The following is a 144,179-nucleotide window of genomic DNA, read 5'->3' as shown; positions in this document are numbered from 1 at the left end:
AATTCTCTTCCAGACCCTGGATGTCTCATTAAAGAGAACCTGTCACCTAAAAATCATCACACATAAAACCCACCCCCAATTTTTTTTTTGAGCTCCCTCCACATATACACACTTATAAATGTAAATGCACAGGTCGGAGCGCCTACGCATGAAAACACTGACTGCGATACACATGTTACATAACGCTGCAAATGCTCCTCCATAATGCTAAACGGATGACCTCTAGGGGGGTTTAAAGCCTCACCTATGGAAAATACAGGGTACTGAAGTTTGTCACCATTTCATGCATGCAAATTAAAGGTTTGATGTTGGATATCTATTTAATCGGTGCAACCTCATCTTTTATATTTTGTGAAAAATTGGGTAATTTATTTTGTTTTTGTGTGCCCTAGCAATAACTTTAGTGTATTATTTACTGAACTTCTATTCCCTAGGCTAGGGTGCTTTTAGGAAATATATAATATTTTGGTGGTTTACATAATCTTTAGACCTAAAATTATTTTTTAAGCATGAATGCAAAAAAGGCAAAAACAGCTCTAAGTGAAAGGGTTAAATAGAGTCAGGACCTATTTTCTGTTTACCTTGCACACATTTGCCGCTGTCCTCGTACCCCCAAAATTCACGACCCAGTATTCAGTGTAGTGTAGCCATGCCCACTATTTGCAAGTGTGCACCACATATCACTTTCCCCAGTCTATTCCTCGTTTTCAATGTTGGGAAATCTGCTTTTAGTTTGTGCATGTGACAGGCCCTTTTCGAGGCCAGTACTGTACTAATATGGTAGACAATAGCCTGCAGTTTAACATTTCCTACACCACAACGGAATTTTATTCTTTCACCAGTGGAGTGAAGGGTAAATGATCACTATTTTATGCAAATGTGGCAAAACAATAGAGATATGAGAGTATGCAGCCAGGTAATGGATTTTACAGGTCAGGACTTTCCAAACTCAATAGATTGCCATTAAACATGCTGTCACTATACTTCATTACATAATAATTTAGCTGTATTACAAAAGTCTGTTTCTTTGCAAAAGATTTTTTCCTGGTCTGACCTGTAAAAATAAGAAGCAGGAAATAGTTTTAAAAAGAAATCATGACTAGCTATTTAAATCACGCATTCTTCTAATGTTGCTGGGTTAGGTACTATAAAAAGGCTACTACAATATAATGCCACTTGTAATTTATGTTGGCCTGTGATCTGAATTCTAGACAAGCAGTTACATACACAGTAAATCTATGGAAATTTTTTCTTTTCCATATTTGTAATTCTGTGCAGCCAGTTTTGTGGTTCAGTCATCCATGCCAAACAGCACAGCTAGAACGTCAACCTATATTGCAGCACAGCCTAATCAAGAACGCACCCTCAGCCTGCGGCAAGGTTATTCCTCAGCTCTCTCCTCCTTTCAGCGTGTTTACTGTTAACACACATGCACTGCACTGCAGAAGAAGATGCTTAGCCTTAAGTTCTGCATGTAAAATGCATCTTAATGAGTGCATAACTGAATTAATTGACGTTTTGCTTATCACTTCATATAAGCATGCAGTTGTTACAGAAATAAACAGAAAAACATCTTGATCATTTGTCAAGGCATTTTCATTAGACAAAACATAAAACCCTGTAATACTTGTATTTGTTTCTGCAAAATAAACTACTTTAAATCAATTTTGTCCAGTTGTATGAAGGTTTAAATTCCTGGGGCCCAATCTGTGGCCTAGGGGTTGCATGTGTCAATTTGGCACTTATTGTGTGACTCTCTGGGCCCCTGCAGGCTGTAGTCTGTGGTCTGCATTCTTACTGTGCCTATTCAGACCAAAGAATTTAAAATATCCTTTAAGGTATGTTAATACCACATGCAATGGGACTGTGTTGGACAACTATGCCAGGGCAGCCCCATCCCATAGACAAGGCGAAGTGCCTTGTCTACTTTGTACCTGGTTCACACCACTGCATTGTGGTGCTATGTAGGCACAGTGCACTGAAAAAAAGTACTGCATGGGGGTTTCCCATGTATGCACACACAACGTTGGTATCTGGTACCTTGATACCTGTGGCATCTGTGTACATGCACACAAATCTCTTCATGTGTGCATTTGTGCCCCGTGTCTCTGCCAAGTCCCAAAGACTCACCATGCATATACACTTGCGTGGAGTCCTTCTGCCTCCTAGGATGTGGGCAGGGCTTTTTTTCAGCAGGAACTAGGGGGAACTCAGTTCCACCACCTCTGGATCAGGTCTTCTGCTCCCTGCTCACCACTATCATTTGATAACCCTGAAGTCCAGCTTCTGTGTTTACAAGTGATGGCTTATCTCCCAGTAGCTCCCTCAGGTCAGATCTCCTGCGCAGATCCCACTGATTGCCAGACAGGGACAAGGGAGATACAGAACAGGTGCCCAGGGTTTACTGCAATCATGGGCAGGAGAGGGTGCGTGGTATAATCTCCCTTGCAAGTGACTGTAGTATACCGTGTTTCCCCGAAAGTAAGACAGTGTCTTACTTTCTTTTTATTCCCAAAAGCCCCACTATGTCTTACTTTCGGGGTATGTCTTATAATGGAAAAAAATCCCAGCATGCAGAGCTGCACTGCGCTACAGAAGAGGACTACAAGTCCCAGCAAGCAAGGCTGCACTGCATTACAGAGGACTACAAGTCCCAGCATGCAAGGCTGCACTGTACTACAGAGGAGGCCTACAAGTCCCAGCATGCAAGGCTGCACTATGGAGGACTACAAGTCCAAGCATACAAAGCTGCTATGCTCAGCAGAGGAGAACTGTAAGCCCACACAGCCCGGTATGTTGGGACTTGTAGTCCTCCTCAGCTGCATCTTGCAGTTACATAATAAGAGCTGCAGAGAATCTCTTCACACCCCCCCCTCCCCCTCCCCCTCCTTGGTCTCTCTCTGTATGACCAGCACTGACCTGTACCGGGAGGACACAGAGCCAGTGACACCTGTCGGCAGTGATCCGGGACCTGGCGCAATAATCCCCTTCTCTGTGGTTGCGTCGCGCCGTTCTGATCAGTCTCGGGCAGCGGCTGTCACTCACAGCCGAGCAGAGTGAAGCCGCCTCCCCCTCCTCTTGTATGGCTACACAGTGCTGTGTATGAAGGAGGAGGAGGAGGGGGAGGCGGCTTCAGTGAAGCCGCCTCCCCCTCCTTCTCCTTCATGGACAGCACTGTGTAGCCATACAAGAGGAGGGGGAGGCGGCTTCACTCTGCTCGGCTGTGAGTGACAGCCGCTGCCCGAGACTGATCAGAATGGCGCTGTCTCTTCAGTCGGAGGGGGAGGGCGCTGGCCTGGCACCCCCCCCAGGGTGTGGCACCCGGTGCGGCCTGCACCCCCCGCCCCACTCTTAGTACGCCACTGGAGTCGGCAATACCCCCGTGTTTCCCCGAAAGTAAGACATATTAGCCGACCCCTCTGAAACTCCCGATACGTCTTACAATCGGGGGTGTCTTACTATCGGGGAAACACGGTAGTATAGTATGCTGGGAGGTACTACAGCCGTATAGGTGTTTCAACTTAATATTGCAACAAAGGTAAGATATATGACAGATGGTGGAGTTTTTAAGGAAGGGGGGAGAAAATGAGGGCAGTGGAGAGAGGGGGTTGTATGCAGAGGGAGGAGCTACTATTTGATGCCATTTGGCAGGTATGTGAATGTGGTGGGCATGGTTGAGTTCCTGCACCTATTCTCTGAGAAAAAAAGCCCTGGATGAGAACATTCCACAAGGCATCAGGTAAAGGACCCTACAACATTCTTACTTAGATGAAAAAAGAAGCTTTGAGACCTTTAAAAAAAAAAAAAAAAAGTCTTCAATTGTAAGAGAAGGATCTGGGAGGAGACAGGAAAGAAAAAACTTTACTTTATTGGATGAATGCTGTTGGGAGCACAGATGTGGAAGCATTGATGTGTAAAGGTCTGTAATAGTATTGTTTTCTAGCAGTCTCATGTAATGTATCTTCAGTCTATGATTGTCTCCTGTATCATGTCCTCAGTCACCACCAACATCTTTGACCATCGTTTTCAGAAACTCCTATGGTATGTCTGCAGTCTCTGACCATCTCTTGTAGCAACTCTTATGGCATGTGTACATTCTTTGACCATCTATTTTAGTAACTACTATGGTATGTCTGCAGTCTCTGACTATCTCTTGTAGCAACTCCTATGGTATGTCTGCAGTCTCTGCCCATTTCCTACAGCATGTTTGCAATATCTGTCCATCTCTTTTAGCATTTCTGCAGTCTATGAAATCACTTTTAGCAAATTCTTCATCATGTCTGCAGTCTTTGATCATGTCTTTTAGCAACTCCTAGAGCACGTCTGCAGTCTATCGCCATCTCTGTTTGCAACTCCCATGGCACGTCTGCAGTCTCTTATCATCTCTTTTAGCAACTCCTATGGCATATCTGCAGTCTATGGCCATCTCTTTTAGTATGCCCGTAGTAGTTGATTGTCTCCTGTTGTATGTCTTTAGTCTTTGACGGCTTTATGTAGAACTCCATTCAATTGACTAATTATTATGTATGTCACTTTTATAATGACACTTGAGGCCCCCTGCATCAAGAAACTGCATCAAGAGTGAAACCAACATGTTGAGTTTCTTACCACTTCCACATATTTCTTCATGCTTCTGCACAGAGAACACTGTATTGAGGTTGCAGTTGCACAGATCAGCCATAGACATTACAGTTTTCTTTCAAAAATTTAAAGGAAACCTGGACTGAGGGAAATATGGGGGCTGGCATTATAAGAATTCTAGTTGATTGGCTGTCTCTGGCTTTCATATTTTTTGACCCAAAATAAACAAGCAGATTAAAAAAGCACAGTAAAGTCAGAAAACCTGATCTGCATACTTGTTTCAGGTCAGTGCCTCATGATGTTAGTATAAAATGAAGGAAATACTTTACGCACATATGTCAATGTGTGTTAGCTCATCCATTTCTTGTGTGAACGCAGCCTCAGGGAGTATCAGGGGGATGGTAGATGGTAGATGGAGGGAAACACTGTAAGACAACCGACCACCTCAAGCACCTAGAACAGGACTGGGTGTTCCCTTACTTCCTGGGGGTCAATTGCAGCTTTGGGGGTGAGCGCAGTATGAGGGGGGGGGGGCAGGTGGGTGGTCAGCCAAGTGAACCTGTTAGCTTTCTCCAAGGCCCCATGCAAACATGCTGTGTAAAAAATGTTCACAATGAATGAACTCTATCGATGACTTCAAGTTTCAGCTAGCAATCAATCAGTGTCATTTTTCCAATATTACTGCCAGCCCCTCATCTATCAAGCTATACTACACTGTGTAAACATTTGTTTAAAATTATGCCTCTAAATACCAGATCGTTTCTGTTCGGTCACATGACCTCCGGCCGCTCTCCTCCCCCGATCTAAGGGTTACAGCAGGAGGGGCTGAGATCCCCCCTGATGTCAGCCCAGAGGTCATGTGACCATTGTGCTGTCTGCTCAGCCCCAACCGCTGTAGCCCTTAGATCGGGGGAGGAGAGCAGCCGGAGGTCACCAGACAGAAAAGATCTGAAATAAGGTATTTAGAAGCATAATTTTATACAAACATTTACACTATGTTGTAAAGCTTGGTAGAACAGAGGGGCTGGTAGTAATCCTTCTTTGACTTTATTTCCAGCTACTAATAGCAGCAGGAGGGGAGGGGAGGGGTGAGGGAAAAGATCGCTCACACACAGGAGCTGACAGGCAGGGAGCAAGAGGGAGAGAGCAGAGAGTGGGATGATGGAGGCAAGTAAATTGACCACGATATCATGGATCAGCAGCCATAATTATTGTGGTCGGTTTACATAGGAAGGCCAAGGAGCAGGCAGGATCAAACAGGTTTTTTACAGCATAGAAAGGGACAGATTAGAAAGCAAAAGTACTGTGCTGTTTTTTACCCACTATAAGGGGAACAGGATCTCCTCTTTTATATATATATATATATATATATATATATATATATATATATATATATATATAGCGATACCCTCACTTAAGAGGGCCGCAAGTTTGGTTTGGGTCCTGAGCACAGCTCCGCCAACCCCCGGCAATCTGCACTACCCACTTTGGCACAGTTAGTATCTAGCAATACATATTAAATCACTTATACTCTAAATATGTGTGTGTGCGTGGGTGGATAACTCAAACTCATAGACAATCCTTGAAAGTATATAACTGACTTTACTTTTTTTTTTATAAAAGGAATAACATGAATCAAACATTTGGATTGCAACACATAAGCAGGTCCCTGCAGTAACCAGTGATAAAGATAAACAGAGTAGTCAGCATAATAAAGTATTTCTATGCAACTCTAGTGCTGCCCCTTTTCAGCTACTTCCCCGCATGGGTAAACTAAACACCCAGCACTCTCTACCTATGCAGTCAGGCCTGACTGATCTAGATGGAAGTCCAGTAAAACAATATTTGCTAGCAATCTTTCGGTGGTGCACTTGAAGAACAACTTTGTAATCCAAACGTATAATAAAGATAAAGCATCTGTCTTTAAACAGCTCTCACCACCCGGACAAGTCCAAATCCGGTTTCTCTGCCTTTTCGTCTAGGAACAGGAATCCACTGACCTCCGAGTCTTCAATCCTTCTGGTGTACTGCAGCAAGGAATGAGAAAATGTCTCTCAGGTGCAACTAAGCTGGCAGAGGGCTCTTTGGAAAAGAGCACAAGGCCCAGGCTTTAGGCCTTGTGCCTTCAGCAGTTCAGCACAGACCTCCTCTTACTAGGAGAGAGGGGGGTGTCCAAAGAGAGCGAACTAGGCCTCTCCCCCTCCTTATATTTCCTCCCCCATAAGTCTCTGGGGCATAACTCAAAGCATCCTGGGAACCAGCGGGGTTCTGGGAACAGTAGTTTTATAGTTCTTAAAGAGACCCCGCTACACACTCCCCCCACTTAAACTCTTTGGTCCCCAAAGATAAACTTTTAACACATATCCTGTACCAATTTTGAAAGTGCTGAGTATGATGTTGGTACAGGGAATTTCCACCAGAACTCAGAGGTGGGATTCCCTGTCCCACAGGTCACACTGACATGAGTGGCCTGCCTAACTGTGCCAGAGAGTGAGCTGGGGTTGCCCTCCATCAAATGGTCAGTGGAAGGATTAGAGCGTTCAGCACTTCTTCTAGCAGTCACAACAGAGTCCTCAGAGCTCTCCCCCATTTGAGAGTAGGTTAGCTTCTTGGGGGGTCTCACAACTCGGCGAGCTCTCTGTTCTCTTGGGACCTTAGGCTCTAGTGCCACCGGCTCTACTTCAGGAACACATTCTGACAGCATCACTGGTTCTGGAACATCGGTTCCTCCCTCTTCTGAGTAAATGCTAGGGATATCTTCCCAGCCTTCAGGCACACCACTAGATGGAATGAACTCTGTAGCTTCTGGGTTCAGTGTCCCATCCTGTGTATCCTCAGTAGGTGGGAGATCTATGGCAGAATTTCCTGGAGTTGATGAAGGCCACAGCCACTCAAGCTCTCCTCTTCCACCTTCACCTTGTTGGGTATCTTGTCCATCTCTAACCCGGGAGGTCTGAGACCGAGTGCTAGGTCCCGGGGTATCCAGAATGGAAACAGATTCAGGTGGACTTCTCACTGGAGGTATTCTGACTGCTTCAGTAAGCGGGAGCAAATGATTCCTGTGCCAAGTCTTCAAGGGCCCCACTTTCCCCTCTGGTTTTAGCTTATACACAGGCAATCCAGGTAGCTTTCTGCAAATGACATAGGGCTCCGATCTCCATCTATCAGCAAGCTTGTGCTTCCCAGGGATCCCCAGATTGCGTAGCAGTACACGGTCCCCAGGCTGCAGGTCTTGCACTCAAACCTTCAGATCGAAGTTCCTCTTGTTGCGGTCTCCCCTTTGGTCCGAGGCCGCCTGAGCTCGTTCATGGGCCACTTTCAAATTGTGTCTAAGTCGGTCCACATATCCCTTGTGGGAGGTAGCAGAGGCTTGGTCTAGGGAAATGCCAAAGGCCAGATCCACCGGCAATCTTGCTTCTCTCCCAAACATGAGCCGGTAGGGGGAGTAACCCGTCACATCACTTGTGGTGCAGTTGTAAGCGTGCACCAGAGCTGATATGTGTTGGCTCCAGTGTTGCTTCTTCTCTGTCTCTAGAGTTCCAAGCATGTTTAGTAAGGTCCGATTAAACCTCTCAGGTTGGGCATCTCCTTGTGGATGATAAGGTGTAGTCCTGGTCTTCTCTACTCCCAATGAGTCCAGTAGGTTCCGGATCAGACGACTCTCAAAGTCCCTTCCTTGGTCTGAGTGGATTCTCTGTGGTAATCCATAGTGGACAAAGTATTTTTCCATGAGCACCTTGGCCACAGTGGAGGCCTTTTGGTCTTTGGTGGGGAAAGCCTGGGCATAACGGGTGAAATGATCGGTTACCACCAGAACATTTCCCAATCCACTCAAATCGGGTTAGAGGCAGAGAAAGTCAATGCACACCAGATCCATTGGACCCTGACTCTGTAGGTGGCCCATTGGGGCAGCTTGATGGGGTAGAGTCTTCCTCTGGATGCATCGTGCACAAGAACGGCAATATTCCTCCACTTCTGCCCTCATACAGGGCCAATAGAACCGGCTTCTGACAAGCTGGAAAGTTCTCTCCGCCCCTAGATGGCCATGCTGGTCATGTAAGGCAATTAGTACCGTCTCTCGGTGCTTCTCTGGGAGAAACAACTGCCACTTATCTTCTGAGTTATCAGAGGGGCCCCTTCGGTAGACCACTCCCTGATGCACTTGTAGCTTATCCAACTCTTTCCTCAGCAGGCGAGCCTCCTTGGAAGGGTGATGTCGAAGTCCCTCTGGATTCTCGTTCTCCAAAGCTTCAAGGACCAATCTCCCCATGGGGTCTTCGTATTGGTCATAGCTCAGCTCCTTTCTGGACAGCTTTGGCAGGAGTTCCTCTGCTAGTTGAGTTACCCCACAGTAGGGTCGAGGGACTCCCACTGCGGTGACTCCTATCTCCTCTGCTCTGGGGCCCCCTCTTGCTTGAAACTCAGCACCCTGACAGAGTGCTCGCACTCCTTCCGTTGCTACCTGGGTCCAGTCTTCCCAGTCATTGACCATGACATGAGATCTTCGGGACAGGGCATCTGCATCCCTATTTCCAGCCCCTGGTCTGTACTTTAGACTGAAGTTGAATCCGGATAATGCAGCCAACCATCTGTGTCCGGTTGCATCTAACTTTGCAGTAGTGAAGAGGTAGGTCAGAGGATTGTTATCTGTCTTTACGGTAAACTCCGCCCCATAGAGATAGTCCTTCAGTTTGTCTACTACTGCCCATTTGAGGGCCAAGAACTCCAATTTATGAGTGGGGTAGTTCTTCTCCGAGGGAGTCAGGCTCCGGCTCACATAGGCCACTGGTCACAGCTGCTCTTCATACTCTTGATAGAGCACTCCGCCTAGGCCCTCATGACTGGCATCGACATGTAGCTCATATGGTCTGGTGGGGTCGGCATAGGCCAGGACTGGGGCCGTGGTAAGGCTCCTCTTCAAGGTTTGGAAAGCCTCTTCACACCTTGGGCTCCACTGATCTTGAACCGACTCACCGGCCCTCCTGGGTCCCAAGCCATCCTCTTCTCCTTCAGTCTTGAGCAATTCGTTTAGTGGCTTGGCAATCCGGGCAAACCCATCCACAAATCTTCTATAATAGGAGCAGAACCCCAGGAAAGATCTGAGCTCTGTGACTGTTGTCGGTCTTGGCCAAGAGGTAACTGCCTCCAACTTCTCAGGGTCTGTAGCCACTCCCTTTTCAGACACTATGTGTCCCAGATAGTTCACAGAGGATTGGTAAAACCGGCACTTCTCGGGAGAAAGCTTGAGTCCCTCTTCGCTGAGTCTTCTCAACACCTTCTCCAACCTGGCCTCATGTTCTTCCAAAGTCTTCCCGAAGACAATGACATCGTCCAAGTACACAAGGACTTCTATGAGGTTCATGTCTCCAACGGTCTTCTCCATGAGGCGTTGAAAGGTATCAGGGGCTCCAGACAGGCCCTGAGGCATTCTGTTGAATTCAAAGAATCCCACTGGGGTTATGAAAGCTGTCTTCTCTCGGTCTTCCTGGTGCATGGGGATTTGATAGTACCCACTCTTGAGGTCCATTACACTGAACCACTTGGCACCAGACAAACTCTGTAGGGCATCCTCTATTCTCGGCGTGGTATACTGGTCAGGGATGGTCCTCCTGTTGAGAGTCCTGTAGTCGATACAAAGCCTCAACGACCCATTCTTCTTTCTGACCACCACTATGGGGGAGGCGTAGGGACTTCTAGACTCCCGAATCACACCAGTCTTCTTCAACTCCGCAAGCTGCTCCCTCAGATCCTCCAGATCAGCTAGAGGGACCCGCCTAACCCTTTCCCTGAAGGGTTTGTCTTCTTGGAGGCGGATTCGGTGGGTGGCACTCCTGGCACATCCCACATCAAACTCATCCTTTGAGAAAATCCTCTCCCATCTAGTCAGCTGGGCCTTGGCTCTCTCCTTCCAGACTCCAGGTAGGTCCGGGTTCTCCATGGAAAGTTTTTCCCAAACATCTCCTCCTTCACCCGTTCCTTTTACTTCGGACCAGCTGACTGGGGCCGCAGGACTCACCTGCCCCAACAGCATTCTGGCAGGGATCTCTATGGGTCTCTCCGTAGGGTTTCTCACACTCACTGGGACTCTTCCTCGAGCCTTCTTTAGGGCCTTGATTGAAATCACTTCCGGTATCACTTCCAGGCCTGAGTGATCCTCCCTTGGATCGGATTCCAGCATGACAAAGGGGCCAGGCTGCTCCCAGGTAAGCTTCACCGTGGCCCTGAGGCAGGCTACCTCTCCGGGCTGCAGCACCACTCCCTCTCTCCCAAGTCTCCACACCTTCCCTATGCCCTCTCCTGGGGTCTTCTGCTCTAGGACCAACTGTTGGTAGGCTGTCTTCAGCATGGGATGGATATTGGGATCTTGATGGTTACTCGCCTCCACTAGAGGGGTCAGAAGTCTTCGCACCAGATCCGTATTGGTCCCTATGATGAGGGACATCTTGCTGGCCCCGGGCGGTCTAGGACACACAACTGCCAGGGTGTCAAACACCTCTGTTTTCCCCGCCACAGATGGATCGAAGGTCAGTTTTATGGGCAGGTAACCATCGTAGGGGAAACTCTGAGTTCCCAGGCCCCATATCTCCAGCTCTTCTATCTTTTGTATAGGCAAATGGCTCAAGTGCCTATCATAGAAGTCTCTGTACAACAAAGTCACTTGAGCTCCAGTGTCCAGGAGGGCCTTCGTGTAGACTCCTTTCACCTGGATGGAGACAGTGGGGGACGGGCCGACTAATTCTTCTGGGAAGGGCCGGGTTGAGGCCACCCTCTTCTGGGGACCCGTCTTCATCCAGTTGGTTTTTGACTTTACTCTTTTTCGAGCCTGGTATGCATTGACCCTCCCCACAGTAATGGGAGTTCGAACCCGCTGAGGGATGTTATTGTCTCTTATTTGTAGACATTCCTTCTGAGGGGTCTGGTTTCCTCTCTCTCTCTTCCTTCTATTCAGTTTGGAGTTCACTGAAAGGCATGGGCACCCGGTTGACTCCCTCACCGGGGCCCTCTGAATTTTCCCGCCGGCTGGCGGTTATCTATCTTCTTCTTCTTGGGACTGGAACATCTACTGGCGAAGTGGCCACTGCCCCCGCAGTTGTAGCATAGCATCTCTTCTCGGTCTGGAGTGGGGCTTGGTGTTGGTGTATCTGGAAACAACTCCCTCCTAGGACTTGGTTTCTCGGCTCCCCCTTGACCTTTCGCCATCATAGCAGTCAACATCTCTATCACCTGGGACATCTGTAACTTCAAAGTGTCCAGCTCCTTATCTCTAGCGGGAGTCATGGCCGGTGTAACTATTGCTACCGGTTGGTTGACGGGCTCGGTGAGATCTTCTTCCCTTTTCTCTTTCAGTAGCGCCTCTTCCTCTCTGATCATTCGGATGAGGTCAGTGTACTCCAGACTCTTCCCATCCTGTCGGGCACGTAGTGTCCATGCAATAGGATCCATGGGTTGAGCTCCCCTCAGTACCTGTTGGGCACGGGCTTCATCTACTTCCCCTGGGCTGATCCCCTTCTTTAGGATCATCCTATGCAGGATTTTATCTAAACGTCCCATGTAGTCTGATAGTTTTTCACCTTTCTTCTGGTAGCAATGCTCTAACTGATAAGCAAGCTCAGAGATTTTCTCTGTCCCACCAAACACAGTCTGTAGTACATCTAGGTACTCCTGCGCATTACAGTCTGTCCTGCTCATCTTCAGGTTGCGTACGGCCTCTAGAGCAGGCCCCTTTAGACTTTCCACAATCCTCTGCTTCTTTCTGCGCTCTGGAACTTCCCATTCCTCTAGTGCCTGAGTTGCGCTATCTAACCACTCTTCAAATCCCTCTTCATCCGAAGGTACAGGTTTCCTCCCTGAAAACATCCGGAGTTTTCTGTACCCCGACATCGGGTAATCTGTGGGATCCTTCTTGCACTGGGCCACAATCTCCCCCAGGACAGCACACAGTTCTGCGCTAAGGGTGGCCGGTGCTGATCTGAGACTCTTGGGTGAGGTACGGGCCCCAGCCTGCGGTGATCCCGTTGGCGATGGCTCCTCCCCTGGGAGGCTAATGACCACTGATTGACTTGGGTCGGCCTTAGCCGCTTCACACCACGCTCTGACTCCCTGTGGGTCCATGCCGGTACCTCTGGAGTGTTCACCGCTGTCTCAGAAATCCCAGATTTACGAGCCCCCACGTATAGGGATACCCTCACTTAAGAGGGCCGCAAGTTTGGTTTGGGTCCTGAGCACAGCTCCGCCAACCCCCCGGCAATCTGCACTACCCACTTTGGCACAGTTAGTATCTAGCAATACATATTAAATCACTTATACTCTAAATATGTGTGTGTGCGTGGGTGGATAACTCAAACTCATAGACAATCCTTGAAAGTATATAACTGACTTTACTTTTTTTTTTATAAAAGGAATAACATGAATCAAACATTTGGATTGCAACACATAAGCAGGTCCTTGCAGTAACCAGTGATAAAGATAAACAGAGTAGTCAGCATAATAAAGTATTTCTATGCAACTCTAGTGCTGCCCCTTTTCAGCTACTTCCCCGCATGGGTAAACTAAACACCCAGCACTCTCTACCTATGCAGTCAGGCCTGACTGATCTAGATGGAAGTCCAGTAAAACAATATTTGCTAGCAATCTTTCGGTGGTGCACTTGAAGAACAACTTTGTAATCCAAACGTATAATAAAGATAAAGCATCTGTCTTTAAACAGCTCTCACCACCCGGACAAGTCCAAATCCGGTTTCTCTGCCTTTTCGTCTAGGAACAGGAATCCACTGACCTCCGAGTCTTCAATCCTTCTGGTGTACTGCAGCAAGGAATGAGAAAATGTCTCTCAGGTGCAACTAAGCTGGCAGAGGGCTCTTTGGAAAAGAGCACAAGGCCCAGGCTTTAGGCCTTGTGCCTTCAGCAGTTCAGCACAGACCTCCTCTTGCTAGGAGAGAGGGGGGTGTCCAAAGAGAGCGAACTAGGCCTCTCCCCCTCCTTATATTTCCTCCCCCATAAGTCTCTGGGGCATAACTCAAAGCATCCTGGGAACCAGCGGGGTTCTAGGAACAGTAGTTTTATAGTTGTCCAAAGAGAGCGAACTAGGCCTCTCCCCCTCCTTATATTTCCTCCCCCATAAGTCTCTGGGGCATAACTCAAAGCATCCTGGGAACCAGCGGGGTTCTGGGAACAGTAGTTTTATAGTTCTTAAAGAGACCCAGCTACATATACATATATATATATATATATATATATATATATTTTTTTAGGGTTACTTCTTTAATGTGCACATCTCCTATTGGTGGAGGCATCACTTCCCGTGGCTGGATCCTCTCTCACAGGAGAACTCACAGTGGTGATGAGGGGACCAAGATGATAATAAGAAGGGAAAAATATCCAGGCAGGATATTGGCTTTGTTCATAGAGGAAACTGTGACTTTGATCTATTACACTGCCTAGAGGTGTTTGGAATCAAGACTGAGGAGTAAGGTAATGGATGCACAATGCGCTATTGAAATATCTTTTTTTGCCCAGAGATGGGCTTTAATTAAGCATGTATTTTCCTATGCTCAACTGGTTCATACAATTGTAATTATGATAAAAAAATTTATACTTCAGTACTATTCTATTGGAAGCTATAACTTTCAATGAACCTCTGAACTGCTTTAGCCACTTCAGCTCCGGCTGACCAGGCAGTTTTTTGCAATACGGCACTGCATCGCTTTAACTGACAAGTACGTGGTCCTGTGACGCTGTATTCAAACAAAATTGATGTTCTTTTTTTCCTACAAATAGAGCTTTCTTTTGGTGGTATTTGATCACCTCTGAGAAGTTTGAAAAAAAATAATATTTTTTACTTTCCGCTATAAAACATATTAAATAGAACATTTAAAAAAAAATTTTTTTTTCCTTAATTTAGGGCAATATGTATTCTGCTACATATGTTTGGTAAAAAGAATCCCAATAAGTGTATATTGATTGGTTTGCGCAAAAGTTATAGCGTCCACCGGCCAGGGTTGTGGGGATGAGGCCCTTGTCCCCATCAACATGGGGACATGGTGCTTTGAGGGGTCACAGACCCCCAAAGCATCCTCCCAATGTTGAGGGCATGTGGCCTGGTACGGTTCAGGAAGGGGGGGGGGGCGCTCTCTCATCCTCCCCTCTTTTCCTGTGGCCTGCCAGGTTGTGTGCTCGGATAAAGGGCCTGGTATGGATTTTTGGGGGGAACTCCACATAATTTCTTTTTCAATTTGGCGTGGAGTTCCCCTTAAAATCCATACCATTCCTGAAGGGTCTGGTATGGATATTTGGGGGGAACCCCACGTCATTTTTTTTAAAATTTGACGTGGGGTTCCCCTTAATATCCATACCAGACCTGAAGGGCCTGATAATTGAATTTGGGGGGAACCCCACGCTTTTTTTTTTTTATGACTTTCAATGACTGTTCTCTGTATTACAGGGAGCCGACAATTCATTATAGCCGTGAGTGCTTTTAAATTACTTTTTTTCCTGCAGAAATGACACTTTGTGCAGGGACATTTCTAAGCACAGCAAACAGGCATACTATAGACACCCCCCAGGTAGGAAATTTAAAGGAATATTACACTTTTATTGTTTCACTTTAAGCATTATTAAAATCACTGCTCCTGAAAAAACATCAGTTTTTAAAAGTTTGTGTTTGCATTGATACATGTCCCCTGGGGCAGGACCCAGGTCCCCAAACACTTTTTAGGACAATAACTTGCATAAGATTAGGACTTTGAACATTCGAGTCCCATAGACTTTAATAGGGTTCTAAAGTTCACACAAAGTTTAGGTCTGTTTACAGGTTCTGGTGCGAACCGAACAGGGGGGCGTTCAGCTCATCCTTAGTGGTGATCAGCGACATTGCTGCGGACATATCAGACGGACACCTACCTGACACTTTTGACACTTTTTTGGGAACCAGTGACATTATTACAGAGATCCGTGCTAAAAATAGCATACATGCAAATATTGGCAATCAAAGGGTTAACTGTGTTCCCTGTGTGGAGGAGGGGATGGGCTCACTGCATGGATACACTGATCCGTGTCCCTGATTAGCAGGCACACTAGATCAGAGTGTCCATGCCTGACAGCACCAGCACGGTCTGCTTGTTTACCTCGGCAGACCGCCGTTCTGCCTCTGCGGAGAGCAATCGCGGGTGGCTGGTGGACATCGCGTCCACCGGGCCCACTGATTGGCTCCTCCTGTGGCCAATCAGCATGTGGCTCCGGTGGCGCATGCGTGCCCCCCCAGTGGCTATTAGCAAACTGGGGGTATGTGATTTTGCCTAATAGCGCCGTCTTGTCGCAGTATATGTACGGTAGGCGGTCGTGAACTAGTTAAAAAATGGCCATGGTTCTACAGTATAGTACACTTGGACTGCAGAAAAGCCTCTTAAAGTAAATAGAAACCCGCTTTAACTGTAAAACAAATTTGTAAGCTCAATTTTATAGTATACTGTGCTAAAACGATGTAACTTTTCAAAGCAATATGATATGACTAAGTAAGCAATGCATCAGCTAGTAAGCTGTACATGTATTGATGTTGTATGATGACTGGAAAGGCCCAAGGTATTGCACAATACATTATCCAGCATGTAGTAAAGAGAACACTTAGTCACTAGTGAAACCGATGTTGTGGTTTTTATGTCAGGCCAGGCTGTTCTTTATAACTACATCTTGGCATTTAAAAATATGAGCAATTTTACTAAGGCTGACTCAAATAGGTCACATTTCGTTTTTTTGCTAAAAGGTAAAAAGTCTAAGTAGTACAACTATGATACAGCAGAAAAATAAATAGTAGTGAACATAAGACATGCCTTTCTCAGCCTAGGTTTACACGTAGGCCCCTTTCACACAGTAATGTGCGTTTTTGATGCACTCTGTTTGCTCAGCAGAGATGGCTCCGTTGATCCCTGCTGAGTCAGTGGATGACAGGTCCATCTCTGCTCACTGTGTGGAGACGGACCTGTCAGATCTCCGCTCTCTGCTATGGGGGATCGGATGAAAATGGATTCGCCTGTCCATTTTCATCCGATTCGATCTGCCAGACAGATGGAAAATAGGGTCGGAGTTCAGAGCGGAGCGCATCTGATGGAGCATCTGTTCAGGTCCGCCTAAAAAACTGACAGGCAGACCTGAACGGTCCGCATGTATGAAAGGGGTCTTATTAGTGCTGCTGCATAATCGCGTTTTTCAGTACATTTTTGATATGCGTTTTTGCATGTTTGTTTGTTGGTTGTGTATGTTTTTTTAAGCCTTTTTTTTTGGAGGAGGAGACTGGTTATTAAAAACAGAACTATACCAAAAGCTCACTAAAAACACATTTATATGAATTTTTCATGTGTTTTTCATGCACTCCCATTAAAATCTTTGGGGCCAAAAATGCACTAAATGCTGCACCAAAAGAAGTACCAGCTCCTTTTCAAAAATCACACAGCATCATGTCACATTGATGTACCATAGAGAATAATATAATTTCCATTGACGTGCATTGCAGAGTAACAGCAGATGCAGGAGAAATTGCACTAATGTGAATGGTACCTTAAAGTGATCCTAAACCCAGGACCCTGCATTCACTATATCTAGTCTCCCACTGTACACAGAACATGGAAATACTATTATTTGTATCTCTCATCTCTCATTTCTCATCAACAGTATATACAACAGCAGTCTTGTGACTTCTACCACTGTCCTGCCAAGCACTGGTTAAAGCTTGCAGGAGGCGTTTTTATTCTCCTCTGACTGTCCTATGAGCCTTCATGACCCCTGACCCTCTGTCTGGACATTGCTGATTGGCCCTCTGCCAATCACATGCACGCCCACCCCCCCAAAAAAAAAACCAACAACTCTCTAGCTATACACACAAACCTGGGCTTGTGCAGAGTGCCCCCAAGGCTCTGTAGTATTAGGAGATGGATTGGGGACTGTGGAAGAAGGGGGGATCAGAGAAGACAGGCTCAAACAGCCTTTTTTACACAATGCAGAGGATTAACCCCTTAGGTCCCACAGTGAGTATAACAATTAGTGTGTAAAGGAAAATGAATTATGTTGTCAATAAACTGAATAAACTGCACAATCCGTCATAAGGATACAGAAGACAATAGTATCATCTAAAGAAAAAGTTAACCTACGGCCATTTATTTACGTTGAATGCCCTTGTATTCCAAAAATCTGCAGGTACTTCTAAGGACATACAGTGTAAATATGTCAGTGTATCAGTTTCATTAATAATAAAATCAACAATTTCAAAACTGTATAGTGAACACCATCTAAACGTTTTTGAGTCAATAGTTCACAAAAAAGGGCTGCATGAATAAAATTTGCACATGTAACTTTTTCAATGCCACATTTTAATGCAGTTTTTGCCTTTTTTTTTAAATGCACATTTTAAAAATAATTTTAGGCCTGAAGTTGACTTAAAAGCCACAAAAAAATATATTTATAGAAAGCAGAGACCCTGGAGAATAAAATAATTGTAGTTCCAATTTTTTTATGTAAAATTATATTTGCGCAATGGTTTATCAAGCGCAAAATTTGTTGCAGATACCCAACACGTCATGTTTTAAAATTGTGTGCACCCATGAAATGATAATGAACTTTGGTACCCTAAATTTTCTATAAACAATGCTTTAAAAGCCCCGATAGGTCATCAGTTAAGAGTTAACCGTAATAATGGCCAGAGATTTTATGTTCTCTCTCCCTCATGTGCGGCTATATGTAACATGTGTAGCGCAATCAACGTTTTTCATATGTAGGCACTCCCGACAAATGTTTACATTAGTATCTGTGTGGGGGTGGGGAGGCACTCAATTTTTTGGGGGGGGGTCTAAGTGTTTGGGCGTAACTTTATTTTTTTACATTTTAATTTCACTAAACTTTATTTTTTAGCAAATAAGGGACCAAAAGTCCTCTATGTGATACCATTTTGTTGTGACAGGTTCATTTCAATGAGATATCAGGGGTCTATAGACCACTAATTTCTCACCTGCCCTCCACTAAGCTTAGTTTTGGATAGAATGAGAAGGAAGAACCCCTGTCAGGTTTATTTTACTGTCTTGTCCCTGCTAGGGGTATTCCCTCTCTCTATTTGTCCTGTTGACCATTGTCATTGGCAGTGGTGGCTGGTGCCCAATAATTTTGGGGGGGGGAGGGGGGGCGAAAAACCAACGTAACCCCCTGCGGGAGATGGACAGGAAGAAGGTGTGCGTTCCGATTATTATTATTACTTGCATTCTGCGCCATGTTATTTTCCTTACTGTTGTACAGTTTAAAATGGCGACTTTCATGTTCGTGGGCACATTAATTGGTCGTAGGAAACATTGTTCGCTCATTAAATACGATGATTTGGGCAGATACAGGTTAAATACATTTGGTCATGCCCATTTGTCTAAAAATAAGTTTGGGACATTGATGTCTAGATGTGTTTATAACTAGAATGCTTGATTTAGTGTAATGCAAGGAGTGGACACTTAGTAGCTGTTTACACATCTGGACTTAGGAGCACTAGTGTGGGACACAAGAACAAACTTTAAGGTGTCCCACACAGATGCTCCAGTGGATACTTGGGGTGTCTCCATCTGTGAAAATTGACAGAAAAAGGTAAGTATTCCAGATTGGGTAAGGTAAAAAATCAGGTCTTCAGCTTGGAACTCTGCCCAAAACAGACAATTGTACCCCACTTCCCAGCAATGTTTCATATTCCTTTTTCTGGACTTATATATCTGTGTGCTAAGTATACCTTTTGTTTCATTCTCATAGGGGAGAAAAGACTTGGAGGACACCAGGAACCCCCCACACGAGAAAGAAGTGGAACTCAGAACAAAAACACACCCAGAAGATCTGGGGGAAGGAGAGGTGGAGGAAGTCGGTGAGATTGTCACCACAACAGGTGAGTGTCTGACACCCCAGTTTCAGGTACCATATTTAGAAACATGTATATTTCTAAATACATGTTTTTACTCAAATTTTTAGGTGCTGTGCTGGTTGTTGAAGAGCAAGCTGAACATTTCACAAGTGCAAGTGCCCAAAGGCTTATCAATGATATCATGGTGTGGAATGGTGAAATTGACAGCATAAGGAAGAAACTCAATGTTATGGTACAACAAATGAAGAACATGATTGATGTGTTGTGTAGAATCAGAATTTCTTCCAAATGCCACCACTTTCAATTTTTGGGGACTTTCCTCAAACTTTTTTTTTCATTTTAACCACTTCAATACAGGGCACGTAAACACCTTCTTGCCCAGACCAATTTTGAGCTTTCAGCGCTGTCGCACTTTGAGTGACAATTGCGCGGTCATGCTACACTGTACCTAAATGACATTTTTATCATTTTCCCCCCACAAATAGAGCTTTCTTTTGGTGGTATTTGATCACCTCTGCGGTTTTTATTTTTTGCTAAACAAATAAAAAAATACCGAAAATTTTGAAACAAAAATGTTTTTTTTTTGTTTCAGTTTCAAAACTTTGTAAATAAGTAAGTTTTCTCCTTCACTGATGGGCACTGATGGGGTTACACTGATGGGCAATGATAAGGCGGCACTGATGGGCACTGATGAGGTGGCACCAATGAAGTGGCACTGATGAGGTGGCATTGATGGACACTGATATGTGGCACTGATAGACGGCACTGATGGGTGGCACAAATTGGCACTGATAGCTGGCACGGATTGGCATGGATGGGCGGCACGGATGGGCATGGATAGGCGGCACAGGTGGGCATGGGTAGGTGGCACAGATGGGCATGGGTAGGAGGCACAGATGGGCATGGATGGGCACTGATAGGTGGCACGGATGGGCACTGATAGGCGGCACAGATGGGAACTGATAGGCGGCATTGTATTATAATATACTGAACTAATGGATGCCAATCAGTGCCAAACAATAATGCATGCCAATCAGTGATGCCCATTGTGGGCACTGATTGGCATCCATTATGGGCACTAATTAGCATCCATTGTGGCACTGACTGGAATCCCTGGTGGTCTAAGGTGGCATACCTTGTCCTGGGCATCCCTGGTGGTCTGGTGGTGTCCCTGGTGGTCCAGTGTGGGCATCCTCGGGGGGGCTGCGCTGATAATCGATCAGCACAGACCCCCCCTGTCAGAGGAGCAGCCGATCGGCTCTCCTCTACTCGCATCTGACAGACGCGAGTGAGGAAAAGCCGATCACTGGCTCTTCCTATTTACACTGTGATCAGCCGTGATTGGACACGGCTGATCACGTGGTAAAGAGTCTCCGTTGGAGACTCTTTACCGAGATCGTAGTTGCAGGGTGTCAGACTGATACTCCACAACAACGATTGCTGTGATGCGCGCCCCTGGGGGCGCGCAGTGGCTCAAAATCTTGATCACGTCGTATGACGTCCGGTCAGGATTTTGAAACCACTTTGCCGCCGTCATTTTGTTATAGGGCGGGCGGCAAGTGGTTAAAAGCCAAATTTTGAAGATGCGTCAACATGTTCTATCTGCCATCAGGGGATATCATTGTACACGTTTTGGTGGGTGCAACCCCTTCCTAGTAACTCTAGTAAGTGAGAGGAAGGGGTTGCACCCCCCAAAGCAACTTCCATTGTTCCCCCCTATGATGGGAGATAGCACATGTTGATATTAGGCATGGAATCAGGATGGAAATACCCATTTTGACTCCCAAATTGTGTGCATCTTCAAAATTTGGCTTTTACAGGGGTGACATCACTCCATCTGACAAAGGCAATATCAAGAAATTTTTAACACGATATTGCCTTCCGTTTTTCTATGTTGAACTTTGTAAGTTCCAGAGTTTTGTATGTTATGTTTCTAAACATGCGTGTTTAGAAACATAACATAAAGTTTAAAACTTGGGAAAAAAAAAGAATTTTACCTCAAAATTTTATTACACACATATGAATGTGCAGAGTAAAAACTTTGCAAATCAACAATGTGTGGCTTCTTCTTTCAATGCTCAATACCAGTTTTTGAAGTAATTTTGTGTTTACAGTGACAATTGGGCTTATTTACTAAAGGAAAATCCACTTGGCACTACAAGTGCACTAGAAGAACCTAGGAGACAGCCAAAAACAAACACAAGCAATAAAGAAAATTCAAGATTTTAGCAGATCTTTTTTTTATTAAAAAAATATTTACACATTGTCTGGCATAGCAATGGCCCCCTAACCATAAAATAATTTACATATTTCTGCTGAACTTCATGGGCACTTTGGGGTGCCAAGCCAGGATAAGCAGTATTCAGGCCCGTCAGGGGATTCTCAATCCCACCTCAGGCCCAATATCATTTTGTGCATTTTTCCTTAAAAAATTATGCAATATGCAGCAGAATAATATGATGTGGTTGATTTTGTATTCCGCCATATGGATTGCTGTCAGAAACAGGCGGAACCGGCTGGCTATTATCCCGAAGGTATTCTCAAAGGCTCTTCTCACTCTGGCTAGCCAGTAGTTAAAAACCCTCCTCTCCGGGGTAAAGGTCCTCTGTGGAAATGGCCTCATCAGGTGCTCGCCCAGACCGAAGGCTTCATCAGCAATAAAGACGAACGGGAGTCCTTCCACGTTGTCCGCATCAGGTGGCAATGCCAGGCAGGGCAGGACTTAGGGTGGTGGGGGCCCCTGGGCTTGAGTCACTTTCGGGCCCTACCTTCTATACATTACTTTAAATAGAACAAAATGATACATACACAAGCTATGCATTAGAGCTACACAATTCAGGATAAACTGAGAATAAAAATGATGTGGCATTGATAATAGATGGCACTAATATGTGGCACTGATGACACGTGACACTGTGACACTGATGAAAAATGGCACTAATATGTGGCACTGACACATGGCACTAATAGGTGGCACTGATGACAGATGGCACTAATACGTGACACTGATGACAGATGACACTAATATGTGGCGCTGATGACAGATGGCAGTAATACGTGACACTGACAGGTGACACTAATAGGTGGCACTGATGACACGTGACACTGATGACATATGGCTCTTATACGTGGCACTGGGGACAGATGGCACTGATAGGTGGCACTGGGGACAGGTGGCCATGACAGATGGCCTTGACGCTGCAGCTGTTCGCTCTCACTCCTCACACGCTGTCTGTGTGAGGAGGGAGAGCCAGCGATGAGAGATGATCTCATAAGTTTACATATGAGATCATCTCCCATTGGAAACTGTGATCGAGTGCTAAATGGCCGCTGCGATTGGCCATTCAGCATGATCTGTGATTGGCTGTGTCCAAGGGACATGGCCAACACAGAACTTCCCCGATGCCTGCCCACGGCGGCGCGCATTGGGCAAGTAAACAGGAGGACGTCCAGGGACATCCTCCCGGCAATTGGAGTCTGCGATACAGCTGTCTTTCGGGGCCCCCTATTGGGCGGGCCCCTGGACTTGAGCCCAGTCAAGCCTAATGGTAAGTCTGGCCCTGATGCCAGGCCACCAGTCTGGAGACGTTGGTAAAACTCTGTCTGGGCAAAGACTCCTCCATCTGGCCATTTTTCCCCACGCCCACATAGAGGAACTCATATTGGCCTGACACCACCGCCATTAACACTATACTATTAAATCCCTTATAGTTATAATAGTAAGACCCCGAATGGGATGGTTATATGATGTGGATGTGCTTCCCATCTATAGCCCCTCCACAGTTGGGAAAGTCTCAACGGTTGGCAAAATGGGATGCCACAGTCTGCCATTCCTGTGGCGTTAAAGGAAACTGTGGAGTCAAAACAGAAAAAAAAATTCTTTTGCACTTAACATTGCAAGCAGATTAGACACAAACATTCTTGAGATCAGTATAACATCAGTATAACATTTATTTTAAGGAGTATTTCAAGACAAAAATCTAAGGTCCACTTATCAGATTTCTCACCCCCTCTGATGGACCACTGTAAAAATTTTAGGGTGGGGGGAGGGTTTGAGCTGAGTTTGGGACCCCCCAAAAAAAGCCTCTGGCACTCTGCCTGAATTTAAGGACACACATAACCTTTGTACACATTTTAGGGGGTGTTTAGGGTAAAGCACTACAATGGAGCTGACAAAATACATTGTTAAGGGACTAGGCTATAGGTGTATATGGGCCCAGGATAGCATGCTGGGGAGGTTAGTGAAGGCAAATATGCATGTAGGCCAAAAAAGGAGCATTAAAAGCTTACTGCATGCATGAGGATAAAGGGAACATTCACAGCATATTCCAATCATAATAATTAGGGAATGATGAAATAAATGATGAAATAAATACAATACATTAGCAAACATTAAATATATAGAATGTGATGTTAAAGGAGAAAACTTAGGGCTCCTTCACACGGACATGTCCATGAACGGAGCCCGCTCTGTTTAGTGGGGGATCGCTCCGTCGATCCCCGCTGAGCAGGAAGATGACACACTGTGCAGGTATGGACCTGTCAGAGCACCGCTCTCCCCTGTGGGGGATTGTAGAGTCGTCGTCACCCGATCCAATCCGCAGATGGATGGAAAAGTAGGTTTTTCCTCCATCACACTTTTTCGGATTGGAGCGGACATGTCACCGCTGACTTCCGACACTCCATAGAGGTCTATGGAGCGTCCGTTCAGGTCCGCCTAAAAAACTGAAAGGCGGACCTGAACGGACAGTCTGTGTGATAGAGGCCTTACCCTAATATAGTACTTCTACAGGACCTGAATGATGGCAGAACAGGTCTCTGGAATAATGATCCCCAGAGCCTGGGGGGGAGATGCCTGTAGTGAACTTGAGGTCCTGTAGACTTCTCCCAGTCGCCAAGTACCTCAACGTGGTGACTAGCCTCTGCCCCAGAGTGATGGCTTGGCCCATGCAGGTGTCCTGCTTCCTAATATAAGGGGTGAGCAAAGCCAACAGATGGTGAAAAACAGGGTCCGTCATCCAGAGAAAATTCCTGAAATCATCAGGATTATTCTCCTGGATCTCACGCAGCAAAGGCATATGAGAGAATTGGTCACACTGGAGTAACCAATTCTTGGTCCATGAACTCCTCCTCGCTGAACCCCAACACCAAGCCCCCACACAGCACAAACTCTACGATGAGTACGCAACCGCAACATGGTTTCAAACAGGTTTCAAACAGAACGCACTGAAGAACAGCTAGGCCTGTGAAGAGTGAGCTGAAAATCAGCAACGAGCAGACAAGAACATATTGAAAAACAGATACGAACTGGCTACACGCACTGAAGAACAGATACAAACCCACAAGCACAAACTGAACAGCAGTTCAAACGATCTGAAAAGCAAGAGCCTGAAAAGCGCGAATCATCTCTAACACGAGATTAGCAGAAGGAGCCCAAAGGGTAGCGCACTGGGTATTGAAGTTCCTTTTTCTAGTCCCGTTATACGTGTTGTACTTCACCGCATTCTTGACGGTCGGAATTTGGTGTGATCATGTGTACGCAAGACAGTTTCAGTGGAATTCCATCGGAACTCCGTTAGAAAAACCTTCAGAATTTATTCAGACAGGAAAACCGGTCGTGTGTACAGGGCATAAGAGGGCTTTTCCGTCACTTTGAAGAGATTTCCTCCCACTCCCTGTTGGGCAGGAAGTGAAAAAAAATCTCTCTAGTGAGACAAAGATGGAGTGCTAACCATTCCCTATTCTCAACAATGAAAAACACTGCACGCCGCAGTCTACGGCGCATGCGGTGTCTGTCTTTCAGCAAATAACGGCCTACACGGTTTAGGAGATATTTCTTGGACCTACAGGTAAGCCTTAATCTAGGCTTACCTGTAGGTCAAAGTTGGTTGTAAGGGTTTACCACCACTTTAAATATAATTAAAATTTTAAGCAAGTGGTGTGCATAGAATAAACAAAGGTAAAATACAGGGTAATATACAGAGGTAAAATACACACACACACACACACACACACATAAATTATATAACCTGCCAAAATAGGATTACTTAGAGCAGGGGTCGTCATCCCCCGGGCTGCGGCCCACTACCTGGCCGTGGCCTTTCTGCAATTGGGCCGCAGGTGTGGGTGACCGGCATGAGAGACCTGGGCAGGCGGGCATGAAAGAGCCAGGCGGCTGGCATAAGAGAGCCGGGTGGGTGGCATGAGACAGCCAAGCGGCCAACATATCAGAGCGGTGGACAGAAGAAGCGAGCAGGCAAGCAGAGTATAGTAAAAAGTCCTAATTTCCATGCTTGTTCCAGGCCAGTGACTCAAAAATGTGTAATCAGTAGGAGATCTTGCCAATAACAGTCTTGTTGCTTCTCTTAGGTTTTCTTTAAGTTTATAAATTCTGACGCGGGACTTTCCACTGTGGTTTTACAATCCTAAATGGCAGTAGTAACTTTTATAAACTCAGATCATTAACATCAACAGTAAATTAGTGGAGGGGCTATTGCGCTGTTCAAAGTAGAATACTTGGCCACAGATGTAAATACATGTCCAATGCTTCCAGGACTTCTAATTTTTTACAGACACTTGGAAAGGAAACAATAGCTCCTCCTGCCCTCCTCTATTAAATATTTTATTAGCGTGTACATAGTTGAGCTGATAAAAGAATTATGTTCAAAGTGCACTTACCCCTACAAAAACATAATCAGTTAGGACAAAGCCGCGTGAATATTGATTTGTTTTAGTTCATAGGTGTGATTTGTACATTACTTATGCTCATTGTGCCCTAGAGCGCTCTTCACACCAAACCGCATGGTTTAGCATGTGTGTTTGCAAGATGCATAGGGGTTTCATTCACCAGTGTGATTCAAGCCTAAACTGATATTAAATAAAGAGTGCACAGTGGCAGGACTTTCAATGAAGCACACGGGAGCATTAAAGTAAGTTGAATCAAAAATAGGTTTTAATTGGTTTAAATTGTCATAAAGTATTCATATTAAATTGTTCTATGCATTTTGCTATATATTAATATTTTTACAATTATACAATTCGTTAGAACGAAATATTGCACATTGATTGACATTCCAACAAGGAGTTCATACATATATTATGGGATACATGAGATTGTTAAAACATGATTTTATAAATAAAAATTAATAACTATACAAACAAAAACATCACTAAAAAGTAAGATAAAAAATAAAAACAGAAAAAACAAAATGAAAAAAGAATGGCCATCAAGAGGATTTATAAATGTGTACACTCGGTTGTTGTTAGCTCTACGCGTTTCAAGGTCTTATAGCCTATCATCAGGAGCAAAACCGTGGTAGTGATCTATGGATGAAAAAAAGGTATATAATATTTGGATATTATAAGGAAATCCAAATGGCTAACCCCGGACATGGGAGACCCCGCCCCCCATGAACTCAATTAGCCCATTCACTTACATGTGGGTCCTCGCATTGGTGGCACGGCCATGAGATTCCCAGACCAGCCGGAGAAGCCCCGTCCGGGAGCTGAGGGGACGCGATATGGCAAACAGCCCAAAATGTTATACTTACCTCCACTGTGCAGCTCGTTTTGCACAGAGTGGCCCCGAACCTGGTTTTCTGGGGTCCCTCGGCGGCTGTCTCGGCTTCCCTCCGCAAGTACTTCTCACGTTCATGCAAGCTCCCTTGCATGGTGAGAAGCACTTGCGGGCGCACTCCCGTGATACAGCCGGCGGCTATAGCTGCTCACTGTATCATCCGCCCCTGACCCCGGCGCTCCGCGTCATTGGATGTGATTGACAGCAGCGAGAGCCAATGGCTGCGCTGCTTTCAATCAATCCATTCTAGCCAATCAGCGGCCAGGCTGAGTGGCGAAGAGAATGTCGGGGGCAAGCGCGGGACTTTCGAGGGGGTCAGGTAAGTAAAACGGGAGGGCTAGGGGCGCCGGCACTGTCAGATGTTTTTTCACCTTAGTGCATAGAATGCATTAAGGTGAAAAAATATTTACCTTTACAACCCCTTTAAAGAGTAAATGGAAAACCTTTTTAAATCACCACGTGGGTGGCAGAACCCCCCCTGTTTGATGGGGATATAGATGTTTTTCAGCCTTAAAAAATTATACCTGTTCACAGAGTCAATCCAGTTTTATTAGTTATTTATCTTTACTATTTATTCAGTAATTTGATAATTATCATCTATTTTATAATGTACGGGATTATAATTTGATCTCATCCCGTTTTTTGCTTACCCAGAAATCTTCTATAGTCAGTATAAACGACTCTTCTCCAATACATGGTAATAGCCTGGAAAAGTGGCCTGCAATAATATTTTGTAAGTATAAAATTGGCTGTACATGATAGTTGGTATTTAGTAACATACATCATCATCCTGGTTATTTGAAAGCACTGTATGTACGTTTATATTACAGCTACCTGATGCACCCCCGTTTTTGCAATCTGCATGTTGATCTCCTTTCCGATTCTTGGGGGGATCCCACAGATCCCTGAGGTCATGCCCGTTTTTCCTTCAGGAGGGCTTGTGGTGTGGTAGTGGTAGTATTTTGTCGGCTGGGCAAGTTTGAGCCTTTTTTAAATACTAAGTGTGGTGAGTTGACACCAGATGCATATAGAAGTACACGTTGATACTGTATATTGTATATTTGATATCTATTTTGTTGCTTCTCATGTTTTTAAAAAAATCTCTTTTTCAATTAAAGAGAAGCTCCTAAGGAAGCGATAATATGCAAATAGCGAAACATGCCGAGCATCCAGTTTTTTTTAACCATTAGGACCTATGAACACCCCCATCAACACATGCCACATCCTAGTGGAGGTTTCCTTGATTCAGTTATTAATACCCCACAGGAAGTACATAAGTGGTTTTAACCCTTTTGGGTTGATCAATGGGTCCTCTTTATTCTTCTATTTTTCTTTTTCGTTGTCTTTGTATTGTCTAACTAATTTGTATTTTGATGTTTATTTGTACATTATGCATTGTGAATTATTAAAGATTTTTGATATATTTTTTATATGTGCCTGTAAAGTCCATTCCTTTTTTCACTTTCCAAATCTACATATTGTGAGTTGCATTTACATAAATTATATATTTTTTTTATATATGTATGTAGTGCTGGCTCCTGACTAGCATGCGCTATATGTTTTGTTAAAGTTAATTTTTCTGAGACTGCAGTTTGGTTTTGGGGATAATTTACTAAATTTATGGTTTCAGTACCAGTCCAGCTGGGTTGCACTGGGTTCTCCTTGACCGCAGGTGTCGCTGTCACCGCCAGCAAGAGTAAGAACGCAGTCTAGCTGGGTGTATTGAATGTCACGCTTCTTTCGGAACCAGCCCAGTGGGAGTGTTCTCCTGCTGTGCATTCTGGGAGATGGTTTGGTTCTAGTCCTCCTGACCAGCCCCCTGACCTTCTTGGCCTGGGGTGCGGAATCATGAGTTTCCAAGTCTCTGGGCTGGCTAGCCCTGGGCAACGTAACTGCAGGGACAGGCCTGAATGGATTTCGGGGGCCTGTTGGTCCAGAGGTGGTCCGGTGCCGTCTCATCTAAAGGAGAGGCCCAGCAACTGGAAAAACCCCAGGGGAGGACTCTTCAGTAGAAGGCCATGCGCAAGGCTGGCTTCTCTGAAGGAGCCTGGAGGCTCAGTTGAAGGACACTACATGGATCTGCACTCATATCGTATCGCCAGATCGGCTGAGAGATACTGGTACCGTATGATAGTTCTCTAAATTTATTCTCCGCTCAAGTCTGTGGCCGAGACTTTTCTATTTTATGATCAAGTCTGTAGCAGAATTTTTTTCAATTATTCTATGCTCAAATCTGTGGCAGAGACTTTCCTTAGCAGCCTACCGGCTGCTAGGCCTAGTGAGAGGAGGTCTATTCCGGGGTTGTGAAATCCAGCTGTGAAATGGTTGTGGTTCTCTGGAATTTTCCTACAAGAGACTTTCCATCATTTTTCTGCAGTCCAAAGTACCTGAACTTATTCCTAACCCTCTACCCTAAACTGAGAGATTCTGTTGTTGCTTCAAATAAATCACCCAAAAGAGGATTCAGTGTCAGTTTCCACATTTATTTGGGCCATCTACCATGGGAAACTCTAGACGGAGAAGCGGTCAAGAAGGTAACGGTAAGCCCAATAAAACCAGCAGCTCCTTCGGGGGTCAGTGCTACATGTATACAGCATTTTTTTATTGCATGTCATTGATTGACATTTATTTTGTAGAGTTTATTCACTATACTCCCAAATAAAGAACCCCCTGAAGAAGACTCAGTGAGTTCAAGCACGTAGGCGTCCCTTTGGACTGTGATACTCCTTTGAGGAATGGAATTCTTTGTCATCTCTTGTTCATCTCATGTAACCTGTAGTTTTCATGTGTATGATTTTATTTACACATTGGTTTTAATTGTATGTACCAATAAACTTTTCTACATTGATATAATTAGGTGTCTATACCATTGCCTTTAAAGTCCCTTCCCAATTTTGTTTTTTTAAGAGATGATCAGAGACTGCAGACATGCTGAAAGAGATGGTCAGAGACTCAAAGGCTCGATGAGAGCACATAAATGGCCAAAAGCTGCTTGTGGGACCTTGGCCACAGGTTGGGCACCAGGGGGCTATATTGTTGTGACCCACTACTTATAAAACAAAACCAAAATTGCATTTAGCTTTTTTTAAGCACTTAGTAGTGTAAAGACTGGAGACCTTGTGGTATACTGACTTGCAGGGCAAGTAGCTTTGTCTACAGCATAGCATGTGCTTGTAAAACTTGTGTTCATGTGGCCTATGAGTAATCAAATACCAATGAACAAAAAGGTAGCAGCACAACAATATATATTTTCTGTTATGAAGAGTAGCTGCTTGGGGTTTCTAAAAAAGAAATCCTTCCTTATACACTAACTGGAACAAAAGTATAGTTTAGAAGAAAGTTGTCTACAAAACCGTCTCCCTGTGTGCTACCAGGATATTGTGTCCCTTACAGGAAAACGATAGTTAAAAAAAAAAAAATCCTTAAAAAGAAAATAAGCTTTGAAATGCATTCAGGGGTCTATATATGGCTATATTGCTTGGATCAGTCCACCCACTGCTTTATAAACAAAAGGAGGAAAGCCTACCAAGAAGGTACTCCACGGTTAATTAAAAATAATTAATTGTAGAAAAAATGCACGATTGAAATCACAAAAGCAATTTCAGTGAATGACCATCCAAATATATTAAAAAGACAACGTTGTCATAGTAAGGAAATCGCAGCTGAGCATCCACCCATCCATTCAGTCACACACACACTGCTTGTTGGTCTAGTGATCAAGGATTCTGCATCTTGTAAAAAATTTTAATTAGCAGAACTTGATTGCCTTATGCCGCGTACACACGGTCAAACTGTTTGACGTACTTAGTCCGTTGAAACACATTTCAGCGGACAATCCGCTCGTGTGTGGGCTTCAGCAGACTTTTTCAGCGTGCAGTCCGGAGTACTAAGAATTTCGGTTTTTCCAAAAATCATTCCGTCGTACTTGGGTTTCAGCGGACAATACGGTCGTCAGTATGCTAGTTCGACGGACTAAGAATGGCGCATGCCCAGAAAGGATTTACACGGCGGAAGGGTGCTTTGCTGTGTCTTGGACTTCCTATTTCTAGTCCCGTCGTATGTGCTGTACACGTCATCGCGCAAGCTTTCGACGGACTGTTTGTGTATCCGTGTGTGGTCAAGTCCGTTCAGTGGAAACTACGACGGATTGTCCGTCGGATTGTATGACGGACTAAGTACGCCATACAATCCGCTCGTGTGTACGCGGCATAAGATTCACATATCAGATATTGCATTACAGCCCCAAAATTCACAACCAAAAAGAGGAGAAGTGTGCGCTCAATACACTTGTAAGGTTACGGGTGCTGGCTTGCAGTAAGAGAGTCTATTGGTGCATCCCAGTAGAAAATATTTTTGGTCACAATAGGCTAGTTGATTTCCAACTTTGATAGACCCAATGTTCACTTGGGTATGGTGTTAATTGGCTGATTAGGGGTTAGGCTGCGGGAAGGTAGTAATTCACCTATATAGGAGGGGTGGGAGAGAGTAGCATGTGCTGCACTGTTTTTTCACATTCAGAAAGCCTAATGTCCATAAGAACAGCCACCAATTGTGACCTTGTGAGCTGCTCTTTAGCATCATGCTGTTGTAGGCTCCATTACCTTCGATTAGGGGAAATGGAGTGAAATTTCTATTTTAGCAGGTGATTGCTAAATCGCATTAGTAGCTCGCTGCTCACTTTAACTGGTAGCCTGGGTTTGCTTTTCAATGTTTTTAGATCTAAATAAGAAAGAGATTTAATTTTATTTAGAATGCTTATCTAAGTATGTTACTATATATAAAAATGTTTAGTTATAAGGGCCAACCATATTTGCTCACTATATACAGTAGGTAGACTCTGCCTTCTGTTCAGTAGAGCTGCCCAGTGCTGTGCCTTGTTTATCCAGTTATCGCACTGGAAGTCTACCAGACAGGAAATAACTGATCAAAAACTATTTATTTCTTAGTAGAGTCTAATGATATGAAACACCCACTTTTATCCTGGTTGCTAAAAAAAATGTTTAGTAAAGGTAACCCATAAATGGCTCAACTTTGTCCCATGCAGCTTGTGTGTTCTGAGATATGGCATCCACCCCTAAAGAACAGGTTAGAAACCACAAGAAAACTGACCCTTCTTCAAGGTTAAGAAAAAAGAGGGGGGGGGGGGGATGCACTGGACTGCATCAAAAATGCATCAAACACGCGCATGCAGAAAAACACCAGGAACCTATCCGGACTGCGTTTCTTTGGTGTGAACTGGCCCTATGGCTTTTTCCCCTCTGTTTTGCCCTGGTGATCTGGCCAGTAAGGCTGGATTGACACCTATGCAGTTTTAGTGCTTTTTGCATTTTGCAGATTTGTACTACAGTTCATTTACCATGGTTTCCTATGGAACATGTTCTGTATTGCAAATCTGCAAATTGCAAGAAGCACTAAAAATGCATAGGTGTGAATCCAGCCTTACACACCTCCTGATTTATAAAGACACCACTCTGGATGAAGGAGAACAGGGGGCAGATGTGGACAGAAACATTATCATTTGGGGGGGGGGGGGGGCAGTATTAAATGTACTAGGCAATTTAAATACACTAACAAATTGAGCTGAACTCCAGCTAATGCTTTATAATCAGTTACGACAAACAATTTTGTTCCATTTAGGATAAAGTTTTTATGTAAATAAATAAAGAGCGGATCATTTTAAACCCCCGGTCAGTAGTAAATGGATTGTCTCATCCCTGTAACTGTAAAAAAGCCTTTCTGATGAAAAACAACAGATGTTCTGTCTGGATCACCAGAAAATAGAAGAAAGCCTATAAATGGAAACGAATGCAGTCATCACTTCTGTGAGTTGGTAAGCTGAGATATTGACGTTTGCTTTTGGGTTTAATACTGCTTTAAGAAATGAGTTTTTATTAATGCACAAAACTGTTACTCCAAATAAAATGAATAAAGTTTATCACTTATTTATTCTTCCTTAGAGCAATTGCTGCTCATAGTATATTACTACATGAGGAAATTCCCCGCAGAATACAGGTGACTGTAAACATGTTCTATTTACAATAGGTAATCATAGGCCTGTAATAACTCAAGAATTGGATCTTTTATGAGATCCCATGCAATGACTCACTACTTAGTTTGTCTATGGAGTTTTTTCTTTTTAGGTTGTAAGCCTATTTGCATACATTTTCTAAGTTTTCTTAAAGAGAACTAGTCACAGTTGGCCATAAGCAAGAATCTGAATATTTCAAGGTATATTCTACGGTCAAGGCTCAGTTATGATTTTGTGAATCAAGGGTCAGTGGTCACCTAAGGGCTGGTTCACACAGCGAGGCGCGGCGAGGCGTCTCCGACTTACCTCGCCGCGACCTGCGGGGAGCTCAGCGGCGACTTGCAGAGGACTTCTGTATAGAAGTCAATGCAAGTCGCCCCCGAAGTCGCCCCGAAGTAGTACAGGAACCTTTTTTCTGAGTCGGAGCGACTCGAGTCGCTCCTCTCAGAACGGTTCCATAGTACTGAATGGGGGCGACTTGCGGGAGCGAGGCGAGGCGAGCCGTGTCGCCTCGCCTCGCCTCGCCTCGCTGTGTGAACCGGCCCTAATGCCTAAAAATTGTTGTCCTGTCTGACCAAACACACTGGGGTTGATTTACTAAAGGAGAAGAAAATGTTTACTTAGCTCGGTGAACTCTCCCTTTAAATACCCAATCATGTGAAAAAGAATGTGAAAAAAATAACAGGACATTGATTTTCATATGATTAGTAAGGGAGCAAATGTAACCCTTTCAAAAGTAGGTCTGCACTATAATAACCTGAATACCTAGATTCTTGTATAAGCCCATTTGTAGTTCCCATTAAAGTTGAACGTTGGGATAGGCACATTTTGTCTAAATCAATGGTTTTCAACCTTATGGGGTTTAAGGCCCCATTAAACAATTCTTGTTTAATGTCTCCCTAAGAAATAAATGGTGAAATCTGATTGGTTACAGTTCTCTGTATATTTTCAATTCTCATTTTATTGTAATGTAACGTCTATGGAGCAGTTATTTTTGTACAGTGACCTGTCTTATGAATGCACACAATCAATCAAAATAGGCACAAAATTGCAACTATGTCAAGCTAGGTATCAATATAAGAGAAGCGATCACTGAGGCAACACAGAGTCTGGCAGACAGCAGAGAATGTTTTTCAGGATGAGGGCAGTGTATAGCTCCAGCAATATGTAACACCCTCCCAATTAGGTGAATTTAGTGATGGCTCACTGTATCCAGTGAAGCTGCCTTTGCTGTTAGGCAAATGTAGTACTGGTTCACTGTAACTAGTGTGTCTGTGTTGATTATTCGGGTCTGTTCAGTGTTTCACTAGCTGCAGGTTTGATTACTCTTTCTGTTTTCTGGAGAACCGTGGTTGTTCTGGAAAATAGGTGAGGAATAAGGCAAATGGGCAGCAGGAATAAGTATACAGGCTTTGCCAATTCCTGGGAGGGTGTGTCAGATGGGTGCTGGGGGACTGTATAAATACTCTAAGACACAAAGCTTCCAGGTCTTTTATACTGGAAGGAGACTACAGCCTAAGTGGGGCTGCTTGCCCCCTTAGGCCATCCTGCCATGTGCCTGTGGGGTGCTAAGGCCTCAGGGGGGCAACCCGAGTGCCTTTTTTGCTGGAAGCTGCAGAAAGCTGACTGAGGGGCAAGTGTTATATCACAAGGAGAAGGTTTTGCATGGATGATGGAAGGAGACAACCAACTTTCCAGGGACATTTGTGAGTACAGACTGCTGAGAAAGATCTTAGAAACTGTGGGCTGCTGTCGACCCTCTGGTGCTAGAGAGTCAGCTGTGAGTTTGGAGAAAAAGGGGATATCTGCTGGTGTCCTGAAAAGCTTAGTCCATTTAGTTTTTTGTGAAGGGACTCTGCTCAAATTGCTCAGAGAGGAAGCTTTTGTGCCATTAAAGGGGTTGTAAAGCTTTGTTTTTTATTTTATTAATAGGTTCCTTTAAGCTAGTGCATTGTTGGTTCACTTACCTTTTCCTTCGATTTCCCTTCTAAATGTTTTTTTTCTTTGTCTGAATTTCTCACTTCTTGTTCTTCCTGTTTCTCCTCAGTAAACTTCACACCATCACCCGAGTGGTGTTTAGTCAGCCAGAACAGCTTACTGAACAGCTTACTGAGGAGGAACAGGAAGTGAGAAATTCAGACAAAGAAAAAAAACATTTAGAAGGGAAATCGAAGGAAAAGGTAAGGGAACCAACAATGCACTAGCTTAAAAGAACCTATTTAGAAAATAAAAAACAAACCTTTACAACCCCTTTAACTACTACTACAAAGCCAAATCCAATGACTGCTTTTACAAAGACTTTGCTTATAGTTCTACAGATAGATGTCTAGTGTCCTCACTTTGTACACAGTTCTTTTTGGAGTATCCCACTCAATCCTCTAACCCTATACAAGGTACCCAGAAATAAAAACACCAAAAAGAACACCCCTGGACAGTTTATTAAGCCAAAGAATGACTGTGACTGTGTGCCTGGCTGTGGGGCAACTGTTGGGAAAAGGAACTCTGGGCAACTTTTTAGCGGCTCCTATGGTGGTAGCACTACAGATAGATAATAAGAGCCCAGGAGGAGAATGTGAACGTGAGTACATAGCCCAAGCTGGCATTTGGTGTGCACAAAGGGAATTTATATCTTGGTTATTGAGGAAAATATATCAATAAAAAATGTTGTGCCCAGAGCTCAGTTTTAAGTCTTTGAACTTGGATTTTGTAGTTCAGTGTTAACACTCCCATAAAGCTTCACATGCTGGCCAACCCCATGCAGACCAGGCGTAGGAAGAATGAGTGTAGTCCACAGCTTGATGTTTACTTCAGCAAAGGCCTATGATCAGTGGCAGCCCATCCACAGTGGGTGCACGGGTATCACTAGTATCACTACGGGTGGGTGCTTTGTTCTTCGAGTTAAGAGGTTACTTCTGGTTTCCCTGTGCCAGATGGAAACTGGAAGTGACATCAGAAGCTCCTTGGAACGAACGCCCTGAGCAGAGCTGGTAATTAAGGCTGCAAAATAGGTGAACTCAGTCCACTCAGCTGTGTTAGGAAAGCGAATGACTATTCGCTTTCCTAACACTAAACCGCCTCTCCGCCAATCAGGTGCTTGGGTCTGTTACCTGTCACCTGATTGGCTGAAACGCTAATTAGGAGGCAGGAGACACATGAAGGACACCACTCGTCGCCGTTACGCACTGCCCCACCTACAGACATGGGTAAAGTTCCGGGCAGACGGCAAGCGGGCGGGGGCACACTGGCAGCATTTAATGGGCATACTGGCAGCATTTGATGGACAAACTGGCAGCATATTATGGGCAGTTGGGCACACTGGCAGTGTTTGATGGGCACACTGGCAGCATATGATGGGCAGTTGGGCACACTGGCAGCATTTGATGGGCACAGAGGCAGCGTTTGGCACAGTAACTGCGCTTGAGAGCACAGTGTCTGCATTTGATGGCACATTGGCAGTGTTTGGTACAATAGGTGCGTTTGATGGCACAGTGGCTGCGTTTGATGGCACAGTGGCTGCGTTTGATGGGCACAGTGGCTGCGTTTAATGGCACAGTGGTTGCATTTGATGGGCACAGTGGCTGCGTTAGATGACACAATGGCTGTGTTTGATGGTACAGTGGCTGCGTTTGATGGGAACAGTGGCTGCGTTTGATAGGCACAGTGGTTGTGTTTGATGAGCACAGTGGCTGCGTTTGATGGCACAGTGGCTGCATTTGATGGGCACAGTGGCTGCAATTGATGTTTTTTTTTCCAAAATGTATTCAGTTTGTTTGCGCCCCCCCAAAAAGTTTGAGTACCAGCCACCACTGCCTGTGATGCTTTACAAATCTACAGGACTGAGGCACACACCTGAAAAGAAAAAGTGAGATTGCGTTATGGATAAATTATAAAGTGAACCAAAGTGCAATGGATAAGAGCTGCCTCTACCATATATTTCCAACCGAATAGGATGGACTATACTGTATAAAGCAAAAGGTAGACTTGACGCTATACCCTCAGAACATAAATACATTTTTTTTTTCAATAAGTGAATAATGATGTGCTCATAGTTTGTGCCGTAGTGTATATCCTTCCACTAAATTTGAGAGGAAACTATTAGTATAGTTATTATAATTAGATACCTCAGAGTGTTAAACCCCCTGGAATGCTTCTGGATCACTGCCAAAAAAACTGTGAAAATATTAAAATTAAAGAACACCTTCAGGGTATGGTTAAATCTTGTGCAATGTTTGTTAAATTAGGTGGTGATGACAAATATAGTAGAATAGATGTATAAAAAAAACTTGTGAATAATAGTGATGCTGGTAAACCAGGTGGGTAAATCATTGGAAAAAATAGTTGAAAAATATTAGGTGATTAGAAAAAAAAAAGTATAAAATATATATTTACAACCAATATACATGCATATAACTAATTAATTGAATGTGCATATAAATAAGTTAATAGTCCCAAGAAATGGTGAAAGTGACTTGTGCAAAAAATATATAGCTGCTTCTAAGTTGAAAGAACTCCCGGTGCGTTTTTTCAGTGCAAAATAATGATTTTGCCCTCACCAGATACCCTGCCCCTGCAGGGGTAGATATGCCTTCACAGTGTGAGACCCTGTGTCGCTTTCTGGTGTCTCCCTGGGAGCTTCGTTTGTTGCCAGCTGGGATTGTTGTCTCGTTCAGGTTTTCAATAGAAAAGAGGGATGTCCATAGTGAAGTATGTTTCCACAGTTAATTTATTAAATAAGAAAACTACTCACATATGAAAAACGTTAAAATCGCAATGTAATTGTATCTGCCGCCGGCCGTTACAGCTTACTGGGGAGAGTGTGTGTCCTATGGCCACGCCATATGCGTTTCGTCATCAAGACTTCATCTGGAGCTGGAGCCGGATGATGTCTTGATAACGAAAGGTGTTCTTTAATTTTAATATTTTCACAGTTTTTTTTTGGGAGTTATCCAGAAGCATTGCAGGGGGTATCTAATTATTATAATAACTATACTAATAGTTTCCTCTCAAATTTAGTGGAAGGATATACACTACGGCACAAACTAGGAGCACATCATTATTCACTTATTGAAAAAAAAATGTATTTATGTTCTGAGGGTATAGCGCCAAGTCTACCTTTTGAGGCACACACCTAACTGATTTCCTGTAGACATATTCTGTTAGCAAAATTGACCAATAACTACAGTATATCGTGTGAGGGTTTACATGACTCTATTTCAATAGAATAGAATTAGAATAGTTTCTTTTTTTAGCATTACACTATTGAAAACTAAAAAAAAACTTTTTTTCCTTTGAAATTTAACTGGGAATATGAAATATAGCACATAGATAATTCATATTTAACCACTTGAGCTCTGGAAGATTTTACCTCCTTCATGACCAGGCCATTTCTTCTTATTCAGCACTTTGCTAATTTAACCGGTAATTTTGCATTTTTATCATTTTTTTCAAACAAATAGAGCTTTCTTTTGGTGGTATTTGATCACCACTGAATTTTTTCTTTTTTGCGATGTAAACGAAAAAGGATCCAAACGTCTGGAAAAAAAAAATTCTACTTTTTGCTATAAAAAATATCCAATAAAAAAAAATGTCAGAGGACACAATAATAGCCCCAGCATTGTTGTTTGTGGCCACAATAATAACCCCCAGCCATAGGTGTGCACAGCCTATTGCATTAGGGTGTGCACCCCAAAGCTCAAACACAAATGTGTGTGCATGTGTATATATACAGACGATGTCAGTAGAGCAGTAGATAGTGTCATTAGGGCAGAGACTGGTGGGAGTAGGCTAGTGGATGGTGTCAGTAGTTTTTCCCCTGAAGAAGTCACGTGATTGACGCAACGCGTAGGGAGTGGCCGTACGTCGTACCGGAAGTGAAGTAGGACTGGCGGAAAGCGCCAAAACACCATTTTGCTTTATGTGCTGTTCTTTTGTTTATATGTGAGAGTCCAATTTTTATACTTCTTTTAATTAAACTTCACTATTTTGAGAAATTACTACACTATCAGAGCCTTCCCTCTCTCTCCATGTTTATTATTTTTTTGAGCTGCACACCCCTGTGGATACCTTCCTCGTAACAACAGTACAGTCTACATTATTATATGGCCCCCTTGTGGCCCAGTGCGGAGATCACTGCTTCCTAGTTGGCTGTAGCTGAGGACCCCCTGGTGGCTGGGAACGAAAGTGGAGGTGGTCTGCTTGGTTTGATGTGCCTATTTTTCTACACTTGGAGGTGAGAGTTCTGAGAGCCTTAAGCCCCTGGATTTTATAGTACTGCTTTTACCTGCGTTTTCACTACTGGTGCCAGTGAATTAGACGTTGATATCCACCATATGGACTTCTGTATTTTGCCTGCTTTCTATATATTTTAAGTTTTGGGTTTACATTTATTTTTATTTTATTAGCACTTAGCACTTTATATAGGATTTTTGACAGATTTGCGCAGGACTCACTGTTCACTTTTATTTTTTGTTAGATAGTTTGTGTATGCTATCAAGTTCAGCTGCATTTCTAGCACCTTATTATAACATTTGCACGTGCACATTTGTTTATGACTCATTGTATGCATTTTTTTATATATTGATTTTTATATACACTGATTTTTTATGAAGAGGTATATTCACCCTGCTAAAATAAAAAAAGTTGAACAAAGCCGCGCTTAGGCAATACGGGAACCAGAAAGAGTACAAAAAGCAAAAAGCATACAAATATCTATATATACGGGTTGCAGCCCCCCAACCAAGAAATCCCCGCAAGGGTCTTTCAAAAAAATCAATAATCTCAGGAGAATGTGGGGTGTCTGGCGCTACCCGATATTAAAGGTGAATACCACCCTTATTTCCACTAAGTACAATATTACCACAGTACAGTAAGTTGTTCGTTATAAGTTTGTAGAAAACAATCGTAATCATAAAAATTCAATAGACTGTGCATAAAGGGACTACAGGAAATCTTCTAAAGTGCTTTGTGCAAGAATAGGTGCTACATATAATACTTAATGTGAGTCACATGCGTATTCACACAGTTCCCTATATATGTTATATTAGTCACTATTAATGAACTTCAAAAAAATCAAACTAAAGTGCAGCCTCATAAAAAAACAAAAACAATTGTGGCTATAAAGTTTGCTATATGCACCAAAACCCCAGACCTTATATATCCAAATGTGCAAAAAAATGCAAGAAAATCTTACTAAATATATGCATATACAATAAATATCAACCAGGATATTTATATATTATAGAAAAAAAGGGAAACTATATATATAATTATGTGCTATAAAAAAATTAATTAAAATTTTCCCAAACAGCATTAAATAAACAGTAAAGCCAAAAAATAATAAAAAAACAAAAGCAGAAAAAGAAAAAGGAAAAAGAAAAAACCACAAAAAAAGTCTGTTAATGTCCACACGTGGAAACAAAGAAAATTAAAAATCAAAGAAATGAGACAGAAATCTTGATTGTGCAAATCCAGCAGGAATAAAGTGACTTTTGTGCTTGCGACTAAATTCTCCAGGTGACTGTGTGCTCCCCCACAAGGTTCCCCACTCACCGGAACGATACACCCCTACAGGGGTAATGGGCCTTCAGATAAATCTTTATGCGATTCCAAACTTCAATGCCATATGCGATTGCTCCAAGAAAAACACCACTCCGGGGGTACTCCACCTTTAAATGCGATCCCAGTTTTCAGGTACCATATACGCAATTCAAAAGAGGAGGGAGTCCAATTTAATCCTCATAGGAGAAAAAATATAAAATCTCCATAGTGTAGTAGGTGATTTAAATGTGATCAAAAATAGGGGCACTAGTTGTAATGGCAAAATAAACTTTTAATTGTAAGAAGCACGTATGCCAGAAAATATATAAAATGAAAGATAATTATTTTATATAAAAAAATCTTTCAACAAAAAAATTCATTATCACAACATCCCACTTAACAGTTCCTAAACCAGTGGGGTAACAAAAAAAGGAAATTAATCATAAAAATAATTAAATAAAAATGACAAGACAAAAATTTATAAAAAACAGTCTCAGACAAGTTAGAAATCAAGCTGTGAAAAAAGCTAGCAGAGGGCAGATTAAAAACTCTCATATAGCTCACACCATAATGAGTTCCAAACTATTTAGTCGGCAAGAGGTCCGCAAACTAAAGGGACATGCATCCAAAAGATAGTTTTTAGTGCCAGCAGTCTGCCATTCTAAAGTGCGGAAACCTCACTGCTAACCCCCAGGTTGTGGCTATGAAAATACAAACTTGGTATCTCTGGCAGGGAGTGGTGCAAGGCATGCTTTAGTGTATCACACATACTAATGCCGCATACACACGATCGAATTGTCCGGCAGACTTAGTCCGGCAAACAATCCGGAAAACAATCCGCCGGACTTTCTAACGAACGGACTTGGTCCCACACGGACACTCCGAAAGTCTGGCGATTTCTAATGCGATGACGTACAGCACGTACAACGGGACAAGAAAAAGGAAGTTCAATAGCCAGTAGCCAATAGCTTCCTTCTCATACTTGCTTCTGAGCATGCGTCATTCTTGAGTCAAAACTACTTTCTAAGTCCACCGGACTTTTACGATGAAGAAGTCCGCTGGAGCCCACACATGATCGAATTGTCCGGCATAATGCGGTCCGGCGGACTAAGTCTGGCGGACAATTCGATCGTGTGTACGTGGCATAAAAGTCAGCTGGTTCAGCAGGAACCAGACAACTTTGTGTGTACTGCTGTCTGCTCAACAGATGCCGGTGTGACAGCCAGCCAGCTTCTGTCAAACGGTGTTGCTAGAAAAGCAGCATTCAAGCAGTGCTTGCAGCAAATGGATGCAAGCGCTGAACAGTGTATTCTGGCATGGAGGAATCCCTACTGTTAAGCCTCATGCGCACGATCGGATTTTCCGCAGACAAAACCTCTGACTTTTGTCCAAAGGCGTGTGCCTGGATTTTGTCTTGCATACAAGCAGCAAGGCTTTGTCGGCCAACAAGCATGAACGTAGTGATGTACTACGTGCTTTTCAGCTCTTTAGCGCCACCCTTTGGGCTCCTTCTGTTAATTTCGTGTTAGTAGAAATTTGGTGAGTGTTGATTTGCACTTTTCATTTTGTGCTTTTCAGTTCGTTTCTGACCGACCATTTGTCAACCAGACATGTTACGGAATCAGAGGAGATAACGTGTTATTTATTATTGGCCTTGGAGTTATTGCTTGGACCCAAGTCCAGTCCAGGAACAGGAGGAGGAATTCTTGGACCAAAAATGGGTTGCTTTATTAATAATGACCAATTATGTCATATGCCATTTCTGCGGGAGCTCCAGGAGAATTATCCAGATGATTTTCGGAATTATCTCCAAATGACGGACCCCTGCTTTCACCAACTCTTGGCATTGTTGACCACCTATATTAAGAAGCAGGACACATGCATGAGGCTTCTATTTTTATGTTTTTGGTTGAATAATGATTTGATTTGGTATATTGTCTATATTTTTGGAGTTCTATTGGCAGATAGCATGTCTAATTTTATTTGTTTTCTTTTTTTAATGCACAATAAAAAAAAATTGTATAGACTGAATACTTGGCTATGTGTGAGTAGGCAGTTACATTCAAAAAAATACAATGTAAAGTTAACATTGTTGTATCTTTGATCTTAAAAACTACGGGATAATGGTGTTGTAGTAATTTGCCCAAAAAAAAAAAGAAAAAAAAGCATAATAATATTATTCTTGATATCACTAGAAAAAAAAAGCCTTGAAAATTAGTTTGCAATAACTCCATCAGTATCACCAGCAAAGCAGCTTCATTATTATCCCATTAAAGTAGAAGAGAATATGCGCTGCATTTCGAGATTTCATAATTTGCCACGTCACGAATGTTAATTCTCCATTACAAACGCTAGTTTACAAGAACGACCGCTTCTGGCTCATCCTTTCTTCCGAACATGCGTGTTTGTACTACTTTTGTCTGACGAACTTGTGTACACATGCTCGCAAAATCCAATAACAGATCGTTGTGCGCTGAAAATTTTAAAGTCTGCCATCCAACATTTGTCTGTAGAAAACCTGACAATTGTCCAATGGAGCGTACAAGGGGTCGGATTTTCTGCCAACAGCCTGCCATCACACAATTCCCATTGGAAAATCTGATCGCGTGTATGTGGCTTTAGAAAACAATAGCGCAGCGAGGGAGAACCCTCCATCACACATTGTTGTGTTGATGCTGGGATCTTTCAGATCAGATTGTTTTCATTGCACTTGCTGGTTGACACAATGAGAAACAATTTCATAAAAACTAGATTTGACATTAACCATTTCCTGACCAGCGCACGCCGATGTACGTTGGCAGAATGGCACGGGCAGGCATATTGGCGTACAGGTACATTCATTTTTTATGCCGCCCTGCCATCGCGTGCGCGCCGCCGGCGACGCACTTGCGTGCCAGTCGGGACCCCCATGAGATCCGGTCGCGGGTCCCGCAGACTCGATCGCTGGGGGGATAACCGCGATATCTTCTCACGGGGAGGCTGAACGGGGAGATGCCGTTGTAAACAGCATCTCCCTGTTTTGCCTAGCAACAAGTGACGCTGATCTCTGCTCCATGTGATTGGAGCAGAGATCAGCATTCACTAACACAAAGCCCAGTCCCCCACAGTTAGTAACACGTCCCTAGGAACACTTAACCCCTACACTGCCACCCCTGGTTAACCCCTTCACTGCCAGTGTCATTTACACAGGAATCACTGCATTTGTATAGCACTGATTGCTGTATAAATGATAATGGTCCCAAAAATGTGTCAAAAATGTCCGATGTGTCCGCCATAATGTCGCAGTCACAATAAAAATCATCTGATCGCCGCCATTACTAGTAAAAAAAAAAAAATATTAACAAAAATGCCATAAAACTATCCCCTATTTTGTAAACGCTATAACTTTTGCGCAAACCAATCAATAATCGCTTATTGCGATTTTTTTTTACCAAAAATATGTAGAAGTATACGTATCGGCCTAAACTGAAGAAAATAATGTTTTTTTTAAAGATTTTTGGGGGATATTTATTATAACAAAAAGTAAAAAAATTTTTTTTTCAAAATTGTCGCTCTATTTTTGTTTATAGCGCAAAAAATAAAAACCACAGGGGTGATCAAATACCACCAAAAGAAAGCTCTATTTGTGGGAAAAAAAGGACATCAATTTTGTTTGGGAGCCACGTCGCACGACCGCGCAATTGTCAGTTAAAGCGACGCAGTGCCGAATCGCAAAAAGTGGTCTGGTCTTAAGCCAACAAAATGGTCCGGTCTGAAAGTGGTTAAGTAATGGATGTGCATGGATTATTTTTGGAGAGTGAGGATATTGTTTAATATCCTTTAAAAGCTCTACATTTATGATATATACTGTATATATATACACATATATAAAATAAAGTCCTATGACTTTTGTGTGTGCTGTCAGCGATCCCAGATGAGAAGGAGAAGTGACAGTTCAGACACATTATTAGCATAAGATGTTGGTTCTGAACATACAGTCAGTAAAGGGAACATAGACATCCATGTGAAGATCCTTGCTCTGTACACAGATATAGGACGCGGTGTGCTGGGACTATACAGTAGATCAGTGACAGATGGGAGTGTAGGCACCGATCAGTCCCGATCCCGATGACCTGACTCATGTCTTTGTCACAGGGACATCCCCTCCTCAGTCCCTCCCTCCTCTGCACGGACTGATCGCACAAGCTCCGTGCAGGAACTGTCACATCTCATCTCCCCCAGGATGGATGACAACTCCTGCTGGACTCTATAGAGAAGAGCTCACCCATGGATTATACTATGGAAGACAATACCTCCCTGTGGATCAATGCTACCCTAGCAGAACACATCCATGGGGTAAGTACACACAGACATCTCTCCAATCCTTTATAGATCTATGACTTCTACATCTGCAGTCATCACTCATAGAGATGTTTTATTTCCAGACTATTTCTAAAAGAACATTTTTTAAATACCACCTTCTTTTTTTATTTTTTATTATTACATTGCTGACAATTTACATACACTACATTCATATCAGGCTCTGAGCTTTAAATCGAAAGTTCCTTTCTTACATTCTAGTGCCAAGTTTAATATCCTAATAACTCCCAGCATGTTCTGGAGTGCCCATGCAAAGTACAAGGAGGACTTGCAAACTCCATGCAGATCGTGTCCTGACCGGGATTTGAACTAAGGACCCCAGTGCTGCAATGCTAATCACCTTTTTAGGTCATTATATTTCTTATTTTTACTGACATTTGTAGCTTAGACAATGACAGTCACTACTATTCTGAGTTTAGACAATAACACTCACTACTATTCTGAACGCAGCCTATCATTTATAGGGATCTGCGTCAAAGCTCATGCATATACACGTATAGGATTGGGAAAAAGAACAGGACAATTTTTACACATTAAAAAAGGGGATCTGTTTATTGATCATCTACAAAGTAACTTTTGTTCCTTGCCTAAAGATCAGTAACATTTTTATGGCTGTGTGAATGGAGCAAAATATGGCCAACGTAAAATTCCTGGTGTTTTGCCACATCCAAAGTGCCGCAGATGGGGCGCACGGAAGTATTATTGTTCACAGCTATTCATGTCTATGGTCCCACCTGTAGCACCTCTACCAGAAAAACACCAGGGATTATACACTGGCCAGGCATGTACTGGCCATCGGGACTACCGGGAGTTTCCCGGTGGGCCAATGGCTCAGTGGGCCACTCTGATGTAAGGGGACTGCTGATGGGCCACTCTGATGTAAGGGGGCTGCTGATGGGCCACTCTGATGTAAGGGGGCTGCTGATGGGCCACTCTGATGTAAGGGGGCTGCTGATGGGCCACTCTGATGTAAGGGGGCTGCTGATGGGACACTCTGATGTAAGGGGGCTGCTGATGGGCCACTCTGATGTAAGGGGGCTGCTGATGGGCCACTCTGATGTAAGGGGGCTGCTGATGGGCCACTCACATGTAAGGGGGCGGCTGCTGATGGGACACTGATGCAAAGGGCTGCTGATGGGACACTGATGTAAGGGGGTGCTGATGGGACACTCTGATATAAGGGGCTGGTGATGGGACACTCTGATGTAAGGGGGTGCTGATGGGACACTCTGATGTAAGGGGGTGCTGATGGGACACTCTGATGTAAGGGGGCTGGTGATGGGACACTCTGATGTAAGGGAGTGCTGATGGGACACTCTGGTATAAGGGGGCTGGTGATGGGACACTCTGATGTAAGGGGGCTGGTGATGGGACACTCTGATGTAATGGGGTGCTGATGGGACACTCTGATGTAAGGGGGTGCTGATGGGACACTCTGATATAAGGGGGCTGGTGATGGGACACTCTGATGTAAGGGGACTGGTGATGGGACACTCTGATATAAGGGGGCTGGTGATGGGACACTCTGATGTAAGGGGGATGCTGATGGGACACTCTGATGTAAGGGAGTGCTGATGGGACACTCTGATGTAAGGGGGCTGGTGATGGGACACTCTGATGTAAGGGGGTGCTGATGGAACACTCTGATGTAAGGGGGTGCTGATGGGACACTCTGATGTAAGGGAGTGCTGATGGGACACTCTGATGGAAGGGGGCTGATGATGGGACACTCTGATGTAAGGGGGTGCTGATGGGACACTCTGATGTAAGGGGGTGCTGATGGGACACTCAAAATGTAAGTGGGCCGATCTGGATGAAGTCCAGGGCCAAATTTCTGTCCCAGTCCAGCCCTGACACTGGGCGTATTCTTTGCCTGCAAATGTCTGTGTACATTAGACATTTAACTAAAACATCACTTGTTCTGATGGGTTGTGCTGGTGATGTAGATAAGGGGTCTCCAAACTTTCTAAGCAACAGGCCAGTTTACCGTCTTTCTGGCTTTAGGGGGCCGCACTGGGGCTATTGGAGGTAGAAAATGCCCTGGCATCAGTGCCCCACCATTGGTTTTATTGGGAGTAGTAGTTGTTAATATCAGTGAACAGAATAATGCCCCATCGATGGTGTCCGTAGAGGGAATGGTGCCCCTTCATTGGCATCAGTTGGTGAAATAGTGCCACAAGGGCCAGATAAAGGCAAGCAAAGGGCCACATCTGGCCCTCGGGCCACAGTTTGGAGACCAGTTTGTAGATTATTTGGCCCAGATGTCACAATGGAGTGTTTATACTACAGGAGTAGAGCATTTTGACATAGTACATTGTATATATTCATGTTTCAGAGTGAATGGAGGCAAATAAGGTTGAAGCTGTGATCACTTATATTGTCTAATAGGGACTCCCCGTGTAAGTTTAGGATTTTGGAAGATAGGTGTATATTTTACCTTGTTTGACCCATCCACAATTGCCGACGATCCACTCTGTTCTCAGCAATGGAAGTCAGACACATTTTATTTTTATCTCAGTTTATTGCCTGATATGTAGACATATCTTATCTGTTTGACAAGAACAAAGCAAAGGTAAAGCTGTGTTTACTTTCACTAAGGAACTAAATGGATGTCTCTAGTACTGTACATGATCGTGCATTGGGCTTCACCGATATAAGGCTGACTATAGACGACTTGAACCGGACAAGATTCGATCTGTGTAAGTGCAGGTTAATTGTACCAAAGCCAATTCATCAATCGACTTGGGTAGATGCAGCTTGTGGGATTTTTAGGATGCAATAATAATCACTGTGTTCTTCCAGGAGGGACAGCTTCCTCCACCACCCCTCCCTGCACTAGGAGAACACAATAGCTACACGGGAGGGATTCTTTCATCAACACTGGCTGTGCTGACGGAGGAATCAAACGATTTTCTTTTCTGTAACACGTGGCTCCAGGAAAAAAAAGTTGCTTCATCTGTAGCCTGCCTAACAGTCGCTTTATAAAGAAAAAATACACTCGCTCCCTAAGTGAATAGTTTCCACTCATTTAGTTCATCAGCCCAGTGGCTCCAGTCCAAATTTTAACACTTTTTCTGAAAATGATTCTATGCCCAGATTGGTTGTACTACTGATGTAGCTGATTTTATACAGATGTTTTAGTGTGGTTGTTTTTCAAGCCGATTCACACCACAGAAACGCAATCTGAATGGTGCGTTTTCAATGCATTTTTTCACCTTTTTTTTTCCAGTTTCCTGTTGTTGTTTTTTTTGTTGTTTTTGCTGTAATGAGTTTTTGATGCATTTAGATGCGTTCCAGTGCATTCTGATGCATTTTTGATGTGTTTCACCCTGTTCCAGTACAGTTCTGTGCAGCTTGTTCTACTTTTTTTGCTCACTGGAAAACACTTGAACTGACAATACTGGTGTGGACTAGGTCATTGGAACCCATATTTACTGTCCCGGCATTTTTGATGCAGAAAAAAAATGCACTGGGCAGCATCTGGTGTGAACTGACCCTAAGGACCCCTGTGCAAGCCGCTCCGCCACGGCAACAGAGGTATGTGAACCGGCTCCATAGAGAGCCGTTCGCAATCTCCTGCCATGCGAATTGGATGCGGGGAAGACCCACATCCAATTCGCATAGGTGTGAACCCAGTCTCAAGGAGTAGAGGCTGTCTACCTTGAAAAGTGAAAGTTCAGTTGATTTGCTAAAGTTGCATAGACTGTACCCAGCAAAGAGCAAAAACAAAAGAGTGTTCAGTTGGTTTACTAAAGGAGTATAAACTGTCTACCTAGCAAAGCAAATGTTCTGTTGGCTTACCAAAGGAGTAGAGACGGTCTACCTAGCAAAGCAAATGTTCTGTTGGCTTACCAAAGGAGTAGAAACGGTCTACCTAGCAAAGCAAATGTTCAGTTGGCTTACCAAAGGAGTAGAGACGGTCTACCTAGCAAAGCAAATGTTCAGTTGGCTTACCAAAGGAGTAGAGACGGTCTACCTAGCAAAGCAAATGTTCTGTTGGCTTACCAAAGGAGTAGAAACGGTCTACCTAGCAAAGCAAATGTTCAGTTGGCTTACCAAAGGAGTAGAGACGGTCTACCTAGCAAAGCAAATGTTTAGTTGGCTTACCAAAGGAGTAGAGACGGTCTACCTAGCAAAGCAAATGTTCTGTTGGCTTACCAAAAGAGTAAAGACTGTCTACCCAGCAAAGTGAATGTTTATTTTATCTACTGTAAACCAGCCTTTTTAAATCAGGGTGCCCAGGTACCCTGAATTGCCTTGAGGCTTCTTCAGGGGTGCCTTGGCAAAATCCCTAAAAATGATTAAAAATTATATACAAGCCAGCAGGTAGATCAAACCTGCCTTTTAGTTACATAAAGCCACAGGTTTTCATTATGCACTGTTACAACTTTCTAGACACTGGCATCCTAACAACCAATGACATCATCAATTAATAATGAGGGTGTTTGTTGCATCCACAACATCCTTGTTTGACCCTCATGTGCCCCTCTCCCTCAGCACTGGGGTGACATTAGCTGACTGATGGAGAGAAATTGAGGGAGAAGAGAAACATTGGAATACTAGTCAGTACCAGTGTGCAAAAGTGTATTTGCTTTGGAAGAATAAATCACCTCTAACATTGGGTGTCCTACCTGTGTGGATGTAGCTGCATTATGTAAAGCTGTTAGAATTGTTTTTTTTTACATTTTAGAATGGGGTGCCTCGAGACTGTCCATCATTTTAAAGGGTGCCTTAAGATTGTCTGTAATTTTAAAGGGTGCCTCGACTGAAAAAAGTTTGAGAAGCACTGCTTTAAACACTGCCTACTCAACAAAGGTAATGTTCAGTTGATTTATGGAGGAGTAGAGCCTGCCCACCTAGTAAAGTGAACGTTCACTTGATTTACTAAAGGAGTAGGCGTTGTCTTCCTAACACAGTAAATGTTAGTTGACTTAAAACAGTAAAAGCTGTCTACTTACCAAATTGAATGTTCAGTTGAATGTCTAAAGTAGTAGAGACTGTCTGCCTAGAAAAGCATTCACTGAAATTATTAAATAAAATAAAGCTGTATTCATGTCAATCCTAGCAATCAAATCCTGTTTTTTTTAAACTCCTGGGTGAATACCCTCTATTACTTGAGAAAATCTGCCCCAGTGACCCTATAGTCACTCTGATCTCTGTGAATATTGATAACAATGCCACTAACGATGATCTAATGAGATTGATTTTCCAACCTGTGAAGAATGTGCTCATCATATATCTGCTAGTTTAATGGTCAGTTTGTGATTATTGTGAAGGTTGGTAGGTTGGTTCTCGTATTGGGCAAAATGCCACCTTGTCTATGGCAATCATTATTGTTGAGCTTAATCTGCTGAGTATTTATAAAGCATAAAAGTGTGTCCATGAGTCTACTAAAGGCACAAAGCTAGATGCAGTAAAATATTAAATGAGTGTGGTGTACTTTGTATGGTGTTGTCGTGTCATATCAGCTCCAGGCAGTACTAACTGAAAACATGTAAAGAAACAGAAGCCGAACTGTGCCAGAATAAAATGCCCCATGGCTTTTTAGATTGTGTTTCCAATCTGCCATACAGCCAAGTTTACTCTAATGCTGGCCATATGCTATACGAAAAAGCGGGCAAACCCATTTTCGAAAAACCAAACATTAGGCCGTGAGCACAAACAAATAGTGCCAAACAGTGGACATAAATGAATGTATATTTTGTTAGTTTTTTTACATATACCTAGTATATACATATACATATACCAATTTATCGTTTGTTTGGCAGAAAATTTCCAAACTTGTCCTTCGTTTTTTCGGCTCTAAAACATCCCAACGATTTTGTGCCCATTAACTGGCCAAAAAACGAACAAACTGTCTAAATGACCGAATTTTGACCGATTTTTTGTATAGTGTATGCCCAGCATAAGTGTAGGCTGGGTTCACACTTGTGTGTATGCATATTACCAGTGATGGCCCGTCCATTAGGGGCGCTCGGGCGCCACCTCTCCCTATCCATGCCCCCTGATCTACATGCAGGGTGCCGGACGCATGGATTTCAATAGATGGGGGAGACAAAAAAAGTCTGCATGCAGCATCCCCAGCAGCCCCCCTAAATACATACCATAGGGGTGCGCAGCCTATTGCATTAGGGTGTGCACCCCAAAGCTCAAACACACATTGGTATAAATACATATAAATAAATGTAAAAAAAAAAACATTTTAAAATGTAAAACATGGACAGTGTCAGCATTTTGATATAGGAATGAGGGACACCTACTAACAAATGTATGTAGGCATAGGACACGCTCCCATCACACCCCCTTAAAGAAGAATTAACCAAAAAAAAAAAGGTTAATTAAATCCACAAGGACTTTTTTTTACCACTACTATTCCTTTATAATGGTTTTTAAAATGTACAAATGCAGCAAATTAGACATTGGATGAAAGGTTTAGCACTGGGAAACACTTTTTGAAAGATAAAAATTGCATTTTATATACAGCTATATAGATCAGACCAAAAGGAGGAGGAATGGTGAACAGAGGGACATTGCTCCAAATCAGAGACAGTCCCTTGAAATCAGGGACAGTTGGGAGCTATGTGTCAGTAGAGCAGAGATTGATGTCAGTATTTTTTTTTTTATTCTTATTTTGTATTATTTTCTACAATTTTATTTTTCAATCATTTTTTTTTTATGTTTTAGGAGCCCTGTTGGGGGGGGCTTTAGTGAAATATCAGTGAAGTATCTGTACCACACAGGTTGATTAGGGTGTGCCCAGGCACAGTCGGCACACCCCTTGCACATGCCTATGCCTGAGCCCAATCTCGATCCAGCGCTGTGCATGAGAGCCAAGGCTCTCCCGGGTCTGTTGCTCCTTATTGGCTCAGAAACAGCATTGGCTCCCGCTGTTGTCAATCAAAGACAGTGAGGAGCAAGAGGGGGTGGGGCCAAGCCCTGCTCTGTGTGTCTAATGGAGGCTCGGGAGCGAGCACACATGAATGCCCACATAGCAAGTGGCTTGGTATGGGGGCACTCAGCAGGGAGGGTGGAACCAGGAGTGCTAGCAGGGGACCTAAGAAGAGGAGGATCAAAACCATTGCACAGAGCAGGTAAGTATAACATGTTTGTTATTTTAAGAAGAAATAAATAACCCAAGGCTTTACAATTACTTTAAGGGAAATGTTCTGTCTGTAATGCAGCAACACTTCCTAATAAAATTGTCTGATCCACATACAATACAGACACACCTAATAAGCGCTAGTTGAACTTCCTCATTGGCAGTGACACTGGTTGTGTCCCGAGGGGAAGTGATTTCACCTAAGTACTAAGTGGTGTGTTATTATTTATTTATAGGTCAGAGTTGTGTGCTTCGTGCTGTTTTGTTGGGTTAATCATTTAAATAACTGCATTTTTTTAGGGCAGACATTTGATTTGTGAGGTTTCACCTATCACTGTACAAAAGCACAGGGATTTTTGTATTTCATGCCTGAAATGACAATTTGAAAACATTTGCACTCATTTACGTAGAAGAGTCCCATTGAGGTATGCATAGACCGCTGTGCTTACATAATCCAACCGCCCTCAGGCTCCATGAGCAGAACAGAAACAATCCGCTCAGCCACATATACCTGTTCATGTTAGTGGCGGCAGGGAAGAAGATGAAGTATATATGTCTGGGGGAACAATAGCAATCATGTCAAGTTTTCTATCTAGCTCCTAATGAATGTTCCTCTAGAACAGAGATATGCAATTAGCAGACCTCCAGCTGTTGCAAAACTACAAGTCCCATCATGCCTCTGGGTGTCATGCTTGTGGCTGTCTGTCTTGCTATGCCTCATGGGACTTGTAGTTCCGCAACAGCTGGAAGTCCGCTAATTGCATATCCCTGTTCTAGACAGTGGCTGGGGTGGGGGCCTTCCATAAACATTTGATCGTCGCTGGATTTGTCTGGAAATAGATTGTGCAACTTTAAAGTGATGTCTATGGGCAGCTTTGAGGTTGTCTTGGTGAAAAGCTTTTCACCGGAACAGAAAGTGGGGAGAAATCTCTCCAACAGAGTCCCAGATCGCAGTAAAACCACACAGGGGTTCTAATTCGTCTCCACACTACCCCTCCATAAAAAGGTTGGGCTATGAATTCATAACTTGTGCCCAGATCATGCTCACTAGTGTGTACACTATATTAATAAAAGTATTGGGACACCTGCCTTTATACGCACATGAAGTTCAATGGCATCCCAGTCTTAGTTGGTAGGGTTCAAGTTTGAGTTGGCCCACTATTTGCAGCTATAACAGCTTTGACTCTTCTGGGAAGGCTGTCCACAAGGTTTAGGAGTGTGTCTATGGGAATATTTGACCATTCTTCCAGAAGCGCATTTGTGAGGTCAGGCACTGATGTGGACGAGAAGGCCTGGCTCGCAGTCTCCACTCTAATTCATCCCAAAGGTGTTCTTTTGGGTTGAGGTCAGGCCAGTCAAGTTCATCCACCCACAACTCGCTCATCTATGTCTTTATAGTCCTTTCTTTGTGCACTGGTCCAAATCATTTGGTGGAGGGGGGATTATGTGTTGTTTTTCAGGGGTTGTGCTTAGCCAAGTTCAAGCTTAGTTCAAGTGAAGGGAACTTTGAAGGCGTCAACATACCAAGACATTTGGACAATTTCATGCTCCCAACTTTGTGGGAAACGTTTGGGGATGGCCCCTTCCTGTTCCAGCATGACTGCACACCAGTGCACAAAGCAAGGTCCATAAAGACATGGATGAGCGAGTTTGGGGTGGAGGAACTTGATTGACCTGATCTCAACTCAAAAATAATATACAAAGAAACTAGTGGATGATTTAGACCAGGGGTCTCAAACCTTTTCAAACAAAGGGCCAGTTTATTGTCCTTCAGACTTCAGGAGGGCCAGATTGTGGCCAGCAGGGGCAGAAAATGTCTTGGGCTCAGCACCATTGAGAAAAAACCTGGCCTTGAGGTTGATGGTCAGTAGGAGTAGTGCCCCTATTAGTAGGAGGAATGTTATCCCATCATTGGTATCAGTGGAAGAAATAGTGCCCCCTTGTTGGTGCGATTGGGAGGAATAGTGCCCCAAGGGCCGGATAAAGGCTAGCAAAGGGCCACATCTGGCCCTTGGACTGCAGTTTGGAGATCCCCCAGTTAGGGGCTTGACATGTTTGGTATTTATTTACTTGACAGAACCCCACCTTTTATATTTTACCGAAACGTTAGTTATTATATTGTGTTTGTATGCATTACTATTCATTTTAGTGCTTTTTTGGCCGTTAAAATATATTAATTTGATAAAACAGTTATAAACAGGGCTGCTGTTAGAAATCATGGGGCCTTATACAAACTTACCTGCCAGCCCCCCCCCCCCATTACCACCCTGGGTGGGTGCGGGTGTATGGCTTCACACACTACCCTAGACACATGTACAGACCACTCATTCACACTGCCAGATTACCTGTATGAGTGAGCCCTGAATTATGTTTTTTTTATTATTTTTTACAATTTTTTAAAAATGTTTACATTTTTTTTAACAGCCCCATGAGGGGGGGAAGCATTGGTGAAATCTCTTGGGTTTAAACACTTTTAAATTTCTCACATTTAAGAGCGAGAAAGATTGAAGACACAAATCCCCCAGCCTCAGCTGCACTGCAAAATGAATGAACAAGAAGGGCTCTGCACAGAGGCTCATTTCATTCACAAATGTAAGCATTGTAAACAACGTTTTCTATGCTTCGGTTATGAATACAGGAGTGATTGATCGCTACCGACCAGTGATTTGCACCATAATGTTGCCACCCCCAGTTCAAGCTGTATGGTGCAGAAACAGGAGGGCAGGTGCTACCCCTTTATTGGCAGCCCTGGTTATGAATGCCATCATTTTATTCTACAGGGCATCTGCTTTCAAAAACATATCTTGATTTTAGGTAATTCTATAGCAAAAAAGTGCAGAATTTACCATGTGCGCAAAAAATAAAGTTAAAAAATAGCTCTGAAGTAGTTAAAATGAGCACTGATTAATTTCTGTATACATAGGCATTGTAAAGAAATGAAAGTGTATTTAGTGCTAAAACTTTTTTTTTTGTTTTGTTTTGTTTTTTCCTTTTGGATAAAGTGGGAAAGGATTTTTTTTTGTTGGGGAACAAAATGAACAATGAACAAAAGAAGGGGTGTAGGGGGGAACAAGGTACTTCGAAGGAGTGCTAAGCTGGCCAAAAATGTGTCCAGTTCAGCAGGGACCAGATGAATTTCAATCCATCTATGGCCATGTCCACTGGACAGAAGTCAATCTTAAGCCTCGTACACACGATCAGATTTTCCGCAGACAAAACCTCTGACTTTTATCCGAAGGGCGTTGGCCAGTAACTTGTCTTGCATACAGACAGACATGTGGTTTTTCAGCTATTTAGCACCACTCTTTGGGCTCCTTCTGCTAATTTCGTGTTAGTAAAAGTTTGGTGAGTGTTAATTTGGGCTTTTCATTTTGCGCTTTTCATTTTGTGATTTTCAGTTTGTTTCTAAATGTGCGTTCCTCAACCAGCCATGTTGCGGAATCTGAGGAGATAACGTGTTATTTATTATTGACCTTGGAATTATTGCTTTGACCCAAGTCCAGTCCAGGAACAGGAGGAGGATTTCTTGGACCAAAAATTGGTTGCTTTATTAATCGTGACCAATTTTTTTATATGCCTTTGCTGCGGGAGCTCTAGGAGAATAATCCAGATGATTTTCGGAATTATCTCCAGATGATGGACCCCTGCTTTCACCAACTCTTGGCATTGTTGACCCCCTATATTAAGCTCCCTGGCGGTATGATTATTTCGGATTTTAGGTGCTAAAAGCGGTACAATTATTATGCATGAAAATTTGGCATTTTATATTGTAGTCCTGTAATTCTTAGGAATAACTCTCTTAAATCTGTCCAAACCAGAGTCTAGCAGACATCCCGGGTATAATAAAGTTTGAAAAATGAAATCATAAATTATAATATAATAAATAACTATAAATAATTGTACCAAATAATAATATAACAATAATAAAAATTATTCAATAATGTAATCAAATCAAAAACACGGAAATTTGCTCAGTTGCAGAATTGTCACTATCATTACTTTTCAATATTTGATGACGGATCTCCCCACAAATCGCTGTCGCTCAATTCTGCGAGTGATTCCAATTTATTATCGCTGTTTTCTAGCTGGTCTAAAATCATTTTTGATGTAAAGGGACAGTTTTGGTTGCTATGGACAATCTCCAGTTTCCAGGCATAAAGAACTGTTTTTATTATATAAAACTGCATGTAGGACACTGGGCAGACTACTAGGGACAAAGGGGATGTGAAATATTTACATACAGCAATGTAATCTGTAAGATTACATTATACTGTATGTATACTGTGTGTTTCACTTTTTGAATTTGGCGCCAATCTCCGTCCCCGTGCATCGCAACGCTCGCAGGGAACGGAGATCGGGTCCGTGATAGATCGAGCGAGACACGGCTCGCTTGCACAGCGGGGAGACAACGCTGGATCAGAGGGAGAAGGTAAGTAAGCATCCTCCTGGATCCAGTGATGCAGTCCCGAGTCTGGCTCGGAGTTACCGCTAATGGTACAAAAATTCCACCCCGAGCCAGACTCGGGAAGACCGTCAGGGGGGTTAAGAAGCAGGGCACATGCATGAGGCTTTTATTTTATTTTTTGGTTGAATAATAATGATTTCATTTGGTATATTTTCTATATTTTTGGATGCATAAAATGCACTTTTTGGTTAAGTTATGTTGGCACATAGCAGGTCTAATTTTATTTATTTATTTATTTATTTAATGCGCAATAAAAAAAAACTGTGGAGAATAATACTTGGCTATGTGTTTTACTTCAAATGACAGTTTGAGAGTAGGCAGTTACATTTTAAAAAATAAAATGTAAAATTAACAAGGGACACCAACATAGCTGTATCTTTGATCTTAAAAACTACAGGATAATGTTGTTGTGGTAACTTGCACCAAAACTAAATAACAAGCATAATAATATTCTTGATATCACTAGAAAAAAAAAGCTTGTTTGTATACATGTATAGAGCCATGACAGGTCCACTTTATACTCCTATACATGTATAGAGCCATGACAGGTCCACTTTATACTCCTATACATGTATAGAGGCATGACAGGTCCTCTTTATACTCCTATACATATATAGAGCCATGACAGGTCCACTTTATACTCATACACATGTATAGAGCCATGACAGGTCCTCTTTATACTCAAATGCATGTATAGAGTCATGACAGGTCCTCTTTATACTCATATACATGTATAGAGGCATGACAGGTCCTCTTTATACTCATATACATGTATAGAGGCATGACAGGTCCTCTTTCCACTCCTATATACATGTATAGAGCAATGACAGGTCCTCTATATACTCCTACATACATATATAGGGCCATGACAGGTTCTCTTTATATGCCTATGCATGTATAGAGCCACGACCTTTCTTAGTTATCATGATATAAAATAATGAATGTGGGGGCCTTTTTGGCAGGGCAACATTTCATTCTTGGTTCCAGGCAGCACAGTGTCTTGGGCCGGCCCTGATTGAAAGTGTTTAGGTTTGCCCTCATATTACTAATATTACTAATATTCAAACCCCTTGAAATTTTCCACATTTTGTAATGTTACAACCAAAAACATAAATGTATTTTATTGGGATTTTATTTTATAGACCAACACAATGTGGCACATAATTGTGAAGTGGTAGGAAAATTATAAATGTTTTTTTTATTTTTTTTACAAATATCTGAAAAACATTTGTATTCAGCCCCCCTGAGTCAATACTTTGTAGAACCACCTTTTTGCTGCAATTACAGCTGCAAGTCTTAGCAGTTTTATGTCTCTACCAGCTTTGCACATCTAGAGTGTGACATTTTTGCCCATTCTTTGTGCAAAATAGCTCAAGCTCTGTCAGATTGGATGGAGAACAACAATTTTCAAGTCTTGTCACAGATTCTCAATTGGATTTAGGTCTGGACTTTGACTGGGGCATTCTAAATCACATGACTATGCTTTGATCTAAACCACTCCATTGTAGCTCTGCCTGTATGTTTAGTGTCGTTGTCCTGCTGTAATATGAACTTCCGCCCCAGTGTTTTTCACATTTTAACAGGTTTTCTTCTAAGATTGCCCTGTATTTGGCTCCATCTATCTTCCCATCAACTCTGACCAGCATCTCTGTCCCTGCTGAAGAAAAATGGTGTGTTCAGGGTGTTCGTTTTCCGCCACACATAGTGTTTTGCTTTTAGACGAAAAAGTTCAATTTTAGTCTCATCTGACCAGAGCACCTTCTTCCACATGTTTGCTGTGTCCCCCACGTGGCTTCTCACAAACGGGATTTCTTATTGCTTTCTTTCAACAATGGCTTTCTTTTTGCCACACTTCCATAAAAGCCATATTTGTGGAGTGCACAACTAATAGTTGTCCTGTGGACAGATTCTCCCACCTGAGCTGTGGATCTCTGTAGTTTCCCTAGAGTTACCATGGGCCTCTTGGCTGCTTTCTGATTAATGCTCACCTAGCCTGACCTGTCAGTTTAGGTGGACGGCCATGTCTTCGTAGGTTTGCAGTTGTGCCATCTTTCCATTTTCAGATGATGGATTGAACAGTGCTCCTCTGTGAGATGTTCAAAGCTTGGGATATTGTTTTATAATCTAACCCTGCTTTAAACTTCTCCACAACTTTATCCACCTCTGAGGGCTTCACAGAACAGCTGTATTTATACTGAGATTACATTACACACAGATGGACTCCATTTACTAATTAGGAGACTTCTGAGGGCAATTGGTTCCACTAGATTTTAGTTAGGGATATCAGAGTAAATTTCAAGGGGTGTGAATAATTTTTCAAGGTACTGTATATGGTTTTGGTGAATCTAATGGAAACGTGTACAAGAAAATTTGTATAATGAAGGATTGGCACAGTATTAGTTTGAAATGGGGCCATTGTGCTGCTAAGAAGTTTTGAGACATACCAGGTAGAAAGTCCAGATTAATGCATAAGGACCTAAAAAGGCACTTAAATCAAAGATAAAGATTCACAAGACAGATAAACGCATATTAAAGTTGTTTTCATGATTGATGTGTGTGTTTTTTGGGTTGATGCATGATAAGAACTCCAGAGACTCATGCACAAAAAAAAATGAATCCCTGTGGGCGGTGTAAATGTTTTAATTTACTATTATATTCTTGTAAATTGCTTGCCAAAAAATCTTTCTTCAGGTCTGGAAGACCTATTCCCTCTTGGTAATGACATGTGTGATAGGCTTAGTTTTGGAGTTGTATCATGCTATATTATAAATGCTTAGAAGATCTTTTGTAAAGAGGCAATAAAATCTTTGGGTAAATTAGTGGAAACAGTATGAAAAACATACAGTAGTTTTGGGAGGATATTCATTTTTATTATGGCCAACCACCCAAACCAGAAAAAGTGCAACCTGTCCCTGGTTTTCAAGTCTTCATGAAGGTCTTCTGATATAAGTCATATAATTACAGGGATACAGCTTTGCAACACAGGAAGGGAGTTGTGCTCCCAAATAGGTGATTGTATCTGTTTTTCATATAAAAGGAAATATTTGTTGGCAGTCTGCTACCATTGTTGTCGGGACGGAGGTGGTTAAGGCAAAATATTTTGTATAGTTCCATTTTATATACAAAATGAACACCCTCGCCTCTATGTCTCGTGTAAATTAAATAAAAGAAATGAACAAACTTGTACTTTCTGTCTAAACAAAGGTCAAGATAATGAAAAAGTAATGTTAAACCGGAGTTCCACCCAAAAGTGCCACATTTGGCACCTTTCAGGGTGGAGGGGGGACAGGATACCTGTCTTTCACAGGTATCCTGTTCCCACTTCCGGGAGCCTTAGTGGCGGGTATTGACGTCACCACCCAGGCTCCCTCCTCCTGCGCCTGCGTGAAGCTCCGTGAGTCAGGTCGCGGGACTCGTTCGCCGCAGGGATACCCACGATCGCCTCACGGAGAGGAAGAACGGGGAGATGCTAAAGTAAACAAGCATCTCCTCGTTTTGCCTAGCAACAGTGTCACTGATCTCTGCTCCCTGTGATTGAAGCAGAGATCAGTGATGTGTAAAACACAGCCACGCCCTCCACGGTTAGCAACACACCCCTAGGACACACTTAACCCCTACACTGCCACCTAGCGGTTAACCCCTTCACTGCCAGTGTCATTTACACAGGAATCAGTGCATTTATATAGCACTGATTGCTGTATAAATGACAATGGTCCCAAAAATGTGTCAAAAATGTCCGATATATCCGCCATAATGTCGCAGTCACGATAAAAATCACTGATCGCTGCCATTTAAAAAAAAATATATATATTAATGAAAATGCCATAAAACTATCCCCTATTTTTTAAACGCTATAACTTTTGCGTAAACCAATCAATAATCGCTTATTGTGATTTTTTTTAACCAAAAATATGCAGACGAATACATATCTGCCTAAACTGAGGGAAAAAAAAAATTTTTAAATATTTTTGGGGGATATTTATTATAGCAAAAAGTAAAAAATAATGTGTTTTTTTCAAAATTTTCTAATTTTTTTTGTTTATAGAGCAAAAAATAAAACTGCAGGGGTGATCAAATACCACCAAAAGAAAGCTCTATTTGTGGGGAAAAAAAGGACGTCAATTTTGTTTGGGAGCCACATCGCACGGCTGCGCAATTGTCAGTTAAAGCGACACAGTGCCGAATCGCAAAAAGTGCTCTGGTCAGGAAGGGGGTAAATTCTTCCGGGGCTGAGGTGGTTAAAAATAGGTAATTTCACATTACAGCGGAACTTTACTCTAAAGATGAAGTTTTGCTTTATGCCCTCCTCTTTTTCTCCTCTACTTCTTTTGGAACTTTTTTTTGGGGGCGGGGGCCGGTTTTGACAAGTACCTGCAACCACTTTCAGTCACATCTCCTAGGTCAGTGGTTCTCAACTCCAGTCCTCAGGACCCACTAACAGGCCAGGTTTGAGTGTTAACTAAAATACATGACAGGTGATATCATTGGCTGCACAGTAATTACAGTATTCTAGTCTGCATCTCCCCAAGGTAATACTTAAAATCTGGCCTGCTAGTGGGTCCTGAGGACAGGAGTTGAGAACCACTAGCCTAGGTGATTGCAGCAGAGGTCCCCCCCTTCCCCACTCGCAATATTATGGGAGACGTCATAGGTCCCAGAAGGCTGCGGGACCATTCACAAAGTGAAGTGCGGCTCACGCATGCGCAGTGGGAAGCCAGCTGTGAGGCTGTAAAGAGTCACAGTGGGGTTCCCACGGTTAACATGCTGGTGCCTGAACTCCGACTAAGAACCGGCCTGGGTGAGGGTGGCACTGGGTCTCTGGACAGGTAAGTGTCCTTTTATTAAAAGTCAGCAGCTACAGTATTTGCAGCTGTTGACTTTTAATATTTTCTTTTCAAACAGGGTGAAGAACCTCTTTAAGGCCCCAGTGCTTACAAGGCATCTAGCTCCTATGCATGCAATCTTGGGATTTTAGTGTGCCCAGGAGACACAGGTGCAGGGTCTAGCCCCCCGGTACTTGCAGCTGAATATGCCATGGATGGACAGGGTTGAACGTTGTACTGAGTGGTACTCACATTTATGGCCCTAGGCTTTCAGGGAGGAATGCCTGGAATGAAGGTACTCAGCATTCAGCTCCATCCAGTTGTAGCATATTTCAGCCTATCATTGACTTTGACAGGCTGCAGAAAGCAGAGCTGGATGCTGCATCTGTGCCTCCCGAGGACCTGTGTGTGTCCTAGAAGACAAACTGGCCATTCACAAAGCGCCGCGGGACTAGTGCAAGTGCAGTCGGAAAACGGCAATGAAACCCCAAGGCTCCACTGCCGGTTTCCCTTAGTTGGAATGGATGGATGGATCATCGCGGGCTCCCTGGGCAGGTAAGTGTCCTTGTTAAAGAGGAAGTAAAGCCTAACAAAAAATAGAAATAAAAATAGAACCTGCAAGGCAAAGGCATAATGAGCTAGTATGCATAGCATTCTAACTCATTATGAATAACTTACCTGAGATGGAAGCCCCTGAAGCGACCCTCGTTGTCTTGTGACTGGCCGGAGGCGGAGCGTGCGCGTGGGAGGCGCCACTAATGGCATGATTGCCATTAGCAGCGGCATGCTCAGTGCACCTGAGCGCCGCTGTCTACGGCCCATGCACCGTAGACAGCAGTGCTTGTCTTTTGCAAATATCTCCTAAACCGTGTAGGTTTAAGAGATATTTCTTGGACCTACAGGTAAGCCTTAATCTAGGCCAAAGTGGTCTGTGAGCCCTTGTACACACAGTCGGACATTCTGACAACCAAATCCGTTGGATTTTGTCCGACGGATTTTGTCCGAAACTGTTGCATACACACAGTCGGACAAAGTTGTCAGAAAATCCGATTGTACATAACGTGATGACGTTATTTCGTTACGACAGGACTACGTTCAGGCTAGTAGCCAATAGCTTTGGTCTAGGAATTTGATCTGAGCATGCGTGGCACTTTGTCCGTCGGAGTAGGTTACACATGATCAGAGTATGTCCGATTGGAGCATTTTGTCGGAAGATTTTACGGACAAGTTGGAAAACTAGGTCCGTCGGATACTCCGACGGAAACAGTCCGATGGAGACCGCACACAGTCGGAATATCCGACAAAACGGTCCTATAGGACACATTCTGTCGGAATTTCCGACCGTGTGTATAAGGGCTAAGAGTTTACAACCACTTTAAATGTCAGCAGATACAGTGTTTGTAGCTGTTGACTTTAAGAAAAAAAATACATGTCTGGAACACCGCTTTAACTTGTGGTTTATATTGCATTGACTTTACTAGGGTCTTGTTTTTGAAAAACATGAACATTCATTGACAGCCAGAGCGTAAAATTTTTTTTTAAAATAATATTTTTTGTATAACCAAGGAATATTAAAAGTTTTCCTTTTTGAGTTTGAAGCAAGTTTCTGTCAAAACAACTTGCACACTTTACTTGTCAGCTGACATCAAATGTCTATGCTGTATTAAAGACCTGCCAAGTAAAGATAAGAACATTGGGTGTGCCCTACACTATTTGACCTAAGATTTACCTCCCTTCATGGCCAGGACATTTTTTGCAATACATCACCAGGGTACTTTAACTGACAATTGTGCGGTTATGCAACACTGTACACAAATAACATGTATGTCCTTTTTTTCCCCACAAATAGAGCTTTCTTTTGGTGGTATTTGATCACCTGTGTCAATTTTGAAAAAAAAAAATAATAATTTTTCACTTTCTGCTATAAAACATATCCAATAAAAAAAAATGTAAGAAATCAAATTTCTTCATAAATATAGGTACAGATATATAATATGCAGTAGCTCACAAAAGTGAGTACACCCCTCACATTTTTGTAAATATTTTATTATATCTTTTCATGTGACAACACTGAGAAATGACACTTTTCTACAATGTAAAGTAGTGAGTGTACAGCTTGTATAACAGTGTAAATTTGCTTCCCCTCAAAATAACTCACACAGCCATTAATGTCTAAAACGCTGGAAACAAAAGTGAGTACACCCCTAAGTGAAAATGTCCAAACTGGGCCCAATTAGCCATTTTCCCTCCCTGGTGTCATGTGACTCGTTAGTGTTACAAGGTCTCAGGTGTGAATGGGGAGCAGGTGAGTTAAATTTGGTGTTATCGTTCTTCCTCTCTCATACTGGTCACTGGAAGTTCAGCATGGCACCTCATGGCAAAGAACTCTCTGAGGATCTGAAAAAAAGAATTGTTGCTCTACATAAAGATGGCCTAGGCTATAAGAAGATTGCCAAGACCCTGAAATTGAGCTGCAGCACGGTGACCAAGACCATACAGTGGATCCATGTAGGGGCTTACTTACCTTGTCCCCTGGATCCAGCGATGTCTCCCCGCTGTGATCAGAGAGCTGCCATGTCTCGCTCGATCTGTGACAGTGCCAGGCTCCATTTCCTGCGAGCGTTGCAAAGCAACAGGAATGGAGTCCGGCGCCAAATTCAAAAAGTAAAAAACACAGTATAGATACAGTATACTGTAATCTTACAGATTACATTACTGTATCAAATAATTACACATCCCCTTTGTCCCTAGTGGTTTCTCCAGTGTCCTGCATGCAGTTTTATATTATAAAAACTGTTCTTTATGCCTGGAAACTGGAGATTGTCCATAACAACCAAAAAACGTCCATTTACATCAAAAGTAGTTATAGACCAGCTAGAAAACAGCGATAATAAATTAGAATCACTCGCAGAACTGAGCAATAGTAATTTGTGGGAAAATTCGTCATCAAATACTAAAAGTAATGACAGCGACAATTCTGCAACTCAGGATATTTCAGTGTTTTTGATTTGATTACATTATTGAATATTTTTTATTATTATTATATTATTATTTGTTATAATTATTTATAGTTATTTATTTTATTATATATCTATATATCTATCTATCTATCTATCTATCTATCTATCTATCTATCTATCTTTCTATCTATCTATCTATCTATCTCTCTCTCTCTCTCTCTCTCTCTCTATATATATATATATATATATATATTATAATTTATGATTTCATATTTAAAATTTTACCATACTCGGGATGTCTATTAGACTCTTGTTTGGATGGATTTAAGTGAATTATTTCTAAGAATTACAGGCCTACAATATAAAACGCAAAATTTCCATGAAAAATAATGGTACTGCTTTCAGCACCTAAAATCTGAAATAATCATACCGCCAGGGAGGTTAAAGGGAGAGGTTCCACTCAGAACAGGCCTCGCCATGGTCGACCAAAGAAGATGAGTGCACGTACTCAGTGTCATATGCAGAGGTTGTCTTTGGGAAATAGATGTATGAGTGCTGCCAGCATTGCTGCAGAGGTTGAAGGGGTGGGGGGGTCAGCCTGTCAGTGATCAGACCATACAATGCACACTTCATCAAATTGGTCTGCAAATGGTGGTATTTATAACTGCTCTACACAGGGGACACAAGTTATATGCTAAAATTAACTGTTTAAGTTGTGCGGCTATTTTAAATGTTGCTTACTTTGCAAAATGAATGTTCACTTAGCTTAGTGAATACGATGACACTGTGTTCACTTTAAATACTCAGTCATGTGCAGGGATAATTTAAGGTGTTTTTTTAAAGACAAGACATTTTTTACCCTAACGCATTCCCTGCATTTAGGTAAAAAAATGCCCCAGTAGTTGTATCGCCCCCAACCTCCCTAAACACTTACCTGAGTACTTTCTCAGTCCCGTCTGTACCCATCTGCAACACGCTCTCCTCTCTTCCTCTTCCTTATCTCCTAGGACACAGAGGCAGGAGCCATTGGCTCCGGCTGCTATCAATCAAATTCTGTGAGGAGTGAGTGCGCTTTGTGTGTCAATGGATGCACACAGCTCAGCTCAGGAGCAAGCCCACACATGTGTGCCCCCATAGCAAGCCACTTGCTATGGGGGCACACTCAGAAGAGGAGGAGCAGAGAGCGCCGGCGGGGGAACCCCAGAAGAGAAGGCATGGAGCTGCAGGTAAATACACCATGTTTATTATTTTAGGGGGAAAAAAAAAAAAGAGTACGCATTTTGTTTATGTGGATGCGAAAATCGGTTTTATTTTTCATTCAACCCACTGGCTAAACTTACCTGCCCTTTTGCTGAAACTTCAGGACACAGTAGAGATCTAGGGGCCAGTAGGAGGAACCATAGCAACTAGCTGTTCTATACACCTGGAAGGGTGGAATAGGTTTAATGCCTGAAGCTCTGCTACAGAATGAAGTTTCAGCTACTTTGTAGCATTTTTGCTACAATCTACTGGCTGTTCCACTTAATATAAGTGGTTGTGCGGCTTGGGGAATCGTTGAATGAGTTAGTATAAGCAAGTGTACTCTGGGCTTCTTTTCTCTATTTTTTTTAAAGTGTTACTAAACCCAGGACCCGGCATTCACTATATCTGGTCTCCCACAGTGCAGAGAACATAGAAATGCAATAGTTTTAGGAAATATAAACTTCTAAATACCTTTTCTCATCAGCATTTAGAGCAGTCTTGTGATTTCTATCAGTGTCTGGTTAAAACTTGTAGGAGGAGTTTTCATTCCACTCTGACTGACCTATCAGGCTGCAGGACCCCTGACCCTCTGTCTGAACAGTGCTGATTGGCCCTGTGCTCATCACATGCATTCTCCCAAGAAAAAAACTCTCTAGCAATACAGCATGGAAAAGACACATATAAGGAGAGGTAGCGGTGATGCACACCCCAAAAATTGCAAAATGGGAAGATTCCCCAAAGGAGCAATACACACCAAACTGAGCATTTGCAGCTTGTCCCCTAGTCTCTGTTCTATCAGGAGATGGATTGGGGACAGCGGAAGAAGGGGAGAAGACAGGATCAAACAGAACACAGTGCACAGGAATAACCCCTTATGCCCTGTACACACGGTGGGACTTTCCGACGACAAAATTTGTCTGATTTTTTCAGACGGATTTTAGGCCAAAATTTTTAGCATACACAAAGTTGTCGGAAAATCCGGTTGTTCTGAACGCGGTGACCTAGAATGTGACGTAGAACAAGTACGATGGGACTATAAATGGGTCAGTAGCCAATAGCTTTCATCTCGTAATTTATTCTGAGCATGCGTGGCACTTTGTCAGTCGGAAATGTATACACATGATCAGAATTTAAACGATCTGATTTTGTTGTCGGAAAATTTTATATCCATCTCTCAAACTTTGTGTGTCGGAAAGTCCAATGGAGCCCACACACGATCAGATTTTCCGACAACACGTTCCGATCGCACATTTTCCGTCGGAAAGTCCGACCGTGTACAGGGCATTAGGCTCCACAGTGAGTAAGCATGCTTTACTGCATATACTGTTGTGGGTTTAGTAACACTTTAAGTTTTGTTGAGTTAAGTTTCATTTTCTTTATATTATGCTTCAGGAAAACAATAAAACTTCTTTCTTAAAAAAAAAAAAAAACAACCCACAAAATGGAAAAAAAAAACTAGTCTGGCAGCATTTCATAGATGGTTTCAGTTCAGCTAGTACAATCCTGGAACAACAACATTGTAGCAGATGATAATGAGATCCACAAGTCAACGTCTAATGAAGACAGCAAATGATCTTTACATATAGCTTGCTAATTTTAGCCAATTGTGTCTTTTTGTGTAAAAGTTGACTCTTGCCCTGGTCTACCACCTCTCAATGGGATATAAGAGGGTCAGGGCAAAGATCAACTATAACAGGAACTGTCAAATCTTGAAAATAAATTGAGTTTTCTACTTCCCTTTATCCTACTTCTTATTTACATATATGGTTTTCATTGAGGGCCCATTTACACAACGGCATTACAGCGACACAGGTAAAATACAGTTTTTTTTCCATGTTTTACCACAAAGCACATGCACAAAACATTTAATTTTGAATGGTACCACAATACAAGTAGGCAGCAAAGCACAACACGCTTGTGTTAAAGGACAAGACAGCATACAGATGTGATCTATCTGGTCTGTATGTGAGGAACTAGTTTCCATTGGTGAGGGATGGTGCCTTAAAGTGGATGTAAACCCTTTTTTCCCACAAATAGAGCTTTCTTTGGTGGTATTTTTTTTACTTTCTCCTACAAAACATTTCCAATAAAAAATCAAATTTATTCTTCAGTTTAGCCCAATATGTATTCTGCTACATATAAAATCCCAATAAAATAAAATCCCAATAAAATCCCAATACATGTATATTGATTGGTTTGCATAAAATGGGATATATTTATTTATTTTTTTCTTACTAGTAAAGGCAGTGATCAGTAACTTATAGCGGGACTGCAACATAAATCAGAAACTTAACTGACACTTGTGACATTATTACAGTGCTAAAAAATATGTACTGGTACTGTACTAATGACACTGGCAGGGAAGGGGAGATCAATGGGTTAAATATGTTTCCTAGGAGTGATTCCTAACTTGGGGGGGAGGTTGCTTTGGGGGAATGTAAAGATCTGTGTTACTCTGCTCAGTTTTCACAGGACACAGGAGCGATCTTGCTCACTGTGTCCAATTCAGAAAAGGCAGGGGCTGGTAAATGACCAGTTTCTTCCTCTGCTCTCGCACCTGACCGATCCCCACAGCTGGTGGGAGAGGAGAGGAGGGAAGCCAGCTGTGGGGGACGAGTGGGGGAAGAGGACAGGGAGCCAGAGGGGGTGAAGGACACGGAGAGGTGCTGTAGAAGAAGGGGGGGGTGAAGGACACGGAGGGGTGCTGTAGAAGGAGGGGGGTGAAGGACATGGAGGGAAGCTGTAGAAGAACGGAGGGGGGGGGATGAAGGGCATGGAGGAGAGCTGTAGAAGAAGGGGGGTGAAGGACACGGAGGGGAACTGTAGAAGAACGGGGGATGAAGGACATGGAGGGGAGCTGTAGAAGAAGGGGGGGTGAAGGACACAGAGGGGAGCTGTAGAAGAAGGGAGGGGGGGTGAAGGACACGGAGGGGAGCTGTAGAAGAAGGGGGGTGAAGGACACGGATGGGAGCTGTAGAAGAAGGGGGGTGAAGGACACGGAGGGGAACTGTAGAAGAAGGGGGTGAAGGACTCACAGGGGAGCTGTAGAAGAAGCGGGGGTGAAGGACACAGAGGGGAGCTGTATAAGAATGGGGGTGAAGGACATGGAGGGGAGCTGTAGAAGAAGGGGGGATAAAGGACACGGAGGAGAGCTGTAGAAGAAGGGGAGGTGAAGGACATGGGGGGGCTGTAGAATAAAGGGGAGGTGAAGGACATGGGGGGGCTGTAGAAGAAGGGAGGCGAAGGACACAGAGGGGAGCTGTGAAGAAGGGAGGTGAGGGACACGGAGGGGAGCTGTAGAAGAAAGGGGGTAAAGGACACAGAGGGAAGCTGTAGAAGAAGGGGGGGGTGAAGGACAAGGAGGGGAGCTGTAGAAGAAGCTGGGTGAAGGAAACAGTGGGGAGCTGTAGAAGAATGGGGGGAGAAGGACAAGGAGGGGGGTTGGAGGATTAGAATACAGGGAACAGCCAGAGATGATCAGTGCAGCAGGAAGGACAGCTGTCACCGATCACTGATCTCCCTGTATAGCTTTTTAGCCATCAGTCGCGGGAGGGAGAGAAGGAGAAGCGGATGTCAGCTATACAGGGAGATCGGTGTTTACAGCGGTCCCTCCTGCTGTACCGATCAAACCCAGCTGTGAACCAGGGGACAATCCAGGATCAGCCCCGCAGCCGGGATATTGGGCAGCACTTGCGGGTGTGTGGGAGCCTCCCCTGAAATGCGGGAGGGTCCTGCACCTTGTGGCAGACTTGGGATGCCACAAGAAGTATGTTCCCATTGGTTCTTGAATAGTCTGGTGGTGGGGATGCACATTAGTTGTGGTAGTGGGTGATATGGAAGTTAGGGTAGATTTAGACATGCGTCTAACTCTTCTCTGCCAAAGCCTGATCCATAGCGCCCCAAAGACTATTGACAGGCAGTGAGGAAGTGATGTGATGCCTCTTCACTGCTGGTTTTAACCCCATTTTAAGCAAATGTGTTGCAAACTGCATTGTGACTTAAATGTGTAGCGCTACAAGTCAACTTTGCCTTTGCCACGGGTGCGAAGCATTGCGTCTGGGATATGTAAATACCCCAATCCACTGCCTACTCCATTGAGGCGGTGCGCTTGCGGGACGTGAAAAAAAAGTCCTGCAAGCAACATTTTTGGGGCGGTGCGGGAGCGCTGTATACACCACTCTCAAAATTCCCTGCCCATTGAAATGAATGGGCAGTGCTGCCAAATTGCTTTGCAGGCACTAATAACCCTTTGTTCGGCCACTAGCGGGGGTTAAAAGCGCCATGCTAGAGGCTGAAAAGTGACGATAAAGTGTTGCTAAAACTAGCGGTGCTTTACCACTAATGCGGTGCGAGCCCCAGTGTGGAAGGGGTCTAAACGCCTTATAAGAGGGCTGCGATTAGTGCAATTGACTCTCCAAAATAATTAGTACTTGCACAGACAACCCCTTTCACACTAAAGACGCTTTTCAGGCGTTTTAGAGCTAAAAATTGTTCCTTTAAAGCACCTGAAAAGCACCTCTCATGCCGGTGCGCTTGCAGGACAGGACAAAAAAGTCCTGCAAGAAGCATCTTTGGGGCGGTTTGGGAACGATGTATACAGCGATCCTAAAACGCTCTACCCATTAAAATGAATGGGCAGCGCTGCTGAAGTGCAATACGGGCGCTTTTAACCCTTTCTTCACCAGCTAGTGGGGGCTAAAAGCGCCCCACTAGCGGCTGAAAAGCGCTGCTAAAACGACGATAAAGCGCCGCTAAAACTAGCTGCACTTTACCGCTAACGTGCTGCCTCCCAGAGTGCTCAACAGCAGCTAGTAAAGTGGTGATATCACGTATAGGCTCCTATGGCCCATCCGTTATCAGCACTCCCTCCTCTGCTCTGCACCCACCACTGACTGGCACAAGGGAGCCAGATCACATGACCTGAGCAACCTGAATATAGGCATAGGTTTTTGAAGGGGGGGGGGCATTTTTTACAATTAGTAAGGTTAGTTTGTTTAAGCTTGTAATTCCAGGAAAAAAAATGGCAAATAAAAAAATAATATAGGATATACAATTGCATCACAAATCATTTTGTAATTGAATGTTACTAAAAAAGTACCTTTCCTTTTCAATCTGCGACGCTGTAATTTTCTGTAAAATGTAATGCAATAGGGCAACTTGGAGGCGTTCTGTACACAGATGGTGTTCAGTACACCCCCCTCATAAATGTCATTTCCTGCTTGTGTGATTGGATTATTGATTTTCCTAGTCTGCACTAAGATACAAGTCAGATTTTGGGCATCCCCTGCAACAAAAATTACATTTTTGGTGAGCTACTCCCAAAGGGAATTAATTAATGTTGAAAGGGACGCAAACCCTGCAGATTTTCTTCATTAGAGTCCTGCAAGTGCAGCAGTTGATTGATAATTATAAAATTGCTCCAACTCACATTCATTTTGCACATGGAAACAGAAAAACAAACAGGGTTTACTTCCTCTTTAACCATTCCTCCATCTAACGGTTTAATATCTTACTATTGCTGATCACATATAATATTTTCTGTCAGTCGCTTTCATCTTGAAAAATGAAGCAATAAAGTAGTGCATTTGTTGGCACATAAATAAAAACCTGTGTAGATTTACCAAAACTATGTAATATGATGACCTATCCAATGAACCTGCATCCAATAAAAGCAGGCCCTGGGTCTACAAAGTTGTTGGTAGATCTATGCCTCCATTCACACCTATTAGGTGCTTATAGAAGCACGTATACAGTTGTGTTTTTTGAAGTGTTTTATGTGTATGGGTGTGGGTGGGAGGAGAATAGAAGGAACATAGAGGAGAACAGTTGTTTAGGCATAAAAATGCATGAAACTGCATGTGTCACAAGTTTACAGATGCTTTTACTGAAGTCTACAAGGACAAAAATGCACGACATAGCTCTAAAAAAAGCCTTTTTGAGCTTCAAGCAACTGAATGTAGAGATGTGCACAGCTTGCAAGGCATTCCAATTGCTGAGTGTTGTAGTACATTGGCTCAGGTGCAAAGCGCATGCATAAACACTTATGCCTCGTACACACGATCGAACATTCCGACAAGAAAATACTGGATTTATTTTCGATAACACACACGGTCACACAAATGTTGTCGGAAATTCCAAACGTCAAGAGCGCACGAAATACAACACATACGACGAGCCGAGAAAATGTAAGTTTAATAGCCAGTGTGGCTCTTCTGCTTGATTCTGAGCATGCGTGGAATTTTGTGCGTCGGTGTACACACGATCAGAATTTCTGACAACGGATTTTGTTGTCGGAAAATTTGAGAACCAGCTCTCAAATTTTTGTTGTCGGAAATTCCAACAAAAAAATGTCCGATGGAGCCTACACATGGTCGGAATTTCTGACAACAAGCTCCCATCGAACGTTTCTTGTCGTAAATTACGGTTGTGTGTATGCGGCATTTGGATTAACCACTTCCCGCCTGGCCTATAGCAGAATGACGGCCGGGAAGTGGTTCTGTTATCCTGAATGGGCGTCATATGACGTCCAGCAGGATAACAAGCCAGCGCGCGCGGTGATCACGAGTGCGGCGTGTCAGTCTGACACCCCGCATCTCCGATCGTGATAAGAAGCCTCTGTCAGAGGCTTCTTACCACGTGATCAGCTGTGACCAATCACAGCTGATCACAGCGTGAACCAGGAAGTGCCGGTAAGCGGCATTCCTCAGTTCGCGCTAACAGGGAGAGGAGGGGGGTTGTGCCGATAATCAGCACATTGATTATAAGCACAGCCCCCTCAGATGTGCAAAAAAGGCTACCAATCAGTGCCCAGCATTCCCCCAATAAAAAAGCCTTCAAGTGCCCACCACAGTGCCAATCAGTGCCCACCACAGTGCCAATCAGTGCCCAGCAGTAACACCTGTCAGTAACACATCATTACCTCATCATTAGTGCTGTCCATCAGTGCCACCTGGCAGTGCCAATCAGTACCACCTAACAGTGCCAATCGGTGCCACCTGTCAGTGCCCATCACACCCGCCTGTCAGTGCCCATCACAGCCACCTGACAGTGCACATCAGTGCCACCTGTCAGTGATCATCAGTGCTGCCTGTCAGTGCCCATCAGTGCCGCCTATCAGTGCCCATCAGTCCTGCATATCAGTGCCCCTATTGGTGTCCATCAGTGCTGTATATTAGTGCCGCCTATCAGTGCCCATCAGTACCACCTTATCAGTGCCAACTCATCAGTGCCCATCAGTGCGTCTCATCAGTGCCCATCAGTGCCGCCTCATTAGTGCCCATCAGTGAAGGGGAAAACAACATTTTATGACAAAAACTAAGAAAAACTATTTTTTTTAAAAATGTATGGTATTTTTTAGTTTGTTTATCAAAAAATAAAACCCCCAGAGGTGATCAAATACCACCAAAATAAAGGTCTATTTGTGGGAAGAAAATTATAAAAATATTGTTTGGGTACAGTGATACATGACCGCGCAATTGTCATTCAAAGTGTGACAGCGATGAAAGCTGAAAATTGTCCTTGGGCAGGAAGGGGTGAAAGTGCCTGGTATTGAAGTGGTTAAATGGGGGCTTAAGGCGGTTGTACACTGAGATTGCAGCATGTAAGGAATGGTAATTGCCTTAAACACTGGTTTCAGGCTTAAAGAGTAATTTGACTTATGTTGAGAAAAACAAACAAAAAAAAAACATTCCCCTCTGGGTGATCTATGTACATTGCAAAGATTTCAACAAACTCAGTTGCAGATTTCTACATTTTGTTATTCTGAAGAAATAGCTGATGGATTTACTTCTTCTTTGTCTAGCTGCAAAGGTAAAGCATAATGGGCTACTATGCATCGCATAGTAGCCCATTATGTGTCACTTATCTGCCAGCGATGTCACCGCTGTCCCCTGTAGTCTGGAGCGTCCATCTTCTTCTGGGCCACTCACAGCGCCGGAGCAGTGATGACGCCACTCCCGCGCATGCGCATGGGAGCCGCCACTAACGGCATATCGCCATTAGCAGCGGCATGCTCAGTGTTGTGTAGGTTTAGGAGATATTTCTTGAAGCTACAGGTAAGCCTTAATCTAGGTTTACCTTTAGGTCAAAGTGGTTTTTAAGGGTTTACAACCACTTTAATACAGTCGTTTAACCACTTACAGACTAGACCATTTTGCTGGTCAAAGACCAGACCACTTTTTACGATTCGGCACTGCGTCGCTTTAACTGACAATTGCGCGGTCGTGCGACATGGCTCCCAAACAAAATTGACGTCCTTTTTTTCCCACAAATAGAGCTTTCTTTTGGTGGTATTTGATCACCCCAGCGTTTTTTATTTTTTGCGCTATAAACAAAAAGAGCGACAATTTTGAAAAAAACGCATTATTTTTTACTTTTTGTTATAATAAATATCCCCCCAAAATATATTTGAAAAAACATTTTTTTCCCTCAGTTTAGGCCGATACGTATTCTTCTACATATTTTTGGTAAAAAAAATCGCAATAAGCGATTATTGATTGGTTTGCGCAAAAGTTATAGCATTTACAAAATAGGTATAGTTTTATGGCATTTTTATTAATAATTTTTTTTTTTTTTTTTTTTTTACTAGTAATGGCGGCGATCAGCGATTTTTATTGTGACTGCGACATTGCGGTGGACACATTGGACATTTTTGACACATTTTTGGGACCATTGTCATTTATACAGTAATCACTGCTATATAAATGCAGTGATTCCTGTGTAAATGACACTGACAGTGAAGGGGTTAACCAGTGGGTGGCAGTGTAGGGGTTAAGTGTTCCTAACTGTAGGGGGGCTGAGCTTTCATTTAGTGAACACTGATCTCTGCTCCAATCACATGGAGCAGAGATCAGCGTCATTAGTTGCTAGGCAGAATGGGGAAATGCTGTTTACACGGCATTTCCTCCATTCAGCCTCCACGTGAGACGATCACGGGTATGCCCGCGGCGATCGAGTCCGCGGGACCCGCAACCGGACTCACGGGGGTCCCGACCGGCACGCGAGCGCACCGCCGGTGGCAGGGCGGCATTGAAGATTGGACGTACCTGTACACCAATATGCGCCGGTCGGGTACTGGTTAATCACAACTTTCTTGGTGTATGCAAACTCTAATGCTGCGTACACACGACCGGACTTTCCGGCAGAAAAGGTCCGACGGTCTTTGCGAAGGAGTTCCGATGAAGTTCCAACAGACTTCTGACCGAACAGACTTGCCCACCAAAGTCCGTTCGTTTTGAACGTGATGACGTACGATGGGACTAGAAAAGGAAGTTCAATAGCCAGTAGCCAATAGCTGCCCTTGAGTCGTATTTGGTCCGTTGGACCAGTATACAGACGAACGGTTTTCCCGATAGAAATTGAGTCCGTCAGACAGATTTAAAACATGTTCTATTTCTAGGTCTGTCGGAATTTTTTAAGAAAGAAGTCAGATGAAGCCCACACACGATTGTAATATCCGATGGAATGATTCCGTCTGACCTTTTCTGCCGGAAAGTCCAGTTGTGTGTAACAATACATTGCTCTTATTAGCTCCCTTATATACAATTGAAAGTGGTTTATTATATCTGTTTAGAAAGCGCAAAAAAAAATAAAAAAACAGCTAGAACTCTTGTTAGCTAAAAGCTTTCTTTGCTTTCGGCCCCTGAACATATCAGTCCGCATTGCTATCCTAATGACTAAAAAACACCTTCCCATGATGTTATGGAGAAGAGAGGGAGATGTTATAAAATCCTAACATATTCCTTATCCATTCATTACAATACTATTCAGTATGATTGCCACCCTAGGACATGAAGTGACTTATTAGCTGAATTAACAAATTAAAATAAATGTAAAGAAGTGTGGGAAAACAAAAACGAATGCAGTCACCAAATCTAAGGACCGGTAAGCTGGAATATCATCAATTTTCTGTTCTTGGGTTTAGATATGCTTTAAGAACAATTGTCTGTATTGACCCCTTTGCAATCTAATTCTGCAAAGCCTTGGCTGTGTATCTGTGTTGGCTTCCAGATGATTTGCCCTACTGGGGAGATCAGTCAAAATAAGTAAGAGTGATGTATCATAAGTACCACCACGTGCACCTAGAAGCTACAGTCCATATTTCTATAGTCTGGGCATGACCATTCTTTGCAGATCATCGTTGTGCTTTAAGACATTCAGCTCAAAGTACGCAGTGGCATCACTATGGGGGGGGGGGGGGTGGACCTTACAAGGGTAACACCTGCCAGAGGGGTGACACCATCAAGTAGGAAGTGATATCTGACCAAGGTGGTGTTGCCCCCATCTGTGACAGCACCCAGATTGGTGTAATGCCACAAACCACATCATTTACAGGGGCCAGTTTCATGTTTGTATGAGTGTCAGAGTAGACAGGAGAGAGCCCGATGTGCTCAGTGTCTACCGCTCTGTAATGTTCCCGCTGTCACTCCGCAGCATCGGGACCAAGCACTGTGACAGACAAGAGGGGGAGAACTGTGCCAACACGCTAGCCTGCTCAGTGCCATACTGTCCTGCTGTCACTTCGCAGGGAAAACAATTATTGGGGGGGGGGGGGGGGACACCATGTTTTACCACACCAGATGACACCAACCCTAGTGACACCACTCAAAGTCCAGTTTCTGGCTCTGGGGTTATTAATGCCACATTTTGATACCTGTATCTACGTGGCCATAATGTCATGGCACCTTATGTATTTAGTAAGTTATGGTTTTGTCTGCTATAGGAGGATTGTAACATTTGTTTTCCAGACACGTCTCTTGAAAAAAAAAAAAAAAAAGCGCAAGAGACCAAAAAAGCAACGAGGTTTAGTCTCCTGAGGATAACATACATTTTTATTTCTACATCCGCTATTGTAGTGAAAGGTGAACCCTGGTCTAACCTGTTTTCACGTGTCTTTAGTAATCTTACTAAGTAACTGTAATTGAGAGTATACATAGATATACCATGTTGACTTTACAGCAAACAAATTTACAGATTGCAACATTATTTGAATACATATTATACGTCTTGGTTTCATTGTAAGCTAAATGTGCTTTTCGTACTCGTGGAGCTGCATGGAATGGCATAGAGAGGTGAAAAGTGAAAATTCATATCCGTTTTCTGTATACACCTCCTATCCCATTAGGATCATAGACAGCAAATGTGATTGCCAATGACATTCTGGTGTTAATGATCCAATTTAAAGCAGACCTCCACCCTCTCTAACTACTTTATTTTACTCCTCCCCTTTCCTTTAAAACCAGATTCCCCCCCCCCAAAAAAAAATACCCCTTTCTGCTGAATCCAGGTTGCTCTTCCAGCTTCTATCACCTAGACCAGGGGTAGGCACCCTGGGCCCTCCAGATGTTTTTGAACTACATTTCCCAGGAGGCACTGCAAGGCTGGCAGTTACAATTACTCCCAGATGCATGATGGGATTTGTAGTTCTGCAACAGCTGGAGGGCCCCAGGTTGCCAACACCCATGACCTAGACAATAATGCCATATCTTCCCCCCCCCCCTTCCTGAAATCTATTGGGATACTTCTATCAGGCATCCCTGGAGGCTGAAGTGTTGTCTGAATGGCGCCCTTACTGAGCGAGTGACCTCCTGTGCTGACTAAGCAGCAAGACAGCCACTAGGCAGGGAACACAGAAGCTAGAGGCAATCACTATAGTAGCAGGCTTACTACAGTGATTTCCAGCTTTCATGGAGATCTCACAGGTATGGTATATACATACATTGGTCCAAGTTGCACCAATTTAAAGGGGTTCTAAAGGCAGACTTTTTTTTATCTTAATGCATTCTTGCATTCTGCATTCTTGTGTGTGCAACAGCCGTTCTAATACTTACCCGAGCCCCATTTGATCCAGCGATGTTGCACAAGAGACTCGGCTGTCTGGGACTCTCCCTCTTGATTGGCTGAGACACACAACGGGTACCATTGGCTCCCTGCTGCTGTTAATCAGTCAGTAAGCCAATGAGGAGATAGGGGGGTGGGGCCGAGCCACAGCTCCGTGTCTGAATGGAAACACAGAGCAGCAGCTTGGCTCCGGTGCCCCAATAGCAAGGTGCTTGCTTTGGGGGCATTCGACAGGAGGGAGGGGCCAGGAAGGCTGCCAAAGGACCAGAGAGGAGGAGGATCTGGGCTGCTCTGTGAATAACCATCACATAGAGCAGGTAAGTATAACATGTTTGTTATTTAAAAAAAAACCAAAAAAAAAACAGACTTTAGTGCCACTTTAACTATGCAAAAAATGCCTACTTAAAAGAGAAGTATGGATGTTTTTTTCAGAATCATACTTACCTAGGTGGATGCAGCATCAGTCCAATGCTGCATCTATCCCCTGCTGGCTCTAACACTGAGAACTGAGCGATCAAACACTGCCAATCACTCGGTTCTCGGAGCTCCCTGAGTACAGAACTGCCCCCCCCCTGCTCACTGGAGCCCTGGGCTGTAGAGGGGGAGGGAGGGGCCAGCTCAGCCTCTCAGCGGCTCACTGAGAGCCAGAACTGGATACCACTCCAGGTCTGTGGGCGGATCCCAATTTGATTGTCACAATCTTGCCTGGACCGACTCTGTAACTTCAGCCCGCTGTCAACTGAAAACGGGGTAACAGGAGTGCAGAACGAACTGCACTCTTGTGATCCACAAAAGTACAGCCAAACAAGATTTTTTTATAGAAATTTGGAAAGTAAACAATAACTCCTCCTGCCCTCCCCTATTAAATATTTTATTAGCACGCACATAGTTGAGATAATAAAAAAAGAATTATGCTCAAAGTGCACTTACCCCTACAAAAACATAATCGTGTCAAAGCCATGTGAATATTGATTGTTTTAGTTCATAGGTGTGTTTTGTACATTTCTTTCTGCTCACTGTACCCTAGAGTGCTCTTCACACCAAACCGCATGGTTTAGCATGTGCGTTTGCAAGATGCATAGGGGTGCCATTCACCAGTGTGATTGAAGCCTAAACTGATATTTCAGGTTTTGTTAGCTGCTGCAGAGATAGGCTCGGTTCACATAGGGGCAACACGACGTGACTTGACCTGACGTGACTTGATGTTACTTGACGTGACTTGACGTGACTTGACATGACTTGTACATGACTTACAACACTACTCCAGGCCAGGCGACTTGCCGTGGCCAATCAGAGAATGAGCTCTCAGGGGGGAACTCCTTTTGAGAGCTGATAATTCTGTCAGAGTCGCCTCTGTATAGACAGAGATCCGACTTGGAGGCGACCTCCATTGAAATCAATGGGTACCAGTCGCCTACAAGTCGGATTGAAGTAGTACAGGAACCTTTTCTGAAGTCGGAGCGACTTCAGTAGCGTGCATTAAGACGGCTCTCATTCACTTACATTGATTTTTACATGTTGTGCGACCTCAGGGGACTTGGGGCGACTTGAAGTCGGATCTGAGGCGCCCCTGTGTGAACCGGCACTTAAAACAACCTTATAATCTCTTATATCTCTCTTTTGATTTTCTGGGTTTACACATCTTCTGTAACCATTATGAGTGATGGTCCCATTATCACAATTATTTATTTAATATTATGCAAAGTGCAACAGGAGGTGCTGGAATACAAAAAAAGGATGGGGACACCCAATACTCCCACAAGGACAGGAACAACACAGAAATGATGACAAGGATTCCTCACTGTTGGACTATCCAATACATACTATATAAGAATATGTGGGCTATCTCAGCCCACCAATCCTCATTTATGACTAAAATATCACTCTTCGGTGACATGCTGATACCATAAACTACCATTTGTTGGGCTGGACCTTGTAGTGCGCTTTACTGGTCTTATAAAAACATATACGTGATCCTACTTGATAAGTATGCCCAAAGATGATTATGAGCTCATATGATTGCTAAGAATATGCCATCCTACGTATAGTGTAAGGTATATAGTTTGGCATTATTTATATAGAATTATAGATTATTGTTATAAATTATGTGTGTTTAATAGCAAGGAGGCATGGGATAACTTGGACCACATATCTCCATTTATAACTAAATAGATCTTTGGGCAGAATGAAGTTTAACCGATTCCGGACCGCCTCACGCAGATATACTGCAGCAGAAGGGCACGTACAGGCAGATTAACATACCTGTACTTTGCCCTTTAACAGGTGGCTTGCGGTCACGCGCCCGCCGGGAGCTCCATGGGCATGAACGCAGTTCCCGCGGACTCAATGTCCGTGGGGATACCTGTGATTGTTTCACGGAGAGGAGGAACGGGGAAATGCTAATGTAAATTTCCCCGTTCTTCTCTAATGACACTGTCACTGAGCACAGCTCCCTGTAATTGGGAGCGGTAATCAGTGTCATGTCACACGTAGCCCCTCCCCCCCACAGTTAGAATCACTCCCTAGGACACAGTTAACCCCTACAGTGCCACCTAGGGGTTAGCCCATTCACTGCCAGTCACATTTACACAGTAATCAATGCATTTTTAATTGCACTGATCACTGTATAAATGTGAATGGTCCCAAAATAGTGCCAAAAGTGTCCGCTCTGTCTGCCGTAATGTTGCAGTCACGATAAAAATCGCTGATCACCGCCATTACTAGTAAAAAAAAATTATTAATAAAAATGTCATAAAACTATTCCCTATTTTGTAGACTATAACTTTTGTGCAGACCAATCAATAAAGGCTTATTGTGATTATTTTTTTACCAAAAATATGTAGAAGAATACGTATCGGCCTAAACTGAGGAAAAAAAATGATTTTTGATAGATTTTTTGGGATATTTATTATAGCAAAAAGTAAAAAATCGTTTTTTTTTCAAAATGGTCGCTATTTTTTTGTTAATAGAGCAAAAAATAAAAACCGCAGAGGTGATCAAATACCACCAAAAGAAAGCTCTATTTGTGGTAAAAAAAAGGACATAGTTTTGTTTGGGGAGCCACGTTGCACGACCACGTGATTGCCTGTCAGTTAACCACTTAACAACCGGCCCATAGCCGAATGACGGCTACAGGGCGGTTGTTTAACTCTGGGAGGACGTCATATGACGTCCTCCCAGAATTCCGCTCTCGCGCGCCCCCTGGGGCGCGCACTCGAGAGCATCCGTGACCGCCGGGTCCACAGAACCCGGCGCATCACGGATCACGATAAACGGCCGCTCATCGCGGCAGTTTACCACGTGATCACTCCGTCAAATGAAGGAGTGATCACTTGTAAACAAACCGGCGTCATGTTATGACGCCGGTTCCTCCCTCCCCCTCTCTGTACCAATCGGTACAGTGGAGGGGGAAGAGATCGGTGTCAGCAGCGCTGTGGGCTGCATCTGCAGTGCCCACATCGCTGCTCACCGAAAATTAACTCCTCAATTCCCTGCCAATACTCTGCAATGTCAGCTAATACCCTGCCAATACCCTGCCAATACCCTGCCATACCCTGCAATACTCTGCAATACCCTGCAACACTCTGCAATACCCTGCAACACCCTGCAATACCCTGCAACACTCTGTAATGCCCTGCAACACTCTGCAATACCCTGCAACACTCTGCAATACCCTGCAACACTCTGCAACGCCATACTCTGAGATACCCAGCCATACTCTGAGATACCCAGCCATACTCTGAGATACCCAGTCATAGTCGGTGATACCCTGCAATACCCAGCCATAGACATCCCCCCTCCCGCCGCCCTCTGGTGCTTCTACCGACTCGCCAATACGATCAAAGCCAGAATCTTTTTTTTTTTTTTCAGGCTTTCCAGCTTAGAGGTGAGATGTGAGGTCTTATTGACCCCATATCTCACTGTAAAGAGGACCTGTCATGCCATATTCCTATTACAAGGGATATTTATATTCCTTGTAATAGGAATAAAAGTGATCAAAAAATTTATTTTTGGGGAAAAAAATGTTAAACTAAAATAAATAAAGTAAAATGAACAATAAATTTTTTTATTTTTTTTTAAAGTGCCCCTGTCCCCATGTGCTCACATGCAGAAGCGAACGCATACGTAAGTCCCGCCCACATATATAATGTTTTGGGATTCTATGTAATTTTCTAGCAAATAAATGATGATTTTTACATGTAGGAGAGAAATGTCAGAATTGTCCTGGGTGCTCCAGAACGCCTGATGGCGCTCCCTGCATGTTGGGCCTCTGTATGTGGCCACACTGTGTAAAAGTCTCACACATGTGGTATCGCCGTACTCGGGAGTAATAGCAGAATGTGTTTTGGGGTGTAATTTGTGGTATGCATATGCTGTGTGTGAGAAATAAACTGATAATATGACAATTTTGTGGAAAAAAAAAAAGTAAAAAAAATCTTGATTTTGCAAAGAATTGTGGGAAAAAATGACAACTTATCATGCCTCTTACTAAATACATTGGAATGTCTTCTTTCCAAAAAGGGGTAATTTGGGGGGTATTTGTAATTTTCTGGCATGTTAGGGTCTCAAGAATTTAAATAGGCCGTCAGTACTTCAGGTGTGATCAATTTTCAGATATTGGCACCATAGCTTGTGGACTCTATAACTTTCACAAAGACCAAATAATATCCACCAATTTGTACTTATTTTTACCAAAGATATGTAGTAGTATAAATTTTGGCCAAAATTTATGAAGAAAAAATTACTAATCTGCTAAATTTTATAACAGAAACAAAGAAAAATTAATTTTTTTACAGAATTTTCTATATTTTTTCTTTTATAGCACAAAAAATAAAAAACCCAGCGGTGATTAAATACCACCAAAAGAAAGCTCCATTTCTGTGAAAAAAAGGACAAAAATTTCATATAGGTCCAGTGTTGCATGACTGAGTAATTGTCATTCAAAATGTGAGAGCACCGAAAGCTGAAAATTGGTCTGGTTATTAAGGGTGTTTAAGTGCCCAGTGGTCAAGTGGTTAAAGCAACGCAGTGTCACAACGCAAAAAGTGCTCTGGTCTTTGGCCAGCCAGATGGTCCGGGGCTTAAGTGGTTAAATAAGCCCGAAGATGTTGATGGGCTCAAATAAATCCTAAGAATATGTCACACTGCTTATACTGTATATAAAATAAGTAGTTTGGCATGATGTGCATAAAATTGTATAAAATATCTTTGCGTGTGGTGTGTGTTGAGTTGGTTCCTTGATTTCAGAATGAACAAGATACACTAAGATAAATTAAGGTACTTTTTTATTCTATTAAATATTTAAGGCATTGAGGTTAAATTTACTAAAACTGGAGCGCTATAAGTAATGTAATGCCTCATAGATAATTTTAAAGCTTAGAGCTATGTAGTGGTATCCTCATCCTCATTAAATTAAGACAAGAGAGGGAGCGGGTTCACATGGACTACTCCAAATAGGTTACCATGTAACACCAGTGGTATTGGAGGACTGTCTTGATACCCAGTGATTAAACATGACTGTTTAAAATAAATACATACATTTTATTTAGAATTTTTTTTTGTTAAAAAAAGTTGTAGTAAACAACCAATACATAAGTTAATACATTATCATAACATGGACAATTTATTATTCAAACAATACTCTGCCCCCCCCCCCCCCTGTTTAGTTGGAGAAGGTGGGGGGCTTGTGCCCAAGTTAGCGGTGTCCTCAACTAGTTTCGCGACCAAGTCGCTTCTTCGGGAGGTGTCTTGGTGCATCTAAAATTAAGTAAATACAGTCTCATAGTTATGATGTTCAAGATCAACTTACTACAAAAATGTCAACTATGACCTTCCAACAAAGCAGACATGGAGTAGATTACAATAATGATATGGATCACAGCGCGGCTTACCGCTTGGATCCCCAAGGGAAGCCCACAATTAAGGCACGGGTGGTACCACAAGAAGAGTATCCCACCCCTGGGGCAGACACGGGAGGCAAGGTATACAGAGAACGGCAGTGGGTAACAAATTTAAAAAAATAAAGAAATAAGTATATAAATATATCTAGTATATTTATGTTCGTTGAGCACATATGGTAAATATATAGCTACATTTAATGCGCCATTAAGGATAGACTACTAGAAACAAGGGGAGAAATTTCAAACAAAAGGGAAGTGGGGGGGAAGAAGGAAGGTGGGGAGGGAGGGGGAAAGGGGATAGGAGGGAAGGAAAAAAGGAGAAGAAGGGGGGGGAGAAGGCGACAAGGGAAGGGGAGCGGGGAAAATAAAAGGAAGGGAGGAGGGGGGGAGTGGGACACAGGAAAGAGGGGGGAGGGGGGAAGGGGAATTAGCCCACTTAAATCTGTTAAGAGCACCACGTGCAAAGACACAGAATAAGACGAGTTGGTCCTTTTAGAGGAGCATTCATTTAGTAAAAAAAGGGAGTATGAAAATACCCACCCTGGTAAGAAATTAATACGAATAAAACTGGAGCGTGCAAAACCTGGTGCAGTTTTGCATAGAAACCAATCAGCTTCCAGTTTTTTTTTTTTTTTTTTGTCAAAGCTTAATTGAACAAACTGAAGTTGGAAGCTGATTGGGTACCATGCACAGCTTCTTCAGATCTTGCACTCCCTGGTTTTAGTAAATCAACCGCATAATGTTGTAGTTTATTTTATTTATTTATTTTTCTTAAATGTACTAATATGTTTATTCTTTTTACAGGTGTATTTTACAATCAAATGGATCCAAGTGATTACAGCTACACTAAGGTAGGAGAACCAGTTACCGTAGCTTGACTGTTATCAATGGCCCCTAGGCACACAAGTTTTGAGCTTTAAGCCACACCTCCTGCCAAAGGTTACATAACCTTAAGGTTTTTTTCGTTCTGGCTTTTTAATAAAATCGCTTGACATTTGAAAGACGTCTGTCAGCTCGAAGAAAAAGGTACTTGGACATGCAGCTGTACACTAATTAGATTACATGAAACATTTCCTTTGAGTCAGTCATTGTCTAGATTATTCTAAAAACATAGAATAAACTTTCTAGAGTAACATTTTATGTAATAATCTGCAGTTCTCCAGCTCCGAAAACCAATTGCATCAGACTTTTACAAAGCCATCTGCATTTGCTTCAGTCTACTCTGCACACCAGGAGATTTGCTCTAAATAAAGAACTCCCACTTCCATTTTTAATAATGTATTCTGCTCTCCAGAAAAATGACATGTAGTACTTTGTCCCATCTTCCTACTGTCTAAGGCTAGCTGTGAGGTTAGACAGGGGGCCCCTTCTCTTCCACAGTTGTTCAACAATGCAGCTAGCAAGGAGACGACTGCTTTGACAGGTGGAACTTTACTTTATCTACAAGCACTTGCCCATTTGCCTGGAACATCACATTCCTCATGAGACGCTTGTCTCGAGCAAGTGCTTGGAGACTGAGAATAGTGACATCTGTCAAAGGGGCCACCTCTGTTCTAGCTGCGTTGTTGGGTGGCCAAGGATGGAGGAGGGGTACCCTGTCTGACCTTGCAACTAGCCTTAGACAGCACATAGGAAAATGTTACAAAGTACTGCATGTACTTTGTCCCCAGGGGAACAGAACAATTAATGAAAATGGTTCCCCCATCCACCCATGTCTCCGTGCTTTTTTTTATTGAGAAATCACTTTGAAAAACAGCCTCTTAGCATTTCTGGCTTGTAATATTTACTTCCTTGAATCCTTCTGCCCTTAGCCCAAGCATACATGCAGGAGAGAGAGCTTAGCTGAGAAAACCCCTCTACTGCCCTCCTGAAGACTCCTGGGATGTATGACATAATCTGCCTATGCCTAAACAAGAAACAAGGAAGTAACTGCAGAAATGTATAAAAAAAAAAAGTTGAAATCAAATAAATATGATATACTTTCCTATCCATTTACTAATGCTAGCAGCATAAGGATTACAAATATTCAATATTGATTGAGAGGGTGAAGTTCCACTTTAACAAGAATAAACAGCTACAGTGGTTAACACAACAAACAGATTTAAAATGGCATATTTTACTCCACTTAAATGAAGTGTATATTCTTTGCTTTCAATTTGATTGAAAAAAAAAACTCAATTTCTTTTGAGTGTTTTCTTCGAGAAGATGTCACTTATCCAGTTATCTTTCTTATTATCTTGCCATTCATGTGCTTTTTTTTGGCAAGTTGGTTGAAAAAAGGAAGAATCTATTCAGCTACCATGGAAAGTGGAAAATTCTATGTTTAAATTAATCATTTTATTATTGATCATTTGTAGCTGTTTATTCCTTATGGGCCAGATCCATTTTAACCTTCCTGATATGGTCCTACCGATTCAGCAATAATTCTGCCATTGTTTATGACATCAAAGTGATGTTTTGTTTTTTTGGAGACAAACATTTAATCGAACAGTAATGTTTTCCAATATTTTTCTTTACTTTCCATATAAAAAAATACATATATATTTATATTATATATACAAAAATTAAGTGACAGTTCTGAGTCCGCTGACATCACATCCATTATGGTATACCCTAGCAGCAGTCTCAGAAATGTTGGACGTCTACACGGGAGGGAGGATTTTACAGGGGACAAGGTCTCTTTATATTCAGGCAGAAACAGACAGTCGGGGGGAGATTTACTAAAACTGGTGCACACAGAAGTTAATACAGCTGTGCATAGTAACCAATCAGCTTCTAACTTCAGCTTGTTCAGTTAAACTGATACAATGAGACCTAGAAGCTGAAGGGGGGAGTTACTCACCTTGTCCCCTGGATCCAGCGATGTCCGCCGCACTGTGTGATCGAGCTGTCCTCCGCTTGATTCACAGTGCCGAATGCCGCCGAGCTCCGTTCCCTGCGACGTTTCGGCGCACAGGAGCGGAGAACGGCGGCAAATTCAAAAAAGTAAAAGTACACAAAACACACACAGCACTGTAATCTTACAGATTACAGTACTGTATTACAAAATTACACACCCCCTTTGTCCCTAGTGGTCTGTGCAGTGCCCTGCATGCACTTTTATATTATAAATACTGTTTTTTTCTGCCTGAAATTTGGAGATTGTCCATAGCAACCAAAAAGTGTCCCTTTTTCAGTGTTTTAGGATTTGATTACATTATTGAATATTTTTTATTATTCTTTATTATATTATAAACTTTATCATACCCGGGATGTCTGCTAGACTCTGGTTTGAACAGATTTAAGAGCGTTATTCCTAAGAATTACAGGACTACAAAATAAAACGCCAGATTTCCATGCAAAATAATTGTACCGCTTTCAGCACCTTATTCCAGACTGAATCATACCGCCAGGGAGGTTAATATGCACAGCTGCACCATATGTGTGAAGCAGTTTTAGTAAATCTCCTTCTCAGCGACTTTGACTGAATACTGACCCTCCCATTCATAGACCACGTGACCAGAGCCACTGCATTGCTCAAGTCACCTGATATAAAGTTCAAAAGGTTAGGTGCCCGGGCACCATGGGAAGCCTTGGGTATGGTGCTTGGAGCTGGAAGAGGTTTTCAAAACTCTTGCCCGTAGAGGTACACATCTTATTTTGTGTATTAATATAACAACAATTTATTTTTAGATCATACAACTGCTATGACTTTTATCATATGCCGTATTTTATAGATCCTGCAGGTATAGTTATACATCACATGTCATTGGGGTGTGTAACGAAGCAAACAACACAAGCCACATGACTCGTCCTGACTGTTCTTGATACTAAATTTAGAAAATGCTGAAATGACGTAACTGTGTTGCTTGTCAAACCTGAACAAACACATTGTTTTTCATAAACATAAGTGCATCCATGGCAAAGTTTAGTTTACTTCTTAATGATCTGACCATGTCTTATGTTAGGATTAGCAGTAGACTGCTTGCCGGGGTTAGGGACCTAGACACACCTAGGGCAGCATCAAGGAACAGCATAGCTAATACATAATGTATATGGAGTCTGGGGGTCAAATGCCAGATTATGATGTCAGCCAAGAGCAGGATGAGGACTGCATAAACAAACAGATTAGACAACTGCAAAATAAGGGAACATAGACTAAAGGTTGTGTCACCAGAAGTGGGGGTAGGATCAGAGCGTGCCTACTCTTAGCCATAATGGCTGGTGGTGGAGTTGTGAAGGACACCTCCAAGTTGTGGCTTTTGCTGTAGTCACAACTGAGACAAACAGGATGGCCAACAGGGATAGACTTAAGTGGCAGCAGAAAAAAAGGCAGTAGGTCAGAAAGTTGCCAAGGGCAATTATGCAGGGGCTAAAGCAACCCAAAAAGATATGCTGAAACAGAATTACCAGAGCTACCTGGAAAACAATCAAACAGCCATTTTACAGTGGGGATGGGCAGTAGGCACTAGATATGAAGGTTGCCAGCATAAACAACACAGGAGTGACCCAAAATATTGTCCTAAAACAGAAGGTTGCCAGGACAAGATCAGAGCATTAGACATAATCTTTAGGAGCTGACTAGGAAATGGCATGGCAAGATACTTCCTGCTTTTGGGCGGATGCCAATTGTTTGATTTCAGCTTTTTGTAAATACCAATAGGTTGATCTTTCAGAGATTCCTATGCCAGCATCCCCCTGTCGAATTTCACAGCCTTGCCCACCATTATCACTATTATGAAGTTAAGGATAAACTGTATTTTTAGTTGGAACATACTTTGAGTTATTGCAGTGTTTACCCCAAACTTAAGGTTGATATGCTTTCATATCCAGCTCCTTTATTATTTTTCTAGAATATTAAATATAGATATTTTTACCAAGCAACTACCATGTGTCCTGCTTAGCAAATCCAGGAATAATCTAAAAAAGGGAGAGCATTGTTTTCAAATAATCAAGAGACTAAATAACGTGCATTATTGTCGATGTTCCAATGAAGCTCAGTTCATCTTTCTCAAGACACTACAACATGGAAATGAACAGACCAATAACAAAAGTTTATTGGTCTCTTCACTTCCGTGTTGTAGTATCTTGAAAAAGATAGACCGAGCTTCATAGCAAACATTGACAATAAAAACAGTGCTGTTTTGATCTATGTCATCTGTAAGACCCATGAGTGCCTCTCTATCCTTATTTTGGATTTATATATTTACAGTTTTTTTTGTTTTAATATTTATTTATTTTTTTAGTATTTTAGGTCCTGGCTCAATAATTGGTTATGCAGTCTTTCAGAATATAGTAAAATCAGCAGAGGTAAGTAATTAGTTAAAATGGCTAACATTTATATTTTCCCATAGGAATAAGCAGAGGTAAAAAAATTGTATTTGCTCATAATACAGCCCAATTAAAACCCAGCTGAATCCTAAACAGTTTTTTTTTAGTTTGGGTTATAACCAATGTCAGGTGTTATTTCTGCCTCAGACCCCATTGGGTGATTTCCGATTCATTTTCCAGCCTTAGTATTCCTACAGGAGTGAGTTGAAAATTATTCCAATCTCTTTAGCAATAGAAAAAAGAAGAATCCTATCTGTGTTATCTTTTTCTTGCTGTCTGTGTCCCTCTTGGGGTGGTTACCTTTGGCTTCCTGTGTGGTTACGAATGTAATATTTATGTTGTGTATAGCACCTAGTGAGAGTACACCGGAGGTATGCTTGGTCATCTAATGCCTCGTACACATTTTCCATCTGAATTTCCGTCACACAAAATTTGAGTGCTGGTTGTCAAATTTTCCAACAACAAAATCAATTTTTTGTAAATTCCAATCATGTGTATACAATTCTGACACACGGAATCAAGCAGAAGAGCTGCACTGGCTATTGAACTTCATTTTTCTCGGCTCCTCTTACGTGTTGTACGTGACCGCGTTCTTGACGTTTGCAATTTCCGACCAACTTTGTGTGACCGTGTGTATGCAAGACAAGTTTGAGCCAACAACCGTCGGGGAAAAAAACATGGATTTTGTTGTCGGAATGTGCGATCGTATGTACAGGGCATAAGGGTTGTGATTAAACATTATTCAGTAGAGCAAACATAGTTTTAACTACACCCCTTGACCAGGTCCTAACTATAAGATTAGGTTACAGGAGGATTAAGAGGATGTCATTAACCAAGTTGAAAGAATTACTCCTGCGGTCTGTTCCTTTTGTGATTGATGGTGTTCTACCAAGTAAGAGATTGCTGGTATTTACCCCAGTAAGAGGTAATCTGACAACAATAAGCAAGTTGAGCTGTTGAGTTAGGTTGAGCAGCAGGGGCTACAGAGAAGATCAGGCGTACTGTGAATAGGAAGTTATCATGTAGATGACATACGTTGCCCCCCACCCTTCCAAGGGGAACCTTGGCCTTGCTTAATCTGTGGGTTTTTTAAGTGTTTCTCCCTGATGGGTTTGAGGAACAGAAGGTTTTCTGGCCTTGCAGTGAGGTAGCCGACGGAAGGGTTCATCTGTCACTGCCACCAGTTTTGATGCAAAGGTGATATTTGAATAGTTACATAGTAAATACTTTCCATTAAAAGAGATTTTCCTATTCCAGTTGCTTGGACTTCAATACTCTCAGCTACATCATAAATGGAACCTGTATAATGTAATACAGGCAATTGAAAAAAAGGGGATTGCCAGAGGCCAAGCAAAGAAATAAAGTTCAGACAATGTCAAGTTCTTGATATGAACAGCAAAGGTATAGTCAGGCAGAATTGTTGACCTATCGAAGGGAATCATTGTCTCCCCTATGAGGCCCTCTGCAAGGAATTGCATAACAGGTGGCCATTGTACCTAGCTTCTGGGCAGGATGTGTGTGTGATAGGTTCCCTTCGCTATGATTTCACTACCAAAGTGCAATAGTTCTCTTTCTTTAGCTCTTTCTCTCATCTACAGTAGTAATGGCTCTACCCTCCTGTAAGAATCCAAGCTAGTACCAAGACAGACAGCCTGCAGGTTGAACGAAGAAAATCTAACAGGTATTCCCATCCACACTGTACAGCATGGATGGAGGAATCGCCCACTGTGGTTGTTATATTCTGACAACCCCAGCCGGTGCCCAAATCTAAATGGATGCAGCCGTTGTTTGGCTGACTATTTTCTGATTGTTCCTTTAAAGGTTGTCCAGCAGGAGGTGGCCAACAAGGTGGTAGTACCGATATTCACAACAATTTGGGAACAATATGTCCTATAGCTGGGACAGTAGGTGAAGGGAAAACTTCCCCACTAAGACCCAGGCATCAATAATACCTAACAGAGACTCTAAACCTTTATATTCTATCCAAAACTAAAAAAAATAATAATCTGAAATTCTCTTTTAAAAGCTAAAATTATTATTTAGTGCTTTGCTCACTGCATATTTATGTTATATAATTCATATCATACATACATACATGCATTCTTCTGATCTGTATTTTAGTTTCAAAGATATGTGTGACTTATTGCAGACAATAATATTCTTGTAATTGTCACTCCTAGGTTCGGCCTCTCTTCTACCTTAGTCTTTCCGATTTGCTCCTTGCAGCGTGCTGGCTCATTGGAGCCGTTCTATATAGGAGATCATGTCAGCACAATGTTGCATGCTATAACCTGCAGGCAGTGGGTCAGGTAAGTGCTGTACTCCTTTATTCTTACATGTCAGTCACCCATTTTTGTTACAGCGATCGCGGCATCTGTTTGTCAAGTGTTTGAATATAATTTTATTATGCTGATTAAAAAATCAATTGAAACCTCCAAAATGAGGCTGCACATACAGTAATAAATATGATTGTCTTTTTTGTTTGCTTTGTGCTGCAGCAGGGGTTAAAGACCCAGTACTAACAGCATGCTAGAGAGTTGGACCGCTGTTTATCAGAGTGTCGTGATCTAGGTTACCAGCAGTATGATCTGCCCCCTGCCAAGTGGTCCAATCAACAGTGCTGCTTAGGGAGCTTGATCACTGCTGATTGGAGCACTGGCAGGGAGTGTCCACCCTCTCAAGACCAGTCTATTTATTCTGTGTTGAGCAGTGGTATGACTTCTTGCATGTTGCTAGCACAGAATCATATAACCCTTTTAGCAAACAGCATGTTTAGTACTATAAATACATCCTGACTGCATTAAAGTAATAACTATGGACGCTTCAACTGTGCCAAATGTCTTATTTAGCAATTATCTTGTCAAAATTGTCTTCAATTTTTGTCACATCATACAATCTGGTTAAGCAAAATTGGTATGAAAGAATAAAAAATCATATGGCTTTTTTCCTAAGTTAGTCATGACTAAACCTAAGGCCGCGTACACACGCGCGGACTGTTCGCCCAACTTTGTCCGTCAAACAGTTTCGGCAAACAGTCCGCTCAAACTTAGCATGGACGGACATGGCCACACACGACGGACGAACAGTTTGCTGAAACCGTGCGCGATGACGTGAACGGCACGTACGACGGGACGAAAAATACGACGTCCTATACACTGCATTATAGCTTTCGGCGTGAAAATCCTTTCTGAGCATGCGCGCAACTTTGTTTGACGAACAAGCCTACACACGAGCGGACTGTTCGCTGAAACAAGGTTTCAGCGGACAGTTTTACGGAATTTCCGAAAAACCTTGTCCGTCAAACTGTCCGCTGAAACTGTCCGCTGAAAGCCCACACACGAGCGGACTGTCCGCCCAAACACTGTTCAGCGGACAAAGTTGGGCGAACAGTCCGCCCGTGTGTATGCGGCCTTACGCTAATCTTAATGCTCTAGTCCTTTGATTTATGTCCGTGCTGTCACGCCAAAGGAGGGCTGATCTCTCCATGGGCTAGGGTATACAGATACCACACAGCTTTCATTTTTACTGTATATATTTCTGTCCAAAAAATGCGTTTCCTTATGAGCAAGGGCCCATTTACATGGACTGCCAGGGGAGGTAAAAGCTGGCGGGTGATCCACTGTGTTTTCCCGTGCCCGACGACCTACCTAAACACAGAAGTGTAGTTGCTCAGGGCTGTACACAAGCTGCAGCCATGACAAAAATTAAATGACTTGTCACATTTGGGAGGGCAGTACTCCCACTGAACACAAGCCATTTAAGTGAATGGGGACATTCCGCAACTGTGTGCAATGCGATTGGTTTGTGATGCAGCGAGTTGACATTTTGAGGGGTAAAAAAAGCAGCGAGGAAACAACATATTGCCACCTCATTGCCCATCAAATACCAACTGAAAAACAATACACTGTGTATCACTTTTCAAAGGGGTGGCAATAATAGCTACACATGTGAAAGAGCCCGAGGTTGATGTAGTCCTTGTGGAATTTAGGTAGGTCCTTTTCACTTCCAGATGACAAAGTCTAAATCAAAGCCACAGATAGATCAAATCTCATATCAGCAGTGACCGGCTGAGATTCCATCTATCTATGGGCAGGTTGGTTGAAGTGAAGTTGATCCATTGGTCGACTTTAGTACAACCAGCCTGTCAGATTTTTTTCCCATGCACTACCCGCTGGCAGAACACAATAGGGTTGTTGGAGCGATTGCCCCATCAACACTGTGTTGATGGGAAACCAAGCCATTTTCTTTCATCCCACTCATGGTGGAAGGAGACAAAAATTGTCTAATCTATGGTAGGGTTTCTCAACCATGGTTCCATGGAACCCCAGGGTTCCTCCAGAGGTTTCTATGGGTTTCTTGAGCAATTTCTGCCTCTGAGAAAAGTTCTACTGACACCATTGCCCTGTTTTGGCTACATGTTAAGGGGGGAATTCTTTCCAATGACCACAAGTGTAAGGAGCATTCTTCCCACTGACCATCACAGTAATGTGTCATAAGTTGTAGATATAGTCATTTTTAGAAGGGGTTCCCTGAGACTGGTAAGTTGATAAAAAGGGTTCCTCTGTGTTCAAAAGGTGGAGAAAGGCTGATCTATGGGCTGCTTTTTAGCTTTGGACACAGAAACATTGACAATGACAATAAACATTGTCAATAACATTAAAGTACATGTTCAGTCCTCGGTCAGGCATGTCTCAGGTAATGCCTTTGTTTTGTTTCTCAGTTGTCAGTGATCTCATGACTCTGGACAATCCAGTTTTTACATTCTTACAGGCACATTTCTTGTAAGGCAGTTTCTTGTAACATGTGGCCCTCATTGTAGCTAGGTGTATATTTTAACTATTTATGGTCATTAAACACAAGTAAATAGAAACATTGCTGTATAGAAATCTGTGTATTGAACTTAACCACTTCAGCCTCGGACCAATTTGCAGCCAAAGGACCAGGCCCCTTTTTGCGATTCGGTACTGCGTCGCTTTAACTGACAATTGCGCGGTCTTTTGCGACGTGGCTCCCAAACAAAATTGGCATCCTTTTTTCCCACAAATAGGGCTTTCTTTTGGTGGTATTTGATCACCTCTGCGGTTTTATTTTTTGCGCTATAAACAAAAATAGAGCGAAAAAAATGAAAATATTTTTTACTTTTTGCTATAATAAATATCCCCAAAAAATATATAAAAAAAAATTTTTTTCCTCAGTTTAGGCTGATACGTATTCTTCTACATATTTTTGGTAAAAAAAATCTAAATTAGCGATTGACTGGTTTGCGCAAAAGTTATAGCGTTTACAAAATAGGGGATAGTTCTATAGCATTTTTATACATTTTTTTTTTACTAGTAATGGTGGCGATTTTTATTGTGACTGCTACATTATGGCGGACACATCGGACATTTTTGACACATTTTTGGGACCATTGTCATTTATACAGCAATCAGTGCTATTTAAATGCACTGATTCCTGTGTAAATGACACTGGCAGTAAAGGGGTTAATCACTAGGGGGCGGGGAGGGGTTAAGTGTGACGTGTGCGTGCTTTTTACTGTTGGGGGGCATGGTTTGGCATGTGAAGTTACTGATCGTCTTTCCCTATAACAGGGAACAGATGATCAGTGACAGCCACACTAGGAAGCACGGGGAGAGGTTTGTTTACACATACCTCTCCCCGTTCTTCAGCTCTGTGACCTGATCGTGGGACACCAGCGGCGATCGGGTCCGCGGGTCCCATGGTCACAGAGCTCAGGACCGGGTCGCGAGTGCGCCGGCGGCGGCGTGTGCGTGCCACCCACGGCTAGGCACTTAAAGAGCAATGTACCTGTACGTTGATGTGCCTTCTGCCTTCGTAAATGTGCAGGAGGCGGTCCTTAAGCGGTTTAAAGTGATTGTAAACCATCAGCTTGTAAAACAACCCATTCAGTTTAAAATATAAATGAAAGGCAAAACATTTTCTATAGATACAAAAAATAAACATTATACATTATCACATTCCCTCTGTTCTTAGCTACATAAGAGCTGGGGGAGGAGAAACGGCAGTACACTGAGCTGTCAAATGAATGGTAATGCAGTGGGGGCATGTCAGGACAAGTTATAATTGGAGGAGAGCATAGAGAACTGACCACGGTGTGTTATCCTGCTTAGTGTGGTCGGATTTTAATAGGAAAGCAGAGGAAGCAGCAGAAACATCAGGGATTTCACATAAAGGAAAAAATACAAAGAAAACAGGATACTTTCCCATACAAGTACATGGTACAGCAGGCATATACCAGGAATATAAAGTGTTGGGGTAACAAACGCTTTAAAGTAGAACTATAGGCATTTTGGATAAAGTAAAGGAGGGTTATAACACCTGTCAGTTTTTCTTTTACCATCGGTGTCCCATTGGGTAGACTCACCTTCACTTTCTGTTACATAGCCAAAACAGGAAGTGCAAGGAAATCCCTGAAAATTAAGGGGATTCGTTGGGGCCAGAACTAGTGTCCCTATTGGAAGATTTCCCCTCTATTACTGTTCTGTTGTCAAATCAAAAGTTTGAATTTTCTTTCACTTTCACCTTTGATGATAACAGTAAACAGAACAAAAAGAGAGGAGGCATCTCTCTAATGGAGCACAGACAGCAATAAAAATAAATAAAAATCTAATAGATGTTCTAATCCATCTCCACTCTACCCAAAACTAAAAAAAAGGCTTTGCCTTTAGTTATAGTTTAAGATACATGATAATTTGTGTAAAAACACATGGCCTTAACGCTTTCAATGGATAAATGTGTTCAAGTGACAACTGTCAAAGGGGGGTATGGGACTTTGAGGAAATCTCCATTTACTTCCTGGTGTATTTGTGGGACAGGAAGTGAATGGAAATTTCCCAAATGGAGCACAGACAGCAAAGGTTTTAACCATTCCTTACTCTCCCCAAAACTTATAAAAAAAAATCTTTAATATTATACTTGTAGGAAGGTGCCTACAAGAGGTTAATGTCTGTCCGCATAAGCACTTGTTTTCTTTGGCTGAGCTCATTTCCTCATGTTAGCTGGGCCAGCCAGGTGCCAAATGTTACAATGTTGTATGTTGTATTGTTTCCCACAATTTTTAGCCGGGTTACTTCCCCCTACATGTCAACCTAGATTAAAGGGACTGACCCCAAGCCCCTGGGTCAATTCCTGGGTAATACTGCCAAAATGTAGCTGGTTACTCTGCTGGAGAGATCACCCCCTTTGGGGGGGGGAGGGGGGATGCTCATAGGAGCCTAATCGGAGCTCCTGGAGGGGATCTCAAGCCTGGAGACCTTGTAGACTTTCAGCTTGTAATCATGGACTTACTGCCTTTGTGATTTTTATTTTTATAATTCAATTTTATTAAGCTTTATCATTACAAACAACACAACGTTCAATAAAAAAAAAAGAAAAGAAAAAGGTAAGTAAACTTTTATACATGTATTTCCATTCTCAATCTAATACATAGTATTTCAACTCTTGTGTATTACTCAGTCAATTTTAATCCTATACAATACCTAGCACCAACCAAACCGCACATACCTATTTTGGGAAAAAGAACAGAAAGGAAGGGGAAAAGAGAAACACTTTTTTTTCTTTTTCGTTCCCCTTTTCTTCCCTGGGGGGGGGGGGGCATGGGGCGACATTCCTCCGCTCAAAGCAAAGGACCTTCATCCCCTTCCTATCTCACATGCTATAGCATATCTAAATTTTGTGATCTGCAGTGTTTATTATATGTGGAATTAAAAAAAAAATAATAATAAAAAAAATAATATATATATACATATGTGTGTGTATATGTATATCCAAGTTATTGTGAATAGTAAAAATAAAAATAAATAAATAAATAAAAAGGTGTACGGAAATGGGGAGGACCTCCTGCTGAAAGCAAGGGACTGCCTTTCGTGAAGTGTCTAAGTATCGTGATCCTCTGTGTTTTATATGTGCATTATATCTATATGTATGTGTATATATAGCCAAGTGTTATACAAAAGGGGAAAAAAGAAAATGTACCCCCCCCTCAAAAAAAAGGGGGGGGAGAATTATAATTCATTTTATATACATTTACTAGATATCAAGTGCACCTATAAGAGGAATGAGACTCTGCGGCAATGTTATAACCTATTGCGCAAAGTATCAATCTACATCCACCCTCTCATATATTTTAATCTTTATCAATCTCTGAGGAGTATTGCTTCCAACCTGCCCATGTATTTTTAAATTTATCTTGTTGCTTACTAAACTTATGCACCCATCTTTCCATCTCCATTATTATTTCAACTTCTCTTTTCCATTCCAACAGAGTGGGGCATGTGGTCTGTTTCCAATACCTGGGTATTAATGTCTTAGCTGCATTCAGCAGGTGTGGAGTGATACTTTTTTTATAGGATTTGATAGATACAGACATTCTGTGGAACAGAAAATGTAAAGGTTACATTTCTATAGGTTTAGTGGACAACTTTTTGATCCATGGGGTTAACTCCTCCCAAAAAGATCTAATTATTGGGCAGGACCACCATATATGGAGGAATGTACCCTTTTGTTTACAGCCCCTCCATCAGCGTTCGTTTGGTGTCAGGTATATCTGTGCCAATTGTGCTGGGGTTCGATACCATCTGGCCATAAATTTATACAACATTTCTTGTGTAGAGTAATTTATATAAGTAGTTTCTTAATTTGTGGTGAGGCAAATGTGTAGTTTACTTCTCTTTCCCATTCTTTAATAAAGTAGGGGGCTTGACTGTTTTGCCAACTGACAACTAACTTATACATCCGAGATAGCAAATGATTGGACTCTGACATCTTCATGCACAAAGTCTCAAATGTAGTAAGAGAGCTCAAGGGCCTTAATCGGGGTTCTAATTTTGTAAAAAAAAAAATCTGACATTTGGAGATATCCTATCATATCTTAGAAAATTCTAAATTTTGATTTGTCCCCATAGGTATGCTCCCCTGAGATGACACCAACTCCATAAAGAGATAAGGTTCCCCATGGGACATACCTGGCACATGTATTCCAGTCTGATCCCCACAGGCCTAAGACTCCAACCTGCTCTTCCGGGGTGAACCAAGGGTATCCCCTCCCACAGTGGGGACAATGGGGATACACAAGGGGCATATTTACTAGTTTTATTCATTCTGTCCCACACTGACAAACAGCCTTGTGTTAGAGGGGATGTCCAACTTGAGAGGCCCCTAGTTGTATTTTCTCCAGCGAGACCCATGCTTTATTTGCTGAATCTGGAACCGATTTAAGATACGTACCATAGACATCGCAATGTAATACAGGGCCATATCTGGAAGCCCAATTCACCCTTCCCCTTTACTTCTACGTAAAATATCATAAGCTATTCTAGGGCTTCTATTGTTCCATACAAAGAATATAAAAGCTTTACATATCCATTTAAAAAAAATCTGTGGAAGTGGGATAGAAACAGTATAAAAGACAATAAATTATTCTGGGTATTATTACTCTTCCGGACCATGTCAAAGAATGGCCTCTCCATCTCTGCAAATCCTCGATTATCCTTATCATTAAGGAGCCATAATTGAGTTAATATAAAAATTTTATATCTGATGTGATCTATACTCCTAAGTAATATAAAGAGTCTACATTCCAGATAAAAAGGTAGGTATGTTGCAGAGATGTTGCCATTACTAATGGTACATGGCTTGGTAATACTACTGATTTCTCAAAATGCGTTTTGAAATTAGATATGTATATAAGTACTATACCTCTGGACTTCAGCCATCAGGGCAGCTACAGACTCCTGGGGTTTGGAAAGGTAGAATAATAAGTCATCAGCATATGCTGAGACTTTATGCTCCCACGAGACAATACCGACCCCCTGGGGAAAGAGGGCACCCCTGCCTGGTACTGTTACATATATCAAAGTAATCTGAAAGGGTACCATTCACCTTGACCCTGGCCCTTGGGCCCGCATACAAAGCTGATACCCATGCCATCATCTGCTCCCCCAAGCTTATCCCCTTCAATACTTCCATCATGAACCCCCAGTTCACTCTGTCGAATGCCTTTTCTGCATCCATTGACAGAACTACTCTCTGAATTTTATCAGGTCCATTTTTCATCCAATGGAAGATATGGAGGGCCCAAATGGTATTATCTCTATTTTTGCGACCCTTCATAAAACCTGTCTGGTCAAAATGGACTAATTATACTATATGATTCTGTGGTCGAAGGGATAGAATATTTGCCAGTAATTTGGTATCTGAATTAGGAAGTGAGATGGGTCTAGAGTTAGCACAGTATTCTGTGTCTTTCCCAGGTTTTGGAAGAACTGTCACATAGGCCAACAGTGCTTCTGAGGATAAGGGATTAGTGGCCGTGATTTTATTGAGGTAATTACAAAGAGGAGATGCCAATTTTGGGATACATTTCTTATAATATGCATTAGGGTGTTTCATTTTCTAATGAAAAAAAAATCTCTGTAACATTTTTGTAGACTTTGCTTACGCCGACTCTGAATGATGTATAAGATATAGATATGCTAAATTTCAAGAAGATTTGCGCAACCTGACTGGTCAAAATGGACTAATTATACTATATGATTCTGTGGTCGAAGGGATAGAATATTTGCCAGTAATTTGGTATCTGAATTAAGAAGTGAGATGGGTCTATAGTTAGCACAGTATTGTGTGTCTTTCCCAGGTTTCGGAAGAACTGTCACATAGGCCAACAGTGCTTCCGAGGATAAGGGATTAGTGGCCGTGATTTTATTGAGGTAATTACAAAGAGGAGATGCCAATTTTGGGATACATTTCTTATAATATGCATTAGGATGTTTCATTTTCTAATGGAAAAAAATAAACTGTAACATTTTTGTAGACTTTGCTTACGCCGAGTCTGAGTGATGTATAAGATATAGATATGCTAAATTTCAAGAAGATTTGATAATATTTAGAGGTTGCACACTTTGATCTATTTTGTAAAAGTAGGCAAAAAATACGATTTTTTTAATGTTAATTACTTTTATTGGGAAAACTAAAAAACACAAACTTAAAATACTATTAAAACTATACACTAAGATTAATAGGTAATATGATAGGCAAAACATGTGTTATATTAATCAACTTTGAACAATGCAATCCCTTGTATTCTGTCACGTCGTAGATCCCAAACAATTCAAAAAATTTCTGAATTGTTTTATTAGTAATGAAATGACTCAGGTATTTTCCTTCAAAAAACATGTTTTTACCCTCTAATCGTTTCACTTCCTTTTTCTTTGCAAGTTTGGTTTCTACATTTTTAGTCATATTTTCCTTACCAGCCTGAGTAATACATTCATCCAAAAAAGCCAATCTACGTTTGTTGCTGGCAGATACCAAAGGTGTCTCTTAGCAACCGTGAGAGCACATTTTTTGACGTCTGCATCTGGGTAAGTGCTCAAAAGCTGTAGCATATCCAAATCATTCTTTGGAGCCCATCAACGTACAATTGCCTCATGCCAAAAGCGAACATATATGAGGCTGACAAAATGTGCAACCCGTTTCATTCCTTCCAATTGTCATTGAGGAATATTCAACTGTTTAATGAAGAGGACAATTTTAAGTGCATATATTGCCTTTGCCATCCACCTTGCTTGATGCAGTGCCCCTGGGATCCTGAAACTGAAGTAGTTTTTAGACCAAACTCCTAGGTACAGGAGTGAGAGTTGTAATGACTCTTTGTAGTCTTCTCTTGGATGACTTCCATCTTTTAGGACATTTTGGATGTAGTTAACCATTTTCACTCATTGTTCTTCTAGAAAGCCTTGAATGGGACTTTCTTCATCCACCATTGTTGTATATGACTTCTTATCACGTGAAGCCCACAGACTTTGCTTTGATAAAAGTGATCAATGTGTGCAACCCTTAAATATTATCCAATCTTCTTTATATTTTGCATATATTTTGCATATATATCTTTTACATCACTGAGACGCGGGGAGTAGGCAAAGTCATATGAAAATCACATCTTTGAAAAAATTAAACACCCTAATATGCGTTCCTTACTCCCTTGTTCACTTCCTTGATGGTGATTGGTCGTTCTAGATTTTCAATAACCGTGGAGGACAGAACTGGTAGGGCAGAGTCCCTAAGATATTTCCTAATCTTGTCCGCCCGTCTCCCATCCACCGCTCTCAAAGAGGCTGATTGTATATCATATAAATATGCAAAAAAATTTCATGGAATTCCCCAGCTATGGACTTAGTATCCACTAACTTTTTATCATTAACTAATATATTGTGAACATGAGCTAGTTCCTGTTGTTCCTTTAATTGTCTGGCCAACAATCGGCCACATTTATTCCCTTGTTCATAAAAACGATGCACAAAAAATCTATGCTTTTCTTTGGCTCTTCGATCCAGACACCCAGAAAGCTCCATTCTTAATGTCTCAAGATGTCTGGCATTGTCTTGATTTTGATTTTTGGCTTCCCAAACCATTTGGTCTAACACTTCCCCAGATGTATTTATTTCAAAATACTCTACCAATTTATTTAGTAAGTATCTGTCTATCATCCAACAAAGTCTTGTTTAATCACCACGTCATCTCCCGATGACCCACAGATACCAGAAGAAAAGTTCATGTGATGGGGGCGTGATCTGAGATTGTTATGGATTCAATAGTGGCAGATCTCACATAATTTTGATAATATTGGTCCACTAAGATTAGATCAAGCCAGGAGTAAACATTATGAGTTTTGGAATAATAGCTATAATCTCTATTCTCCGCCTGTAATACCCGCCAGCTGTCTACCAGGTGAAGGGATCGAAAAAGTTGTTTCACATATTTAATGGCTTTAAAGGATAATTGGCTTTCCCCGTTGAGGTGTCTAATCTGGGATCTATGGTAATATTAAAATCTCCCCCCAAAACCACAAATCTCTTCAAGCTTCAAGGTCTTGGAAAAAAAACCACTATGTGAATATTCGGTGCATATATAGAGGCAAACGTATAACAGTGTCCATGCAGCATGCCCTTAACAAAGAGAAACCGTCCTTCCAGGTCCATTTGTACTAACATGGAGGTCAGGGGGCATGTTTTCCCCAAGACTATCATCACCCCCCTAGCCCTGGGGGCTACTGCATGGAACCACTGGTTATATGAAGTCAGGGGCATTTGAGGGATGGATCCTGCCGTGAAATGCGCCTCTTGTAAAAAGACCACATCTGCAGCCAGATGACGTAATTCCTGCCATAAGCGACCCCTCACATTATAGGATATAATTTCCAATGAGCTGGCGATTGTTTATATCTTGGGTGGATCTATAACACTCTTAACTCATTGCCGTATAGCTCAATTTTATCCTCTCCAGGTGCACTTATAAAAAAATACCAGAAATACAGAAAAAACACTCAAACTAGAACAAAACATTTTACCTTGTAGAATATACCAACTAAAGGGAGGGTAGATTTGTGTGGGTGCCAATGTCCCCACTTCGAAGCCCCCTACCCATCTGCCACTATGCAGATTGTCTAGTCCCTTATATCAGGACCTATCTAATGGAAAAACAAGATGTCCTATAGACATCAAAACAAAAAAGAAAACAAAACAATATGATACATATGGGGGTCTAGTAGTCCTCGGGCATGATTTTAATTCATCTTCTGTGGCTATACAAATAAGTTAAAAATAAGGAACCTATAGGGAGTGGGGGTACAATGAGACAAAAATAAAAAAGGGTTATTACTGCACTAAGACAGAAAAAAAAAGAGAAGGAAGAACATTTAAATTGCTACTGAGAGGGCCAAAACACCATTTAGTTGTTCCCCAATTATCCCTAATGGACCTGGACATCCCTCCAACCAATAATCTTCACATTTTATATGGTCGAGCCTCCTGGGGAAAAATAAAATAAAATCATGGACTCTAAGGGACTTGTTATGCCTCCTGTGGATTATTGCCTTAATGGACTATTGCCTTTTAAAAGGATTGCTTTCTGAACTTGCCTTCTGCATAAGGTATGCACATTATAAGGATTGTTAAAAGAGCTCTGTACAAAATTAGTGTTGAAACTGCTTTTTGAGAACTGTACTGTTTTCAGCAACTACATCAGTAAAGGATCGGGTTTGTTTATTTGCTTTGCCTAGTCCGAAGTCTCTTAAAGAAGCGCATATACAGCATATCAAAGTACAGGCCTTACAACACAACAAGGGGACTGAGCTAGAGATACAATACATGGGTCCAACATACAGAGTACTGTCCAGAGGAAGTTACTGTTTTGTTGCTAAGGACTATGTTTGTGTAATTGCTTATGGCAGCCAGTCAGCCATGAGATGGGTGACTGGCAGGGGCAATGGTTTCTCTGGTAGTGGAGGGGATTAAAGTGGAACTATAGGCAATTTACATTTTTGGAGGTAGAGCATAGGGGGGGTTATAACCCCTGTCTGATTTTTTTTTATTTTTTTCGCCATCTGTGTCCCATTGCAGAGTTTTCTATATTCCTTAGTATTCCTTAGTAAACAACCCCTACTCTGTAGGCAGTTGGCTTTCTCTAAAAATGTATTTTTTTGCTCTCTGCAACATGTTATTACATACATTCTATTGTGCTTTCAAATTTGACGGTTAAAAATTACAAAGCAAGAAGGACTGGTTATGATTTGACAAACTCTTGTGTTTTCACAATGAGATGTCGCAGGCAGCCTGTTGCTTTGCATACAAAGAAAACGACATGGAAATCATGTAATTTACTTTTTTTCACAGGAAAACGTGTATGAAAACACCTTGCCCACCATGTGTGCTGTCTACCATTATTATTATGTAGAGAAATATTCACAGCGGGGACTAGAAATTAACACAATGGAATTCAAATAATTATAATAATAAACAAAAAGTGCTTTTCACATGAAAAGTCTGTTTAAGTGTTGTATCAAGCAAGTCCAGGGCAGAGTGAGAAGCACTGCCATATTTGGTCAGTCAATACGTATATGATTGGATTTTGACAATGTCAGTGCCTTGTATTGGTGAACTAATAAAACTAATCAGACTCTGCCATGTTTGAGAAAACTTATAATTTTATTTTTCCTTTTTAGGATAGAAAGTCCTTATTTTGAATGCATATTCTTCTGTCCTTGTCCACAACTATACTTATTTTAGGTTCCTCTAGCTCAGGGGTCTCCAATCTTTACAAACAAAAAGGGCCAGTTTACTGCCCTCCAGACTTCAGGGAGGCCAGACTGTGCCCAGTGGGAGTAGAGAATGGCCCAGTGTATGTGAATGTAACCAATGCCACATCATTGGTATTAATGGGAGGAATAGGGCCCCATCGCTGGTGTCTGTGGGTGGAAAAGTTCAAATTACTGGCATCAGTGTAAGAAATAGTGCCTCATATCAATGGCATTAATAATGCCCCATCTCCAGTACCAGTGGGAGAAATAGTGCCCCATTGTCAGTGCCAGTGGGAGAAATCGGACCCAATCATACAACATAATTATGCTAGCTTCACACTGAGGCAGTTTTCAGTTGTTTTAGCGCTAGAAAGCCTCTAAATAACGCCTAAAGCCCACCTCCAATTCATTTCACTGTGTCTTTTCACAATGGGGCGGTGCGCTTATGGGACTTTAGGAAAAGTCCTCCTTGGGGCGGTTTGGGAGCGATGTATACAGCGCTCCTAAACGCCCTGCCCTTTGAAATGAATGGGCAGAGCTTTCAAAGCATCTGAAAGCGATTCAAAGCGATGAAAGTATCCTTACTGAACATGTTCAGACATATTCCTTTTGTGTTTTCAGCTACCTTCACCACACTATGCAAAAATAAAGAAAAACACATTTAGAGCAGAACTGAATGTTACAACATGCAGAAATACAGAATATGGTGCATGTACCAGTAGTCTTTACCTGGGGAACTAAATCTGTGGTATGGGATACAAATAATGTGAGAGAATCAATTTTGGGATTCCTGGATTATTGTGCATGCCATTTACAGCTGTCCTTAGAAGTAGTTTAATGTAAGTTTGTAAATATAAGCTCTTTGGAATTCCCCAAAAATATAATGCAAATCAAAAATAGGGATTTTTCCTTGAAGAGCATGTATTGTGTAGCTATATAAGATTGAACTTAGTATAACGTGGTAGCATTCTAAATCATCCACTAGTTTATTTGCGTACAATTTTTTTATTGAGTTTATCAATAAAATGTTAGAAGCTTTTGAAGGGTAACAGAGGAAAGAGAAATTAGTTGAAGCAACGAGACATAAGACTCAGTTCACAAAGCTTTAACACAAGGATAATCCTGTCTAATTTAGCAATGTGACTTCAAATCTCAATGGACTCAACTGACTGTTACTTTTTTGTAAATAAGTATACCTATGCTTGTATACTACCTTTGTGAATGGATAATTTAGTCAGAAAAAAAAAAATAGCTGTATACTGAGAATTATTATAGCATATCATTTTAACAATAATATAACAGTCTTCAAAGTAATTGAAGAACAGCTATAACCTAGCGCAGTGGATCGGTGTGTCAGAGTGCATTCAAAGATGTCAATTGGCAACTTGCCATTTTAGAAAGTAATCCATAGCTCTCCAGGGCTTTGGATGTAGTGGATACAGCGAGGAAGGGTTACCATACAAGACACGCAGGACCAAAAATTGGTTAAAGTGATTGTAAAACCAAGTTTTTTTTTTCAATTTTTTTTTTTTTTAAATAACACACGTGCATAGACACAGAATACCAGACCCGGCCCCGCCCTCACGGCGCCCGTGTCATTGGATTTGATTAACAGCAGCGGGAGCCAATGGCTCAATCTATCCTATCATGAGCCGAGAACCCCAGGCAGAGAGATACAGTGCATCTTTGATGAGGGAACGAATGGGCTCAGGCACTTTAAACTGGCTGCACTTTAGTTTCTATTCTCGTCTTGATTGGCCTCCATCTCCATGGCCTCTTCCACAAAGTGTTGTAGAGGATGCAATAAGAGGGGTCAAAAGAGGCAAATGTGATACCTAAGATCTCTGGGTGGGCCCCACCTCTCGATCTCTGGTTTTACTTTTTCCATTGTTCTTCTATTGTACATAAGGCTTAATGATATGGCATACTCCCTCATTTGCTAAACAGAGCAAAAAGCAATCTAGCTTCAAACTGGAAATCAAGGAAAATCCTACCAATGGTTCCTTGGTATATAAGATAGATCAAATGCTGCTAATGGCGGAACTAACACAACATGGAGACAACATTTGGAATCCCTGTAAAAAATATTAAGACAACTGTAAAGTATTTACAGGCAAATATTGTCCCTTGATTTATCTGAATTTATTTGCGGCCATACTCTTGTAGGTAAACTCAATTTTAAGAGGGACTTAAAATGTATTTTGACATGGGGAGTGGATTCATGCTTTTTCTTTATAAAAATTTAAAAATAAATGATTTGATTCTGTCCAATGTTTAAAAAGGGTTCAACTATTCTTTATGAAGTGAGAATATTTTCAATGTTTTGGCAGAAGAAACGTATTGCAGTAATAAAATTATTGGTTTGAAGGATTTGTTTATGATTTCTAACATTTACAACCAGGATTTGCATATTATTAATTATGAACATAATACAGTATGTTCCAGTTTTGTGCATCTTCAGCACTCATCATAGCAATCATTACATTTTTTTATCTTAGTTGCTACTAAATGCCATTTGTACAAAATGCTTTATTGTAATTCTTGCAATTTTGTGTTTCTAGAAATCGTACCTGGAATTTTGAGAATTGTCTTGTTTCTTTTCTATAGTACTCTGTTTGACATAAGAATATTCACTAATTAATTTAATTTTTTGATAACCATATTATCATTTGATAGTGACCCTTTCAAGGAAAATATAGCTTTTATATATTTTTTTTCTTTTTCATTTCTACAGATGTTCTATATATCCACCTTTTTCCACACCTTAAACTATACTTGGCAAAACTTCAGTAACATGAGAAGAAGGCTGGACAGTGAGTTATATAAGGTCAGTTACTGGTTAGTTTTTAATTTTTAGTTTAAAGATTTGCATGTGCTGAAAAAAGATTTATTATTATTATTATTATTATACAGGAGTTATATAGCACCAACAGTTAACGTAGCACTTTACAATGTAGAGGGGGACAGCACAATTACAGTACAGTTCAATACAGAAGAGACAGGAGGGCCTTGCTCATAAAGCTTACATTCTAGAGGGAGGGGGTGATGGTACAAAAATGTAATAAATGTGGGGAATGATCCGTTCACAGATCGGTTAGTGAGATGTATTAGTCTAGCAGCAGCATTCATAATAGACAGAAGAGTGGATAGCCTGCGTAAGGGTAGGCCATTAAGGAGAGAGTTGCAGTAGTCAAGGGAAGAAATATTCAAGGAGTGAATAAGTTGCTTTGCGGTGTCATTAGTTAGGAAGGGTCGAATTCTGCAGATGAAGTGGAGGTTAAGACGACAGGATTTAGCCAGTGTTTGGATGGGTGGGCTGAAGGAGAGGTCAGAGTCAAGGATTACACCCATCACCCTGGAAAGTGTGGAGCGACCAATGGTTGTGCTGTTGATCTTGATGGTAAAGTCATGGGGGGGAACCCCTCATATACAGCAGTACCTTGGATTACAAGCATAATTAGTTCCAGAAGCATGCTTGTTATCCAAAGCACTCGTATATAAAAGCGAGTTTCCCCATAGGAATCAATGGAAACTCAGATAATAGTTTCCAGTGTCACTGTTGGTGTATGCAGTACCGCATGTGGCTTGAGGTGCGGGGGCGCCTGAGACACTCGGAGACCACTCGGGAACCAAGTGTCTCAAAACATTTCCGAGCGTCATCGGCTCTCCTGCACCTCTGGCCACATGCAGTACTGCACAACCTAGATGCTTAAATTCTGGTCATCTTGCAAGACCATGCTCGAAGATTTAAAAAAACAATAGCTTGTATTGTGAAACGCTTGTAAACCACGTTACTCACAATCTGAGGTTTCACTGTAATGAAATAACCTATCAGGAGCTTGTAGCTATAATACAGTTTTTCCAATATGTTACTAATAATGAAGTTTTCATTTTACCACTACTATTAATGGTAACTGATAATGCTCGTTTGTGCCTGGTAAACATTTTCCCAATAAATATGAAGATATGGCAGTTTTTTTTTTTATTATTGTAATAAATATTTTATTGCTGTTTTTCACATTTAGAAAGCAAAGACATGTTACCATTGTTCTCTGACATAGTGTAGGATAAGTAAATTACATGTTTTGGGAGAAAAAAGGAGCAGTAGCTCAACATCAGTAGTGCAATGTAATGGAGGTTGAGTACATAAAATAGAACGACGTAAGTCTGCAAACTATTGTTTTGTCTTATTGTTTAGATGGAGTTGGTAGTTGTAGATGTCCCAGCAGCAACAGTTTTTTTTTTCTTGTTAAGAATTATAAGCTGAGTATAACTAACAATAGTTTTTATTTGTTAAGAAATAAAAATGTATTAAACCTAATTGATCATTTTAACTATAACTAAAGCAAAACATTTTTTAGACTTGGATAGAGTAGGTAATGTACCCGGCAGGTGCCAGCAGGGGCCAGCACAGAGGCGGGTGGAGATAAAGAGATGCAGGCACTAGAAAACAATAGATTTGTGACAGTTAGGAAGGTTAGAGGGAAAAGTGCCAGTGAGGCCGATCCTGGGCTGGAACATGCCAATAAGTACACTCCATTGAGTGACATTGGTGAAACCAGTCAGGGACCAGCACTGCAGGAGCTGAGGGACTCCCCTATCTGCCAGGGGAAGAACTCCTCCAGTGAGAGTGGGAGGGAAGCGAAGGGAAATAAAAGACAGATTCTGGTGGTAGGGGACGTAATTCTTAGAAGGACAGAGAGGGCAATCTGTGGCAAAAACCTGAAGCGCCAAACTGTATGCTGTCTACCTGGTGCTCGGGTTCGGCACATCACGGATCTGGTAGACAGATTACTGGAAGGGGCTGGGGAAGACCCGGCTGTCATGGTGCATGTTGGCACCAATGACAAAGTCAGAGGCAGATGGAGTGTCCTAAAGAACAATTTTAGGGACTTAGGAGCTAAATTGAGGAAAAGGACCTCTAAGGTAGTATTCTCAGAAATATTACCGGTACCTCGAGCCACATCAGAAAAGCAGAGGGAGATTAAGGAAGGAAACAAGTGGCTGAGGAGCTGGTGTAGTAAGGAGGGTTTTGGGTTCTCATTCGGTCACCAGTTCTATAGAAGGGACGGACTGCACCTAAATGAGGGTGCAGATCTGCTGGGAGTAAAGATGGGCAAAAAACTAGAGGGGCTTTTAAACTAGGCGATGGGGAGAGGGTTCAGAGGTAGAGATAATGAGCGCCGTGTGCTCCGTAGTTATATGCATAAGGGAGGAGAGAGAAACATATCCATGGTGCAAATACGTCTTTTTAAAACATCTTTATTCCATCATAAAAAGAAAATTACTCACAAAGTGTTTAAAATGTTTCACATGTATAAACGAGGAAAACAAACTCCGCCGGCCGTTGCTATTACTGGCAATGGAAAGGTGCACGTCGTGCCACAGACGTGCACCTTTCCATTGCCAGTAATAGCAACGGCTGGACACTTGGAAGTGAAGAGTGAACATTCCCCCAGCGCACCAGCAGCAGTGTCTAAGCAGCAGCACAGTGGCTTATACTGTGAAGGCTCGTTTAACCCTATGAGGGTGTTTGTTCTGGTGAGCGCAACTATATTCCCACAGCACTGAGTGGCGCACCGGGGAGGAGTGTTTTCCCTCTACATTGCCTTCTTTGCACTAGTCACCTTGTTCTACCACCACCTCTTGAAATATTGCAATATGCAACTTTTTAGCTACTTCTGAATGCGATTTTAAAAAAAAAATTTATATTGAAGGACGCTCTTTGGGACAAATTTTTTGCACAATTTCTTGCATTTTTGCACATGTTGCTGCACGATTCTTTATAGGACTGCTGAGAACAATTGATTTGCACTTTTGCACAGCAATTTTGTATAATTGTAATTTCTTGTTTAGTTTGGGATTTTCTATGTATGTGATACTTATAACATTAGTAGTATATATGCAGCACTGTACACACAATGTACGGTAGCACCAGCACTTTATATAGATATAGATAAATAATATTCTTGCTAGCACGGTTATATCTAAAGCACATATTTGTATGCACAGAGTTGCACATGCACAGGGTTTTAGCGCCTTAGCTTATCCTTGGAATTAACCTATAACTAAAAAATAGCCATAAAGATCCCCAACAAAATTGATCAAGCTCAATAATATGAAATTGTCCGGCCCGGGACCGCAGCCACCATGGCCTTGAAGTTGGTTTCCTGGAACGTTAAGGGACTGAATATCCCCGAAAAAAGGTCTAGCTGCCTGGCGGAGTTATGGCGGATGAGGTCTCAGGGGGTTTTCCTCCAGGAGACCCACTTCCAGTCAGACCAGATCCCAAAACTCTACAGCAGACACTTCCCCCTGGCATACCATAGTAATTCATCTACCTCTAAGTCGAAGGGCACGTGTATCCTCCTTGCTAAAACCGTACCGTGGAGGCTAATAGACCTCCAGACTGATAGTGAAGGGAGGTACCTCTTTGTTAAAGGTACACTCCACTTGAAAACTTTTACCCTCGCGAACCTATACATGCCGAATGTAGATCAGCTCCCGGCCCTGGATGCTTGCCTGGATGCCCTGGCCTCTTTCACAGAAGGAACCTTGATTGTGGGTGGGGACTTTAACCTCACCATTGATCCCCACAAGGATTCGTCGACAGGGGCCTCCGTCCTATCTGCGAGAACATGCACTCAAATTAGAGAACTGCTTCACTCCCACCGCTTGATAGACATTTGGCGCACTCTCCATCCACACGAGAGGGATTACACGTTCTTCTCCGCAGTCCATGGGTCGTACTCACAAATAGACATGTTTCTGGTCGCCCACGGTACGATACCTCTAGTCTCTGATGCTCGGATAGGTCATATAGCCTTGTTGGATCATGCCCTGATTTCAATGGTGCTGAATCTGCTACCTGAGCTGCGGGGTTCGACCTATTGGAGGCTCAATGAGTCCCTCCTGAAGGAACCGGAGATACATGCGGATATAACCCGGGAAATAGAGCGCTTCTTTGAGAATAATAATGACTCTGTCCCCAATCCCCTCACAGTATGGGCTGCCCACAAATGCTACGTAAGGGGTATTTTTATTAAACACGGACATAGACTCAAAGCAGCCAGGTCAAAGGCCCTCTCGGAGCTTATCTCCAAGTTGCATGTGTGCGAGCAACGACACAAGTCCCACCCCAACAGCGCCCTAGAGGCAGAGGTAGGAGAACGTAGAGAAAAAATTAGGGAATACTCCCTATTTCAAGCTAAAACCAAACTCTTGTGGACTCGTAGAGCGTATTATGAATTCGGAGACAAGTGTAGTAGGTCCCTAGCAAACGCTTTACGGGCACAGCGTAATGCGTCTTATATCCCGGCTATCTCTTCCGCCACAGGATCCAAAATCCAGGACTCAAAGGGTATCGCAGAGAACTTCCATTCCTTCTATGAGGACCTGTACAATCTTCACCCTCAGCCATCGGGAGACCGCCCCCAAGCCCACTCTGAAGCCATTGAATCTTACCTTGCATCAGCGAGCCTACCCTCCCTTACTCAGGAAGAAGTGGAGACACTTTCACAACCGATTTCCCTAGAGGAATTCTCGGCTGCCTTGGCAGGCTCACCCAAGGGCAAGGCGCCTGGCCCGGACGTGTTTACCGTCCCTTACTATAAAGCATTCCAATCCCTGCTAGCCACGCCGTTTATCACTGCCTTCAATGCCATACTGGAAGGCCAGAATGTCCCGCCAGACCTTCTTCAGGCCAGTATTTCGGTCATACCTAAACCGGAGAAGGACCCGCTGCTCTGCTCGAATTACAGGCCCATCTCATTACTGAATTGCGATCTCAATCTGTTTACAAAAATACTGGCGGAGAGGCTTGCACCTGTTCTTCAGCGACTGGTACCCCTAGATCAAGTGGGTTTCATCTGCGGTAGAGAAGCCAGAGACAGCACTACGAGGACTATTGACGTAATAGCCAGAGCCAAGCGCCTTGAAGTCCCGATAATGTTTTTATCTGTGGATGCCGAAAAGGCGTTTGACAGGGTGAGCTGGCCTTTTCTCCTGGCCACCCTGAGACACCTAGGTCTGCCTCCTCCTATGATCTCCTGGATAGCGGCCCTCTACTCGCCCCCTTCAGCGGTAGTTAGAGTTAACGGGGCCACCTCAGCTCGCTTCACAATTAGTAATGGTACAAGGCAGGGGTGCCCGCTGTCTCCCCTTCTATTCGTGCTTTCCCTTGAGCCCCTCCTTCAACACATTAGACTTAACGCCAATATCAAGGGGCTAGAAACGCTGTCATACCACCACAAGGTCGCTGCCTTTGCAGACGACCTGTTGTTTTATATCTCCGAACCTCACACCTCTCTACCGGTACTCTTATCGGAAATAAGACACTACGGAAAGCTTTCAGATTTCAAGATTAATTTACAGAAATCGGAGGCACTAAACATCTCCTTATCCTCCAACACCCAGGCCCATACAAGCAAAAATTTCCCCTTCTGCTGGGCGACCCAAGCCATCCATTATTTGGGCACCAAGATCCCCCCAAACCTTATTTTTCGGCTGAACTTTCAACCCCTTTTAAAGACGTTCACCGCGGACCTGGAAAGGAGGTCAAATTTGGCAACCTCCTGGTTTGGTAGGTGTAATGTACTCAAAATGAACGTAATGCCAAGGTTATTATACCTTTTGCAAGCCCTACCTATAAAGATCCCCCAATCTTTTTTTAGAGCGCTGCGCTCCATGTTTATTAAGTACGTGTGGCGGAATAGACCGCCGAGACTTAGCCGAACATTGCTCCAACAATCGAAGCACAGGGGGGTAGGGCTCCCGGACCCTGCATTGTACTATACATCGGTTCACATGAGTAGGACGGTGGACTGGTGCAGACCCGTGGCGGATAAACTCTGGGTTCGTCTGGAGCGTCAATCATTCTCGTTCCCTATTGAGGGATTGCCTTGAAGTGGGACTAGCCTGAGCGAGATGGCTCTGGTACATCCCCTTATTGAGCCCACGCTACGGGAACTGGACAGGTATTTCAAACTGGCAAGAGTACCTGGATTTCCCTCACCCTTGACCCCCATAGTGGAACACCCTCACTTTGTGCCAGGCACATCCGATAAATCCTTCCGACTTCAACAGGACAGGGACCTAGCTCGGGCCTCCCACTTTTTGGGAACAGGGGACTTGAGGGATCCCTCGGTTTTATATGGGACGCTAGGGAACACCGCCTTGGGCAGGTGGAAACTAGCCCAACTTTCCCACTTCCTCAAATCATTACCACACAGTGACCGCTTCCGCAGATCTTTAACCCCGTTCGAGGACATGTGCGTTGGAGAGGGACCGATCCGCGGATCACTATCACACTCGTATGGCATCCTCTTTGACCATTCCTCAAAGGGGGACCCGCCTTTCATTAGAAAGTGGGAGAGAGACCTCAGTGTTAAATTTTCGACAGACCAAAAGAACCGTGCACTTCTTTTTGCTCACAAGTCTTCCTTGTGTATCAAGTATCAAGAAATCACTTACAAAATTTTGACCCGCTGGTACAGGACCCCCACGGTCCTAGCAGCCATCTTTCCGGGACACAGCCCCATGTGCTGGCAGTGTGGTACGCAAGCAGGTACGTTGATTCATATCTTTTGGGAATGCCCGCAGTTAACCCAGTTCTGGAGACAAGTTCTTAAGATCACTCATGACCTCACCACGGTAGACCTTCGGGATAACCCAGCTGCGATATTCCTCAATCTAACTCCTATGTCTGATAAACGATACCATAAATCTCTATTGAAACACCTTTTGAATGCAGCCAGGGCATGCATACCTAGTATGTGGAAGCAACAGTCCTCACTGGCAGTAACACAATGGTTCGCGAGGATCAGTGACATCTATCGTATGGAACAGCTGACGGCGACCATGGGGGAGGAGGAACACAACGCCTGTTGGATGCCCTGGAACCTTTTCAGGTTTTCTGAAGAATATAAGACTTATCTGTGAGTCCCATGGTGGGAAGTGAAGGGAGGGCCCGGCTCACGGGAACCACTGGAGTCTCCCCCCCTATCTCACCCCGTTCAGACTGCGCTGGTCCACATTACCCCCCCTTCCCTCCCCTACTGTCTTTTCTCTTCTTGCTCTGCTCTTCCCTGCTCCTACCCCTCCCCCCCCCACTCTCCCCCTTCCCCTCAAATTAGCAAAAATCTAGTGATTGTCAGGGCTTTGTTACAATATTTCATCATCTTCCTTACTGAGGAATGGCAACTCTTGGGATGGTACGGCCCAGGCTTCTCCTCATAAGCGGCAAGGTACAGCACCGAAGGGGATCTTTCTGAGATGGCCTGAAAGGGATCTGTCTTGGGGAGAGGTCCAATCGCTTGTATAACGCTGGACAGACAGCCGAGTGGGAGAGCTAGAGTCGTAGATGTAGAGTACTCACAGCTGATAATGCTATTACATAATACTTTACTAATTGACCTGTTTACTGTAATATGTGTATGGATCGGTACCAAAAACATGACAAAAACGTGCAGATAAGAAATCTTGAATTGAAAAGTAGAGGTTGAATCCTTCCACCATGACACAGTCCAAGTTCATAAAACATTGTTCAAAAATATTGGACTGGATTATCGTTGATTCCGTGACAGAACCACCACCGCAACCAAAACTGTGACCACCATGTGAAATACAAGCTTACCAAATAGCAAGCTCAGCCAGCTTGTGACCTATATCCTGGTCGGGGCCTTTATCTAAAATTGCTCCAGATATCAGTAATCTGGACCCATATCCTGGAGCCAGGCTAAAGCATCACAGGGAAAATGATTCCTAATAATCCAAAGTGCCCTCTTAATCCGGGAACTCCAATACGATATTCATATGGAACCCCAAAGGGAAAGCCTCAACATAGCATAATTGCGTCTGTACAAAAATTAAAAGTACACTTACAGTGTTGAAATCAGTATCAGAAAAAATAACCGGCTGGCTACACATGCATGCCCGTCCACTCGAACACTAGTACGCGGTGACGTCAGCATGTCAACTCCTCCCGACGTACGTTTCGTCAAACCACTGACATTGTCTTAAAATAAAAATATGAATGCAATCTACTCACTGGGGGGAGAACCTCTGGGGCAATCAAGGATGGAAAAGGACCTGGGGATCCTAGTAGATGTTATGTTTATCAATGGCATGCAATGCCAAGCTGCTGCTAACAAAGCAAACAGAATATTGGCATGCATTAAAAAGGGGATTAACTCAAGAGATAAAGCGATAATTCTCCCACTATACAAGACTCTGGTCCAGCCTCACCTGGAGTATGCTGTCCAGTTCTGGGCACCAGTCTTCAGGAAGGATGTACTGGAAATGGAGCGAGTACAGAAAAGGGCAACAAAGCTAATAAAGGGACTGGAGGATCTTAGTTATGAAGAAAGGTTACAAGCACTGAATTTATTCTCTCTGGAGAAAAGGGGATATGATTTTAATTTACAAATACCATACTGGTGACCCCAGAATAGGGATAAAAATTTTCAGTGGAAGGGAGTTTAATAAGACACGTGGCCACTCATTAAGATTAGAAGAAAAGAGGTTTAACCTTAGACTGCGTAGAAGGTTCTTTACTGTAAGAGCGTCAAGGATGTGCAATTCACTTCCACAGGTGGTGGTTTCAGCGGGGAGCATCGATAGTTTCAAAAAACTATTAGATAAGTACCTGATTGACCACAACATACAGGGATATACAATGTACTACTGACATATAATCACACACATAGGTTGGACTTGATGGACTTGTGTTTTTTTTTCAACCTCACCTACTATGTAACTATGAGTAGTGAGGGGTTAGAACCTATTTTTTTTTTTTATATTGCTGTCTGTGTTTCCATTAGAGAGATTCACTCTTATTGTCCTGATCACCAATGTCACCAGGAATGAAAGTAAGGGTAAATCCAAAATTTTTGTTTGCCACCAGAACAGGAATAGAGGGGAAATCTTTCAGTAGGGCCACTTGTTCCCTTGACAACTGTCTAAAGCTTGTCACACGGACATAAATTAGATGTTTTTTGTTCAGCCTGAATGAAAATTATCTAACAGATTGTTCCATCCATGCTTTATTGTATACTGACAGCCACAGCCAGTGCCTGGCAGAATACCCAAATACTGTATTTGATTGGATGCAGTTGCTGTTTAGCTGACAATTTTCTCTCCGGCTCATTTATTCTTTCACTTAAAGGATGTCGGACGGGTGGTGGCCGACTGGGCCACGCAGATAGCGACTCTCAGTTGGTTCCTCAGGAACCAGAAGAAATTTGACTATTGTGCATCCAGGTTAAGATGGGGCTTTTAACAAATTGGAAAGCTATCCTCTAACTTCTGGTTAAGTATATAGGGCAAGAAATTGATGGGTATCTACCCAGTGAGACACAGATGACCCAATAAAAAACACAGCAGTTTTAAACCATACCTACTCTATCAAAAAAAAGTTTGATTTTTTTAATTTTATTTAATTTGTGATAATGGCATCATGTATTGGCTTGTTTATATAAAATTATAGAGCCTTGGTTGATGATTAAGTTTGAATAATATGCAGAAGGGGATTTACCAAAAATGGCACACACACAGGCTATGCAGAAGAAAAGCATATAATATTATTATATTTTGTTATAGTATTGTTGCAACCTGTATCTTTACGCCTGGTTCACACCTATGCATTTTTTAGTGCATTTTCAGTTTTGTAGAAACACTGCAGTCCATTTAACATGGTTTCCTATTGGTCACGTTCACATCCATGCATTTTCTGGAAGGGAGATGGTTACGACAGTGGCTCAGGTCGGTAAAGTCAGTTAGCTATGTGATGCTATTGAGAGGTTTATGTCTTAAAGAGGAAGTAAACCCTGATGAGTTTACTTCCTCTTTCATTCCCTGCAAAGGCAAAGCATAATGGACTACTATGCATCACTTACCTGACACAGGAGCCAGCGAAGTCACCGCTGTCCCCTGTAGTCTGGCGCATCCATCTTCTTGGTGGGGTCTCGCAGCCCCGCCGCTGTCATTCGGCGAAGCCGCGATGACGTCACTCCCGCGCATGCGCACGGGAGCCGACATGCGTGGCAGCTCCGTCGTTGAAAATGCCACGCTCAGTGGTGCATGTCTTCGGGCAAATATCTCCTAAACCGTATAGGTTTAGGAGATATTTCTTGGACCTACAGGTAAGCCTTAATCTAGGCTTACCTGTAGGTCAAAGTGTGTTGTAAGGGTTTACAACCACTTTAATGAGGGCTTCCCCTCATCCGAGAGTGTACACATGTTCCAGAGACCCCAGGTTTTCGTGTAAGTCTCATGTTTATTTTGCGCTGTCTGAATCAAATTCTCCATCTTATTTATATCCTCCACTTTCTTCAGCCAGTCCGCTGTAGTCTGGGGATATTGTTGTTTCCAGAGAAGAGGGATGTAGGATTTAGCAGCGTTTAGCAAGTGGCATAGAATGGACATTTTATAGGTTTTAGCGGGGATAGTCGATACATGTAGCAGAAAGAAAGTTGGGTCATTAGGAATCTTGAAGTCCAGAAATCCGTCAGATTAGGGCATGCCCAGAAGATATGCAAGATCGTCCCTCTGTCCCCCTGGCATCGCCAACAGCGGTCTGATGTGTCAGGGAAGATTGTATGTAGTCAACTGGGCATTTGGTACTATCTAGTTAGTATTTTGAAATTGGTTTCCTGTACTTTGGTGCATATTGATGATTTCAGGGAGAATCTGATAACATTTTGTATTTGTGATGTAGTGAAAGTGAGGTGAAGATCCATTTCCCATCTTGCTAGGCAGGGTAGATGTAGTTGTTCCAAAGGGGTGTAAACATTTTATCACACGTTACAGTAATACAAAAGCCTGAATGTTTCCCTTAAGCTGTCTATACAGAAATACTTTCTTTCACTCACCCTTACTGCTAACTGTGACCAGTATCCACTGTAATCACCAATGCCTTTGAGTGAAGTTTTGCTGATGTGAATTATTGCAGTGACTTTGAAGTGCTTTTTATAAGCTTTTTACATATTTCCTTTGTGGTCCAGTTCTACCTCCCGTAAGTTCCAGCCCTGGTGTTTTCAACATCCAAGGTCTGATTTGGCGGCTATCTACAACACCCTTTGGAGTCATGTTTGGAGATCCTTGGTTCTCTGGAGTCTCGTTGGTCTGCCAATTCTCTTCATCCTTGCCTTTATGACTCGTTGTCGCTGACATTTGAGTCCACCTGTTCCGGTTTAACCCATACGAGTAAAAGGTGACCATAAAAAAAGGTGAAAAAAAAGTAAAAGTTCCCTATGGGGACCACGGAATAGATCATTATCCGGGGAGTACTGTTATGAGATGGAGTGCTGACCCACTGAAAGGAGGATATCTTTGATGTGACCTACCGACTATATACAAACGCTTCAATTTATATATTTTCTGGTAAGCGCATTCACTATATGGTGACGGGCACTTCATGCGCTTTCGGAATGTGTTGAACCACTGTGGTGCTGTCATTTAAGAACACAAACGCTTATTATCTGGACTCACATATGAACTTTTTATGATTGGATTTTTGTTTGTGTTATTTTTCATTTTTTATGCATTTTTGCGATTTTTATGCACTTGAGGTGTTTCTTTGATTGTATTAATTATTCATATATTAATTATTCACATATTCTAATATTTTATTTCTGTTATTTAACTAATTAGAGGGTTGGCGCAGCTTTTTATTTTTGTACTGCTGACTCCTGTTTGTCTGTTCAAAGAATAACCCAGAGTAACTAATACAAAACCTTTGTCCGAGACCTAGGATGTACATTCAATGAACATTACTCACTTGGTGTCAAGGTCAGGTAAAAGTGAGTCCTTGAGTTTGGGGCAGCAAAGGAATGGAAAAACTAGTCTTCCTATAGTTGTCTGCTGGTGAGCTTAATGGGAAAATACAAAAAAAGTGACACTTTCCTTTTTTTCCCCCAATGTAGATGTCAGAAAAAGAGTGTTGCTTTGGAAGAATAACAACAGTTCTATCCAGGTAAAAAAAAGCATACAATATTTGTGACTATCATGTCACCTTAGGGCTCATGCACACTGGATATTTAGCCCCGATGTTTGGCAATTCAGTGTTTTAACTGCGGGTGGAGGGCACAGATTTACCATCCTCATTGCCGGCATCCTGTCAAACTCCATCAGAGACAACTTCTGCAGCTGTACAGGGCTGGGCAATGCACCTAAAAATACTAACTTTTTGGGCAGTGTGCACCCAGGGCGATATGGGTTCTGAGCATACATCCATGGGCTCACACTGCCCTAAATATTAATACCTTTAGGTACACTGCCAGCTACAGCCACTGTTAGTCTCTCCCAGAGTCTGACAGGCTGTTGGCAATGGGGCTGGTCGGTGCACATGTGCCCTCTGCCTCTAGCTAAACATTGGGGCTGCAAGCACCTGGGCTAAACACATAGTGTGCACATATCCTTAAAAGTAGTAAATACATATGACCATACAGACTCCAGGCACAGCCACCTAGAGCTTCCCCCTTCCCCTTAGCAGTATTTATACTGTTTTTTTTTTTTTGTTTTTTTTTAATACTTAAATTTTTACATAGTTTTTTTAGCCGGTTACATGATGCACAGGGTCCTTTTTACTTTAGTCTTAACCTGGCGATGGGCAGTTGCCAGTAACATAATGAGCAGTGCTGATGTGATGACACCAGCACCAGTTTCTGCAACATGAAATGGTTAATGCAAGCCAATGTGGTGACACCCTGCACCCACACTATGCCACTGTTCCCTTTCATGGGCGATTGGGCCTGTATGTCAATTTTGAGAAAAATAAAAATGTTAAATAAAGAGGTTTTCACATACTGAATGCTATCCTTACATGCATTTATCATATACATATGGTCATAACAATGCAGTATTTTGTCCTTTAAATGCCGCTACTACTATGACACACAGGCAAGATGTTTTTTTTTTTGGCTTGTGATTAGAAAAATTCATTATTTTAGGGAAACCTGCACATGTTTTACACCCTGCTTAACCTTTTTAGAATGTTGCCATGTAGCGAATACCTATCTACCACACTTATTCTCTGCTTCTTACACATTTGTATATTTGATTTGAAGATATAAATGAGTCTGACCTACTTTACATTGAACTTTTTTTGCTCAAAATATTGTGTGAATATTCATTTATTTAGTCAATCCTGAGAAAATCAAAATCCTGTTATCTTTAAATATCCAATCATGTGCTGATGTTTTTCACTTGCTTGGATAATTGTTGTAATATTTACGCATTTTGGTACATGAAGCTTCTCAGCTCCTTCAGCAAAGTAGCCCATCATGGTATAAATTATGCCAAAATGAGTACAGTGCCACAAACTGTAACTATGATTTACAGGTATATGTATTTGAAGACTGTGGTGGCATCTGAAATTTGGGGAAGACTTCTCTAGGTTACAGAATTGGCAAATTTTTAGTTAGCATTTCCCCCCCAAAAAATATTTTTTTTTCATAAGAATAGGACTCAAACAAGCGGAGTGTTTTTTTTTTTGTTTTTTTTTTACTGCAAGACCCTTTTTATAGTTATTTCAATCTAGTTCTCTTTTCTTATATTCTTAGCCCCCGTACACATGGTCAGACATTCCGATGGAAAATGTCAGATCGGGCCGTGGTGTCGAATAATCTGACCGTGTGTGGGCTCCATTGGACTTTTTCCCGTCGGATTGTTCGACCAACAAAGTTTGAGAGCTGGATATAAAATTTTCCGACAACATGATCCGATCAGACTCTGTCAGATCATTTGTAGAGAATTCCGATCGGACAAAGTTCCACGCATGCTCAGATCAAATTACGAGACCAAAGCTATTGGCTACTAGTCTGAACATAGTCCCGTCGTAACAAACAAACGTCATCACGTTCCGAACGATCGGATTTTCCGACAACTTTGTCCGACCGTGTGTATGCAACAGCAGTTTCGGACAAAATCCGTCTGGCAAAAATCAGACGGATTTTGTGGTCGGAATTTCCGACCGTGTGTACAAGGGCTAACTTGATGATGTATTTGTGTATGATATGACATAAGATAAAAATTAAGCATGCATTGAATATTTAAAGAAAACATACGTTTACCTTGCTCACTTCCTTTTAGTAAATCATATACCTTGTGTAAAAATATCTGCTTGTACTGCCTTTTTAATAATAAAGTTCCATTTATTTCAGTGCTGTTCCTTTCTTGTTCACTTTGCCCATCCTGAGCTTTGGGAATAGCTATCATTGCTATGAGAACAGCAGTCACAGGTAAATATAACATGTTGTAAGAAATCATGTATATGTGCTGAATGTGAATAATACCCCATTGTCACTCCAAAACAGTGATGTGCACAAGATGCTATAGTGCATGCATGTAGACAGGAAGTTGCTAAAGGATGGAGAAGATCTGCAGACCCGAGCAAGAGTATGTATTGTCTACATTTGTTTTAGGTAGTTTCATGATTGGCAAGGTTGAATAAAGACACTAGTCCATCCAGTTCAACCTGTGTTGGTGTATACGTGTTTGTGTCGATAATCATTTCCCATATCCCTGTATATTGTTGTTCACTAAAATGTAAGTCCAAGAGTATTTTAAAACTATCAGTACTTCCTGCTGATACCGTACCACCGATTGTGGAAGAGAGTTCTATATCCTTATCGCCCTGACAGTGAAAATCCTCCTACGCAGTTTAAGGTTAACCGCTTCTCCTCCAATCTCAGTCTGTAGCCCGTGTCCTCTTACAGGGTTAAAACTCATGTCACTTTATTTTGTAGACCTCTTTCACACCAAGGGCGTTTTGCAGGTGCTATAGCGTTAAAAATAGTGCCTGCAATCCGCCCTCAAACAGCTGATCCATTGTCTCCAGTGTGAAAGCCAGAGGGCTTTCAACTGGAGCGGTGCACTAGCAGGGTGTCAGGAAAAGTCTTGTCAGCAGCTTCTTTGGAGCTCCTCCTCCGCTGCTCCCCATTGAAGTCAATGGGGCAGCGTGGCTATACCGCGGGCAAAATGCCCCTATTGTGGGCGGTTTTAACCCTTTCTCAGCCGCTAGCGGGGGTAAAAGCACCCCGCTAGCGGCCGAAATCCGATGGTAAAACGCCACTAAAAATAGCAGAGTTTTACCGCCAATGCTATGGGCAGCTCGGTGTGAAAGGGGTCTTATTGCCTGCATCTCTTTGGGGAGATTTCCCTTTGCCTCCTTTCCAGAAGACGCAAGAGGAAATAAGAAAGTTTTTTATATTTACATTTTGATAGTTGCTAAAACAAATGTCCCCACTGGAAGACTGCTCTTACCTCTTCTCCTTGGGACAATCAGAATTTCCCATGATTTTTACCTCAGGATAGTGTTCACCCTGTCCGGTTCTTTGCTGGTCTTTGGATCCCTTGGCTGTGAGTTCCTGCTGTTTCAAAGTTGGCTTCACATTGCACATGGGCGCAGGCAAGAAATGCGGAAGTGGGTGCAGGTACCTGCCAGAAAAAGGCACCCACTCCCAATAAATTAACAAAAAAAAATCTTTCAGTAATGGTAGAGGAAGATGAGCAGAACTTTCAATTTAAACGAATTACCCAAGGGGCGAATTCCAGCACCCCTCTCCTACATGTAAAAATCTTTTTTTTTGCTATAAAATTACTCAGAACCCCCAAACATTATATATATGTTTTTAGAAGAAACTGTAGAGAATAAAATGGTGGCCATTGTAACTTTTTTTTTATCACACGGTATTTGCGCAGCAATTCTTTAAACTGAATTTTTTTTGGAAACATTTTTTTGTGGTTTGAATGTTTACATATGTTCGCTTCTGTGTGCGAGGTTGGGGCACTTAAATTTTTTTTTTCCACTATCCCTTTAAAACTTTTTTTTATCACTTTTATTCCTATTACAAGGAATGTAAACATCCCTCGTATTAGGAATGGTGCGTGATCAGTCCTCTTTCTGGAGAGATGTGGGGTTTATAAGACCCCACATGTCTCATCTAGCCTGGAAAGCATCAGTCCCTGGCATTGTTTACTTATGCAGGCATGGACATAACGTCATAACATCATGCCCAGGCCTCAGAGAGTCATAGATGTTGCTGGGGACCATTTGTCCCTCGGAAATCTCTATGGCTAACTTCCACCATCGGCGGATTAAGTTTTTGGGTCGTCGATCGTACGGGCGACCCGGCAGAAGCACCAGAGGGTGTCCCCTCCCGCTACCTATAAGAACAATCAAGCGGCTGAATAGCTGCTATCATTGTTCTTACGGTGAAGGGAATCACCAGTGGAAAAAAACAATATCTGAATGATGCCTGCAGCTGCAAGTGTCATTCAGATATCCCCACTGAAAGACCAGGACGTCATATGACGGCCAGCCGTCGGCAAGTGGTTAAGTGAAGTTACACTTTAAGTTATTGTCAAGCTTTCTTTCCTCTGCTAATCCTATAGGTCCAACCCTTACAAAGTGTTGTGTTGTTTCTATCCTATGCATGAGCTGCTTTAATCAGCCGTGTTTATAGGTTGAAGGCTTGTTGCACTCTGACGCTGGAGGACTCCTGCTGCATATTGATGCTAACAAGGTCTTCCTGTTCACTTGGTTGGTGGCTAAAAAGAGGTCTTCTATCCTAAGACGATATATATATATATTGCAAAATAGCACTAAAGTAGGAAAGTAACTATTTTAGAAAGTTTTCTCTGCATGGTGAGCATTCAGGATTGTCCTGATGTTCATTGACCATATAGAATGGGCGTGTATGGGGAGTTGCGTGGTACGGAAGTGTATATGCACACTGTTCGCTGTTGGTAAATCTTAATTTTGCCTAGTTTACAGTGGTAAATGGTAAAGGTTCTAAAATTCTATTTTTGATAAAATTAACATTTCATGTGGAATCTGACTTTCTTGGAATGGGTGGCAGTTTTGTCAGATTGACTGGCATATTCTTGGTTAGTCTGTGGTGAACTTAACATTTGGCCCTTTATGAATAGATCTCAGGTACCTTTTTGTTCGTAAGTAAAAATCGAAACTGTAATGAAGTCTGTGTTGTTATTAGAAAGACAGTAATGTATAACTAACCGGCTCTAATGTTTTTAACAGCTGCTTGGTGTTGAATGTTGGATCCCAGATAACAACAGACCCCAGAACATATACTGACAGTGTCTGTAAAGGCTTACACTTCTATAGCACAGGTGTCTACCTGGCTACCTTCTGCCTTACAGTCATCCCCATACTGGTATGTAACATCAAAGTGGTGGTAGAACTGATGGGATTTATTGTTTTACATTTATCACCCAAAGTTTGAAATGTATTAAGACTGGAGCGGACAGAATCTGGAACAGTTGTGCATAGTAACCATTCAGCTTCTATGTTTCAATTTCATAGTATTTATTATTTTTGGTATAAACAAGTGGTACAGTGGTAACAGTTCACATTGCGGGTACAGAGAAAGTAAGCTAAATACATGGATCAACAATAAAGAAAACTGGTATCCAATACACACTATAAAACGATCATTGAAGATGTGATGACATAGCTGGAGAGTATCTCAGATCAATGAGAAGAGGAACAAATCAGTACACAGAGTGTTGATATTAAAAGTCACATCATATGTATGGGGCAAGAAGACCAAGATGGTCAGCCAAGAAGGAGGAAAACAAAAAAAAAAGGACTAAAGGGGATTGGGGGGAAATGTAGAGGAAGTAAAAAAAAAAGTGGGGGGACGGGTGTGAGGAGAGAGAACAGGAATGAAAGGGTAAGGCCTGTACTATAAGAGGAGAGAGGAAAGGGAAGCATGGGAAAGCTGGCACAGGGGGGGACCCTCGGCACACCAGGTTAGTGAGACAGGAGGTGAAGAGGGGCACGTATTTTATGGAAGAAGTGGGATGGTATGAAACCCAGGGATTCCAGATCTTGTTGAATTTCTTATGGTTGTTGGTAATGGTGCTTGTCAAATGTTCATTAATATAAAAACCATCCAACCTGTTTTTAACTTTAGAAAAGTAAGTAAACTGCTTCCTCCAAGCTTTAGCGATGGTCAGTTTAGAGGCATAGAATGCATAATGTACTCATTTGAATTGATTTATGGTGAGATTTGGAGTTTTGAAGTGATGAAAAGTGAACCATGGGTCTTTAGGCAAATGAACGCCAAATAATTTGTAAAGGATAGTGAACACATTAGACCAAAAATGATCTAGCATCGGACAGGTCCACCACGTATGGAAGACAGCAGCTTCTATGTTTCATCTGCTCCATTCCCTCTGGTCCAGTTTAGATAAATTCCCCTCATATTTTTTAATTATGATATAGAACGATGCTAAATAATTGACAAGCAGTTATCCAGGTGCATGCGTCTTGTGAAAAATCATAAAGTACCTTGTTTACAGCTACACTGTTCCTTCTTTGCACAGAATGTATACGTCCCCATGGCGGTACTCAGCAAAACAGCTGAGTGTATGTTAAAATATATATTATGAAGCCATAGTGTAATATTTCTGTGCTCTGAGCTAAAGGTGCTGATAACATAGCTAAATCTTTTAACTGATATGGCCATACACCTTCATAACTATAACTGAAAGATATGATAACTTGCATTGTATGATATGAGGCAGATGACAGCCCAGCAAGAGTCAATCTTCAGATGACCTCTGTCTCTCTGTTGACCTCACAAAGAGCAGTATCCTAATAGGTGCTATTTTTTCTGTTGCTTTCCCTCCTAAAACTATTAAGGAAATTGCAGCAGTTGGTTTAATATGACAGCATGGTGCAGTTTTGGCCCTGCTAATTAGTTTGACTGTAGTCAAAGATTAGTGCGTTGCCCCTTTCTTTTTAAACCAACTCCAGACAATTTTGTTCTTTTGTTAGATGAAAAAGTTACAGTATAATTTGCATAAGAATTTTATTTCTCTTTTTCTCACTCTATTAGGGGAATTCTCCCTCACTTCCTGTCTCTGTGATACCCATACAAAAAATGATGATAGTGGTTGGCACAGACAGCAGCATTGTCAAAAATGTAAACCCTTACAAGCTCTCATAAAAAAACATGCTTTTGCCCATTTCTCTATTGGACAGATTTTCTATCACTTGTTCTCCTTACAGGAAGGGAAGGAAAATCTCCCCAGTTATCATAAACATGATAATAAAAACCTGACAAGAAGCTCCAACCATTGCACTGCACTAGCCAAAGCAAGAAAAAATGATGGAGTGAGGCTTTATTTAGTTTTAGTCTAGCCATGCATAACAAACACTTGAAAGCCTCCAACGTAGAACAGAGAAAGCCTAATGCCGCATACACACGACCAGACTTTCTGTCAGAAAAGGTCCGATGGAATCATTTCATCGGATATTCCAATCGTGCGCGGGCTTCATCTGACTTTAAAAAAAAAAAAATCTGATGGACCTAGAAATGGAACATGTTTTAAATCTTTCCGACGGAATCAATTCCTATCCGGAAAACCATTCGTGTGTATGCTATTCCGACGGACCAAAAACGACACTAGGGCAGCTATTGGCTACTGGCTATTGAACTTCCTTTTTCTAGTCCCCTCGTACGTCATCGTGTTCTAAACAAATGGACTTTGGTGTGATCATCTGTAGGCAAGACCGTTTCAGCAGAACTCCATCTGAACTCCGTCGGAAAGACCATCAGAGTTTATTCTGAAGGAAAAGCCAGTCGTTGTGTATGTGGCAAAAAATGCAAATACATTAGAAAGATCAAAAGCTGATTTAATTGGTTTATGCAGTAAAATTACCAAAATTTTTTCATTTTCTCAGCACTAATGTTGATTTTAATGACCACATAAAAAGCCTAACGCTGCCTGGTTTCCATTTTTAGGTGATCGCAGCATGTTCACAGACTGTTGTCCAAAGGCATCTTGCAACAGCAGGCTTCATCCAAGACCAACAGTGGGCAGTGATTAAAGTAATGAGCTGGAGCCTTCTGCTCTTCCCTGCCATCTTTGTTCTCTGTTGCTTGCCAGGTGAGTCTCTTAAGTGTAGATTTTTAATAGCCAATTCCCAGTTTCTTCATATAGCAAGGATGAAAGAAGTATATTTGATACATGTTTGATCATTTGAGTGGAATAAACAGTTCTCCTGTATCTCATGGTTGCCTGCCAAACTAATGGACTAAGGCTGGCCATACACGCTAGGAATTTCTATCCTGCAACCACAGGCGGGGAAAGCCGTCCCTGCCAGGAAAAGACAGTGATTATTGCTAGCAGCTGAAGCTGCAACTAGCAATAATCGATTCTAAAAGCCTGCTGAATTGGCTGAGATTCAAACCATATATAGGCAGACTGAATGTACCAAGATAATTAATCGATCAACTTGGGTACACTCAGTCTGTTGGATTTTACTTGCAATTATTGCTAGCGGCTGGTTTAGTCACTAGCAATAATCACGGTCTTCTCCTAGTGGGGAGGGCTTTCCCTACCTGCCCCACCCTGGGAGAGTACAATGGCTCAGCAGGAGAAATTCTCGCATCATGAACTTTAGTTTGTATTAGCTAAAAGTCCTGTGTGTAAAGCATATAATTAATTCATAATTAAAATTTTAATAATGGTAAAGTCAGTTGGTCTGAATTATATATCCTGTTGAGGATTCCAGCAGCTGCCTGCAGCCAATCACCCACAGTCTCATTTTTTTTCTCCAGCGGCTTCCATAATGTAAAATGAGAAACTTCTTCCTAATTCCATGAGGGACATAAAATCCACCATAATCATCCAAAACAAAATCATAATGGAATAAGCCTTTAAATGAACAAGCCTTAGAATATGAACTCTCTGCTACTTGGTTATATGCAGTTATATATGATATATGTTCATATCTCTAAAGCCTCGTACACACGATCGGATTTTCGGCAGGGAATTGTGTGATGTCAGACTGTTTGCCTAAAATCCAACCATTAGTACGCTCCTTCAGACAATTGTTGTACACCTTTCCGCCAACAAATGTTGGATGGCAGGCTAGTAAATTTTCAGCGGACAACAGTCTGTTGTCAGATTCTGATATCGTGTGTACACAAGTCCGTCACACAAAAGTTCAAAGTACAAACACGCATGCTCGGAATCAATGCTCCCCAAACACGACATTAGCAGAAGGTGTGCAAAGGGTGGCGCTCAAGAGCTGAAACTCCTTGTAGTACATCACTACGTTCGTGTTTGTTGGCCGACAATTGTGTGCCGTTAGTATGCAAGACCAGATCCTGGCACACGCCCTTCGGACAAAAGTCTGGCGCTCTGTTGGCCAACAAATGTGTACGGGACTTTAGTGTCATAGTTGAAGCAGTGATTATTAAGATATATGTGTATATTTCATTCTGTCTGTCTTCATTTACAGCTGTCATCCTAGCTATTTTAAATCTGGATTACTACAAAGGAACAAATGCATTATATATATTTCTTTATTACATTCAGGTTAGTTCACATTTTTTATTTTATTATTTTTTGTTTTTTCCTTAGCTGGTGCTAGTTTCAAATTAATGTTTTACCTGTATTCCTACCTATGAATAATTCTGCGGAAATAAAAAAAAATGACTTCCCAAACTTGCTGTTTATGATGCTTGCTGACATTATTTTTTCATATTGTTTTTTTACCTCTACATCTATCTCTAAGCAACTGCAAGTAGCCCTATATACAAGGTTCTGTGCATGCTAATGTACTTTATATTCCATGTCCAAATATGTAAATGGTATACTGTAGACCTAACAAGTTTCTTTATGATGCCCCTGACATTTCTACATAAAACTGGACTAAATTAGAGTTTTATATAAGTATTGAGTTCTGTATTACCCATTTACATTAGTTTTCTGAATACCATGGCTTTGGAACTGACAAATGAATTTCAGTGTGTCCTCAAGATAGGCAAAAGTGCTTGAAAAAGATTGCTGAGCCTGTCAGCCATGAACTTCTAAATACCAAAGCTATGTAATGCCGCGTACACACTATCAGATTTTCTGCTGAGTTTTTCCTTCAGATTTACCAAAACCATGTAGTACAAGGGCCTGCCTGATTGCATACACAGTGAAACTCCTAAGGTTTGACCTCATATTATATGGTTTTGGTAAATCTGAAGGAAAAACTCAGCAGAAAAACTGATAGTGTGTATGGGGCTTTATAAGTACATATTTTGCACTGTGAATTGATGTATACGATAACATTTTTAATAAAAAAAAAACCCAAAGGGCATCAGAATTAAGGATTGTACTGTGGCTAGCTATGAACTAAGCAAACTTTCTGTTCAAAAAAAAAACTAAGCAAACTAATCGGGTACATTAAAAACCAGCCAAAGTCAGATTTTCAGTTAGACAAATATTGTAATACCATCATCCATTTTAATATCCATACCCCACTTTCCAGTTAGAGCCTCATTAGTCTGAATATAGTGCAGTCCATTCAGCACAGAGCATTGACCACACTCTCCAGGACACTCTATAATCTAACAGACCTGGTCAGACACACATTCTTTTCTCGCCATTACAAGTCTCTGTGGGGATGCTTGTGATAAGGAATATGGGCTTTACTAATCTACACATATAACATGCATACACCCCCCCCCCCCCCCGGAATGTAAGGGCAGGAAGTGTACTTACAGTAAGAGAAATGGTATTTTAAAGAATTTCCAAGTATATGGTATTAAAAAGAGGATACCATTGTAGCTGAAGAGAATATTTTCCCTTATTTGTCCTATACAACACCATTTTTTATGTTTTTTTATAGTGAATATAATGCAAGTAATTATATTTTTGGTATTCTGTGAGCTCCTATGGGGACTTTGGTGGAAAGGGGGAGACAACTGGTTGAATCAGTAGTCGTGTACAACAGATGGTTTTTGCTTCAAATGTTATCTATGCATGTAATATTAAAAGAAAAATATTAACTACAATTCCTTAAAAAAGGAATGGCAGTGCTTTGTTCTGTACTTTCATGTCTCTAGCAGAATTTTTCCATCTGCTCAAATTCCAGGACCATAAAATGAGTAAACAGAATGAGATAATTATAAATGGCAAAGCAAACATTTTGGCGTTACAGTGAGTCATAACCAGACTCTTAGACTCTTGTGTGGTCAAACTGGTAAAATGCCATGATTTCATGTACGGATCAAGAAACATCTGAGTTTAAAGGAGAGTTATTTCTTAAACCAGTACCAGGAATACTTGAAAGTCTTTTTTTTTTCTTGTATTCAGATGAATGAGCCAGTGCTACAAGAAGAGTGCAAAGACCTTGTACCCCTGAAGTGCCCCTTCCTGTCTCCAATCTGTTCTCTTGATCTACAGGAGCACTGGCCTGTACTTTCCCCATGCAGGGCAAATTGCCAAAATCCCAAAAATGCCCCTCTCCTCAGCAGCAGAGGAAGGAAGGCAAGGCCTGTGCTGTCAGGAGGAGGGGCATTGAAGTGTACCTGTTGCTTTGCCCTTTTGGGCAAAGCTTGAGTTTGCTTGAAAGCCAGCACCTGTAGGTCAGAAGCCATCATTGTTATAGGCTATACGGGTGAGGGAGGTATAGGCAGAGGATGGCAAAACTCAATTTGGCAATTTGTCATGAAGAAGGATGACACCAGGTCACGAATACCACTGTGATGAATAGAGACTGACCCTAACAGGGACTGACGCTAATGGATGTTGATCTCTTGCGTGCCCAATTGTGTTCACTGGTTCCTTCCACTGAAGCACAAGCCACTACAAGACACAGTAGTGACAAAAAGGTCAGAAGAACCACTGAGTGCAGCAGGGGGGCACAGTTTAATGACACTCCCAGACGTTATGGTTTCTAAAGAGACCTAAGTTGGCACTTTCTCTTCATCATAGCTGCGTTCAAGGGCTCAGGCATCAGGAGAGCTAAGTATTTACTGTCTTCTTTGCAGATAACTTATGAACATATATGTGGATTTTTAGTGAGCACTTTAAGGGAAACCTGTACTGAGAAAGATATCTAAATGGCCATCACTAGTTTCTGAAATGGTAGGTGCATGTCCCTGTCTGACTTGCAACAAGTCCCCCGATTGGAAAAGTAAAAAAGAAGTCCCGATGGGACCACCCTGGCACAAAAGCACCTACTGATAGTTTGATATTCATTTTTAGCTTTGCATTGATGGTCAGCATATTTTTTTTTTTCTTTTTCAAACAAGCTCTGCACAAATACCAGATACTTGGCAATGGCATGTGGCTGTTTTTTCATTTAATGTTCTCATTTTCTGTTTTATATTATTACAATAATTGATTCCTCATGTTAAAGTACATTTTGCTTTTGTTTTAGGCAATTACAGCAGTCTCTCCCGGATTTATTAACTGCTTGGCATATGGATGGACGCAGCGCATGCTACAACGCTTAAAACAAAGAGGCTGTCGGGATGTGGACACACAGACTCCTCTGCTGCGGTCACAGAAAAAACTGTATGCCAGCATGCACACCTGTTCCACTGATATCAGACCAGACACAGTATCAGCACTGTGATGACTACATTAGGCAATGCTGAACAATTATAATGGCCGCCTCTAACCTGTCCATAAGGATTTAATGGGTTTCTGCCATACTTGACAGACTTAAAAAGTGAACGGCACAGAAGTTATAAGGAGATATCAGAATACCTATTTGAATATACGTACAATCATAATCAGCACTGGGACATTGTCATGGTCTGCTTATAGGACATTGTAGACTTTCCTCCTTGTTTTAGTATCCTAAAAGTTGTCAGCAATCTGTTGAACATGCAGGTGAATGAGTGTTGGTTGCCCAGCAGTGCATTTTGGCCTTTGTTTAAAGCGGGAGTAAACCCAGTTTCAAAACACACTTACATCCCCGGCATGCTGGAAATGCTAACATTCACATTGGTTGTGCTCTTAACCAAACTTTCAAACCATCCAATGGCTGGTGTCATAACTGATCACATGTGCAGCATTATGGCAGTTAAAGAATTATTAGAGGCCAAGATGGCGGCTTCCTTGACTGAAAACGATAGGAGGGTTTACTTCCACTTTAATACCTGATGTCAAAGCAATGATGTGATATAAAACATAACAACCAATCAGAAATCAGCTTTGAACATACACTAAACCTGGTAAAACTGGTAACTTAGTGGCTGTTATAGGTTTCTATAATTTATAAATATATTATTTTCTGTATATAATAGCACCTTTTTGTTAATAAATAGGGGTAGTTATAGGCATACTGTATGTGACTATAACATTTAATATTTATTTTTATTACAGGCCTAGGGAACCTGTTCTGTGGCACATTGAATTTTGGACATTAGGTTTTGGCCCTGTCTACAGCAGTAACATGTGTTACCTACAGTATGTCTCTGGTCTAATAATCTGAGCATGCCAATATAATTCTATTGCACTTATCTGCACATTATAATAGACTAAAACCTAAACTAAACTAAAGTGAGGCTGTTCTGCACTATGACACCATTGGACTTACTTATTTAGCAATGTACAGTGGGGAAAATAATTATTTGATCCCCTGCCGACTTTGTAAGTTTGCCCACTTACAAATGAATGAAGGGTCTATAATTTTTATCATAGTTATATTCTAAACAGAATATCAAACAAAAATCCAGAAAAAAAACACACGATACAAATGTTATAAATTGAGTTGCAGTTCAGTGAGTCAAATAAATATTTGATCCCCAAGCAAAACAGGTCTTAGAACTTAGTGGAGAAACCCTTGTTGGTAAGCACAGAGGTAAGACACTTCTTGTAGTTGGTGACCAGGTTTGCACACATCTCAGGAGGGATTTTGGTCCTCTCTTCTTTATGGATCTTCTATAAATCCTTAAGGTTTCTTGGCTGTCTCTTGACAACTCGAAGTTTTAGTTTGTGCCATAAATTTTCTATAGAATTAAGGTCGAGAGACTGGCTAGGTCAATCAGTGACCCCCCCATCTCTCCCCACTAAGCACCAGGACCCCCCATCTCCCCTAATTGAGCAACAGTGCTTCTTTCTGTCTTCCTTAAAGACAAAGCTGCATTCTTTTAGGTATGTATGCTGGGTCAGAGCCAGGGCTGGTAGGCTGTAGGGGGCCCCATGATTTGTAACAGCAGCCACGAATGCGCCTATGATAAAAATTAGAAACCCTTAATTTATTTGTAAGTTGACAAAATCCGCAGGGGATCAAATCATTATTTTCCCCACTGTAGCTTCACAGGCAGCATCACCAGGATAAGGATGGTAGCTGTTTCAGTTCCATACTGACTATGTTGCAGCTATTGTTTGTAGATCTGAAATGACACAACACTACTTTTTATACATCAGTTCATTTATTATATATATGTAAGAGATGAGTTTATAGCTGTGTTTTGGGAAGCCAAATACTGCTTCGATCCTGTCTAGTTTATTACATAGGTTATTATATTTGTCTCTGCAATTTGTTTTTCATGTGTTTAGTTTTATTTTATACTGAGTGGCCATGATTTGTACTGTGAATCAAAATTTCTCATCTTTTAGCTGCTAAAGAAAAATGACCAAGTGCTAAAAGAGAATGAGGGGTGTAAGAGTTTACAAGCAGCTGGAAATCTGTTAGCTGCCTGCTATTGGATAATTTCACATTAGAGTACTAACCACTACATTTTGTTCGTATTATTTTTTGTTCTTGTAATAAAATGAAATATTTTGTAAAATTCCTGCTGTTACCGATGGTGATAGTGGGAAAGAGCTCTCCTTTAGAATGAGTTCATTCTGTCTATCTATGCAAATTGTGCATTCTTATATAGACTTTTTTTTTTAATACTCAGGTCTCCACAATATTGTCATGAGCATTAAACCATGAAGTGTTACTGTAGGGGTGATGGTATGTACTTGATGTGCAGAGCTCCTACTGGACTGAACAGGCTGATAGTCTGGAACCTCCAGAGATAGTGGCTAGGTTGTATGTGTTTTTCTTTTTTTTTTTCAATGCAGTCTTGTAATTGCTTTGGAAGTCTTGACCTTCACATTCCCCTCCCTTTCTCAATTAAGCAGTACTCTAGTGTAACAAGAACAAAGCTTTCCTTCAAATAATGTGTCTGTAAATTGGGGTGGACTCGGCTTAGCTTGTGTTTTTATTGATTTATAGTCTGAAAATGATTTTAAAATTGCTGGCTGATCTACACCTATTATTATACATGTTGCCAAGATGGTGAACTGGTTTCTTGAGGAAGAGATCAGATGGGAACTTTTGCATTCATTAGCTGAAATAGTTTTTAGTTTTTCTATAGCTCTTCAATAGTGATTATTTGTAAACGCAACACAAAATTCCACATGACAGCACCATGGATGATCAGTGCCATTTGACAGCACCATGGATGATCAGTGCCATTTCTATGTCTCATATCTATGGAGGCCTGTAGTTATTGTAGACATACTTTTGGGGATTAATGAGCAGCTGGGCAAGGTAGAAACAGTTTCCCATTTTTCCTCCTAATGAAGAGATGCTGGCAGCATCTGGTCTTCCTCTCTGTACTGATATTACAAAAAAATATATATACATAATTCTTTACAAGGTTTTCTTAAGACTGATTGCACCTGTGCATCCAATTGCCCTCTATTTGTATAGCCACGCTTAGAAAAGTTTACTTCACGTGTTCTGGGATCCACCATCAGAACCCAAGTTTGTGGAAATAGAAGGATGTGGGCATTAAGAACTTCTGCTTATTCCTTCTTTTTTAATTTATAATTTCATATACGCTTTTCACTTTCACATTAGGGAAATGGGGGGTGTGAATGTACAGTGTGTGAAGCACTGCATAAATTGTCAGGACCATATAAATACCCATAATAAATAAATACAGTTATGCTGGAGATGGTTTTGTCATAGGAGGAGAGGGTAATTTGTAGTTAGAGGTTCCCTGTTCCTTACCAACTCTTGATTTAAGCCAACCGCAGACCGTTCGAATCTCGGCCAGTTCAGCAGGAGCCAGCTGAGATTCAAACCATGCATGGGCAGGCTGAATGTATCCAAGTTGATCAAACGATCAACCTGGGCATGGCCAGCCTGCTCGGGGGGAGGGATTCCCCTGTCAACAACCCTTGGTTGCAGGAAAGAAATTCACTCTGTCTTTGGCTTACCTTAGAGCAAGGTAGGCTTAGATTTTATTTAACCATTAAGCCCCTTCCACTGTTGCAATATGGACACACCCATCCTGCAGCGCGTCTTGCCACACACATCAATATTGGGTACGCAAGGGGAAAAAGGTTGGGAAGCATTGCACTAGAGATATATACAGGGGACTCTTTTCTTCCTGTACAGTAAAATTTTGAGTATGGCAGGAAGTGACTGTTAAAGGACAACATGAAACATATTTATTGTTGCTGGATAAATGCTGTGTGTGAGTGGTAGGTATAATAAAACTGCCTTAGGAAAAATATTAACCTTAACAGGACAGTTGTGTAGCCTGTGAATGGTTACTAGAAGAAACCAGGGCTTTCTGTTATTCAATGTGCAATACTGATTGGACTGAGCTCTCTAGAGCCTGCTATACGTCTGTAAATATTAGCAGTTTCAAAGTAATAGTCCACTTTTGTTTGACAGCTGAGAGTTTGTAAGCTGGGGTTAAAGTTTTTGAAGTGTCCACAGTCCTTAGTGAAAAATGATCAATATTTCCTTCTTGAATGTACAAAATGCAATGACAGCAAGAAGGAACCTCTTTGCAGCCAATCCAATCAAATAAGAGATAACTTTTAATTGGTTGCTTTGAGCAATATATGTTTAGCAATCAGTTGGAGAGGCAGGTAAATGATGTCATGAAGCCCCATCTCCACCATTCCCTAAATGGTGGAGATGCGATACAACAGACTCTCTCTATATCTGTGAGTAGAGGGAGAGTCTGCTGTACTGTTGCTGGAACAAAGTGCAACTTACTGAACTTGGTACATGCTGCTGCAGTATATCACAGCCTAGCAGCCGGTCCATTCTGGCATGCAAATAATTCTATTGGTCCAAGCTGGCTAAGCTAGTAAACCTGAAATTCTCTTTAAATATAACATGAATGCTAAAATTCTAAGCGAAAGTGGGTGGCAAAGATAATGAGCATGACAGATGAACGACGATATCTGTCCCTGAAATTCTGACAGGTGTATGTAAAGCTAGGGGATGATCTCATCTGCAATGAACTATTTAAAACGAATATTTCAGTTTTGCATGAATAGGTCCCTTTAAATATTTTGTACAGTGACCAGTTGAATTGGCATGAAATGACCTTGCCTTTCCCCTTCAGCAAAAAAAGTTAAATTGACATATTGGAACAAGGCAGGTAATAAATACTATTTGCTAATGTATTTGATTTCATTTTACAGTGCTGTCTCATATCATCAAATTAAAGTGGACAAAAACACTTCAGGGTATATTAATAAAAACAAAAAATAAAAAAAAATCTGTATGTATGTCCCTAGTATTCGCTCAACCATAATTAATTATCTCCATATTTCATCTAATTTAATAAATCTATGGTCGTAGCTTCATTTTTTGCCCATAATTTATTTCCCTGAAATACCTCAATCAGGAAAGTACCACATTGTGGCAACTAAATGGAGCTAATGATCATAAGGAAATAATCATTAGACAAAATACGTGTTTAATCTGTTATGGCTGGGAGAATGCTTGTAGCATTTGTTCAGCAAAAGTTTTAAAACATACTCCTGCAAAAAGATAATTGAAATCATTTGTTTAATTTTTGATTAGATATACAGTATGTTGTTGTTTAGGCTGCTGCATTTTACTAGTGTTGCTGTTTTAAGTGATAATTAATAAATATTTTCCATAAACTAAGGCGTGTTTCTTGTATTTTCTAAAAATTATATTTTATTTGAAACAGCTTTCTAGAATTTCGACTTGCCATCAAGGTCATGGAAGAGGACATTTTTTGTCAAGACATATAAATAATCACATACCTTCTAGTATCAGACAGGCAAGCTAATACAAAAACTAGCTGAGAGATAATGACCAATAGAAGGGGGACACATATTTAACCAAGGGGGGAGAATGTGTCCAAGGGCCAGCTATGCCAGGGCTGGATTAACGTAGGGGCTATTGGAGCTTCAGCTCGTGACCCTACCTTAACCACTTCCCGACCAGCGCACGACGATGTACGTCGACAGAATGGCACGGGCAGGCATATTGGCGTACAGGTACGTCCAATATTCAATGCCGCCCTGCCATCGGGAGCGCGCCGGCGGCGGCACGCTCCCGCGCTGGTTGGGACCCCCGTGAGTCCGGTCGCGGGACCCGCGGACTCGATCGCCGCGGGCATCCCCGCGATCGTCTCACGGAGCGGCCGAATGGAGGAAATGCTGTGTAAACAACATTTCTCCATTCTGCCTAGCAACTAGTGACGCTGATCTCTGCTCCATGTGAGCATCACATGGAGCAGAGATCAGTGTTCACTAAATGAAAGCCCAACCCCCCCACAGTTAGTAACACACCCCTAGGAACACTTAACCCCTACACTGCCACCCACTGGTTAACCCTTTCACTGCCAGTGTCATTTACACAGGAATCACTGCATTTATATAGCAGTGATTACTGTATAAATGACAGTGGTCCCAAAAATGTGTCAAAAATGTCCGATGGGTCCCCCACAATGTCGCAGTCACAATAAAAATCGCTGATCGCCTCCATTACTAGTAAAAAAAATAATAATAAAAAATTATTAATAAAAATGCTATAAAACTATCCCTATTTTGTAAACGCTATAACTTTTGCGCAAACCAATCAATAATCGCTTATTGCGATTTTTTTTACTAAAAATATGTAGAAGAATACGTATCGGCCTAAACTGAGGGAAAAAAATATTTTTTTATATATTTTTGGGGGATATTTATTATAACAAAAAGTAAAAAATAATGTGTTTTTTTCAAAATTGTCGCTATATTTTTTGTTATAGCGCAAAAAATAAAAACCGCAGGGGTGATCAAATACCATCAAAAGAAAGCTCTATTTGTGGGAAAAAAGGACGTCAATTTTGTTTGGGAGCCACGTCGCACGACCGCGCAATTGTCAGTTAAAGCGACGCTGTGCCGAATCGCAAAAAGGGGTCTGGTCTTTGACCAGAAAATTGGTCCGGTCTGCAAGTGGTTAATATAGGCCCAGCCACCCAAAAAGAACAGACTGCTCATGGAAAGCAATGGGTCAACGGGAAGAGATCTCCCCTGAGGAGCCCTGTATTCCGCATGCACCACCTGGGCAGGGTGGTGGGGTTGATAATGTGCCTCATGTGAGCAGTCCTAATAGAAGCCTGGGGCACACCCATGCAGGGCTCTTACAGAAGTCTGGGGCTTCTATAGTATTAGGCCTGCGCGGCTGCACTCTTTAGGCTCAGAGTGCATGCCGATGCATGGCCCTTACGGAAACCTGGCAAATCAAATGCCAGGCTTCCCTAGTGTTATGCCTGTTAGCCTGTGCCTTTTTGAGCTTAGGCGCACGCCAGCACAGGCTCTTGGAAATGCAGAAGTGTGCCGAATAAAAGGTCCACCAAAACTCTCAGCACCAAGCACATAATGCTTTAACTCCAGCCCTGAGCTTTTAATTCCCAAGGTGGTATATCACCCACGGTATGGATGTGTACTTCTACCAGCACACATTGTAAACTTTGGGAAATCCTGAACTTAACAATTTTTCTACATAGCATTTTGAACACACTACCAAATGTTTTTAGTGGTGCCAATAAAGGAAATTGGTCAACAAGGTGCTTGACCCACATATACTGTACAGGCTTACTCAAACAAATATAGTGTTTGGAGAAAAAACCTTTGCTGCTCATGTGATTGTATTCCAATTTTTACCAGCATTTTTCCTAATTACAACACAGGGTCTGAGCAGCTAATAGCAGTAAGCTCCCACACGGAACTCAGAAGCAGGTAGGATTCTGCAATGGCATTGCCAAAATCCTTGATATGTAAGTGACCTAAAGAAGACTTTTAATTTAAAGTGGAGTTTCACTTCATGAATCCAGTCATCTGGCCCTCAGTTTGGGTCTCCAAATCTCTTAATGGTGGTTTTAAATGGTAATATTGTCACTGAGAACTATTGAATTCATGGACAGTATTTTTTTAATCATTGGGACTTTAAAGGTACACTAAATTCAGTCTCATAAAATCAGTAATTTATTATTTAAATCGGCTAAAAGTCACCCATATAATAACCTGGATATGTTGATAAGGCTGAATACAGACCCAAAAGATAAATGAAAAAGGAAAAACAGGTAATCTTCTCCCTTCAAGATAAACGTGATTCTTATCCTTTTAAAACAAAACTCATAACACGATCACTACAATCAAAGTATTATGCCTGTATGTATACAATTTTCAAATATATATGAATGTGCAAATATATATAATAAATGTGCAAAATAATGCATCAATTATCACAAACAATTGGCAAATCAATATACACTATATATCAATCAATATACACTATATTGCCAAAAGTATTGGGACACCTGCCTTTACAAGCACATGAACTTTAATGGCATCCCAGTCTTTGGTTCTAAGGGTTCAATATTGAGTTGGCATACCCTTTGCAGCTATAACCCATCTCTCCCCACCAAGCACCAGGGCCCTTCACCTTTCCCCACCAAGCCCCAGGACCCCCATTGCTCCCCACTAAGCACCAAGACCCCCCATCTCTACCCACTAAGCACCAGGGCCACCCATCTCTCCCCACTAAGCACCAGGACCCCCCATCTCTCCCCACTAAGCACCAGGGCCACCCATCTCTCCCCACTAAGCACCAGGACTCCCCATCTCCCCTAATTGAGCACCAGTCCTCCTTGAAGACAAAGCTGCATTCTTTTAGGTAGGTATTCTGGGTCAGATACTCTAGACCAGGGATATGCAATTAGCGGACCTCCAGCTGTTTCAGAACTACAAGTCCCATGAGGCATAGTGAGACTCTGACAGCCATAAACATGACACCCAGAGGCAGAGCCATGATGGGACTTGTAGTTTTGAAACAGCTGGGTCCGCTAATTGCATATCCCTGCTCTAGACTAATCATTCTCAGTGATAAAAGTTGACTATTTTCATTTGAATTTCCTTACAAAAAAAAGATGAAAGATGTGTGAGATGCATAAACATGCATGTTTGGTAGTTCCAATAAAGATGATTATACACCACTCAAAAAAATAAAAATATTTTAGGTAGTCAGCTCACGAGTCAACATCAACCGTCCCATGTCAATGGTCAGTGTAAATCTTCATTTTTGGAATGCAATTGAGTAACATACAACTATTAAAATATTTGCAGATTTCTATATATACGGTCACAAGTCTTTTCTAGTGTTTGCCTATGTGACGTTGGATGTGCCCAACCACTCCTTAGTAAAAAGAATCAAGCATCATTCACACTTGTCAGGAATGTTTTATCCTCTACAGTGGCATTCTTTCCTCTGTACAATGTGTACACACTTGCTTCATTAGTTTGTGTTAAGGTGAGCAGGCGCTGAAAGAATTCATTTTCAACCTGCTTCTGGTGAAGTGGCCAACGTAATAGAGAGTGAACAGTAGTCTGTACATTAGAACAACCATAATAACATCAATTTTGTTAGCTTTTTTGCCAGGCACTAGTTGTATTTTTGTTTAATTTATGGGTTTAATCAAACGCCAGATACTCCTTCATTACAGGTAAATTAGAATAGTCTCTCAACACAAGCACACAACATCATATTGAAAAGAAGACAAAATGTTCCCGGTAAAAGTCTTTTTTTCTTGTAACAACTTGCCAATTTTGCCACTAAAGTACATTAACGTCATCAGCCAACATGGGCAGCTTAACCACTTGCTTACTGGGCCCTTTTACCCCCTTCCTGCCCAGGCCAATTTTCAGCTTTCAGGGCTGTCGCATTTTGAATGACAGTTGCGCGGTCATGCAACGCTGTACCCAAATTTAATTTTTCGCATTTCCACACAAATAGAGCTTTCGTTTGGGGGTATTTAATCACCACTGGGGTTTTTTATCTTTCGCTAAACAAAAAAAAAAATTTGAAAAAAAAACTAACATTTTTTAAGTTTGTTATAAAATTTTGCAAACAGATAATTTTTCTCCTTCCCTGATAGGCTGCACTAATAAGGCAACACTGATGGGCACTTATTTGGAGGCACTGATGGGTACTGATAGATGGCACTGATGAGCAGCACTGATAAGTGGCACTGATAGGTGGCACTGGTGGGCACTGATTAGCAGTACTGATGGGCACTGGTAGGTGGCACTGGTGGGCATCAATTAGCAGTACTGGTGGGCACTGAGGAGACATATGTCCTGTAACAGAAGTCGGTTAACAGCTTTCTTCTTTTTTTCTCATGCTGTCAGTGTGAGGAAGAAAAAAGCTGATGACTGGCTTCTGTTTACTTCCGTGATCAGCTGACATTGGCTGGCAGATAATCATGTGGTAAAGGGCCACTGTGATTGGCCCTTTACCCCGATCTGTAATCAGCTGAGTCCCAAAGACTCTGCAATTGCAGAGCGCACCATCCGTGCTCCGCAGGGGGCATGCAGGCAGACCTCCATGGATGCCCTCCTGGCATTTTAAGCATCTTTCGGCTATAGCAAGGGCGCCAAGGGGTTAATGAAGAATTCGGCAACCAAATGCCACCTCAGTCAGGATGATCCACAGTATAAATGCTGGATGCATAGTAACTTAGCTGTGGTTGGCTTCTTTTCTACACATTCAATCTCTAAAGCTGGCCATAGATGGATCGAATCTCTGCTGGTTCAGCAGGGAAGACCAAGATTCAATCCCTCTATGGACAGGCTGCTTGTATCCAAGTTGATCCATTAATTGATTTTGACGCAACCAGCATGTTGGATTTCTAGAATGTGATTATTTCCAGCGGTTATACAAAATGCATGATACTTTTTCCCAATAAACTGTAATGCAGCATGGTAATGGGAATGAGTCCTATAGAAAATAATACATTTTCCACTTGTTAACTGGCAAACAAAGCTGCAGTAGTAGGAAAATATACCTTCCTACATGCTGCATTTTTGTGAGTTGCCCTGAAAAGCCCAATCAGTTAAACAAGATTCTTCAAAAATTTGATGCAATGTCTGAAAAAAATAAATGACAACAAGATAAATGTGAGCAAGCCCTTAGTAGACAGGATGTAGTGTTAACTTTAACTCCCTTTGGTAAATAATCTTTGTTGATAAAGCTCAAGATTATAGCAGATTTGATTATGGCACAAGTCTACAGAACTAGTAACCTGCTAATTCAAACAGGAGTTTAAGATAACTCTGAGTTCGCAAAGTTCACAAATGTTTACCATTGAAAATTGCTTGCAGTCATGTCAGGCAGATAAAACTTGACAGCTGAATGTAAAAAGCACAAGAGTCCTCCTGAGGCTATGATAACCTTGTCAGTGTAAATCACCTATGCATAAGAAGCATAGTATAGCAAAAGCTTTCTAAGTCAAGTTCACAAATATTACCTGTTTGAAATGTGTTTAACTATTCATTGTACTGGTGTTACGGCTGGTACACACTGGCCGAATATCGTCCAGTTCAACAAAAATCAGGCGACATTTGTCCAGTGTGTACAGCAGTCTGTCCGGCTTCTTTCAAACGGGCATGCTGGAAAACCAGCAGCAGATCAGCCAATGGCTGAGAGCACTGGCCGGTGTGTTCTGGCAGGGGGGCAGTCCCCCTGTCAGAACACAATAGCTTAGATCGGTGTACTAACATTGCATATTTAGTACAGCAAGCTCCTCCTGAGCTGAAATAAAACTTATAGTGTGTCCCAGGCATTAGACATTTATTTACGAAAGGCAAATCCACTTTGCACTGCAAGTGCACTTGAAAGTGCAGTCACTCTGAATCGAAGGGGTAGATCTGAAATGAGTGGAAGCTCTGCTGATTTTATCATCCAATCATGTGCAAGCTAAAATGCTGTTTTTTATTTTCGTAGCATTTTCCCCCTCGGATCTACAGCGACTGCCCTTCCAAGTGCACTTTTGGTGCACTTTAAAGTGCACTTGCAGTGTAAAGTGGATGTTCTTTTAGTAAATAACCCCCCATGTGTAGTTGTCAGTTGTCCTAGTCCAAACTTCCCCTTTTCAGCATTTAAAATGGCTGTATAATCCTCAAGATTCTCTTGATGGTAATAATAGCTTGTGTCAACAAGCACAAGGCAGTTAAAAAAAAAGCTTGCATTTGTTGGTTGCATAGGTATCCACCAATTAGTCAATATAGTAGAATAGGTAGAACCTCCTTTTGCCTGTAATTACCGCTAAGACTTTTGAAGTTAGTCTCTACCTCCTTTTAACATCTGAATATAGGACGCTTTACCTAATCTAGTTGGGACAAGGTCAAGGTTGGAACGGGGCTGCAAGTTATTGCATGTTTATGGGCTAGATTTGTGTTTATTGTTAGGATCAGTGTAACCATTAGTGCGTACCAGGCTTAAGTGGGATATGAGCAACATGTATAAATAAATACAGCGCCTTGAAAAAGTATTCATACCCCTTGACATTTTCTAAATTTTGTCATGTTACAACCAAAAACTTAAATGTATTTTATCGGGATTTTATGTAATAGCCCAACACAAAGTGGCACATAATTGTGAAGTGAAAGGAAAATGATAAATGGTTTTCATTTTTTTTTACAAATAAATATCTGAAAAGTGTGGCGTGCATTTGTATTCAGCCCCCTTTATTCTGATATAGATTAACTAAAATCTAGTGGAACCAATTGCCTTCAGAAGTCACTTAATTCATAAATAGAGTCTGTCTGTGTGTAATTTAATCTCAGTATCAATACAGCTGTTCTGTGAAGCCCTCATAGGTTTGTTAGAGAACCTTAATGAACAAACAGCATCACAAAGGCCAAGAAACACACCAGACAGGTCAGGGATAAAGTTGTTGAGAAGTTTAAAGCAAATATCCCAAGCTTTGAACATCTCATGGAACACTGTTCAATCCATCATCCGATGGAATGGAAAGAGTATGGCACAACTGCAAACCTACCAAGACAGGCCAGGGAAGGAGATCATTAATCAGAGAAGCAGCCAAGAGGCCCATGGTAACTCTGGAGAAGCTGCAGACATCTACAACTCAGGAGGGAGAATATCAGTCATGCACTCCACAAATCTAGCCTTTATGGAAGAGTGGTAAGAAGAAAGCCATTGTTGAAAGCAAGCCATAAGAAATCCTGTTTGCAATTTGTTAGAAGCCACGAGGGGGACACAGCAAACATGTGGAAGAAGGTGCTCTGGTCAGATGAGACCAAAATTGAAATTTGTGGTCTAAAAGCAAAATGCTATCTGTGGTAGAAATCTAAAACTGCACATCACCCTGAACACACCATCCCCACCCGGAAACATGGTTGGTGGTGGCAGAATCATGTTGTGGGGATGCTTTTCTTCAGCACGGACAGGGAAGTTGGTCAGAATTGATGGGATGATGGATGGAGCCAAATACAATAATCTTAGAAGAAAACCTGTTAAGCCCCATACATACTATCAGATTTTCTGCTGGGTTTTTCCTTTGTATTTACCAAAACCATGTAGTAGAAGGGTCTGCCTGATTGCAACCACATTGAAACGCCTAAGGATTGACCTCATATTATATGGTTTTAGTAAATCTGAAGGAAAA

General features: G+C 42.1%; 1 protein-coding gene across 1 annotated transcript; it reads left to right on the top strand.

The window, feature by feature from the left end:
- Positions 1–44,726: 44,726 nt before the first annotated feature.
- On the top strand, positions 44,727–136,366 carry TMEM116 (transmembrane protein 116). The gene is made up of 11 exons (XM_077462026.1): positions 44,727–44,928; positions 84,084–84,130; positions 88,505–88,568; positions 90,770–90,898; positions 106,418–106,510; positions 118,605–118,654; positions 120,843–120,920; positions 123,722–123,857; positions 126,456–126,600; positions 127,961–128,037; positions 130,877–136,366. Exons 1-11 carry the CDS (start codon positions 44,860–44,862, stop codon positions 131,072–131,074), a joined length of 1,086 nt encoding a protein of 361 aa, XP_077318152.1. The 5' UTR covers positions 44,727–44,859; the 3' UTR covers positions 131,075–136,366.
- Positions 136,367–144,179: the final 7,813 nt, after the last annotated feature.

Source organism: Lithobates pipiens, unplaced genomic scaffold, assembly GCF_037356315.1.
Source record: "Lithobates pipiens isolate NorthernLeopardFrog02 unplaced genomic scaffold, aLitPip1_a1.2 Scaffold_3, whole genome shotgun sequence".
In the NCBI taxonomy this organism is placed as follows: Eukaryota; Metazoa; Chordata; class Amphibia; order Anura; family Ranidae; genus Lithobates; species Lithobates pipiens.
Note: the sequence above shows the minus strand (reverse complement) of the source record. Positions and strands in the feature narration are given on the sequence as shown.

What these genes read in the sequence shown, in the direction of transcription:
- TMEM116 (XM_077462026.1), top strand. Translation starts at nt 44,860, where the DNA reads ATGGATTATACTATGGAAGACAATACCTCCCTGTGGATCAATGCTACC. An exon ending in ATAACAACAGTTCTATCCAG is followed by an intron (nt 118,655 to 120,842) that starts GTAAAAAAAAGC and finishes CATTTATTTCAG; the next exon opens with TGCTGTTCCTTTCTTGTTCA. An exon ending in TTACAGTCATCCCCATACTG is followed by an intron (nt 123,858 to 126,455) that starts GTATGTAACATC and finishes TTCCATTTTTAG; the next exon opens with GTGATCGCAGCATGTTCACA.